Source organism: Microcebus murinus, chromosome 11 (genome assembly GCF_040939455.1).
Source record: "Microcebus murinus isolate Inina chromosome 11, M.murinus_Inina_mat1.0, whole genome shotgun sequence".
NCBI classification, from domain to species: Eukaryota; Metazoa; Chordata; class Mammalia; order Primates; family Cheirogaleidae; genus Microcebus; species Microcebus murinus.
In genome coordinates, this window is record NC_134114.1 from 73,675,957 (window position 1) to 73,820,135 (window position 144,179).

Genomic DNA, 144,179 nt, shown 5'->3' on the forward strand with positions numbered 1-144,179 from the left:
ATTTTAAATTCTGTAGGAAAAAAAGACCAAAAGATAAAGAAAACCCAAGCTGATGATAGGTTGTTCTTCAAAAGTTGATTTATATTTATACTTCATACATCCAACCTATCATTTCTCTTGTTTACTTAGCTTCTGTTCTAGATTTTTCTTTTATATATGTTAAGTCAGCAGTCCTTGATCATTTTGGTACTAGGGACCAGTTTCATGGAAGACAATTTTTCCACAGGTGGTGGTGGTGGGGGGTGGTTTTGGGATGATGCAAGTGTATTACATTTATTGTGCACTTTATTTCTGTTATTATTACATTGTAATATATAATGAAATAATTATGCAACTCGCCATAATGCAGAATCAGTGTGAGCCTTGAGCTTGTTTGCCTGCAACTAGACAGTCCCATCAGGGGGTGCTGAGAAACAGTGCCTGATCTGACGGCAGGCAGAGCTCAGGCAGTGATGCCAGGGATGAGGAGCAGCTGTAGACACAGATGAAGCTTCCTTCCTAGCCTGCTGCTCACCTCCTGCTGTGTGGCCGGCTGCTAACAGGCCACTGACTGATACTGGTTCACAGCCCGGGGATTCAGGACTGCAGTGTTAAGTAAAATAAATGACTACGGTTAGTGGAAGCCTAAGTTTTCTAAGGTAATATAACTGAGGCATAGATAGACATCATTAGTAACATCAACTGCTGAGAAAACTTTAGCCTCAATTTAATTTTTGTACACCATCTAAAGAAAAGACTAACAGCAAACTTTAAAAAGTGCAAAATTTTGGATAGTTTTCATAAGAATACTAGTAAAATGTTAAATAAAAGTTTTATAAAATTTAGACATTCAAAGTATAGAAGCTTTCATATAAAAAATCTGTTGATAGAAAATTATATCTTTGATTTTTGACGTGTTTTTAAAAACACAGGATGTACAGTTTATGGGACGGCCTGTTATCTACATAAGGCATTAATGTGATTTTTATGAATTATTACTGCTGCCTTTTGGGGATTCTCTTATGTCAAATAAGCTAATACAAATAAACATACAGCAAGTTATGGTGTTACCTCTGGCCTGTTGTCGTCTCCTCTTGCCAATAGAGACTAGTGAGTTCGGTCCCTCAGCTTAATCTTCTAGCTCGTGGATCACACTTGTAGGTATGACTCCACTGCCCTCTAATAGCTTGAGATGGAAAGTACTGTGTTAAGCTGTGGGGTTATCCTCTCTGTCGTTAATTGTAGTTTGCATGGAGGAGCCAGTTACTGAGGTAATACGATGTCTCTGTGGTAGGCTCTGATCCCCTGGATGGGGTATATGAATGCCCCAGTCTTTGGGAGGGGCCCTGTCACTGCTGAGGGTTACTTGGACCATGTTCCCCCTGAAGGTGTGGGTGGGTAAGGGCAAGATAGATCTCAGCTGGTGCCCAAGAGCCTGTGTATGTGTGCTTCTATGGTTGCTTGATCTGCTGCTAAGGGGGGCCTCTAATATTTTATTTAGGGTTCTTTCACCACACTTGGAGGGCTGTTCCTGATGAGAGGAGTCACAATTGGTGCAATTACTGAGGTCTCTGGCCAGGTTTTTCCTTCTCTGTCCACAAACCCCAATGCTGGCGGACACCTGAACGTGGAGAACAAGCACCGGAGTTATGTTCTTATTATATGACCTAAGCCAGTCCAGTGGGCTGCATCAACAGGTTGCCAGCTATTTTTCAGCACCGAAGTCCCGCAGAGTCACCCCAGCCGCACAGAGAAAGTGCCTTTCCTCTAATAAAGGGACTTGCCTCTAATAAATGGATCATGGCAAAAGTGGTGGGTTTTCACTTCTAAGATTAAGTTCTAAAAGACTGTAACATAATTTTTTTAAAAAAGAATAATGCTAGGTGTTGTTTCAGAAGATATATTTTATCATAGTAATAGAGATGTTTTCTTTCCCAATTTATTAGGAGAGTTAAAAAAATAAAGAATGCATGTTGATTTTTATTTTTCAAAAGGTGGCTGTGACATCTGTCTTGCTCTTGTTTGTCCTCACTCTCTGGCTCTCTAGCATCATCATTTTGACGAAGCCTGTCTGAGACTTCTAGTGGAGAAATCAAGGGAGTCCTCTAGCCTACAGTTAGCAAGTGTCTGGCTCCTGCCAATAACCACCTGTGTGTACTTGGAAGCAGATTGTTTCCTGGTTGAGCCTTCCGATGACTGCAACACAGCCAGCGCCTTGATTGTGACCTTGTAACCTGCAGCATCTGTGAGATAATAAATACTGTTCTTTTAAGCCACTGAGTTTTCAGTAGTTTGTTAACTAGTGATAGAAAATTCAAAAACTAGCGATGACATAAAAATTTTCCGTATGGAAGTTTGACTCTAGGCTGTGTATATGGGTTTTAGATCTATCACCTTGTTGATATATTTTATGAATTCTTTTTTTTTCTTGAACTACTAATATTTTATTTCTTGTTTTGTTTTTTATTTCAGCATATTATGGGGGTACAAATATTAAGGTTATACATATTGCCCATGCCCCCCCACCCCCTCGAGTCAGAGCTTCAAGCGTTACCATCCCCCAAACGTTGCACATCTCACTCATTATGTTTGTATATACCCATCCCCTCCTCTCCTCTCCCTCCCGCCCAACCTGCACTTGAACATTTTTAACAGCACAGTTCACAATTGCAAAGTTGTGGAACAACCCAGGTGCCCATCAATACATAAGTGGATTAATAAAATGTGGCATATATATACCATGGAGTACTATTCAGCTTTAAGAAACAATGGTGACATAGCACCTCCTGTATTTTCCTGGATAGAGCTGGAACCCATTCTACTAAGCGAAGTGTCCCAAGAATGGAAAAACCAGCACCACATGTACTCACCAGCAAATTGGTATTAACGAATTAACACCTAAGTGGACATAGGAGTAACATTTATCTTTTATGAATTTTAATTTGTAAATTGCCTCAAGTTTCTCTCTAGATGATCATATTACCTACAAAAAGTTATTTTTTCTTTTCTGATTCTCATACATTGTATACTTTTTCTTTGTTTTAAATTCAATAAGACATTTTCTGTAACGTTGAATGCAAATAATAAATGCTTGGTATTCTTGTTTTTTCCATGACTTAAAAGAAAATGCTACCAAGATTTCATATTTAAGGCTGGATTCCAGTAAGTTTTGGGGATATAAATTTTTAATAGGTTAAGGAAATAGGTTTTTGTTTCCTGTGTTTAATAAAAATCATTTTTATAATATTGAAATTGGTCAAATTCCTCTCTTAAACCTAAGATAACTATTTCTTTTCACAATAGATATTTTAGCGACTATTTAAGCTTAAAAGTATAAAATATTTGTGTATTTCTTATTTTAAATCATAATACAATAACTCAGAGGATATAATAAACCATATACAAATATTTATTAATCAATGATTACTTTCAGAGAGAAAGATATATAGGTTTTTTATTTTTATAAATTAATAGATTACAGAAACTCAAGTTTATGGTTTTGGTCATCAGCAATTTTCTCTCGTACCAATACATTAGTCAACCAAGATAATCAGTCTTATACTCACTAGGGATTTTATAGAAATCATTTGCTTCCCAGTCCTGCAATTTGATAAGGTGAGTAAATATCTTCTTTCTTTTTAGTCTTTTTAAAGACTCACTGCTGCTGCAGATGAAAGTTGACCTAGACCATGTCATGTTTTCATTTGTTAAAACTTGCTTGTTTTAGATAAGGGAGATTAATGCAGCTATAAGCATTAATTCAGTTAATCCACTTAATAAAAGATAGTTCTTCAAGTTTATAAAGTAGCTTAATTTCAACTTCTTAATTTCATTAGCAGAAAACACAGCCATTTTCTACTACCATAACATTTATTATTTATTCATCCAGGATTGCTCTAAGAATATGGCTTACCTTCCTTGGGGATAGCACTCTACCACTTATAATGCCAGACCCTGCACTGTTTAGTTTCTCCGTGGATTTGGTGTCTTTCCTTTTCTCTTAACCATTTGGAATAATATTGATTTTTTTTCTAATGAGGCAGTGGCTATATCTATGTGGGCATAGCAATAACCATAAAAGTTTATACTTTCTGCTCATTATACAACTTGAAAAATTTCCTAGAGAATTTTTTTTAGCAAAGAAATCTAACAACATAGATAGAAAGTCAATTACAGAGTAAAATCATTTGCAAACTTTCTTAGTTTTAAAGTCTTTACTGTGTGCAGAAGATTGCAGTGAACTTATGGATATTTGAAAAATGATTTTAATAACTAGCATCAATTAACTAAAGCTCTAAGAAGGCTAAAAATGTTTGTTCTTCTTATTAACATGATTGAATCCTAAAGTTTCAAGGAGTGAGAAGTGAGTTTGACTTATTAAGAAAGAAGTGAATCACATTTCTTGCTTTCTAGAAGATAGTTAACTAACAATTACCCTTTATTTTCAAGTGGATTCTAGGAGACACTAAAATGCATGCACATATATTGTAACAATTTGTTTCCTTTTGTGGACAATCATGTGCTAGTAATTCTGATACCTCCTTAGAAATTATCCTCCCAGGAAATTACCTGGGAATGTAAGTGTTGAAGTTTCAGATAAGACATATGATGGATAACTAATTTATATAGAGAAAAGAAGACAATTACTGGATCTAGTGTCTATTTCCTAAACTATTTCTTTGTGGAGATTTGTAAGTAAAAGGATGGTAATAATATGGGATCTTTTAATCATCTTGCTGCTAAGTTCAGAAAATAATTTTCAAGCATCTACTAAGTGCTAAACATCTTACTCTTTCCATCTTACTCTTTCCTTTCTGTGCTACTCTCCAAGATGTTTTCTACGTAATCTACAATTCGTTATGAGAATTCATCCAGGTCCTAAATAGCATGAGATTATAGACAACAATGTGCGCAAAAGTAAACAAAATGTTAAGAACACAAACCTGTGAACAATACATTCTTTATATAGAAGTACCTAAAGCTATGTAGTTTCATGTGCACATACTGTAAGTATATTTTTCTATCTCAACTTAATCTCTATTTTAAATTCCTATGCTCTGTGTTCTCCAGATGAGATCCATTTTAAATTCAGTAAACAGAGTTTCTCTTCTTTTTCCTTGGACTGGCCTAAAAATCTGAGGGTCTAAGGTCAATCATAGCATTGGGTGGAGGCAGGCAGCTGGCCCTGGGTTGATGGCTCTCTGTAATTGCTTCTGCTCAAGTTCCTGTCTTCTTTCCTGGGTCCACAGCTTATGCCATGTATGAGTCTGGAGCCATTTCTCCTCAGGATTATGATATTCTTCCAAGTCCTCTACTTCTCAGTGTTGTGCGTGACTCTTGGCAACATAAGACCCAGCTGCATCTCAAACTGAGTGTGGACTGACTGAGCTTGCCTCAGTCCCACCTGCTTATGCATCCCATCCAGCTGCTGCATGATTGCCTGCCCTGCCACAGAAGGCAAGAAGTCAGAGGGACATGGGCAGAAAGTCTGTATAGTTTTGGATCATATTTATCTGGAGTTCATTTATTTATTTTCTTGGTTTTAGCATCAAGGATTTAATAGTTTTGCTCTTGGTTCTACTAATACTTGGCACAATGGTGATCTTACATCAACTGGCCAAAATAAAGTAGAAGCACAAGATGAAGGAAAGAGCAAAAAAAAATTTTAAAAAACACATTGGCTAATACTTTACAATGCTATCCAGCTACACGGAGGGCGTTGAGTACAATGGTTAAGCATATGAGCTTGGAGAAAAACGAAGTGTTGAGTTGAAGTTTTACAGCTTGTCATATGACTTTGAGCAAGTAATTTAGTTTCACTAAAGCTTTATCTGCAAGATGTAAATAATAGGAATAGTACGTAAGTCATAGAGTTGTAAGTATTAAACAATATTTTACATTAAAGCATTCAATATAGGAAGGGGTTGCTCTTGGCTTGGCAGAGCAATGGGCAACATGTAGTTTTTCTATCTCAGCTTAATCTCTATTTTAAGTTCCTATACTTCCTAATAGCAGAAATTGTAATGTCACTCAATTCTGCGTACTCAAGATCAGATTCATTTTAAATTCAGTAAACAGAGTTTTCCCTTCTGTTTTCTTCTGGGTCTGGATGGGACACATAATTAGGTGGGACTGACTCAGGCTCAGTCAGCCCACACATGTCCACACTTGGCTTGAGAAGCAGTCACATGTCTTCTCATGTTGCCAAGAAGCAATTATAACAAATTAATTCACTAAATTAATTTATTGTAATTTGACAGGACCTTTGTGATATCATATTTTTCATTACTATGCATTTTCCAGTTTTTTCCTTATTTTCTTCACCACTGAGATTGTGATTTTAATAACTTGTTTCTCATTTTCATTGGTTGGTAAACAATAAAAATCCACTCTATGATACACTACATTTTAAAAGATAGAACAGTTATATAGGTCAATAACACAGTTCAAATTCAGACCCTAATGACTGACAATAGTATTATCTGATAGGCAATGAATTGGGTGCCACAATTCATCCCTGAGAAAAACTACTTAGTACTTTTGCTTTAATAGGTTTTTCATTTTTCAGGGTGATAAAAATTAAAAATCTTTGAAATCCTTGAAACAGATAAACTAGTACAAGTTAAAGATGGCCACAATCTCCTACCCCTGATTTTAAGGTGCTTCGTCAAAAGCATACGACTAGAAGATCAAAAGCAACTCATAAGTGTGACCACTAAAAAGCTTTACAAAGCCTCTACCATCACATTAAAGTTCAAATTATTTCAAACTTAAAATTTAAAATCAATATTTCTTTCATGTCCAGAGTTGGGGAAGATAGCTTTTTCTTTAGCCAGATGGATTAAGGTCACAATAGTTGCTACAGCAGACCAATCCCAGAATGGATAATGGGTCAAATGTGAGTGTTTATTTTTCATGCCTGTAAAGTACAAAAGAGACATTTCTCATAGGAGAATGGCTCTATTTAGAGCCGTGATTCAGGAACCTGGGCTCTTCTCTGTCATAGCTCCACACATTTGACATGTGGATTTCAGAACTGCTGTGTCTCTTCTGTGTCTCTTCTTCTCTCCTGACGAAGGCTGTCATTGTCAACAGAGCCCCTGTGTCCCTCACGGGGAAGTAAGACTGACTGCTACAATCTCAAAGAAGGACTTAAAACCTTTTTTATAATGTATTTGGGTGGTGTGTGTATATGCTTTATATTTACCTGGAAGTCTTTCATTGATTATCCTTCTATTTTTCTTTAGCAAGATATATTTTGTGCTTCCAACAAAATTTTGTCAAGTCCCCAAGCACAGGGTTACATTTCCTCAACTCATCCTGGCACCCACTTGAAGCTATGTTCCTATCAAATGGGCCATTTTTGGATTGCTCATGTTTCTAAAGTTATTTGCTAGGGGTATCTAAAATGACTATCTAGTCAAAAGCATTTCTGTTATTCTTTAAATTGTCTAAAGATCCTATTTAGAAAATATTTTCTCATCTGTTTTTACTGGATCTTTTAAAATGTAAGATTACATTAAAAAATTTATTAGGCTTAGGCATCTTTAGCTGCAAGGAAAATACCCACAAGCTGAGACGCCTTCTCTATAACAAAATGAAATAAAGAGATTTGCTTAGAATACTGTGGATGAATAATTTGTCTTTGCCATGGATGTGGTTAAAATAAGGCATTGTGTTGGTAATAATAGAGAGGGCTCTGAGAAATGTGGATGAAAGCATGCAGAAATAATATTAAGGCATAGAACAGAAACTTTATGCACTATATTGTGTCTCAGTATTGAGATATTTAAATTCAAAATGCTAATTATAATATAATTATGTTGCATGTTTATTAGAAGTAAATTTCTAATTAAAGTTAATCCTCTTATGTTTATATATCATATTGCATTAATTACATTGGGGCTATAAAATATGAATAAATTTTGTTTGCTTAATCTTTGTCATTTTGTTAGGAATCATCATTATTTCTTTTTTCCTTTTCTCTTCTTTACCTACCCTAAGACTGAGAGTTGTTAACTTGATAGTTATATTTATATTCCAAGAAGAAAATATTCACTATGAGAGAGTTTGACTTATATAATTTGATTGCTCCTGGGATATTCTCTTTGAGTCATGATGAATTAGGTAAGAAATATCCTAAATAGTTATCTGATAGCTATCTGATATAAGAAAAAAATGAACTGTATGTATTATAGAACTCCTCCCACGTTTACATAAGATGCTCATCCTGGTACTATACCTCAACTTCAACTTATTTTTGGATAGTAATTTTTCTCAGTAAAATCTGGGTTTTTTTTGAATTACAGCAAGATAAAGGATTTCCTTGATTCCATGTGACACTTCAAATTCAGTTTTTTAAAAAAACTTTGTTTGTTTTTTCTAAAATAAGCATAGATTATGATGGACATCTAGTGCTACAATATTTCCCAAGCTGTTAGATGGAATAAGAATGACAAAGTCCATCAACAATTTTGTCCCAGATACTTTTCCAGGTGCTGGGAATACATCAGTGAAAAAGCTAGATGGTGATAAGCAGGGAGAACCTGAACACAAGGGAAGAAACTCATTCCACATGTGGCAAATCCAGCAAGGCTAAAACTTACATCTCTAAACAGCTTACCTTCTATTATTCAAAATAAAGCTCTCATAATTGTCCAAAGATGCTCACATCTAACATTCAGTATAATCTCTCTCCCCCTTTCGCCCAATCATAATGATACCAACATACCTTTAAGTAGCAGTTGTCATGTTGAGCAGACATAATTGAAAATCTGTGCTTCACAAAATTGTTTTCTATAATATGGCTCCTAAACTTTTTGGATAGACTCTGTCTCTTTGGATATAAGACTCTCAAAATTTGTATAGTTTGAAGAAAACTATCTCAAAGTGAAATATTAACATTTAAAAAAAATATCAAGGAATAATTTTGTTTCTTAGCATAAAAAAGAAAAACTCAGGGGTATAAGGAAATATTATGACAGAATGCAAAGCCGTGGATGGGAAATATTTGTGTCTTCAGCCAAAATAATAGTTCTATGTCTTAGGAACAGTAATGAGTTTCATATTCACCAAGTAGGTCTGGAGGTGAGTATCATGACAAGTTTTAGAATATGAGAAATGGGAGGCTTAAAATGAAGAAAATTTTAATTTTCTTTCTTAATTAAGAACTCCTTCTACATATCAATTCAGGTAAAGTGACTTTTAAACAAATTCCTATGCTCCCATAGGGGGAGGAGGATGAAGAGAAAAAAAGAGGAAGAAGAACAGGAAGAAGGAGGAGGAGGAGGAAGAGGGAGAGAAGGAGGGGAAGGAGAAGAGGAAGAAAACTACAAGCAAAGCATTAGGTGAGACAAAGGAAAAATTTCTTGATGAAAGTGGTGATTAAATACTGAAACAGTCAGTCAGCAAAGACAAGATGTGATATCACTGTGTCTTTGACAGTCTTTAAAATCAGGCCATATCATTCTTTATTGTCAATTCAGGCTGGAAATTGAGCAAGGTGTGATGTCAACTTTCTTCCTTGATCTATGATTAGTCATTACTATTTTGTTTAATGTTCTACAGCAGAAGGGATTTTAGAAATTGTTACAGATTCTAAATTAAATTGTTATTTTTTTTTATTTCGGCATATCACGGGGGTACAGATCTTAAGGTTTCAATAAATGCCCATTTCCCCCCCTCCCTCCACAAGTCTGAGTCTCCATCATGACCATCCCCCAGATGGTGCACATCTCACTCATTATGTATGTATATACCCGCCCCCCTCCCACCTGCCCAATACCCTATTACTGTAGTACCTATGTGTCCACTTAGGTGCTACTCAGTTAATACCAGTTTGCTGGAGAATATATCTGGTGCTTGTTTTTCCTTTCTTGGGATACTTCACTTAGTAGTATGGGTTCCAGCTCTAACCAGGAAAATATAAGATGTGCTATATCACCGTTGTTTCTTAGAGCTGAATAGTACTCCATGGTATACATATACCACATTTTATTAATCCATTCTTGGATTGATGGGCACTTGGGCTGTTTCCACAGCCTTGCAATTATGAATTGTGCTGCTATAAACATTCGAGTGCAGGTGTATTTTTTGTAGAGTGTCATTGGATCTTTTGGGTAGATGCCCAGCAATGGGATTGCTGGATCAAATGGTAGATTCACTTGTATCGCTTTAAGGTATCTCCATATTGCTTTCCACAGAGGTTGAACTAGTTTGCAGTCCCACCAGCAGTGTAGGAGTGTTCCTCTCTCTCCGCAACCACGCCAGCATTTATTGTTTGGAGATTTTTTGATAAAGGCCATTCCCACTGGGGTTAATTGATATCTCATTGTGGTTTTGATTTGCATTTCCCTGATGATTAGAGATGTTGAGCATTTTTTCATATGTTTGATGGCCATTCTTCTGTCTTCTGTAAAAAAGTTTCTGTTCAAGTCCTTTGCCCACTTTTTAATGGGGTTATTTGATTTTTTCTTCCTGATTTTCGTGAGTTCTAAGTATATTCTAGTTATCAGTCCCTTATCGGATGCATAGGATGCAAAAATTTTCTCCCATTCTGTAGGTTGTCTGTTTATTTTCATGACTATTTCTTTGGCTGTGCAGAAGCTTTGTAGTTTGATCATATCCCATTTATTTATTTTTGTTGCTGCTGTGATTACCTTTGGGGACTTCTTCATAAACTCTTTGCCCAGGCCGATGTCTAGGAGAGTGTTTCCAACTTTTTCCTCTATAGTTCTAATAGTTTCATACCTTAGGTTTACGTCTGTTATCCAGCGTGAGTTGGTTTTTGTGAGAGGTGAAAGGTGTGGGTCCTGTTTTAGCCTTCTGCAGGTGGCTATCCAGTTTTCCCAGCACCATTTATTGAAGAGGGATTCTTTTCCCCAGCGTATGTTTTTGTCTGCTTTGTCAAAGATGAGATGGCTATATGAGGATGGTTTTATATCAGGATTCTCACATCTGTTCCACTGGTCAATAATCCTATTTTTGTGCCAATACCAGATTGTTTTAATTACTACAGATTTGTAGTATAGTGTGATATATGGCATGTTAATGCCTCCCATTTTGTTTTTGTTGCCTAGAATTGCTCTTGATATTCGGGGTCTTCTTTGGTTCCATACGAAGCGTAAAATTATTTTTTCTATATCTGTGAAGAATGCTGATGGGATTTTAATAGGTATTGCATTGAATCTGTAGATCAGTTTGGATGGTATAGACATTTTGATGATATTGAGTCTGCCGATCCACGAGCATAGTATGGATTTCCATCTGTTTACATCCTCTGCTATTTCCTTCCTCAGTGTTTCATAGTTCTCCCTGTAGAGGTCTTCTACCTCCTTGGTTAAGTATATTCCTAGGTACTTTAATTTCTTTGTTGCTATTGTGAAGGGAATTGAGTCTTTGATTTGGTTCTCAATTAGATTGTTGTTGGCATATATGAATGCCTCTGATTTCTGTGTATTGATTTTGTATCCTGAGACTTTACTAAATTCATTGATCAGTTCCAGGAGTTTCTTGGTTGAATCCTTGGGGTTTTCTAGATACAATATCATATCATCAGCAAACAGTGAAAGTTTGATCTCTTCTGCCCCTATTTGGATACCTTTGATTCCATTTTCCTGTCTGGTTGCTGTAGCCAAGACTTCCAGTACTATGTTGAACAGAAGTAGAGATAGTGGGCAGCCTTGTCTGGTTCCAGTTCTAAGTGGGAATGATTTCAATTTTTCCCCATTCAGTATGATGTTGGCTATGGGTCTGTCATATATGGCTTGTATCATTTTTAGGTATGTCCCTTGTATGCCTCTTTTCTTAAGTGTTCATATCATGAAAGGTGTTGAATTTTGTCAAAAGCTTTTTCTGCATCTATTGAAAGAATCACGTGGTCTTTGTTTTTGCTTCTGTTTATGTGGTGAATTGCATTTATAGATTTACGTATGTTGAACCATCCCTGCATCCCTGGGATGAAGCCCACTTGGTCGTGGTGGATTATTTTTTTGATAAGTGTCTGGATTCGGTTAGCTAAGATTTTGTTGAAAATTTTTGCATCTATGTTCATTAAGGATATTGGTCTGTAGTTTTCTTTTTTTGTTGCATCCTTTCCTGGTTTTGGTATCAGAGTAATATTTGCTTCATAAAAGGTGTCGGGGAGGTTTCCGTTTTTCTTGATGTTGTGGAATAGTTTCTGCAAGATAGGTACTAGTTCTTCTTTGTAAGTATGGTAAAATTCAGGTGTGAAGCCATCTGGACCGGGACTTTTCTTTTTAGGGAGATTTTTAATTGCTGTTTCTATTTCAGCTGTTGAGATTGGTCTGTTCAGGGAATCTATTTCTTCCTGGTTGAGCCTAGGGAGGCTGTGTGTTTCTAGAAATTTGTCCATTTCCTCCACATTTTCCAGTTTGTGTGCATAAAGATTTTTGTAGTATTCATAAATTGTATCTTGTATCTCTTTGGGATCAGTTGTGATATCTTCTTTTTTTATTCCTGATGGAGCTTATTAGGGATTTCTCTTTTCTGCTTTTCGTTAGCCAATGGCTTAGCCAATGGTGTGTCAATTTTGTTTCTTTTTTCAAAGAACCAACTTTTTGTTTTACTAATCTCCTGAATAGCTTCCCTGTTTTCAATTTTGTTTAGTTCTGATTTGATCTTGTTGATTTCACTTCTTCTGCTCGGTTTGGGGTTGGTCTGTTCTTCCTTTTCCAGCTCTTTGAGTTGTTTCATTAGATTGTCTATTTGTGATCCTCTTGTCTTTTGGTTATTGGCATTTATGGATATAAACTTTCCTCTCAGAACTGCTTTAGCTGTGTCCCAGAGGAGTTGATAACTTGTTTCCCCATTGTCGTTTTCTTCATAGAATTTTTTTATTTCCATCTTGATTTCTTCATTTATGAGGTAATCATTTAGTAGGAGGTTGTTTAATTTCCACGTTTTTGTGTAGAAATGTGAGTTTCTGTTAGGTTTGATTTCTACTTTTATTCCACTGTGATCTGAGAAGGTACATGGTATGATTTCTATTTTTTTAAATTTCTTGAGATTTACTTTGTGTCCTAGGATATGGACCATCTTAGAGAATGTCCCATGAGCTGATGAGAAGAACGTGTATTCTGTGGATTTTGGGTAGAATGTTCTGTAAATGTCAGTCAGACCCAATTGTTCTAGAGTTTTGTTTAAGTCCATTATTTCTTTATTAATTTTCTGTTTGCAGGATCTGTCTCGTGCCGTCAGTGGGGTGTTGAAATCTCCGGTGATTATGGAGTTGCTATTAATCCATTTGCTTAGCTCCAGTAAGGTTTGCTTTATGAATCTGAGTGCACCTAAGTTAGTTGCATATATTTTTAAAATTGTTATCTCTTCTTGTTGAACTGTGCCCTTCACCATTATATAATGACTCTCTTTGTCTTTCACTACTTTTGTTGGTTTAAAACTAAATCGTCTGAAATTAGAACTGCCACACCAGCCTTCTTTTGGCTTCTATTTGCTTGGAATATTGATCTCTACCCTTTTATTTTTAGTCTATATGCATCCTTGCAGGTTATATGTGTTTCCTGAAGACAGCATATACTTGGCCTGTATTTTCTTATCCATTCAGCCAGCCTATGTCTCTTGAGTGGAGAGTTTAAGCCATTCACATTTATTGAGAGAACTGATAGGTAAGGTAGATTACTGTTCATTCTGTTTGGTTGGATGTTGTTGCTATGATTTCTGTCTTGAGCCATTGTAATATCTGGCCTTCAATATCTTTCGGTTTTGGTTGTTTTTATATTCGTGGGTTATTATTATGATGTTCCGTGCGTAAGGCTGTTTTAAGTACTTCTTGTAGGGCTGGTCTTGTCCTGGTGAATTCTCTGAGCCTTTGCTTGTCTGAGAATGTTTTTATTTCTCCTTCATATATGAAGCTTAGTTTTGCAGGGAAGAAGATTCTAGGCTGGGCATTGTTTTGTTTCAAAAGAGTGAGAATGGGGCCCCAGTCTCTCCTTGCTTGTAAAGTCTCATTAGAGAAATCTGATGTTATTCGAATTGGCTTTCCCTTGTATGTTACTTGCTTCTTTTGTCTTATAGCTCTCAGAAGGGCCTCTTTAATTGATACTTTGGTCCATCTGATGACTGCATGTCGTGACGTCTTCCTGTTTGGATTGAATCTCCCAGGGGTCCTCTGAGCTTCTTGAACTTGCATATCAAGATTTTGAGCAAGGCCTGGGAAATTTTCCTCTATTACATCTTCAAACAGCTTGACCAACCCTTGAGTGTTGTCTTCTTCCCCTTCTGGTAAGCCTATGACCCTCACATTAGGTTTCTTCACATAATCCCACAGTTCTTGTAGGCTTTGCTCTTTTCTCTTGTTTCTCTGCTCTATTTCTATGACTGATTTATTTAATTGGAGGGTGTTATCTTCAAGCTCTGAGATTCTTTCTTCTGTTTGATCTACCCTGTTCTTGAGACTTTCCACTGTATTTTGTAGTTCCCTGAATTGATTCTTCATTTCCAGGAGTTCGGTTACACTTTTCTTCATTGTGTCTATTTCTTTTCCCATATCCTGGAGACTTTTTGTGGTTTCTTTGTGTTGGTTATTGAGTTGTTGCAGTTCGGTGAGTGTTCTTATGATCCACATAGGAAATTCCTCTTCTGTCATATTGGTTGCCTGATATTGGTTGGTGTCCGTTTCTAGGGGGCTGGTGTTCCTCTTTGGGGGTGTGTTTTCCGTTTGGTTCTTCATATTTCCTGAGTTCTTTCGCTGATTTCTTCACATGTCGATCGGTTGTAATTTCTTTCCTTTAGGTTATTGTTTGGGTATTCACACACCTTGTTTAGTTTCTGAGGCGTTAGGTGGTGTCTGTGGGTGAGATTGGACCACTCCCTGTATACTGAGTCCGTGGGTGCCATGGAAAGGCTGTGCAAGATGGCGTCCCTGTCAGTAGGTGGTGTTTGCTTGGAGGAACAGGCTATGCTGTTGATTTTGTGTCCTGTTATCAGCTCTTGTTCTGGGCGGAGCTGGGTTGGGTAAGCCTGCACTCAGGTAATTAGCAGGGGTCAAAGTTCTGTTCTCTGCTTCCAGTAAAAGCTGTCAGGGTGGGGCTGGAATGGACCCGCTCAGCCAGAAATTCCGGGTGTGGGGGTGGGGCTGTCTGAGACCCGCAGTCTGGAGCGGGCCTCGATTCTTTCCACCCTGCCCAACTCTGCAGCTACTCCTTGGTCTCTGCCAGCAGGCCAGACCACAAGCCACCAGGCCTCCTCGGACTGTGATGCTGGCGGGGAGGTTTCCTGCACAGGAACACCACCTGGGCTGGGCGCACGGCCTCCTCCTGGGAGGAGGGTTGCCCTCTAGGTTGCTGATCCGCCCCTGGAGGCACACACACCTCAGTAGGCTGTTCACGTATAACCCTTCTGTGCCCCGGGCATTGCTAGCCCTGCATGCAGGGGATCTGGTCTGCAGGTCTGACCTCTGGGTCCCAGAGTTCAAACTGTATCCCCACCACGGAGAAGAGTTCCGGTCCCAATTCACCCACATGGAGCCCAAGCTGGGTTTATGTCTCTTAGCCTCTGAGTCGGCACCGTTTTCCTGGGAACACCGTGCCAACAGCACCTGGGAGAGCTGGCGGGTAGGGAGCTCACAGTCTGAGTTCCCCTGAGTCAGCTATAGGGTCCCAAAAGGGAAGGTCCCGTTCCCTGGAAGTGCCTCTGGCTGGTGGCTGTATTGTTTCTCTGGGCAGCCATGGCTATGGTCGGTGGAGGGGAGTTGGAAGCAATATGGTGCCTGCCTCGCGGCTCGGATATGTGCACACGGAGGTGCCCGGAGGAAGTTGGGAACCTGGTTCCACGTCCGCTACAGGCTCACTGCTGGCTGGCGGCGGCCATCTCTGGGCTGGTGTCCCCAGGTCTCTCCACCCGCTGGGGAGCCCACCAGCAGTCCCAAATGCAGGGGAGGTGAAACAGCAAATCCACCTACCCTTGCCGCTGGTCTCCGGGCTGCTCCGGTGGTCTCAGCCTCCAATTCTCCTCTGCAGCCTCCTCCCGTGGTGTCTCCCCAGGTCTCAGGTACCCCTCCTTCCTGCCCTCGTCCGCTGTATGCTCGTCTTCTTGCTTCTTTTTTCAAATTTCTGCTAGAATCTGTCTTTTCTGCAAAGACGCTCTGTCTGGCGGTGTTATTTGTCCGCCATCTTGCTCCACCCCTTCCTTTTTAGGGTACTAGCTGAGGGGCCTGTTTCTGTCCTGCTTCCCCAGAGTACTGCGGGAAATGGCTTAAACTGTTATTTTTTGAGGGCAGAATTATTTCTCTTTTCATTTGGCTTTTTCAGAATTAACACTTTTCAGAAATCATATGTGTAAAATATATTTTAGCAAATTCTAAGTGTAAGTTAATATATTTGTATGTTTAAGACTGGTCTACTTTTTAAACACAACTCTAAATTACAAAGCTATGCATACAACACCTTCAATTGAAAATAGCATGTTGAATAATCAAAGTAAACAGCACATGCACATTTATAATTAAACATACATTTTTCTTGTTATTGGTTCCATAGGATTTTATACTCATGCATATTTTATGTCCATAGGTTATACACTGGATGATTATTGAAATAAAAACTAATCATAGCTGAAAATGCAGTTTTTAAAAAATAAATAAAATTTAGAGAAATAATAGAAGTGAGCTTGCTAATTATTACATTGGACATCTTTTCATATTGACAAATGCATATGTATACCTCTCTTTTTAATGATGGCATAGCAGTAGATATAGCATCATTTATTTAAAGAGTGGATATTTCTTCATTAGCGCATATATTCTTATTTCTAGCTTGTTCCTGTAATAGCAAATTCAGTGATCATCATTTATATATATCTTGGAAATCTTCCTCTAGTATAGACTTGGATGTCTATGAATTGTTCATGAAGTGTTTGAGTTAAAACACACACACACACACACACACACACACATTTATACACACACACCCATGCATACAAAACAGAATATTAATAAAACCTCATTGCATATGGAAATTTATTTTTAATAAATATTGAATGACAAATCAGTAGGAAAAAAGAGTAATTATTCAATAATTGCTCAGAAATTACAGTAACTGGTTGAAAAAATGGCAAACACACACACATTCTCTCTCTCTCTCTATGTATTTTGCTAGATTTCACCAAATGTTCTTCCTAGAAAGATCACATCAATTTACCCTTTCACAAATAGTTATATGAAAGTGCCTATTTCTTCATATGCTGATAATAGTAGGGAACTTCAGTACCCCAACTTCAACAATGGTTATACATCCAGACAAAGAATTAATAAGGAAATATTGGATATAATGTTTTTAGATCTAACAAACATTTAGAAAACATTCCATGCAACAGCTGCAGAATACACATTCTTTTCAAATGCATGTGGAACATTCTCCAGGATAGATCACATGTTCATGCACAAAACATACCTTAGCAGATTTTAAAAGATTGAAGTCATATCAAGTATCTTCTCTTACCACAATGGTATAAAATGGTAAATCATTGGTGGAGGAATTCCAGAAAATTCACAAATACATGAAAATTAAACAACATGCTCCTGAGCAACCAATGGGCCAATAAAGAAATTAAAAGGGAAATTAAAAAGTATCATGAGATAAAGAAAAATGGAACCACAACATACCAAATCTTTCAGATGCAACAAAGATCATTCTAAAAGGAAAGTTTATAGCAATAAGCACCTACATCAAAAAAGAAACAAAATCTCAGCTAAGCAACTTAACATGACTCCTCAAGAAACTAGAAAAAGAAAAAATATAACTAAGCTGAAACCAAAGTTAGCATAAAGAAGTAAATAATAAAGATCAGATCATACATAAATATAATATAGATTACAAAAATAATCAAGAGATTAACAAAACTAAAAGTTGCTTTTTTGAAAAGATGCACAAAATGGGCCAATCTTTAGCTAGATAAGAAAGAGAGAAGACGCAAATAAAATCAGACATGAAAGAGGAGACATTAGAACTGACACCACAGAAATAAAAAGAATCATAACAGACTATTATGAAGAATTATATGCCAACAAGTTGAATAACTAGAAGAAATAGATAAATTTCTGTAAACACAAGCTACCAAGAAAGAATCATGAAGAGAGAGAAAATATAAACAAATCCGTAATTAGAAGATTGAATCAGCAATATAAAGTCTCACATTAAAGAAAAGCCCAGAACCTGATGGTTTCACTGTTGAATTCCACCAAACTTTTAAAGAACTAATAGCAATGTTTCTCAAACTCTTCTTAAAAATCAAATAAGAGAAAATACTTCCAAACTCTTTTTATGAGGCCAGAATTACAATGATATCAAAGCCAGACAAGGACATTACAAGAAAAGAGAATTATAAGCCAATATCCTTGATGAACATAGATGTAAAAATTCTCAACAAAGTATTAATAGTAGCAAACTAAATTCAATGGCACATTAAAAGGGTCACACACCATGACCAAGTGGGATTTATCCCTGGAATGCAAGGATGGTTCAAAATAAACAAATCGATAAATGTGATACATCACATTAACAGAACAAGGGACAAAAACCATACAACCATCTCATTAGATGCAGAAAAAGCATTTGACAAAATTCAACATCCTTTCATGATAAGGAGTCTCCCCAAATTAAGTATACATGGAAAGTATCTCAACACAATAAGGGCTACATATGAGAAGCCCACAGCAAACATTATACTCAGCAGTGAAAAAGTGAAAGCCTTCCTCTAAGACCTGGAATAAGACAAAAGTACCCACTCTTGCCACTTCTATTCAACATAGTACTGGAGTCCTAAAAGGCATCCAAAATTGAAAAGGAAGAAGTAAAACTGTCACTGTTTTCTGACATTATCTTATACATAGGAAAGACAAGATCTGACATGATTTTATATGTAGGAAATCCTGAAGATGTCATCAAAAACTTGTTAGAACTAATAAACAAATACTATAAATCTACAGGATACAAAATCAACATACAAAATTTAGTAGTGTTTCTATACACTAACAAACAATCCAAAAAACAAATCAAGAAAACAATTCCATTTATAAATAGCTATAAAGAAATTCTAAGGAATAAATTTAAGCAAGAAGGTAAAACACCTGTCCTGTGCATGAAAACTATAAAATATTTATGAAAGAAATTGAACATGACACAAATTAATGGAAAGATACACTGTGTTCATAGATTGAAAGAATTATATTGTTAAAATGTCCATACTACCCAAAGTGATCTACAGATTTAGTATAATCCTTATCAAAATTCCAATGTCATGTTTCATAGAAGTAGAAAAAAAGAACCCTAAAATTCATATGGAACCACAAAAGTCCTGGTGAGTTTCTTTGACAGTCAAGACAATCATGAATAAAAAGAACAAAACTGGTGGCATCATACTACCTTATTTCAAACTATATCCTAGAGGTATAGGAATAAGAAGCATTGTTCTGGTATAAAAATAGGTACATCTACTAATGAAACAGAATAGAGAGCCTAGGAATGAACCCACAGCCAATTGATTTTTTACAAAATTGCCAAGAATATACAATGGGTAAAAGATAGCCTCTCAATAAATGGTGCTGGGAAAACGGGATATCCATATGCAGAAAAATGAAATTTGACCTTTATCTCACACTGTATACAAAAATCAACTGAAAATGGATTAAAGACTTAAACAGATGACCAGAAACTGTAAAACTACTAGAAGAAAACATAGGGAAGACACTTAACAACATTGATCTGGGCAATGATTTTTTGGGATTTGACCCCCAAACACAGACAGCAACAGCATAAGTAGATGAATGAGATTACAGAGAACTAAAAAGTTTTGCACACCAAAGGAAACAATTAACAGTGTGAAGATACAATTTATGGATTAGGAGAAAATGTTTACAAGTTGTACATCTGACAAGGAGTTAATACCCAAAACATATAAGAAACTAAACAACTCAATAGCAAAAATAAAAACAAAAATAGAAATAGGCAAGGGACAAGAATAGACAATTCTCACAAGAAGACATACAAATGGCCAACAGAGAAAATGCTCAGCATTGCTAATCATTAGGGCAATTCAAATTAAAACCACAATAGTTAGAATCTCATGCCTGTCAGAATGGCTCTTATCAAAATGACAAAAGATAGCAAGTATTGGCAAGGATGTGAAGAAAAGTGAACCCATATACACTGTTAGTAGGAATGTAAATTAGTATAGCCATTATGGAAAACTGTGTCAATTTTCCTCAGAAAACTAAAAATAGAATTACAGTATGATCCAGTAATCCCACTTCTGCATATTTACCCAAAAGATTTGAAGTCAGTTTGTCAAAGAGATTTTCTGCATTCCCATGTTCATTATAGCACTATTTATAATAACCAAGACATGAAATCAATCTAAGTGTCCATTAACAGATAAATTAATATAGAAAATGTGGTAAAAAAACACAATGGGTTACTACATAGCCTTAAAAAAGAAGGAAAACCTGCCATTTGCAGCAAGATGGATAGAACAGGGAAACATAATGCTAAGTGAAATTAGCCAAGTGCAGAAAAAGAAATAGAACATATTCTCACTTATATGCAAAATCTAAAACAATTGAATGCATAGAAGTGGAATGTAGAATGGTGGTTATAGAGAGATGATAGTGCAAAATCTCAGACAGGAGGAATAGTTTTTCTTCTTGAGATCTGTTGCACAGTGTGGTGAATATAGTTAATAATAATGTATTTTATGTTTCACAATTGCTAAGAATAAATTTCAGATGTTCACACCACAAAAAATGATAAATGTTTGAGGTAATGCATATGTTAATTACCTTGATTTAATTATTCTACATTGTATTCACCTAATTCATAACATCACTTTGTACACTATAAATATTAATACAGAATTACAAATTGTCAATTTACAATAAATAAAATTTAAAAAACTTTGAGTACTTTTATTGCCCACATCACTAATTCCATCTGAAAAAGGGTTAAATAAAATATCTTGTGTATCAGGGAAAGGCAGTAGAGGCCTTTGAAACTTTTTTGCTGAACATAATTTAGCTTTACTGTTGTATAACCCATCATCTGTGTAAGTATTTTACATTTCAAAGTATTAAAAATCTTCTACTTCATTCTCCAAACACTGGATTTAGATCTACTTTGCCCTTCTGAGGCAGATGATTGCTTCAATCACAAAAAGTTGTTAGATAGTTGTCTGAAAGAGTTGTGCTGTTTGAACTTTTTTCTGCAGTCCCAGGAATTAATAGGACAAGACGCATAACAAAGGCTGACGGGAACACAGGTTCATATGATAATTTTTCTTTGACTGTCAACTAATTATTAATGTATATTTTTGACGTGTTTACATATCTTTTAAAAATATAATTATTTGAGCACTAAATAGACAATGTGAGATATGGCAACTGCTTTACTTGATATCTTACTAACCTTAGCAAAAGTCCTGTGATTTACATAGATTATTATCTTCATTTTATAAATGACAAAACTCAGGCTCAGAAAGATTAAGTAACTTGCCTGAGGTTTCCTGCTGAGTAAATATTAGAGCTGTAATTGAATCCAATCCATCCCTTACACTGAAATCTAGATTTGGTCTCCCTGTTCTACTTAGTAAGAGGAAATTAATTTTCTACAAAGTGAAATTATCAATTCATAAACCCAATGCTTTTTCCCTTTTATTTGCTAATGAAGCATTTTTGCTGTCAAAGGGGATTGTAGATTGTGTCAGGACTCTCAGCTGATCTTCGATTGCTCCTAGAGGTAGAGAGGTGGGGGGTGCTGCAATTTGTAGTGGGAAAGAACTTATCAGCTGCTTCCTGGGATGGAGAGTCTGGCATTGGTCACATGTCAGGGAACTGGGAGAAAGGGACTCAACATCTCTCCTTTCTTCTAACTCTGTCTGTTTTATTCCACTCTCCTCCTTTGCAAGTCTGATTCTTACCAAAAAACCAAAAAATTTATCTCACAGATTACAAAATAATTAAATACATAGTTAATCTACTCTTTAGTCTTTTCAAATATCAAAATATTTAAAACTATTAAAAAGTATTAAGAGCTGAAATAGTTTTATTAAGGCAATGATGAATAACTATATAATATCTTGGTTGTGAAATATTTTGACAAATTTTGGGGGGAAATATTTGTCAGAGGTAGCAACCTGTTATATAGGGGAAAGAAAACACTCATCAAAGAGTTAGGGTATTAAGGAAACACTGGGCAGGTCAAAAGCTGTACAGGTCAGCCAGGACTTGAAGAGCTAGAGTGAGAGTTTATGGAGAGAAAAAGGGTAGGAGAGAGAGAGAGAGAGAGAGACAGAGAGAGAGAGACAGAGAGACAGAGAGACAGAGAGAGAGAGAGAATGGAAGAGAAATCAGGGGGAGGATTAGAATGATTTCCATCCCTGACGAAAGAGTAAAGGCAATGGAGAACCCAGAAGTAATCTGTATTTAAAAAGTTAGAGTTTTTGCTCAAAGCTGTACTCCCATAGTCTACTAGCTACCTGTTCTGTCAAAAGGAATCCTACCTCATGATAATGGTATTACAATTCATTAAACTATTTTCAAACAAATGAAAAGTCATGAAAGGTTGGCCACCAATCACCTCATTAACTCAAATTTGGAAGGAAGTTTTGAGAAGATTTGAGAAGTTTTGTGTCACAGAAATGAATGATGCTTCAGCCGGGTGTGGTGGCTCACGGCTGTAATCCTAGCACTCTGGGAGGCCGACGTGGGCAGATTGCTCGAGGTCAGGAGTTCAAAACCACCCTGAGCGAGACTCCCGTCTCTACTACAAATAGAAAGAAATTAATTGACCAACTAAAAATATATATAGAAAAAATTAGCCAGGCATGGTGGTGCATGCCTGTAGTCCCAGCTACTTGGGAGGCTGAGGCAGTAGGATCGCTTGAGCCCAGGAGTTTGAGGTTGCTGTGAGCTAGGCTGATGCCATGGCATTCACTCTAGCCTGGGCAACAAAGGGAGACTCTGTCTCAAAAAAAAAAAAAATGATGCTTCAAAGGGGAGGAATATGAAAAAAAGGGGTGACTTGAACTTTCACACTTAAGAGTATAAGGTTCATCTGGCCACTTGTTTCTCCTGCCGACTCTAGTCAAGCCAATGTAATCAGTATGTTCTTCTTAAGTAAATGTATGTTTAAAATGAGTTATGTAATTACACCTTCATTGTCTTGTTGGACATACTACTCACCATCAATGCCTGGAAAGGAACCCAGGATTCCCTGGACTAGAAAAGGCTAATTTTTCTCATACCTGTGTAAAGATTACAAACAATTTAAGCAGGCTGGGTTGTCCTGCCCTTGGAGTTTGGCTTGTTATTTGTAAAATGCCTCTTCATTGTGACTTCTACCTTTCTGCTGACCACAGAACATACCCTTTGCATTCTCTTTGTAGTTTATACTATAAAAAGATCACATTGGATATTCTTCAAAGAGAATAGAACTGTGACCAAATATGTGACAAAATTAGAAAGGAAATTAAATTCTCATTAAGAGACTTAAATTGTAAACAAGTACATCCTACTTAGGGACCTTGTTTGGTTTCTCATCACTAATGAGCTTTTATTGACATGCTTGTCCTTCACTTTTGGTCCTTCCCTGTATGAGACAGCAGATACATTTCAGTATCTGAGTGGTGATTGTGGCTGCTGGCTTCTTCCTTGTTCTTATGGCCACGGTGTACGCCAATTCTCCGGGAAGATTAATTTCTCCTTCATTGCAGAACAGGCCTGCCTAAAAGCAGGGTTATTTTATTTACAAAATAAATTGCAATATGTGTTGAGACTTGGGAATAAAAAACAACTTCTAGAAAGATTGTTTAATAGTGTGGCTGATTAGAGCGTGTGTGTGCTTGACCTCAATACTCTTGGAGGCACCAATACATCCACCAAAAGCTGAACAAATAAACACGCTTAATGTGATTTCTTCTCTATGTAAAGAAATTGTGGTGCTTGTTAATAGGAAGTTGCTCTACTGTTGCTCTTTTAAGTGGTAGAAAAAAAAAAACATAGGTGGCTCCTTATTCATCTCTGCTTCTGCAAAATTCTTGTCCTCTCTGCAATCAACAGAATGACTTTTAGGTATCTAAGTGCTGTTAATCAAAGTGTAAAACTGTCAGCAACAGAAGGGAAGAGAGAGGAAAAATAGAGAAAGAGAGAACAAATGTGTCAACCAAATGAAAAAGAAATGCCTAGTTGGGCAGAAAGCTTTAATGGAAGTAAATAAATACAGGGGAAACAAGCAAAAGACGACTTTTTCTACTGCCTTGTACACTCGTGGTAATGGCAACAGTCCACAGTCCACTAAAAAGATGAAAGTAAATGTCTGCCAGAAAGTTTAGGTCTTTTGGGTTGAGGATGAAAAACAGCCTTTGAGTAGTACAAAAAGTTCTTCAAAGGCTGTTCTATTCTGAATACCAAACAAGCACATTGGACAGATTCCATTCAGAAGTGCTGAGAAAGGTGATATTGGCAGATGCCAAATAGATGTCTGGGAAGACAGTGCTTATTAATGAATGGTTCTTCTCAACTAGTGCTGCACATAATATTTTTCTTCCTTGAGCTGGGGTTGGGAGGGTGAAGATATAAAAATTCAAATGTATACATTTCAAAAATTTAATTTTTGTCTTATTATGCAGGCCTGTGTTTAGAACCAAGGCCTAGTCATTAATCCCTCCTAACCTGTATTTTGGCATTGCTACTTTTGATATTTTTATATGCCTTAATAACATTGCAGACTTTCATTATCACCATTTATGGATAGAATTCTTTATGGCATAAAGTGCTTCTAATGAAGTCACCTGGGGTTGAAAAACAAATTACTTGTTATTATAACTCATTTTTCCTTGGTGTTATATTTTCTAAGTTTGTCACATTTTACTTTGTATTTATTTATTTCACTCGTAGCAATTAAACAGTGTGCTTTATACCTGAAGACACACTAACTCACCATTTTAACACACATTTCTAGGCCAATTAATATTATTTTAAAACCCTAAGCCACAGAACAGACAGCCCAACTACTTAAATTGGCTAAGGGATTCATGGGAAATGAAGACAATGAAGTCTCTACTGTATTTTGCTCCTTCAGTTAACACACTTACTACTCTACTTATTTACAATACTAAGACATAGCATCTGCTATCTTTTGACTAATACCATGGAAATTGATAATGCTTTTTGGTGCTTTTATTTTATAAGTAAAAATAATTTTTTAATAAAAATGTCCTGAAAGCAAAAATTAATTATAGAAGACATTGTTCTTTTTTCTCAGTAAGCTGTGAATCATTTAGTACATGGTTTAATCCTAAATATAAGCAAATCTTTGTAGTTGTGTGAGTTTATAGGAAAAATCTTCAATTACTGAAGAATCAGACTCTCTTCTCCTTGGCCTATATTAATTCAGTCAAACTCCACATGTACTTAAATCTAGAAAACAGATGCAGAATCTTAATATACAGTAATAATACTGGTTTGACAAAAACTAAACATGCCTAGAATAATTTTATCTTGGAGACAATATATCTCTTTTAATGATGCTTGTTGTGTTTATAAATATCTCTATCATCATCTATCATTTATTTTTATATTAAATTCTGTTTAAAAATTGTCTTTTGAATCAGATCATGTGCCTCACAAGAAAATTAATCTTACTGCATTGTAGGTGATAAGATCTGGTTTTTGCCCCAGATAGTTAATGCCTTTCTTACTTTTGAGGTTTGTTTCCATATGGTTTGGCGGTTTAAAAATATTACATTTAGTATCAGAATGAATGAAGCCACTGGAAAATTAAAAGAGGAATTTTAAGTGCATTTTCATCATGGTCTCATTAATAGCATACCAACGTACCATTAGGAAGGACCCAGTAATGAGCCAGGATATTGGGTTTTATAAATCTTTTTACTAAAGATTCACAATTCAGATTTATTTTTGGGGCACTAAAGAAAGAATGATTTCTAGAAGTTTTGTTTTGACTACCAAAATACCCAGGTGAAAATAATGTCTCTGAAAAAACTAACACACAAACAACCCTCATGACAAAATAGAATAAATTGTTTTTTTATATACTATTTTATTTCCTTTGTATCTTCACTTTAGAATCTCATGACAGCATATCTGGGCAGTAATGATGCTGAGAAGGGTACAGTGATGGATAGAGCCCTGGAGGCCCTCAATACTTTATCAAAGCAGAATAGTGTCTTGTACACACCTAGTACCATGCAAAAATGCCAAATTATTTTCAGTTCTTTTTTTTTCTCATATTTTTGATGCTTATGGTTTGATTTACACTAAGATTTTTCCGCTTGTGTGATCGGCCACCTCTTTAGGGAAGGAATTCAGGCAAAGGTAACATGAACTTCAGTTTTCTGCTCAAAGATCCCTCACCATCCAGAAACAAAGTAAATACATGTGGATTGGAGAGGAAACTAATTATTTTTTCAGAATCCTAAAAGGGCAAATCATCTTAACATACACCTATTTTTGAAGTTTCTTGTGAAGATTTTAAAGAATACAGAATGATTGGCAATATATAACTGAATCATCCAAAAACTTGTTAGTGCAAAATGGTTATCTTTGTTCAAACACTGAAATATTCCTTTGGGAGTGGCTTCAGGGGAATAGTGAATTCTGCTTTTTCATTTCATGTTTAGAATTTAAAATATCTATAAGGTGTTCCAAACACTTGGATTAAACTTAACTAATAATCCCATAGTAATCAATACAAATACTTCTATAATTTTTATGTTCACTATCAAAGAAAGAATTATCACTGCACAGAATAAATTCCATGACATTTATAAAATATTAAAAAGATGGCTCAAAACTGATTCTGCAAGCAAAAAAAAAAAAAAAAAGGAATGATACTTGTTGACCTGGAACTTTATGTACTTATTTAAAAAAAACATGAAATCTATAAAATAAAAAAACCCAAAGCTATAATTGCACATTTCCCTATTAACTGTGGAAAAACATGATCATCAGAAGATTCAGTTTCAGGATTATAAATAGTCAAAACAATTTTGAATGGACATTAAAGTTATGTTTCTTAAAGTATACTGGACACTTACTGTCCTTAGCAATATTTGAGGAATCCTGACTCAACATGCTAGTTTCAGAAGAAAAGATAACATTTTAAACATCCATTTCAAATTTGAAATATAAGATTAATTATAATTTTCACAGAAATTCTTGAACATTTTAAATTATTTTAAAAGAGTATGCATTTATCCTTTTATGTGAAAAATAATATGTGAACTGTGTTGTAGTTTGCTGATATGTTTTCATATCATGTGTATATTAATGATTTTGTTTGATAAATTTTTATTGTTTTGTTGTACTATTGTGCTAACATTATAGCCACGATCCACATGTAAAATGGCTCAAATGGAATCATTAAAGCATAAAAAAACTGATAAAAATGGTACCCTAAATACTACAACTCAGAATAACCTTTTTTTTTTTTTCAAGTCTAAGCCACATTTATTTGCACAGGTAATGGGCAACAGATACTCCAAGTTCATACTCCAAGAGTGTAAATAACGAAAAGGCCCCTTGCAAATTTAGATGTGAATCTTTTTATTAGGAAAATCACATGTAGTGTAAATGTTCTAGTATGCTACTTTTGGAAAAATAACAAAAAAAATTTTAGTACTTAATAAAATGACCCACGCTTGTATATTAGATTTTGTTAGCCAGAAATCTACTTGTCCTGAGTCCTGAGAACAGTAAGTAAAAGTAGATTTAAAAAAATCTCATGAGCCATTAAAGCTCTGCATTATGGAAAGCACAGTGAATTTTTTTTTTTTTTTTTTATAAATCCAATTACCTTTTCTTCCAGAACAAGTGCAAAATATTTCTTTGCTATTTTAGCTCTAAGCTCTCCTGGCATCATTCAAAGTTTTACTCTGCATAAACACAGTTGCAAGAAGAGTGTAAATGTAGCTACCAGCAAATAAATAAAATGACATTTTGTTTAGAGAGAAAGTAGAATGAGCTTCTGATTATTAAATAAAAGATAACATATATCTGTGTAATTATCACCTGTCTTCTTGGTAGATATGTGACATCTAAGTTCCACAATAATAGTAATGTGCAGAATATGATTTAATTCTTGGCATATGAAGGAAAGAGCTTTGTGACTGCTCTTTTTATGTAACAGGAAAAGAATGTAATAAGTTGTGGTGTAGACTTGAAAAAGTTACTATTGATGTTAGTGTTGATGGAGTCCAATGACATATTTAGCAGGAAAGGATATTTCTACAAAAATTAGGTTGCCAAAGCATACGTACATTTTCACTTCAAAGACTATAGTGACAAGGTATAAGAGCTATAGTTTATTTTAGGGAATGTATTTCTAAGCCTACCAACCTGAAAAACAGACATGATTAATGCCTGAATGCCCTTTTCTCACAAACTTTCATTACTTTTCTGCTAACACAAAATAGAGGAAATGATGTGATAAAAATAATGTATTTCAGGCACTCTATTTGAAGACCAGTTGGATTCACCCAAAGACACAAAGATGCTATGAGTCATTTCTTTCACCTTACCTTTACGTTAGAGTCATCACCAAAAGCTGGGATCAGGTGTGAGCATAAGGCAGTTGTCAAGGTGTACAGTGCTGGGAACAAAATGAGGCCACACAGCTTTGAAAAGCCATACAGGACAGGACAGATGTCATTCAGCGTGTCTCTTGCTGATGATTCATTTGGAAAACAAATAGTGAAATTGGATGTTTGATTAAACTATAGTCCCCAAGTAGATGGCTGTTCAGTACGTTTGGGGAGGAATGAAAACATGGCTACTTTCTCATCTAGAAGAACAGTGCCAAGGGGCAGGTATTCACAAGTGTTTATAAATTGGCAGATGATGGCTGATTTGTCTGACTCCAATGCCATTAGCCTTAACCACTATGTGTTGGAGGTGACATCAATTAAATATGCACACAAAGAGACAACAGAATAATTATAGCATTTTGCTAAGGACACCATAATATAATTTTAGAGGAAAATGCAGGTTTACAATGTTATAACACTTGGAAAAGTTGTAGAAAACTGTCTGTGTCCGGCCTACGGTTGTGAGAAAAAATAATTACTAAGCCAAAGGAGAGCCTGCTTTCAAATATTGTTACAGGAAGAAAAACACATCACATCAAAACTTCCATTCCTCTCCATCACTGGTTGTAGAAAAATGGAGATATTACATATTACCTTGATACTTTCTGAGTTATTTGTGAGTTTATTTTCTACATTAGATAGAAAAATAATTAATGTGTAGTATTATGGTGATCTGATGGGATAGTAATACATAGACTACAATATTCTTTCAGGCAATGATGAAAATATATTTTTTTTACTTATATCACTAAGTAAATTTTTCTTGGAATACTTAGGAATTAGAATTGGTTTTCTTAGGTACAAAATGAAAAAGCTGCAGACTTTAACACAAACTGCCCATCCTATCCCTCTCTGGTCCCTACCTGAGAAACCTGATTTGGTAGGTTTAGCACAGGGCCCAGGCAGTTGTGCATTGAAAAAATTTCACTAAAATCTATTTTCGGTTACGAATCACTAAATGAGATAATTCCAAAATCTTACTATTGCTCTAATACTATATGCCTTTCATGTTCAGACCAGATAAAATTGTATTACATCTCATCTTTTTCTGTTGGCAACTTATCCTCAAGCGCACTCTTACTTCCTACATCTTCCTCCACATTTTTATCTATCTATTACTTATACTTTTAATTAAATTACATATCTGTTTATGGCCATATACATATATAAAAGGAGTTTCTATAATAAGAATGTATGTATATATGCATATTCATATTTATATAGCACACACACTCATATACACACATACGTACACTTATACTAGAAACTTTGCTTATGTCATCCATCTTATCATATTACTTATTCTTTACTGTCCCAGGCAGAAATGTCAAAGGGGAATGATTATATGTTATGCTAAGGTTGCAGAGGGATATACCACAGTATTCCAAGGTACCACTTAGGGAAATAAAACCATTCAAGGACTTGTTCAGTGCTGAAAATCTTACTGATGTCTAGGCTTAAATTGTGTGTACCTAAATTGAAATAAGCTATTTTTACTAACAATATTGTCCAAATATTTCTTAACTTCCAGAAGTAATAATAGAGTTCTTTCTTATTTTGTGACTATATTGTAAAATTCTTCTTTCATTGTTACTTTCTAATATATGCACTATTATTAATGTGTTCTTTGAGTAAGGTACAATGCCTTTCCCAAATAATCTAGATTTCTAAAAATATTCAATAAGCATATGACTTTACTTCTGTAATTTACTGCTGGCAGCTCAGTTCTTTACCCATAAATTTAAATGCATAAATTACTCATTTTAGTGCTGTAGTAAAGCAGCTTAATAGTGGCATAATGAGACATTTTCCATATAAAGCACTCAAGATGCTAAAAAGTAGTTTGCACTTTTGACGTTCTTCCTTATATATGTTTATGTGCTTTCAGCAATGTGAACATTTTCAAACCATTCTCTCTTATACAAGTTCCCTTCAATAATCTTTTAAATGCCAAGTCTTGTACAGTAGTAGAGTAGAAGGCTGTAGTATAGTTTTAACAGACATCTTAATGACACCACAGTCACTAATAACTTTGTCTCTCATATCCCTTTTGGAATCTCAGAGAAGAGAGAGAGAAGTTGGAATAATCCAAACCATCTTCTTTTCATATTACTAAACAACTACAGTGTCCATGAAGTCTTGGATGACAATGTGAAGATGAGAGAAAAAGAAAGAAAAATTATGTGCTACTTACAGGATATAAAAAGAATTTGAATTTTATGTTACATCTTCCTGATGAGATGCAGATTTTTTTACTTAAAGTCATATCTGGCAGTTTAAAAGGATACATAAAATGTTACATTTAAAAATAATATTAAAAAGCTTAATTCACTTTGCTGAAATAAAATAACATAAATACTAGTTTAGGTTGAGAGCCCTTTTTTATTGTATTATGAAAGAAATCAGTTTTTATTTAACCATCTTAACCTCATCTCCCTCAGAATTATGTTCAATGATAGTCAAATATCATTAGGCTTGTCCAGCTTATTTGCGGTTATTTAAATGCTCAATTTTAGAAACATTGTGAAAGATTCTTTCAAGCTTGCTGACTCATTTTCAGTGATTGATGATGTTAGAAATGTTGATATTTTTATTCAGTGTTTTACCTCTTCATGCATCACTGAAGTTGTTGGAATTATATAAATCATCATTATTGCTAGTTGAAACACTTTGAAATCAATGGAGTGTTTCTACTATCTTTTTCCATTCTCTTACTATTCTTAATAGCTTTGTCCTCCAAAGGGCTCCAAATGGTGTGTGTTGAACCATGTCAAAGAATCTTTTTCACTGTCATGTGTTTTTACCTTAATGAGTGGGTAAGTGAAACGATTCCACACTGACTGCCTGGATTTGAATCCTAACTCCCCTAGTTCCTCACTGTGTTCTATTGGATGAGCATTTCCACATCTTTGTTCCTTAATGGGCATAATGGGATCAGTAGTGATGCTAGTATCATAGGGATTATTTGGATTAAATGAATCATTATGTGTAGAGATCTTAGATAAGTGCCTGACATAGCTCTTAATGCTATGCAACTACATTATGTGTTTGCCTCCAAAATGATTTGAAAAAATTATTTTGTTTTTTTTTCACATTAAACAATATTTATGAATCACCTAATGTGTTATCAACACTGGCTAGTACTGAGAACGCAACTGGAATGAAGCCCACGTGGTCTTTACAGTGTTGAGATTTAGAGTCTAATCAGGTGACACAGACAACACAGTTTTTACCCAACACTGTGGTAAATATTCTAATCTGGAAAGTATAAGGTGCTAATTGAGGGTAATTATCCCCAATGTGAGCATTAAGGGAAGGTTTCTTGGAAGAAATTGGGCAAATTGGAAACTCCTCAGTATTTTTGTTCCAAATGATCCAGTGATAACATTTTTGAATAGCTGTTAATATATTCAGCAAAGTATTCCAAACAAATATTGGATGGCGAATCTCTTTCAGATTCCTGGAAAATGTAGTTTTTATTCTTATGCCATCAGATCTAATTATCCCTTACCCATTACTATTGTAGTTATCTACCAACAACTGGGTTACTTTCCAATATCTTAAAGATTTTTATTCTTGACTCACCCTTCCTACATCTGACTTATTTCTGTTATTTCTTAATGATTTTATATTCGTTTATTCTATACTGACCTCTATAGGCTTTGCCATTATGAACACAACCCCTAAATCATCTTACTCTCAAACTTTCTGGTATATGACCACCACAGTCTGTCTTTCCAGCTCTAGGGCTCTGAATTGAAATATTCTTTAATCCCACTGTGACTACAATCTATTTATATTTTTCTCTTCCTCTCTCTTCTCATATCTTCAATTACCTCCTTGTCCAAATTAAATTCCATAATATATCATTATAATCATTCCTTTCTAACACTTCAGCTTCTTTGCCCCTCTCTCATTTTGTCACATGCATCTGGCAAAACCCCAACTCTAGTTAAATATATCTCTCCATATGTGGAGATAAACATACATTCATATGGTTTCGCTTAAAATTCATCACCATTAATCTACTGTGGTCATTTAATTCTTACTGGAAATTATACTATATTTTCCTAGTTTATTTACGTTCCCACTTGCTTAGCTAACCATTTCACATCTTTTGTATTAGTTATCTATTGCAGTGTAACAATTTATTTAGCAGTTTAAATCAGCAAACATTAATTATATCACAGGTGATGACTGTAAAAAATCTGAATGAAGTTTAACTGGATATCTCTCACAAAGCTGCAGACAAGGTGCTTGGCCAGGTGACAAGGTGCTTGGTCTTCTGAGGCTTCGGTTTGGGAGGATCTATTTCTAAGTTCATAATTGTTCTTAGGCGTCGGATCCTCTCCGGCTTTTGGCAAGAGATATCAGTTCCTTGCCATGTACATTCCTCCAAGAGCAGCTCATAACTTGACAGCTTGTTATTAAAGCTGTCAGAGTTTCAGAGTGAGGAGAGGTAGGGGAAAGAGAGAGACAGAGATAGAGATAGATAGAGGTAGAGATAGAGATAAAGATAGAAATGAGAGAGAGATTGAAGTCATAGTCTGTTCATAACATAATTTTAGAAGTGATATCCCCTTATTTTTGTCATATTCTATTTATTAGAAGTGTCACTAGGTCCAGCTCACACTCAAGGGAAGAGATCATGCAAACATATGAGTACCATGAAGCAGGGATCATTGACAGATATCTTAGAGGCTGTCTCCTACACCATTCTTTTTCTTCTCAAACTTCCAAAGCTTCCTTTTCCCATCCTCACTCTCATTTGATAACTTTTATTTCTATTTAATGAAATATTAGAGACAACCATAAAAGACCTCCATGGGCTGCCAGCAATTTACTTACCTGCCTTTATGTTGTTCCAATATTTTCTTACTTCTTCCATGTTCTATGGATGAGTTTGTTTTGTACCTGTAACCTAAGGCTAACCTCCAACTTGTGCACCAGAGCACACACCCTTTTGTGGATTTAAGAACATTGCACCAACAATTTTCTTCTCATTTTTCTGTAGCATCAAACCTTTTTTTTCTTGCTTGAATCATTCCCATCATCATGCAATTTCCTACATCTTCAAAACCCTTTCTTGGTTACACATTACTTCTAGCCACAGACCATTTCTGCACCTGCCTACTTGAACACTAATTTGAAAAATGTATTAATTAATTAATTAATTGGATTATGTCCTATTTATTATCCCAATTCCTCTATTTCTATATCCTCTACAGTAGTAGTATTGCACCAGCATCTTGAAACTGTGCTTGTCTTTTTGGAGTTTTCCTTTCTTTTCAGTGATATTCTTAATATCAGAAATTGTGTTGTCTTCATATAAGTCTTCATGTAAGATAAAAAAACCGATGGATATGGACAGATTCAAGAATTTCAAAATAAATAACCAAGAAACCAGAGGTGTGTAATCTTTCTTCAGTGTATGTGGCTCCTATAAAATAGCAAGTTTAGTTCATAAAGAGGAACATTTTCAGTTTACCTATGACATAATATTCATTGAATAGCAGTCAACCGTGCCCATGAAGTAAATTCAGTCTTTGTGTGACATGATACAATGACAACTTCCTCTTTGAAAATTTTCTTATTCTCTTACTTCTGAAAGAGATTTAAATTTCCCAGCTGAAATTAGTTATGAAAAATTTAGATCCCTTTACACCCTGGAGTGACAAATGTGTTCATTCTTAAATAAAACTCTTTTATCCACGGTGCTGCTAAATAATGCCTACATAAAACACCCATATCCTGTTCTTTTGCATAGTGTGTTTACCAGGGATTTCTTGGAAGTTATTTGAAACTGGGAATTATCTGCTGTTTTAAAGATGTTCAGATAGTTTCGACTCTCACAGTACCAAATAAGTCTTTCTATGGGCCAGGCTGATGCTATTGAGTCAATATGCATGACCTCCTTGAATTTATAAAATGTCTTTATAAATAGTCATTGAAATAGAGTTCTAAGGCAACAGAGGCAATTCCCATTACTGTCTTAGCTGTTAACTCTGGATATTAACAATATAAGCTTAGATTTATTACCTCCTATAAAATCACAGCATTCTTAGTATAAAATAAAAATAAAAACAAAAAATATCTTTTATTGCTTAAAGGAACAACCTACACCTGAGAGAGTGAAATGGGTATTGAAAAGGTATATTATTAACTCATCATTTACAATGATCCTCATTTTATAGCACTCTTCCATGCCAAATGATATCTCTCTAGAATTCTGATTTCTCACTGCAGTACTTTTAATCCTGACCCACATGCTATGGTTTGTGTTTCAGAACTGCTCAAGGCTGCTGAGCTTTTGAAGTTAAGAATTAAATCATTTTTAAAGGCCCAAGAGAATCTATTCTTCACTGAAAGAAATACACACTTGAGGGAAAATCAAAATGTGCAAAAACATGGCAAATAGATATAAGAAAATAAGCAGAACTATCTGGAATCTACCACTGTTGACAATGTGTCCCTTCAGTTAACCCCTGAGAACTGGTAACAATTTTTTACATCTTGAAGGAACAGTCTTCATTTTCAGAGATGTTCTCCAAAACGCAAGGAGGATTTGTTTACTATACAATGACTCTGGATAAATGCACTTGTCTTGATGCTTTCTGTGAATATCGATTTGCTCAGACATGGCTTCTGCTATCAACTGCCCTATTATATCCATTACTTGATTACTTACCAGTCATTTGCAGAATTTGCCAATGGAAACACTTACTCAATAGCAACAAAAAAGGGCTGAGACAGTGCTGAATTAAAATTTCATGTACTTAGTACTCTGCTTAATATTCTGGTTCAGCATTCAAGTAAATTGGAAATCTTAGCAGAGTTAATTTGAATCTTTCTAAGAAAGGACAGTTAACATTTTTTTCTCTTTTAGTCTTCATGCTACATAATGTTAAAGCACAGTACATTCCATAATTATGATGGTAAGAAATTCATTGCCTATTTTATTTAACATATGATAGATATATTGATTCTTGACAGAGCAAAGTTGAAAAATATTAACTTTATAAATAGTTATTAAAAAGGTTTTTGGTGAAGCTTGATGCACAGTGGGACATAATATTAATAAATTAAACATAATTGTAGAATTTTTCCTCAAAATATTAAATACTTGAAAGGGGGACAAAAATGTAAATTGATTTTATATTATACAAGGCAGGAAGTGGTGTATCATAAAGAAAAAACCATATCCCAAAATGGTGCTCAGTAAAAATTCTACGGAGAATGGCTGTTAATTTTGAACAGGGCCTTCAAAGATATATTTAATTTGAGCACATGGCTAGAGGGATGGGAAGTGGCGGGAGAACATTCCAGACACAGGAAAATGCCAGAGAAAGGCATAGGGGATACTAAGCCATAAAAAGGCATGCCACAAAATTTACTTGGTTAGATTGTAAGGTGGGAGAAATGAATTAGTATGAGATAATTTTGAAAGAATGGGTTGAAGCCACATTTGGTTAGGCCCTGAATTCTAGACCAAAAATTTTAAACTTTACTCTGTAAGCACTGGGGCATCTGCAATTTCTCCAGTTCCTTGACACTTTCCTTTCCCAGCTTCCCAAGACAGTATCAAGTGATGGGTATAATCCTGGCCCAGACTCAACCCTGCTCAGAGTGGAAGTATACCAGCACCCTGTTACCACCTTATCTTATCAGACTGGACTGGTCAAGCTGCAAAGAAGTCTTTTCAGTTATCTGGGCAAACATCTCACTTTTTTATTTCAAAATATTACAGGGGTACAAATGTTTTTCTTTACATGGATCACTTTTGTAATGGTTGAGTCAGGGTTATAAGTGTGCCCATCACCCAGATAGTGTACACTGTGCTCATTAAGTAGGTTTTTGTCCATCCCTTCTTCCTCCCTGCCCCCTGCTTGATTTCCACTGACTTCCATCTGTGTACATGAGTGCTCATTGGTTAGTTCCAGTATAACAGTGAGTACAAATGGTGTTTGTTTTTCTATTCTTTAGATACTTCATTTTAGCATAATGGTCTCCAGTTCCATCCAAATTATTGCAAAAGGCATTAATTCATCATTTTTTTTTATGGCTGAGTAGCATTCCATAGTATACACTTACCATATTTTGTTAACATACTCATGAATTGATGGGCATTTGGGTTGATACCACATCATTGCAATTGTGAATTGTGCTGCAATAAATATTTAGGTGCAGGTGTCTTTTTGATAAGATGACTTATTTTCCTTTGGGTAAACACCCAGTAGTGGGATTGCTGGATTGATCAAAACGTAGGTTGACTTTTAGTTCTTTGAGGAATCTGCATACTGTTTTCCATAGAGGTTGTACTAATGTGTAGTGTACCAACAGTGTATAAGTGTTTCTTTCTCTTTGCATCCAAGCCAGCATTTTTTGTTTTTGGACTTTTTAATAAAAGCCATTCTCACTAGGGATAGGTAATATTTCACTGAGGTTTTGATTTGCATTTCTCTGATGATTGGTGATGTTGAGCATTTTTTCATATATTTATTAGCCATTTGTCTATGTTCTTTTCAGAAGCTTCTATTCATGTCTTTCAACCACTTTTTAATGGAGTTGTTGGATTTTTTTCTTGCTGATTTTCTTGAGCTCTTTTTAGGTTCTGGTTATTAGTCCTTTATCAGATATATAGCTTGTGAATATTTTCTCCCATTCTTTAGGTTGTCTATTTGCTCTGTTAATTAATTCAATCAAGTCCCATTTATTAACTTTTGTTGTAGCTGTGATCGTCACTGGTGTCTTATTCATAAATTGTTTGCTTAGGCTGAAGATATTTTCCAAATTTTCTTCTAGAATTCTTATGGTGTCATGCCTTACATTTAAGTCTTTCATCTATTTTGAATTAGTTTTTGTGAGTGGTGAGAGATATGGATTCTTTTTCATTCTTCTGCATGTGGCTATCCAATGTTCCCAGCACCATTTATTGAATAGGGCTTCTAATCAACACTGACACCCTTCTGGATTGCAATATGCTTTTCTGGTATTCTTAAACCTGCCTGAAGGCTTGTAAATCTCTCTTTGGGAAAGGTAGTTTACTAATTCTAAACCTCTGGTAACAGGTGGGAGACATGCTATAAATACAAAGAAATATGACTCTGCATTTTCACCCACACAATTCTGTTCCTTTGGCCAGATTATATTCCCCTGCACCCCAGCCTCTTGATAAATCTGCTTAAACCTTGCTTCATATTACCACACTCATGCATTCGACCTGGGACTTCCCAGATACTCACGCTATGGGCAGTTGCTCTAACTGCTTTTGAGTTCTAGCTTTTGCTCTCTTGCCAACCTCAGATTCTGTGGCACCAGTGTGCATCATGCTAAGAAGGTTAGAGAAATAAATGTGTAAGTTTGATTATAACATGGTATCTGTAAGCAATTTTAAGTATGAAATTTTTAAAAGATTACTATCACTATTGAGAAATGCTAAGTATATACGTGGCAAAGGTACACAAAATAAGTAAAGTAAACATATTTACAAATCTGAGAGAAGAGGATGGGCAAAGAACATGAACAGAAACTTTTCAAAAGAAGACAGACTAACTTTCATTTCCATGATGATTAGATTGGTTGAGCCTTTTCACATGTAGCTGTGGAACATTCATTTCTGCTTTTTTTTTTTTTTTTTTAAATTTTTTTTTTTTATTTTGGCATATTATGGGGGTACAGATTTTAAGGTTTCAATAAATGCCCATTTCCCCCCTCCCCCCAAAAGTCTGAGTCTCCATCATGACCATCCCCCAGATGGTGCACATCTCACTCATTATGTATGTATATACCCACCCCCCTCCCCCCTCCCCCCTCCCACCTGCCCAATACCCTATTACTGTAGTACCTATGTGTCCACTTAGGTGCTACTCAGTTAATACCAGTTTGCTGGAGAATATATCTGGTGCTTGTTTTTCCTTTCTTGGGATACTTCACTTAGTAGTATGGGTTCCAGCTCTAACCAGGAAAATATAAGATGTGCTATATCACCGTTGTTTCTTAAAGCTGAATAGTACTCCATGGTATACATATACCACATTTTATTAATCCATTCTTGGATTGATGGGCACTTGGGCTGTTTCCACAGCCTTGCAATTATGAATTGTGCTGCTATAAACATTCGAGTGCAGGTGTCTTTTTTGTAGAGTGTCACTGGATCATTTGGGTACATGCCCAGCAATGGGATTGCTGGATCAAATGGTAGATTCTGAGAAACATCAATTTCAAATTAAATATCAAGGAAAATAGCTCCCTATTCCACAATTTCCATGTGAAGATGGGATCCAAACATCAGTGAGCACCTAGCTTTAAGTTGCAAAATTATCTCCTCCTGTATTAACTTCAGAAGCTTGTTTTTTATTGGAATTTAACCAATTATCAAAAAAAGAGAGTCTCACTAATTACCCAGTAAGTTTATGGTGCACTGTTTAGGACAAATAGGACTGTCTAGACTTCTTTCTTCAAAGCTAATTATTATTCATCTAGATAACATTTATGTAAAAGTTAGGATATGCTTAGTTATGTACAGGAATGACTTTATGTGTCCCTTTGCAATCTCTCAGTGGATTGGCACTGTGCACATCACATTGTGATTTGAGTAATAAAAGGGTTTCTTTTAATTCTCTTTAAAAAAAAAAAAAAAAAAGAAGACAGACTAATGGCTAACAAACGTATGCAAAAATGCTCAATATCTCTAATCATCAGGGAAATGCAAATCAAAATGACAATGATATATTACTTATCTCCAGTGAGAATGGCCTTTATTAAAAAGTACAAAAAAATTAAATGTTGGCATGGATGCAGAGAGATAGGAACACTCACACACTGCTGGTGAGACTGAAAACTAATACAACCTCTTTGGAAAGTATTATGGAGACACCTCAAAGAGCTACAAGTAGAACTACCATTTGATTCAGCAATCCAAAAAACATTCTATAAAAAAGACATCTGCACTCAAATGTTTATAGCAGCACAATTCACAATTGCAAAGATGTGGAAATAACTCATGTCCATCAATACGTGAGTGGATTAATAAAATGTGGTATATGTACACCGTGGAGTTATACTCAGCCACATAAAACAATGGCGATATAGCACCTCTTGTATTATCCTGGATAGAGCTGGATGCCATTCTACTAAGCAAAGTATCCCAAGAATGAAAAAACAAGCAACACACGTACTCACCATCAAATTTGTATTTACTAACTCAAATGACCAACACTTATGTGCACATATAATATTAACATTCATTGGGTTTCGGGGAGGTGGGAGAGGGGAGGGGATGGGTATATTCACACCTAATGGGTGCAGTGCACACCATCTGGGGGATGAACATGCTTGAAGCTCTGACTCGGCAGGGCAAAGCCAATATATGCAACCTAAACATTTGTACTCTGTAACATGCTGAAATAAAAAAAAATAAAAATAGAGGATGGTTCTGGGCGAGAAGTAGCATACCAAAATTGCCAAATACAAGTAACAAATAGTATATGAGGACTTAACTATCCCATTAAGAAATTTTTTTATATATTATAGACAAGTGTGAAGAGTTATGTGGAAGACAGCTCATCAGATTTTACATCAAGGATGATTACCTTGCATGGCTGGTTTTCTGACATATGTGAGTCTATTATTTCTATCTCTTTGGGTTTTTACTTTCAAAAATATTCTATAGTGAATTCATGTAATATTATTGTTTTACTCCTGGATCAAGTTAGAATGTTTCAATTCATGGCAATGACCATTCTTCAAAATCTTGTTGAGCAATTTCTGTTGATTGATCAGCTTGAGTAAAAATTGTATATGAAAAATATTACCTTTAAATAAGATTAATTCATAAGATAGTAAACTCACCTACATATTATTTACTTTTTTTACTTGAATCTTTCTGGGCATCTTTGAATTATTAGATAATCTGTTTTCAGCATTCCTCTCAATTGAGATAATTGCTTCTTAAAGGGTGTCCTGAATAAATAAGGAAAACACACACAGAATTTGCATAGCTTTATCAGAAATCAGTTAGACTCAAGGTGAAAAATAGTTTATGCTTTGTAATATAGCCTTTATTACTACCGCCAATAAAAGAAGCTATTACAGTGCCACATTACTAGAAGAGCATCAACTCTATTCAATTCCGAGTCACCGAAATGCCTCATTATTAATCAGCTTGTAGTACAGCACAGGAAAAATAATGCATTTTGTCTAGCAACTTTAGAGCATTTGTTTTGTATGTCCATGTACATGCCAAGGTACATGAACAACTGCCATTTTCAGGGAATTGCTTTCTTACCAGTACAGTAGCTATATACTGGAATAAGAATTGATAATAGCTGTGTGAATGCAGCCTTATGGTGATAGTCTACCAGATAGTGGACTCATAAAATTTAGGGCACATGAGAATCATAGCAGCTGCCAATTGTTGAGACTTCAGTGACTAAAAATTCTGAAAAAAAGGCATTAATAATGAAATAGGTAAAAATGCTACATAAATGTTATTTTTTAGACACGTAAACATGTTATATATCAGTGTCATTTCCTAAAGTCTCTTTATTATTTAACGATGATGTGGGTTTGTTTGTGATGTAGTCTTCTGTATTTTTATTAAAAAACACAATCTGAGAGAGAGGATCAATATGGCGGACGAGAAATACCGCCAGACCAAGTGTCTCTGCAGAAAAGAAAGATTCTAGCAGAAATTAGAAAAAAGAAACAAGAAGGCGAGCATACAGCAGATGAGGGCCGGAAGGAGGGGTACCTGAGACCCCAGGAGACTCCACGGGAGGAGACTGTGGAGGAGAACTGGAAGCTGAGACCACTGGAGCAGCCCGGAGACCAGTGGCAAGGGTAGGTGGATAAATCACCTTTCCCCTCCCCTGCATTTGGGACTGCTGGTGGGCCCCCCTGCGGGTGGAGAGACCTGCAGACACCAGCCCAGAGACAGCCACCACCAGCTAGCGGTGAGCCTGTAGTGGACGGGGCACCTCCCTGTACACAGACCCGAGCCACGAGGCAGGCACCATATTGCCTCCTTCTCCCCTCCGCCTACCCTACCCGAGGCTGCCCAGAGAGACAATACAGCCACCAGCTGGAGGCACCTCCAGGGAACGGGACCTTCCCTTTTGGGAACCTACAGCTGACTAAGGGGAACTCAGACTGTGAGCTCCCTACCTGCCAGCCCTCCCAGGTGCTGCTGGCACGGTGTTCCCAGGAGAACGGTGCCAACTCAGAGGCTGAGAGACACAGACACAGCTTGGGCTCCCTGTGAGTGAATTGGGACCGACCGGAACTCCTCTCCCTGGTGGGGATACAGTTTGAACTCTGGGACCCAGAGGTCGGGCCTGCAGAACAGATCCTGTGCACCCAGGTCTAGCATTGCCTGGGGCACAGAAGGGATATTTCTGAACAGCCTGTTGAGGTGTGTGTGCCTCCAGGGGCAGATCAGAGTCCTAGAGGGCAACCCTCCCCCCCAAAGGGAGGCCGTGCGCCCAGCCCAGGTGGCGTTCCTGCACAGGGAACCTCCCCGCGGGCATCACAATCCAGGGAGGCCTGGTGGCGTGTGGTCTGGCCTGCTGGCAGAGGCCCAGGAATAGCTGCGGAGTTGGGGAGGGTGGAAAGAAGCAAGGCCCGCTCCAGACTGCGGGTCTCAGACAGCCCCACCCCCACAAGCAGACTTTCTGGCTGAGCAGGACCATTCCAGCCCCACCCTGACAGGTTTTCCTGGAAGTAGAGAACAGAACTTTGACCCCTGCTAAGGGCATTGGTGGTGCCTGAGGGCAGGCTTACCCAACTCAGCTCCGCCCAGAACAAGAGCTGATAACAGGACACAAAAACAACAGCATAGCCTGTTCCTCCAAGCTAGCGCCACCTACTGACAGGGACGGCATCCTGCACAGCCTTTTCACGGCACTCACTGACTCATTATACAGGGAGTGGTCGAATCTCACCCACAGACACCACCTAACGCCTCAGAAACTAAACAAGGCATGTGAATACCCAAACAAAAACCTAAAGGAAAGAAACAACAACTGATCCACATGGGAAGAAATCAGCGAAGGAACTCAGGAAATATGAAGAACCAAATGGAAAACACACCCCCAAAGAGGAGCACCAGCCCCCTAGAAACGGACACCAACCAATATCAGGCAACCAATATGACATAAGAGGAATTTTGTATGTGGATCATAAGAACACTCACCGAACTGCAACAACAACTCAATAACCAACACAAAGAAACCACAAAAGCCTCCAGGACCTAGAACAAAATTTCACTAAAGAAATAGACACAATGAAGAAAACTTTAACCAAACTCCTGGAAATGAAGAATCAATTCAGGGAACTACAAAATACAGTGGAAAGTCTCAAGAACAGGGTAGATCAAACAGAAGAAAGAATCTCAGAGATTGAAGATAACACCCTCCAACTAAATAAAACCGTCACAGAGATAGAGCAGAGAAAGAAGAGAAAAGAGCAAAGCCTACAAGAGATGTGGGATTATGTGAAGAAACCTAATGTGAGGGTCATAGGGGTGCCAGAAGGGGAAGAAGACAACACTCAAGGGTTGGACAAGCTATTTGAAGATATAATAGAGGAAAATTTCCCAGGACTTGCTCAAAATCTTGATATACAAGTTCAAGAAGCTCAGAGGACCCCTGGGAGATTCAATGCAAACAGGAAGATGTCACGACATGCAGCCATCAGACTGACCAAAATATCAACTAAAGAGGTCCTTCTTAGAGCTGTAATATGAAAGAAGCAAGTGACATACAAGGGAAACCCAATTCAAATAACACCAGACTTCTCTAATGAGACTTTACAAGCAAGGAGAGACTGGAGCCCCATTCTCTCTCTTCTGAAACAAAACAATGCCCAGCCTAGAATCCTATTCCCTGCAAAACTAAGCTTCATATATGAAGGAGAAATAAAGACATTCTCAGACAAGCAAAGTCTCAGAGAATTCACCAAGACAAGACCAGCCCTACAAGAAGTACTCAACAGTGCTATGCACGGAACACCATAATAAAAACTCACGAATATAAAAACAACCAAAACCCAAAGATTAAAGGCCAGATAATACAATGGCTCAAGAGAGAAATCAAAGCAACAACATCCAATCCAACAGAATGAACAGTAATCTACCTTACCTATCAGTTCTCTCAATAAATGTGAATGGCTTAAACTCTCCACTCAAGACACATAGGCTGGCTGAATGGATAAGAAAATACAGGCCAAGTATATGCTGTCTTCCGGAAACACATCTAACCTGCAAGGATGCATATAGACTAAAAGTAAAAGGGTGGAGATCAGTATTCCAAGCAAGTGGAAGCCAAAAGAAGGCTGGCGTGGCAGTTCTAATTCCAGATGATTTAGTTTTTAAACCAACAAAAGTAGTGAAAGACAAAGAGGGTCATTATATAATGGTGAAGGGCACACTTCAACAAGAAGAGATAACAATTTTAAATATATATGCACCCAACTTAGGTGCACCCAGTTTCATAAAGCAAACCTTACTGGAGCTAAGCAAAAGTATTAATAGCAACTCCATAATCACCGGAGATTTCAACACCCCACTGACGGCACAAGACAGATGCTCCAAACAGAAAATTAATAAAGAAATAATGGACTTAAACAAAACCCTGGAACAACTGGGTCTGACTGACATCTACAGGACATTCTATCAAAATCCACTGAATATACTTTCTTCTCATCAGCTCACGGGACATTCTCTAAGATTGACCATATCCTAGAGATTTACACAAAGTAAATCTCAAGAAATTTAAAAAAATAGAAATCATACTATGTACCTTCTCAGATCTCAGTGGAATAAAAGTAGAAATCAACCCTAACAGAAACTCACATTTCTACACAAAAACGTGGAAATTAAACAACCTCTTACTAGATGACTAGTTCATATATGAAGAAATCAAGATGGAAATAAAAAAATTCTATACTCCTACATTGCTGGTGGGACTGGAAATTAGTTCAACCTCTGTGGAAAGCAATATGGAGATACCTTAAAGCGATACAAATGATTCTACTATTTGATCCAGCAATCCCATTGCTGGGCATCTACCCAAATGATCCAATGACACTCTACAAAAAAGACACCTGCACTCGAATGTTTATAGCAGTACAATTCATAATTGCAAGGCTGTGGAAACAGCCCAAGTGCCCATCAATCCAAGAGTGGATTAATAAAATGTGGTATATGTATACCATGGAGTACTATTCAGCTCTAAGAAACAATGGTGATATAGCACATCTTATATTTTCCTGGTTAGAGCTGGAACCCATACTATTAAGTGAAGTTTCCCAAGAATGGAAAAACAAGCACCAGATATATTCTCCAGCAAATTGATATTAACTGAACAGCACCTAAGTGGTCACATAGGTACTTCAGTAATAGGGTATTGGGCAGGGGGTAGGGGGGTGGGTATATACATATATAATGAGTGAGATGTGCACCATCTGGGGGATGGTCATGCTGGAGACTCAGACTTGTGGGGGGAGGGGGGAAATGGGCATTTATTGAAACCTTAAAATCTGTACCCCCTTAATATGCCGAAATAAAAAATATATATATTAAAAAAAAACAAAAAAAACCCACAATCTGAGATAGCAGTTTACTAATTATGCTTTTGATATGATTGCTATAGTCATTCAGCCAATATAATTTAGAATGCATAGAGAGTTTATTAGTGGATTTTATTTGTACTAACTGTCCTTATAGGACAAATGCAATATTTATTTTGATCACTAATCTAGTGCTATATTGTCATGAATAAATTTCATCTTTTTACACAAAATGAACAATGTTTACCTCAGTTGTTAACATTTTTCTCACTTTTCTGAAAATAACAATACACATAATAAAAATTTTAAACAGTACAATGAAAAAATAATCTCTCTCTCTCAAGAGACTTCCATCCTACTCCCCAGAAGCAATCTTGTGTGTTCTTCTAGAATGTTCCCAGGCATATACACAAACATCTGGGTATATCTTATTTTTACCAGTAGGATAAAATATAAAAACTATTCTTCCATTTGCTTTATATCTTGAAGTTTTCTAGATTAGCATAACAAATCTACTTCCCTTTTTAACACACACAGTCTTCCTTTCTATGAATGTTAATATTTTATTTAACCAATTGCTCATTGAAAAACAGTAAGGATGTTTACAGGTCTTCTTCCTCTCCTAGTATAAACAATGCAGTAAAAATAATCTTCGTAAACATACATCTGATTTAAGCACAAATATACCTGTAGGTAAATATCTTGAGGTAGAATTAGTGAGTCAGAGTGTCTGAACAGTTTACCTTCGGGCAAATTCTTCTTTATAGAGATTGTACCAATTAATACACCCACAAATAATATACAGGAATAAATATTGCTTCATACTCTTTTTTTTTTTTCCAGTGATACTTCCAAAGGCTTATGCTTCACAGCCTATATAGTACTATATACTCTCAATCTTCTTCATTTATTCAAAAAATATTTATGATTGCCATTCTGTTCCTGCTTAATTTTCTTTCATAGAACTTATACCATCTGATATTATATATCCACTTTTTAATTTGTTTGTTATCTGTTTCTTCTCATTGAGAAATAAGCTATATGGAGGGGAATTTCATCTAATTTTTTTTTTACTACTTTCTCCCCAATATTTAAAAGCATTTCTAGAACACATTTGTGCTCAAATGAATGAGCTCTCTTTAGGGCTTAAACCCTTATATAAGATAACACTTTGCTGAAATAAATGTATCAGAGCTTTCTCTTATGACTCTGAGATTTGTGCCTTCTTAGAAAGCAATTTTTGACTACAAAATTACTTTTTAAAACTATACAATTTGTCTTCCAATGCTTTCAAATTATTTCACAATAGCAATTATATTTATATCTTTTGAAAATTTTAAAATTAGAAATGAAGTAGAAATCTGGCTTTATTTTCTATAACTACTCAACAATTTTAAAAAAATCTATTTTATCATTACTGAATTAATTGCTATCTTTACAGTATACTAAATTCTATGTTCTCAGTCTATTCTAGGATTTCCTATTTTGTGCTATTGGTCTGCCTGTCAATTCTGGTACCATGTCACATTTTTCTACCTTAGCTAATAATATAGTTTACTAGTTAGCTAGTAAACTATTTCCTTCTAAATGCTATTATTTCTTTAGTACTTTTCTAATTTGTTGATTTCTTTCAGATTGAGTTTCAAATTGCTTGTCATGATTTGACAAAATTATATCTTGAATAAAATTATAATGTATCAAATAATCTGTGGCAAATTCAAATATTATATACAATATTGAATTCAAGAAAAACTTTCCATTTGTAGAAAACTTCTAGGTATTTATCCAAAGGCAAAGAAATCATTTTTATAAAAAAGAAACCTGCACTTGAAAGTTTATTGCAACATAATTCATAATGGCAAAGATATGGAAACAAACTAAGTGGCCATCAATTGATGAGTGGATAAAAAAATGTGATATATATCATGGAGTACTACTCAGCCATAAAAAGGAATGAAATAATGCCTTTTGCAGCAACTTGAATTGAACTGGAGACCATCAACCTAAGTGAAGTATCTCAGGGATGAAAAACAAATACCACATGTTCTTATTAAAAAGTAGGAGCCAAATGATGAGTACACATGGTCACTAAGAGATGTGAAGGATATTGGAAACCAAGAAGAGGGGAGGGTTGGAGGGCAGTAAGGGATAAAAACTTAACTATCAGGTACAATGAACACAATTCCAGTGACAGGCACACCAAAAGTCCTGACTTCTGCATTATACAATTCACCCATGTAAAAAAAACACGTGTACCCCCTTAATATTTTGAAATAAAAAAATTATTAAAAAATTTGCACACATTTCTTAATTTTATTACTAGGTATTTCCTTTTACTTTTATATGTGAAATTTGTTGTCAATATATTTTCTAGTGGTTGTTTCTTTTGTGCAATTCTCCTATTAAACTCTCCTAGCTTAACAGCTGATTCTTTAGATTTTTCCATGTATATAATCCTATCATCTGAAAATAGTGATAATTTTACCCACTTTGCAGTTTTATATTTTGTTTTCTTTTAAAAAAATTATTGTGTGTTATTGTCATTATTATGTGTAGAAGTACTTTAAAACACTGAACCAGAAATTATATGAAAATCAAATTAAGGGATTTATCTGGGCTCTAAGGCAGACTCCATGTTATCAATATTTATGAAAAATCAGAGATTGATATCATATCCTTCTCCTGCTTTCAAACTAAGTCTGTTCAAATATTTTCTAAATGAGAGATTAAATTTCTTAATTTTGAGTATTCAAGAAACATGCGATAATGATTAAAACTATTTGAAAAAAATATGATACTGGCATAAAAAACACACAGACCAATGGAACAAATAGAGAACCTAGAACTAAACCTAAACATATATAGTCAACTAATTTTCAACAAGGGCAACAATAAGACACTATCGGAAGAGATGGTCTCTTCAATAATAGTGATGGATAAACTGGATATCCACATACAGAAGAATGAAATGGGACTCTTACATCTTACACAAAAATTGATCTAAAGTGGATTAAATATCTAAACGTAAAATATAAAACTGTAAAACTCCTAGAAGAAAACTTCTTGACATTGGTCTTGACAATGATTTTTTGGATAGGACACCAAAATAAAAATAACACCAAAAGCAAAAATAAACAAGTGAAATTGTATATTAAACTACAACACTTCTGTACAACAAAGGAAACAATTAACAAAATGAAAAGGCAGCCTACGTATTGGGAGAAAATATTTGCCAATCATATATCTGATAAATAGTTAATATCCAAATATGTAAGGAACTTGTATACCTCAATAACAAAAACACTCATTTAAAAAATGGGCAAAGGACTTGAATTGACATTTCCTTAAAAAAGACATACAAATGGTCAATGGGTATATGAAAAACTGCTCAATATCACTAATTACTAGGGAAGTGCAAATCAAAGTCACAATGAGATATCACCTCATACTTGGTACGATAGCTTTTATCTAAAGCATAAGAAATAACAATTGTTGATGGAAGTGTGAAGAAAAGGGAACCTGTGTACATTGTTGGTGGGAATGTAGATTGATGTGACCAGTGTGGACTACAGTATAGAGCAATTAAAAATGGACCTACCAGATGTCCCCAAGGGAATGAAATCATCACCCGGTAATGATATTCCCATTCTCATTGAAGCATTATTTGCAATAGCCCAAATATTAAAACAACTCAAATGTCCATTGAAAAAGGAATGAATAAAGAAATTGCAGTATATGTACACGATGGAATTTCATTCAGCCTTAACAAAGAAGGAAATCCTGGGTGGACAACTTAGACCTGTGTTCCTGCCAGCTTCTGAGTCTTCTATATTTATTAACTGGAATTCTATTTTAAGAAATACCTTTCTGACCAACAGATCAATATGGCCAACTAGATATAGCTATTAAGAGCCTCCTCCACGAAGAGGAACCAGAAGAGGAAGCAGATTCTCACCTTTGAATTGATAATCTAGGAGAGAATGCTAGAATACACCAAGGAAGTGATAGGAAGACCAAAAGTGGGTAAGAAGAGGGTTTGGGGCAACTTGCCCAGCCAGAAATGACTAACAGCTGGGAGAAACTCCTGGATATGGTGAAACAGTTAAAGGAAGCCCTCAGGGCTCCACTCTCTGAGATGAGATTTTACAGTCTTGGCTACAAGAGAGAATCCCCTCAACCCATGCAAGTCTTGGGCCTAACATAGGGAATTGCTTGGAGATTGCACAGAGACATTGCTTTAGAAAGGGAACTCATAAAGAATCCCACAAGCATCCAAACCTACGGCAGGTTGAGCCCAGCACCATTTTGAAAGCCTAGTTACTAGGGAACTGTGGGCATGTCTGCAGCCACTGTGCAGCTCTGAGGAGGGATAGAGGAAGCCAGGCATCCCCAAGTACCCCCAGGAAGGTATCCACTGCCCTGCTGTGGGCTGCAGTTGAGACTGAGATATAAGTGGACAACATTTTTCACAGTTTCCTGCCAGCACAGCCTGCCTGAGAAGGGCTTCTCCCACTGGCCCAGGGTGCCATTTTGGAAATTTGAAGCTGGGTGGTACCCTGCCCTCAGGCTGAATTTGGGTTAAACAAGCCCCACCCAGCTGAAGAGAGGTAGGGAAGTCCAAGCTCACCTATGTGTACCTAGGAAAATTCCCACTGCCTTGCTATGGGCTCCTGTGAGACTAAGACAAAAGCAGATGACACTCCCCTCAGAATTTTGCCCATTTTACTGTTTGCCAGGAAGAGGCCTCTAGTCACAGCCCCATGATGCTGGTTGGGGAGTTCAAAGCTGGGCAGTGCCCTACCCTTGGGCTGAGTTCGGGCTGATGCAGCTGAAGCCCTGCCCAGCTGAAGAGGGACAAGGGAGCCCAAGCTCTCCTGTCTACTCCTAGGACAATTCCCACCTCATTACTCTAAGCTGCAGTGAGACTGAGACATGAGTAACAAACAGCACTACACCCAGCACTACACCCATGCTGTTGGCTTGGAAGAGGCCCCAACCTCTCTGGTCACAGGTCCAAGGTGCCATTTTGGGAGTTTAAAGCTGGGCAGCCCAGGAAGGGACGGGGAGACAAGGACCTCACCACCTCACACACACACACATAGACACATACACCCACCACAAATCTACAAGTGGGTAGCAGTAGAATGAGGTTTCCTTAATAGTAGCAATGACTTTCTACTTACTGTAGGCAGTAATTGTATTTCTTCTTTGTGTCAATATAGTAAGAAGCAAAGCTCAGTTTCAGTTTTCTGATATGGCCAAGTAACTTCTCTGTTTTTGTCTAGAAAGTTGCAGCTGGGACTGTACTTAATGTTTCTCAGGTTCTCTGATTCCCCTGAACATGTACCTTATAGTGCTGTTCATAACCCTGTGTAAGGAAACTGAAAGAACATGGCCCATCAGCTAATAAGGGTCAGACAAAGAAACGAACAGATGTCTGAAAATGAATTTGGGAATTAATGTAAAATAGTATTGCTCATAGGAAAAAAGGGGAATGGGATTTAAAGGTGAAAAGAATTGAAGTGTAGAAACAGAAGGGTAGAAACTAGATTGTATGCAAAGGAAAACAGTGATAGTGACTAAAAAGTTTCCAAAACAAGAAAAAAAGAAGGAAAGAGTAAAAGTAAAAGACTGTGACAGAAAGTAAGCCAAGGAAGCAGACATCGTAGCAAAGCAAAGGAACAGATTCCTGGCAAGATGACATTAATAATAGTTATGGGCTTTCACTTCGTTGGTAAAGTTATGGAAGTTATGGTTTCTGAGCTTTTTTAAAAAACAGTTTTCTTACTATAAAGCATGCTTTGATTTCATGTTTTGAAATCTCAGTGGGAGCAGATGCATTCAGCTGTGGCAACAAAAATGGTAAATGCAATTAAAACATTCTTAAATGAACTCTGAGAATTACAGATTCTTAGGATTAGAGTAGATTTAAAAAGAAAGGTATTTTGTGATAGTAAAATGCTTTTAGTTTACAGCATTTCTTCTATTCTCATGCAAACTAAGATTGCTCTGCTTAGGAAATGGTCTTCTGAATGGATTTTAGTCAGCTAAAATCAATGTGCAGTGCAAACACTGGATTTATTAAAACGATGTTTTATGCTAGAATTCAAAGGGCTTAGCATTTAGCCAGTTAACCTCCGCAAACAGAACTTCGGATCACCTAAATGTTCGGTACCAAGGGACACTACATTATGTTCATGCTGCCCCTTGAACATTGACTTTAGAATATAAGTTGAGTGTGTTTGATAGCTGAAGGTCACTTAATTTTTCTATTCAAAAATGGTACCTGCAGGAAATATTTCATTTAGCTTTTATCCTATAAACATGTGTCATTAAAGAGCTGATAACTTGGTGGGCTTTGGAACTCAAACCTCACCTTGTTACTTCCTGAAAATCTCAGCTGTTAGACTCATGTTGGAACCTTAGAATAGCCTCTTGCCTTTGGTTTGTTGAAACTTAATAATCCTTTTGGGTGTAATAGCTTCACAATAATAGCTCATGTTCCAAATAATCAGAAGTAATATCTATTAGTAAAAAAATGTAAAGAATAATGCTTTAAATTAAAGTTTGTTCAAGTTTACAAATGTAATTAATAATAAGTATTTTGACTTTTTGTCTATTCATGTAAAATAACCCATTTTTTTTTCTTTTCCTAGCCCCAAGGTGTTATTTTCTTCTAGTAGGATTGTAATGAATATGTGTCATTTCAAATTTTCCCAACAAAATGTTATTAAATGTAAAAGTAACTTATAGTAGAAATATATTTCTAATTCTTCATTATATACATGTGTGTATGCATGTGTGTATTTAATGTTTCTTTTGTACAATGATTTTAAAATTTTACATTTTCTTACTGGTTTACTATGTAGTGGAAAAACAACTATGTTTTCTCTCTGAGTCAGTGTGGGTACTGAATAAATGTTAAATAAAGAATGACAACAATTAGAAACAAGGCATAATAATCTGATGTGTCTTTATTGTCTAATCACATTTGCTGAATACAATTTTTAGTCAGAACATTTGTTTCAAATGGTCATGTTCTTGGGTGGGACTAACCAGCCAAAAGAAATTGAAATATAAGCATTTAAGAACTACAATGAAATGATCTGTAAAGTCTAGTTCTTGTTCCTGTTTCTGTGTGAAGCGGTGGTGTGTGGAGCAAGTACTGCTCAAGTGACAGGTGTTAATGTCAACTGCCTGATGTACCACCTTTCAACTACTCTCTGTCTACAGAGACAAGTGAATCTCTAACTGGGTAATTAGAACAAAATGGAATTGTTCAATACTCTGAAAAATCTTGAGGTATGAAAATGCTTTTCTATGCAGTTTTCACAAAAATTACAGAGAAAATTTTAAGGCAGATGATTATGCAAATTTTAGTTCCTCAGAGAGAGAGAAACTTCTTACAAAGCCACTTGAAGTTATTATTAAAGATTCAGAATGGAAAGATGGGGGAAGATGCAGGAAACTCTAAAACCTCTTTGCTTCCTTTTTGTCTTGAATTTCACCTATAGACTTTAGAATCTTCTTACAGGGCTGTCTAACTTAAAGCCCTCTTGGAAATTCAATATAATTCCAACTAACTGTATTCTCTAAAATTACAGAAAAAATAGCACTAAATTTAATACTTACTATGTGCCAGGCCTTGAACTATTCTACATACATTTTCTTATTTAATCTTGATGAAAGTCCAACACTATTGATATTATTTTATAAACCAGAAAACTGGCACAGAGAGGTGAATATTTTGCACAGAGTCATCCAAATAGTAAGTGACAGAACAGAAATTTTAACCTAGATGTGTCTAACTCCACTCATACACAGTAGCATTAAATTCACTATGTAACTGATAGTTACCTTAAACCTAACCTTCTAAAAATGTTTCTCTTTTGTTCCATCCCACCACCATGACTTGTACTGTTGCTTATCTAGTGGCTCTATATGCTTTCTGAAAGTTTTATTATTGATAATCATGAAAAACATAGCTTTCAAATATCTAATTTAGACTGTTTAGTATCACATACTTATTATTAATATTTTTCATAAATCATTTAAAACAGAATGTGCCACATACCGAAACCCAAAGTCTTTACCCAATGATGTGAAAATATACAGTCAGCTACATTTTTCCCAATATTCTTTCCCATGAACTTTAGCATACTAGTAATTATATTATTTTATGCTGTCAAAAGCCTCTATGCTTCCTTTTCTAATGTGCCAAGGTCACTTTCTCAATTATTTTCCTTTCTCAGTGCGTCATAATTTAGCAAGAACTACTCATATCATATGCAACTAAAGTAATAGAAGGCCCAAATCCCCATATGATCTAATTATATAAAAATTTGGCTAACAATTATGCTAAGTCTGCCCTTTGACCTGAGGAAAATATTTCTAAGATGTTTTGTTCACCGAGAACGATAAATGAGATGCATCAAAAGTTTCTTAACTAATTGAGAAATGCTTGAATGATCTTGTCTATTTGACTGCTCCCTACTGGGACACATTTTACTGATGATGTGCAGGAAACTTTGGAATCTAATCAGTATGGTGGAGCATTATTTAAGTAAGGGATTTAAGATTAAAGAATAGTATTATTGAAATAAGCTTCAAAAAAGGAAGAATACCAAAAATGATCAAAGATTTAAGGAAAAAGATATTTTTAAAACAGAGTGATAAAATTCATTTAATTAGATCATGTTATTGAGGTTGATAAAATTTCTATTCTGAAGCTAGAGGAAGACAGTCTATTGTAAAATTTCTATTCTGAAGCTAGAGGAAGACAGTCTATTGTATTTTTTTGTCTTTGTCTAAGCATTAAAGAATACATAGTCTAGATAGATAATGGATGCATTTGTGCCTGATGGTTGGGAAGGTGAAAAGCTTTGATGCAGTGAGGTATATGTGGTATAAGTTTGTAAGCCAAATCATCTCAATCATTTCCACAAAACCCACTGTTAGCAAGGATTCATGCCATCACTTCCTGCTGGGGCTCAATAAGATGCAGAAGACATCTTCTATAGGTTTATAGGCTACATAGTTAGCTTAAATGTTTGCACAGTGATCTTAATGATAGCAGGGACCATTTATCTTTGAATAGAGAATTCTGGTCCATAGGGGAAAATATACCCCTGTCCCTGGCTAGCCATCTTACAATGTCTGATCATGATTACAACTAAACCTTTGAATTAAAGTAGTGACTCAGTATGAACTCATCACTAGTAAAACCACTGCAAAAGAAGAGCCTGCTAGCAGTTTTTATTAGCATTATTAAATATGGAAAACTATATGTTGATTTATTTTTTTGTGTGCAAAGGATACCAGAGATAAAGATAAAACATCCTAAACTTTATAGCAATATTAATAGTATGATAGTCAAATAAGTAATATTTGTGTATATAAAATAAAGATGCAACAGAAAACTAAAATTAATTGATAATCTCCAAATATTTTATGTTGAAATCTTCTTCCAGTAAGTCCTTGTAAAGGAGGGAACTTCTATGGGAGAGGGGAGGGGTTGGTCCATCTCTCCAAGTAAGTGAGGGAAGACATCAAGCAAAACCCACTTAGAAACTGAAGATACCTAGCAGAATGGGCACTGGATCTTGTTTTTCTGTTAGATGGCTGAGCTGCATATGGTCTCTCTTGGTACCATGCCCAGAGTGTAGCCAAGTGAGGAGTCCCTTTGGAGAACCTGATTGTGTACCTGTGATTTTGGAGTCATGAGTGAGCATGAAAATTGTAAATGCAGAGGACTGATGGAGCACTTGAGAAGCAGGGAGAAGGGGGAAGTTTTGTATCACCTTCCCAAGCTAAGTAAGAAGACCTTCAAGAAAGTCATCCATAGAAAGTTGGAGTGCATTCAGGAAAGGGAGACTGACACCTTATTTTTAGGTTGGGTATTGTTCTATGGAGCAGATTGCTGATATACTGTGTACTTTATTGGGCAGGGAGAAAGGTAATGTATAGTGATATTAGGGCAGAGAGAGAACAATTCCTGAAGGTTGAATATTTTTCAAAAACAACTCTAAGATGCAGATTAGAATGCAGGCCTTTTATTAGGGAGTGTTCCTGGGAGTAACACCTATGGAAGAGAGGAAAGAAGCAAGATTGGGCAGAGGCACAGGATGGACAGTAGTGCAAACACAACAAAAGTCTCATTTCTGGAGGTGGGACAACTCATCAGAGTTATCCTGATTTAGGTTGAAGGGACTGAGCTTTTATACCCTTTCACTGATTAGTAATTGCACAGGCTGCTTCTGGAAGATTAGGCATTGGTCAAGACAGATTTTTCTTGGATTCCTAAAGACTGTCAACAGCTAAGGGCTGCCTTTGGCTTCACTTGCACCTGCTGGGGAGAATAAGTTGTTGATTCCATACATGAGATATGATGGTGCATTATGGTGTCCACCACAGCAGTTTTCTTGGTAGTCTTTAAAGCTATGGAGAAGTGCAGAAGCTTCAAGTCCAAAATCTGATGGGATAGGCTAGCAGGCTGGAGACTCTGGAAGAGTTGTAGTTCATGGCCAAAGGACATCTGCTGGCAGAATTCCTTCTTGCTCAAGGAAAATCAGTGAGTATGCATTCTGTCTCTGTTATCCACACTCATTAATTTTTCATGTATATGCAAACTTCATACTTCTAAAGTGTTCACACTGATTTAATGTTATGGTCCTCATTAAGACATAGGCAGCTCTCGTGTGTAAGTACTGATAAGGCATTGTTGCAAGAAATGGGATTTAGAGTTCTAATTAACACGTGCACCCACACACATATGCACACAGAAATGTATGAGTTTTCTGTGCAATAAGAGCACAGGGTGGAATGGAACCAAGTTTAAGCTATCTTGGAAATTTTGAGCCATGTTAAACTTCAAGGAAACTGTCTGCTAGCAAGTATATTCTCATAGCAAGAGGCAGAAACCGTGAAGAAGGTTAGAAGAGAGCATTTCAAGATTATCTTCCATATGAGGAAAATATATCTCTTTCAGCACCTGGAACATATTTCATAAGAAAGCACTTTATTACCTATATGCAATTGAATAGATTATTAATAAATATGCTAGGGAATAAATTCATAATAGAAAGATGTAAGTTGAAAGCAAAATCAGAGAGATTAATGGTTATTTTCAAGAAGAATGTAGATTCTAGGCAATAGATAGTATGAGCAAGAGTATACATAATCTTAGCATTCTGGTGAATTCATAAGCCAATAAGAAGAAAAAAAGAAACCCAAACCTTTACAAGAAAAACATTATCAAAATAAGAAGCAAGCAAAACTATAGCATAGTATTACATGTATGTATATATAGAAATAGTCTCTTAAAAAGGTAATTTATTTGACATTTTCTTTTGAAGTGACCTCTTTTGACTCAGGCCTCCCTTTTCTCTCATTATGCATTCAACTATATTAAAGAGTTATGTAGAGAAAAATAGTTATATAATGATAACTACAATCAGTATTGCTAGGCTTTATACTTAGAAAGTAAAACTATAGAAAAAGCACAGGAGATTTAATTAGTATAATGGAAAAACATAAATAATATCTTTTTAAGTGACAAAGAAATGTTACAGGTGACAAAATTTTGTGGTTGATGTAAAGGAGGAAAATTGGAATTAAATCAAGGGGAATTTATTTTTTAAATTTGAATTGTAGAACGTCAAGATATACTAACTTGATGAAACACGAAATAGGTTCAAGTATTATAGTCAATCATGGTCCTGGAAAGATATAATAGATACTAAGAGTATAAAAATTCTAGTGTATCTGAGTGGCTGTTGTATAAAACTAAGTAGTTTGGTATGAGACATGTTATTTTCTGCTTGCTCTGCCTTCCAATTCTTTACTTGCTCTTTTTTCCATTCTAGTGATAATGGGTTTAGTTTACTTATTTCTTGATTGTTTTTTTAGCCATTTAGCTGCATCCTGACCCTGAGATCTAATGACTTAGATATTAACAAAAAGCAGTATTAAACTAATCCTACATTACATATTACGTAGAAAAAGTCCTCATCTCCAAATTCTGATATTTATTATTTGTTTTGATCAGGAAAGTAACTTTTCAAAGATACTGAGGACAGCCTTTTCTTTCCTGACTATCTTGAAAGGGTAAGCAAGAGGTATTTAAAATCTTAATTCAGGAGAGGACCAAGATGGTGGACTAGAATCAGTTTGTGCATGCCACCAGTGTAAAAAACAAAAGAAAACAAAACAAAACTAAAAGTTGAAGCTCACAGCTCTTATAAAACAGTAACATAAGGAGGGAAATAAGTCAATTAGATATCATTCAACATGATAAAGACAACAGTATCTCATATGTTAACACTAACGTTGAACATAAATGGTCTTAATGCTCCATTTAAAAGATATAGAGTAGATGGATAGGTGAAAAAACATAACCCAAATATATGCTATCATCAAGAAACCCATCTACCTTGCAAGGATTCTCATAGACTCTAGTTAAACAGATGGAAAAAAATATTACATGCAAATGAAAACCAAAAGCAAGCAGGAGTAGCTATACTTATATCAGATAAAATAGACTGTACATCAACAATCATTAAAAAAAGACAAAGATGGTCATTGTATAATGATAAAAAGAGCAATTCATCAAGAAGATATAACAATTCTAAATATATATGCATCTAACACAGGAGCTCCCAGATTCATAAAACAAATTCTATTGGATCTTAGCAAAGAAATAAATGGCATCATTATAATATCCAGGGATATCAACACTCCACAGAGAAAACTGGGCAGATCGACAAGGGAGAATATTAACAAATAAACACGTGACTTAAATCTGACTGTGGAACAAATGGACCTAACAGACATTTGAAGAACATTATACCATTAAATACAAAATATACATTATTCTCATCAGCACATGGGGCATGTTTCAAGATAGATCATATGTTAGGTTACAAAATAAGTCTTAGCAAATTCAGAAAAATCAAAATCATACCATGTATCATCTTCCCAGACCACAGTGGAATAAAACTGGAAATCCATTCCAAGAGAAACATTCAAATCTACAAAAAATCAGGGAAATTAAACAACCTTCTGCTTAATGATCCCTGGGCTAATGATAAAATTAAGATGGAAATCAAAAGATTTTTTTAAACTGAATGATAAAGAGAACTCAGGCTTCCAAAAATCTATGGGATACAGTAAAAGCAATGCTAAAGGGAAAAATCATAGTCTTAAATACTTACATCAAAAGACAGAAAGGGCACAAGTTAAATGCCTAATGTTGAACCTCAAAGAACTAGGAAAAAAAAAAAAACAGACCAAATAAAGCTAGCAGAAGAAAATAAATAACAAAGCTCAGAGAAGAACTAAACAATATGGAAACCAATAAAATAATACAAAGGATTAATAAAACAAAATGTTTGTTCTTTGAAAACATAAATCAATTTAACACTGACAAGATTAACCAGAAATCGATGAGAATGGACTTGGATAAGCTCAATCATAAATGAAAAAGGAGACGTTACAACTGATACAACAGAAATACAAAATATCATCTGTGATTACAATGAAAAGCTTTATGCACACAAACTAGAAATTCTGGAAGAAATGGATAAACTTTTGGAAAGGCACAAGCTCGAATCAGGAAGAAATAGAAATCCTGATCCATTGTGGTTTGGAGGAAATCCCTTTTACGAATTAGATTTTTTCAATTTAGGTTTGTTTATGACCTTTCTATGACCTACATGGAGAACACTCCATGTACACTGGAAAAGAATGTGTATTCTGCTGCTTTTAGGTAGACTTTTCTATAGATGTTTGTAAAGTATAATTGTTTTTGAATGTTGCTCAAATATTCTGTTTTCATGTTGATCTTCTGCCTAGTTTTTTTTTTTTTAATTATTGAAGGTGGGATACTGAAGCCTTTAACTATTAGTGTTTAATTTTCTATTTCTCTTTTCAATTCTGTTAGTTTTTGCTTTATGCATTTTCAGGCTCTGATATTGAAAAGGTTAGTTATAGTTTATAAAATATATTTTTATCATTTTTATGTTTCTGATAAGTTATTTTTTCTGTCATTATAAAATGTTGTTTTTATTATTAAGAAAACTTTTTGTCTTTAAGTTTATTATACATGGTATTAGTATCTAGCTCTCTTCTGATTACAGTTTGCAGGAATTTTTTAAATATACCTTTATATTTTCAACCTATTTGTATCTTTGTGCAGGTGCTAGTCTTATTGAGGCTCCTTTTTATGTGTAGGGTCACATTTTTCTTGCTGCTTTCAAGATTCTCTTTTTGTCTTTGCCTTTCAATAGTTTGCCTATCATGTGTCAAGGTTTGGATCTCTCTGAGTTTATCCTAATAAGAGTCGTTGAGCTTCTTGGATGTGTAGATTAATTTTAACCAAAATTAGGAAGTGTTTGGTTATTATTTCTGCAGTTTGTTCTGTTGGTTTCCCCCTCCCCTCTCATTCTGGGACTGCTATTATGCATATGTTGGTAAGCTTGATGGTATATCACTGGTCTCTTAGGCTTTGGTAACTTTTCTTAATTCTTTATTCTTAGTGTTCCTTAGCCTAGATAATCTCAATTGACCAAATTTCAAGTTTATTTATTTATTTTTTCTGAAGCTCAAAACTGACCTTGAGCTTTTCTAGTAATTTTTAAATTTTATATATTGTACTTTTTGCCTCCAGAATGTCTATTTTGTTCTTGTATATAACTTCTACCTTTTTATATCTTTAATTCGTGGGATATTGTTTTTATACTTTCCTTTAATTTTTTATACATTTTTTCCCTTAGTGTTTTGAGTATATTTACAACAGCTGATTTAAAGTCTTTGTCAATTCTACATTGGGCTTCCTCAGGGAAAGTTTCTATTTATTTCTTTTTATTCCCTGCATATGGGCCACACTTTCCTTTTTTTTTTTTTTTTTTTTTGCATGTCTCATTGTATTTTTAATGATGCCATTATTATTGAAAACTGGACATTTGAAATAATAAACTCCAGGTTTATTCTTATTCTTACTACTTGTTATTGTTGTTGTTATTCCTTATTTAGTGATTTTCCTGGACTAATTTTCTAAAGTCTGTGTTCTTTGTTATCTGTGTACATTGTAGTCTTTTCTAAGTTAACTTTGTGTTCCCTAATGGATTGAATAGAATTTTCTTTAAATGAATTTAACCAATGTCTCCCACCCTTTGCTGATGTGCTCCAAATGTGCTGGTGCATGCTTCCATGATCTGATAGTTTATAACTCTGCCTTACCCTGTAATTCCTGCTTGCACAGAGCCTCAATGTCAGCCAGTGGTTAGACATTGATATTTTTCAGGCTTTTCTTGGCCATATACACTGCCTTGAACATGCACATGGCCTTATATATTACTCCCAAATAATGAAACTTTTTAAAGCTTGGATATCTCATTTCCAAGATATCCCATTTAAGATTTTTGGCTAGCTTTTTGCTTATTCCAACTGTTATTGCTGCCTCCGACAGCTATGATGTTAAACAATTGCCACTTATTGTTTTTTGCAAATGCCCTGTGGGTGAGGCATTCCTTATTTAGTGAGCCTTGAGTCAAGTTAAGTGAAGACAAACCCTGTGAATGAGGCTTCTCCAAGAAGTTTCCATAAAGGTCAAATGTTGACAATTCTCTGGAGATGGGATTATTTAGGGGCAAGTTCAACCTTATTTTGTCCCTTTCAATTGCTGCTAGAATGCTGTTTTTTATAGCTACTGTTATTCTAAGACTGCTGTTTTTTGAGGTTCTTCATAGCTAGGGAGAAAGGGATGGGAATAGTGCAATTTAAAACTATAAAAAACTTGTTCTTACTGAAATACAGCCACTTTTCTTGAATAAGCACTCCTAAGATTGTTGCAAGCCTTTGGTTAATTTTCACATTTCACAAAAGGTTGATTTTGATTTTTTTGCCATTATTCTCATTGCTTTTATAGATCAATTCATTTCTGGAGGGCCTTACTTCATCATTCCAGAACTAATTTTTTTTAACATAGATTTTGAAAACCTACTATGTACTAAGTGCTTGGGATACAATGGTAAACAAAACAAAGTCCTCATACTTACCTTCAAATGTTTATTAAATGGAATCTAATTGCCTTGCACGATGGTAAATCATAATGCATTTATATATTATTCTTGATCCTGCATGAGAATGAGGCACAGTTTGAAGAAAACAAATACAAAACCAGTTTGGTTGCATCTTGCTTTTTCTAGATGTGTTTCCTTCTAAAGACATATAGCTTTTCTATCTATGGGGCCAATGAAACTGTGCAATATTCATTTAATATCTATTTAATGTCAGAAGCATATTTGCTTTGTTTATTACCTATCCCTGATGTATGCCACAATGTCTGTCATTACAGATAGAAGAAAATAAATAAAAATTCATTGAATGAATGAAAAAACCGTATGTGTGATGGAAGGAGGAAGGGGAAGGAGAAGAGCTGTGGAGCCAATAATATCATATTTAGTAAAGCAATACAAAAATGTTGAGGCAGCAATGTACTTAATTATGGTCTATCCCTACATAATAAATCTCGAAGTGCATACTAACACGTATTAGCAAAGGCCAACCCTTTTTCCTTTGAGATCTCTTGAGTGGTGGCAGGTGCAGTGTAATTAATTAAAAGAATACCATGCTGTTGGTTCCTGGTCATAGCTTGATTGAGAAATCAATTTTGGCTACTAATTAATTAAAAATTCGTCTTTGTTACAATTGAAGAAACCACCCAAAATAGTTGTGTTTCCTTTTATGTCACACAGATTAGAAATCCATTCTTATTATGTCATTTTCCTAAATACATTAAATTAGTTATCTAACTCTTGTCTGACTTTATTTATTTCAATGAGAAGTCTCACATCCCTTTTCATTTCCATGTGCCTTTCAGAGAAATGGGAAATACACTTTAAAAATGTCAGGTTTAATAACATTCCATAACAGTTATAATTATCAGTTTTGTAGCTTTTCCTCAACTGGTTGGGACTGACGGAGCAAAGCACAAAGACTAATACCTTATTATACTAACATCACTAGGTTATTTTCTTCTACCTCTGAAGATCATAAACATGCCAATTTCTCTTTCTCCCTTTGCACTTTTTCTTTTAAAGGTAGCATATCTTTATAACTGCTATCCTGAAAAAGCCATTTACCTCATGGGACTCTTGTACCTATAGTCCATAAAGGTAATGCTAAGTGATGAATACACTTATGACATTCAAGGAGGAGGCATATAATTAGATCATACATTTCCACCTAGGATGAATCCAAGTGCATTCTTGATTTAAATACCATTTCCCTTTGATTTTCTTTGAATCATCAACTAAGATTAAGATGTTCTGCCAGCTAAAATTATTCATACTTTAATGGGGTACAGCTCTAATGTTGAAACATTTTATTTTCACTCTGTGTAAAGCATGATCCTGTATATTGGATCAAAGAAAAGGATAGGAAAAGATGTAGAAGACTGAGCTTACCCTAAGGTGCTTATGGCGGAGTTAACTTGATGATTAGAAAGTCCACATATGAAAATTTGGAAATTGTAGTCTTGAATCATGCAACTAAATTGATATGGTTTATAAAACATACTTGGTCATTTAATTGCTCTGGGTTTAAATGCCTTATTTATAAAATGTCAGGATTTGATGGAGGGATAAAGAAAGACAATTTTTGTTTGATTGAAAGTCTGTTTTATTTTTATATGGAGAGCTATATATCCATATATGGCATATGGCATATATGGATATATATATCTTGGTTTAGATATTTTAGATTTATATATAAGTGATATAATAAGTCTGGTTGAATATCATTTTATGAGTATACTGGAGGCAGGCTATAATACAAAGGGTATTATATGTTTTATTTTGGAATGATGTTCCATATGGGTAAAATAAAACAGACTCCATGGGAAAGAAAAGAGAAATTAGCATGACATCAGTCTCATCAATAGCAACATAGCAAGTTCAACGATATTGAGGCAATATCTTCATAGTTTTGAGAATAAGTAATTTCCAATTTAGAATACTTCAATCACCTATTAGTTAAGTACAAGTATAGAACAAATATGTTTTCAGACCTAAAATGTTTTAAAAATTTACTTTCCATATTTTTTTTAAAGAAAACTACTGGATGATGTATTCTACCAAAACAATAAAGAAAATCAAGAAATAAGACAACATGGGATTTAGTAAAGAGACAAAGAAAATTCCCAGGATGCTGGTAAAGATAAATTTCAGGAAAACAGTTTTACATTGAAATGACATCTGAGAACATTTGATCCAGTTTGAAGATAGAAAACAACAGACTCTGGAAGGGGTGTTGTTAACACTTCCCAAAATAGGTAGCTCACTTGAAGTCTTTGTATGAATTCATACAAGGATCACACTCCTTCCAGAAATCTTAGGGAAGAATTAGTCCTAAGAATATAGAAGATTAACTAAAGAGCAAGAAAGATGTAAACAAATAGTATTCCAACTGCCACATAATATCCATGGAATGCCCTAATTTGGGTGGTGTCTTTAAGTCCCAGTGAAATTTTTGGTACATATGTTTCAGTCTGCTAGGGCACCTCTGAGACTCTAAAGGCCACTACTACCGTAAAGATTTTCCATTTTACAGAGATTTTCCATATTTATGATGTGACTAGGAACACTTCTCATGGCAAGTAAAGGAGAAAATAAATTTCATTTGTTTTGGATACACCATCTTTTTTTTCTTCTTCTTCAATAAGTGTGCTCTGTGATCATTAAGAGGAACAAAGACCCATCTACTCTTAATTTGTGATTCTATGTTAGTAGTACAAGTTATTGTTTCAACCCCATGATTTATACTTTCACTTTTAATCCCATCCAGGAAGTTTTCAGAAGACATAGTAGTCTTATATAAAGTCTCCTAATAAGTCTTTCTTGTTGGCTTATCTTTTCATACAGCCTGTAAGATATTTAGTTTCCCAGGATTCCGTCCTAGATCCTTTCCTCTCTTTGTTCATGGTATTTTTTGCCATCTACATGCCAATGAGTTCCAGTTTATATCTCTAGCCTCAGTTTGTCTTCTAAGCTTCAGATGTATATATTCTCTCCTTGCATGTCTCAAAGGAGCTTCAATATGAATATGATCAAAACTGAGTTCACTGGCTTACCCAAAAGGTGTATTCCCCTCTACTGTTCTTTATTTTAGCGAATGAATGACACCATATCCATCCACTTGTACAGGACAACAACCTGTGTATTTTCTCTAAAACCTCCCTCTTTTTCACTCATCCTTCATTAAATCCTGTCCGCATTGCTTCTTGAATATTTCTTAAGTTGGTCCATTTCTCTCTAGTTTGCCAAGCCCTCAAAGTTGAAGCTACAATTCCTTCTTCTGGATTAACACAATAGCCTTTTAATTAATCATCCAACTTTGACTCTGGCCCAATTCCCATTTATTCTCTCTAGGGGAGCCAAGAATGGTATTCACTTGACTAAGTACTCATGCCATGTCTCTCTTAAAACACTTTAATCATTTTCTAGTGACTTTAGGGGGAAAAATCTATTATGGGCTATGAGGCCTTCCATGATTTGCTTTCTGCCTATATTTCATAATTTCCTCCCTAGTCTACTATTGTCCAGTAATTGTCATCTTCTTTCACTGACTCAAATGCACAATATTTTTCCCATTGGGTCCTCTCCCGCCAATTTTTTGTTGTTTTTTTTTAAATTTCAGAACGTTAGGGGGGTACAATTGCTTTGGTTATATAAACTGCCTTTGCACAGCCCAAGTCCGAGCTACAAACATGCCCATAGCCCAGACAGCACACATCACACCCATGAGATGTAAATTTACCCATCCTCTCTTCCCCCCCACCTGCCCGACACCTGGTGAATATTGCTTTCATACGTGCACTTAAGTGTTGATCAATTAGTATTGATTTAATGATGAGTACACGTGGTGTTTTTCTGTTCTTGTGATACTTCACTGAGAAGAATGGGCTCCACTTCCATCCAGGATAATGCAATAGGTAGTTCACCATCTTTTTATGGCTAAGTAGTACTCCATGGTATACATGTATCACATTTTATTAATCCACTCATTTATTGATGGGCAGTTGAGTTGTTTCCACATCTTTGCAATTGTGAATTGTGCTGCTATAAACATTTGAGTGCACAAATTTTTCACTGTAGATGTATTCTTTCTTCTACACACATTGCTGCCAAGCATCTTTCAGACCTTGCTCAAAAGTAAGTTTCTCAGGGAGACTTTTCTTGATCTCCCTGTCTGGATTAGGGTTTTTTCAGTGCAGGTTACTATAACAGAATACCACAAATAGGGTAGCTTAAACAACAGAAAATTATTACTCATAGTTCTTGGAAAGTCCAAAATCGCAGTGCTAGCAGATTCTATGTCTGGTGAGGGCTCTTGTCCTGGTTTTCAGATGGACGTCCTCTTATATACTCATGTGGCAGAGAAAAAGAAAGGAAGCAGGATCCTTTTTATAAGGGCACTATCCCATCATGCTGCTTCTATAAGGGGATGTTTCTTCTTATAAGGACACTGATCCCATCATGCAGGCTCTACCCTCAAGACCTAATTTCCTCCTAAAGGCTCTACTTCTTACTTCTTTCACATTGGGGGTTAGGATTTCAACATATGAATTTGGGAAGATACAAACATTTCATCCATGGCAGATCTCTTATAACATGCCCTCAAAATACTTTATAATTTTTCTTCATAGCACTAAATACATACTGTAATTGTATTTTTACTTATGAGATATAAAAAATTAAGACTGACTTGCATATCTAAATAGTGAAGTCCAAAGCACCTCACTATATTATCTACAGAACCAAGTGCAGTGCTTTGTTTTCCTGTTCAAAATATGGAGGTAATTGGTCAGATCACACCAATCTAAGGCATTTCCTTTACCACGTCTACTTAGATATTTTATATATGCACCATAGAGTTTTATATATGCACCATAGAGTTTGACAACTCTCAAGTAGTCATATTTTACTATACAACATAGGGAATACTAAGTTAAAATATAAAAAAGCTTTTTAATTAACAGGAAAGGTCAGGAAGTCACATGACATAGTATTTATTTTTGTAATATTATACATCTCCAACTTATTAATTCCCCTATATGTTCTCTTAAACCAAAAGACTAAAGCTAAGCCCACCAATATGAATAATATTACCTCAACTGACATCTTTTAACCTATCATGAGTGGGATTTTAACTGATCACTGTCATAAAAAACTGAAATGAGTTTTCTATGAAATACATCCTTATAAAAAAATGAATGTCTTAAAAAATGAATGTCTTATGGAAAAACTTAAGACAGTTTTTACCCCCTGGTATTGCAGGAGAAACCCAGAGAATATGATAAATTATATAATATGGTGGTAATTAAAACACTTGTTGTTTGTTTGTTTTTGTTAAAAGATAGATGCACAGAAAAGCTTGAAAGAGAAACTGCTTTCCATTGAAATCTCTTCCTTCATCTCACCCACTCACCTTATTACCACTTCAGGGACACATTCTGTTTACCCAGGACAGTTTAAATTAAACACATCAATCATTCTAAGGCTCAAGAATTACCTAATGCTGTGATGAATGACTCTTGTGACTTAGCCTCTTAGGGTTTGCTTTTTTGAGATTTGCTACCAATGTCCATTTATTTTCTGAACTGAGGCAGTTTGATGCAAAGGTGGAATAGGCAGTTGTCTATGTTATGCCTGGAATATTTCCAGAGTGGCCTGGCACAGTGCTTGGCATTCCTGCAGTCAGGAGTATTTCTTTGAACTAAGACAGTATCAATTGAACATCACATTCAGATTTAAATACATTTTCTTGGAGGGGTGATAAGATTAACAGTAATCCTAAATTATTAATTCAGAATACTAAGGTCCTTTTCAGAAAGCAAAGGTCTGAAGAATTAAAGACAAGGACAGGTACGTTTTGATGGTGAGTTGAATAGAGCCATCTGAAACATGAGGTCATGGGTAGTTTTCTGATCTATTAACATCCTAAAGGAAAAGACAAAATTGAAGGTTACTAAGAACCTAAGGGTAACTGTGCATATAGTAAATAATATGTTGGCTTTAAGTGGAGGTGAGGGGAATCCCAGACAAAAAAACTTCCTAAGGCCAGTCTTGTTTAATTCTCTGAATTGCTGCAAAAATATTAAGCAACCATATATTTTTTGCCAATCAAGGTACAGGAAATATATGTATATTTAAGTGACAGGACATGGAACTGAATAAAAACAGTTTTTGCTTTTTGAAATCATTATTTGCAGAAAAGCTTTGAAGTGATTTTTAGAATGAGAATAGATGTGGTAATTATATGTCTTCTGCAATCTGACTGGTTCAGCCTGCATACATAGCAAAACAAAGGATGAAGTGAACTCATTTAAATGAATGGCTTGGAATTCATACCCCAGTCTCAATAGAAGCATGGAGCATCTGAACATGCCTTTATTACTTATTTGTTTGTTTGTGGGGGGGAAATTAATATATAATTTTCTTTATCACTGTCCATCATGCTTTGTCTGAAATATAAAACATAAGTGTTCTAAAATGCCACCTAGGAAAATGGTGGGCTGCTTTAGTGCAGCTAAAAAGAGAGAAAGCCCACAAAAGAAGCTCGAGATGTGCCTGTAGGTATTGAATACAATTATTTTGTAAACATTTGGAATCCTTCCCAGCTTGGTTAATGAGGTAGCTGCTTACTTCACTGAATGGTCTTTGAAAAACCTTCTGTTTAGTGAAAGATGTTTTCTTGTTGTTGCCAGGTAATTCCTATCACCAAATATATTTGGAGACAACAGACTGCCAGTCTGGATGGCTGTGAGGACAGAGTTTTTTTTTTTAAATCATCTAAATTGATTTTCTTTCCTTTTCTCATCAATCTGTATAAAAGATAGACACAAAAGAGGACTAGACTATACAAGTGTCCATTTTATATTCTACTGTAAACATTTTCCAGTCAGCTTCTTAGCAAAATGTAGACTTTTATCAATCATTCCATTAACCAAGCATATCAGCTGCCAACCCTCAGAGTCAGCATCTTCCACCTGGCCTGGTTTAATATCTTTGCACTTGTAGACTATAGTCCTGCCTGACTAGTAATTTCTCAAAACTGCTGCTAAATCATAAATTTGATCTCTGTTTTGACCTTGCCACATGCTTCTTTCAGACCATATAATGGCTTTCCAAATGGCCTACAAATTTGAACCAAAATTCTTCTTTAAATCTCTTTACCCTAGTATTCATTGTTCTTCCAATCTCCTTGTTTGCTTTCAATGATTTCAGTCAAATTTCCAGCTTTCTTCCTGCTCTTCATATACAGTAGGTTCTTGAATAATGTTGTTTCATCAACATTGCTTTGATATAACATTGATGAGAAAAAAGAAATCAATTCCCATCCAGGGCTACTGTCTATGTGGAGTTTGTATGTTTTCCCCATGTCTGTGTGGGTTTTCTCCAGGTATGCTAGTTTCCTACCACATCCCAAAGATGGGCATTTTAGGTGAACTGGCATGTCTAAATTCTCTCAGTATGAGTGAGTGAGGACAGCATTAAGTGAGGACTTGCTGGACATATGTATTTTATGATATCATGTTAAATACCTTACATATGCACAATAAAATTTATTGAAAATGAAAGACACTGAGTGCTCCATCTTAAAATGAAAATTGTGCTTTGTTAGTACTTGGTTCAAATCAAGTATGTGTGAATGTGCCCTGCCAGGGAATGGTGTTCTGTCCAGAGTTTCTGCTAAGAGAGGCTCTGGCCAATTGCAACCCTGAACTGGAATAAGTGGGTTGGAAAACGAACGCATGAATGACTGAATATAAATTATTGTAAAATAAAAATTCATAAATCATACAATAATAATATAAATGCAAGACAATAAATGATGCAATCCAAAAGTGCTCAGCAAGTGCACGATATTTATGATTGTTTTTGCACCCCACAGTGGTGGGAGGTGCTCCTTGCAATTTTCACGGTGCAAACATTTATTTCTTGATTTAACCCACCACCACTGTGAGCACTCACTCACTCATTCATTCAAAATTCGGTAAACAATTATCTTCTTTGTGTTTATTAATCTTTCTTACATACACGCATAGGTCACATTTATTTCAATGTTTAATATGAGAAGAGTTTGGAGTGTTTATTTTAGAAGTTTGGTGATTTTTTTGGACCAGAAATATGCCATAGGAGCTTAAGTCTTATTTTTATTAATTAGCCCATGGCAAAATTGGTTTACTTATATGTAATTTCACCTAAAGTTGCAGTTTCCAAGAACCTATTGACAGCATTAAGTGAGGACTAGCTGTACATATTTTATTTATTTATTTATTTTTTAACAAATCCAAGTTTTTATTTGCATGGTCAATTATCATTTGTACTCTTTGCAACTTTATTTTAATATCCTTTTAACAGGTTCTAAGCTTTTGTTGCACAGGGAATAAAAGCTGCAAGACACAAACTTCCTTCAACAGCCACGCCCACAACACCTAAACATGAAACAGATGTAACAAATGACAACACCACAAATGGAAATACTAAGCTCCACCATTCAACACAGTTCATGACAGTGTCTTTAGGGTTCAGTTGAAGAGGGGGTAAACTTCTTTTAAAAATAGGGTCAGTCTCCTTTCCTCCTGTTTTATAATGTTGGCGGTTTTAATCCATATTTCTTTGCAACTTCTGTCTGGGGGATACCTTAAATATACACAATAAAATTTATTGAAAATGAAAGACACTAAATACTCCCTCTTAAAATGAAAATTGTGCTTTATCAGTACTTGGTTCAAATTAATGGTGTTATTTACAAAAACATGTTACAATTCAATTGGCCATTTTTATTAGAGGTAATTGGAACTTTTAATCACCTCACACTTAAAAACTGTCATTAGATTATAGATTTGGCATACATTAGAAAGTGAATTCTTTCCTAAGGCATGTCAGTTCCTTTTCACTCCCCTGAATCTTCATTAGGTTTCTGAATATGAATTCCTAATTTCATTGTAGTATGATAATTCTGAGGTTAGTATCTGGAGAAAAGATTAAACAATAATAAGGCTGCAGACATTGTTCAAGGTGCCACCTTTTTCATTTATGAAAGGCAGGGAATTAATTATTTATGACAGTATGCCTCTGTTTCTCCTTGAAAAATTTGTGAGAGAAAGGCAACTTTTTTTTTTTTTTGAACAAGAATTTTAGATCAATGCAGGTTAAAAGTTCAACAGGATAAAGAGTTCAGTGAATCCCTGAAGCATCACACTGACATTCCAAGACAGAGCTAGTAAAGGTCTCCCTTTCTTCATGTCACTTTCAAAAGAATGCATTATCAAAATGTCACCTATTCAGTATATGCATCTCTACTCTGTGTCCATCTATGGGTCTCACAGCGCTCTAGGGAGGCCCATAACTGGATTTCCATATTTCCAGTGGCTTGTTTACCTTGAAGGTAGGTCAGCCAGGTGCATAACAAACTGTCAGTGACTGACTTTAATAATAGGCACCTGCTGATCAAATCCCATTCTGTGGGATTTGCCATAACATATATGCAGTAAACACACACACAGGAAATCTCATTTGATTTTCCAAGTTATGCTTACCTTGATCAGGTAGGTGTTCTGGAAGCTTCAGATTTACCCTACTTGCCATGGGTCAAATAAATATTGTTACTGTATTTTTTTCTCTCTTTAATGTGAAGTTTATAAAAATCTCAAAATCTTACAGTTTTAGTGAATTCTAGAAAACCTTTAGTTTGATAATTTTGTTTTCTAGCTGATTCTTGAATATCTCCAGTAAGAAAACTCACTATGTCTAAGGAGAAATAAACTTTTTATCCATCCCAAATGTATTTTTATAATAATAATTGCAAACACTCATGAACACTTCCTACATGACAAGTACTGTTCTAAGTGTTACACACATATATACGTTTATGTATTGACAATTAAAGCTGTCAACCATTTCATAAAGTGAGTACTATTATTATTCCCCTATTTCAGATGAAGGCACTGAGACTTACATTAGGTAACTTCCTCAAAAAAAACCCAAACAAACAAACAAACAAAAACAAACCAAAGGATTCAATTTTAGGCAGTCCAGTTTAACAGTCCACTCCCTTAACTACCATGATATGCTTCTTCTTAATATGTTTTAGCCATTTAAACCCACATGTACATAAATCAGCCATGTGCCTTACTATTTTTTTTTTGAGACCCATATAATTGCTAAAATCTTTAAAAAATACAAGCCCCAACCTTATAGGGATTAATGAGATGAAACATCTTCCTTTTTAAGACAACTCAGTTTTGGATTATTATTATTATTATTATTTTTTGTGGTGGAAAACAAGTGAAATGACCTTCCATCATCATGCTACTGCTGGCAGTATTGTAGGGGAGTGACTTACATAAAAATTATTTAAAAAATGGGATCTCTATTCAAATAGCATTCTAGAGGAATAACTCTTCCATATAAAGTATTGCCTTAGATACTGAAAACTATTTTTAAAATTGTGCGAGAGAACTTCAATTATTATTACAGAATGACTTATTGAAAGAAAGGTATATTTATGCAATCTCTCACTCACCTCTGATTTATTTTAGTACTCTGTATTTTCTAGCTCTAAAACAGGAGATGAAGAGACAAGGATTACAGTAATGAGAGAAAGTTACTTTTTGCTGCTCACTGGTGTCTCCTTAACTGCTTGGATTGCCATCATTGTCTCTCTCTTCTGAGATCTTCCATCACCATTTCCTTCTCCTCAGCCCTATCTTTATCTCTCTTGGTTCCTCATAGCTTCCCCTATCATACAAATATGTTTAGCTCTATCCCATCCTAAAAGAAATACTTCCCTTACCTCAGTAATTTCTTTAGCTCTTGCCTTATACCATTCCTCCTTTTTTACATCCATTTTTGCAAGAGTGTGGACTTAATTTGTTATTTCATTTTCTGTTTTACCTTTCCCTTCCTCAACTCACTACAAATATTACTAGGTTAGGACTACCATAACCTCACTGAGAGCCCTCCCACATTGCTTTCTAATGGCTTGCTTACTATCAAACATTACTGATTCTTTTCAGTCCTATCTTAGCCCTAACTAGGAACACTTTCAAAATAATAATATTTTTCTTAGTTTCTACAAAACTTCGGTCCTCCAAATCCTCTGCATTTCCGACTCACTCCTTGCCTTTTCTTAAAGGTGCCTCTTTCTCCATCTGCTCCATAGATGTTAGTGTCCTACAGAATTTTGTCCTCATTTCTCCTAATTTTAGAGTCTCCATCACTGAACCACATACACTTATAAAATTACTGCTTAGCCTAATGCTCTTAAGCCTAAAAATTCCACAGCTTTCTTAAATATTTATTTGTATGTTACCCGAGTTTTCCCCAAGTTTTCCAGTTTTTCCTTACCTCCTGTTTACTATGCATTTAATCATAGGGTGTATACCTTCATCCTGTCTGATTTCAGGAGGCTTGGTACCTCCCCAGGTTATTCTAAATGTCCTGAGAGGGACCTTAAATTGGTGCTCATCATTTATTACTTTGAACTTCTGTTCTGTCCCCTTTGGCCACTAAATCACTGTTTCCCTGTATTTCATAGCTGTGTCCAAGCCCCTTAACTCCACACGTGACATTTATCCTGCCTCTCACGGGCACTGCCCTGCCAACTGTTCCTCTACTCAGTCATGTTGGCCACTATGTTGCTGGGAAGTAATCATCCTTATGTTCTTGTTTTTTGTTATTGTTGGTGGTGGTGTTTTGTTTTTGTTTTCCCCTTAGAGGAAGCCCCAAATCTCCCAATATCAAAATAACTGTTGGGGAAAAATGCCTTCTTTCCAATACATAAAAAAGTCATTTGCTTTATTATTCAAAGCATTTTATCTCTCCCTTGCCTCAACTCCTACCTTCCAGAGTAGGTTCTGAGCCTGAGACTTACCTTTGTGTAGATAAAATACCCATTAAAGTACTTTCATTCAAAAGAAAATTCTCTATCAAAGGCATATTCTGCCCTTATACCTTAAAATGTAGAGAGAACTATAGTTTTTAAAAATTTTGCCATCATTTCCTCACTTCACTGAGAGATAATTTAGCTTATATGCACCCTGCAGCTATAATAGTTGCTAAAATTTTGCAGTACTCTGATGCTAGTTAGGTAATAGCCAGTGCCTGAGCCTTACTGCCACACCTCTTTCCCACATTGTCCTGCCCCGAATTTTCCTACAAATGAATAACTAATGACATAATACCTGTCACTGCAGTTGGCTCTAGGACACTGAACAAGGCTCTTCTCCCCATCTGGCTTCAGTTGATTCTACTATTGAACTGATTTCTAAGTATTTTTAAAATAAGCACTGAAAACACACATTTCTGCCTGATTCCTGGACATCACTAAAGTTATCATTTTTCCTTTTCCCTCACATTAAAACAAACAAAATAACAAATAAAAGTAAGAATAACAAAATAATACATCTTGGTCTTCTTTCTGTAATTATTTAGTAAATTCAATGCAACCACATAAACTAAAAACTTCTATCTCACTTTTAGGGCTCAAATTGAAACTCTCTCTTAAGTTCTGTGTGTCTTACCTCCTTAGGTATCTTCAACTCTGCTCCATTCTCTCTGGCCTGTCAATCTTCTTTAGTTTAGACAGTGATTGACTGACAGTTTCTCACTTGTATTGTTACAATAAATCATAACTCATGTCCCTGCCTTGTTCCTTTCAAATTCATCTGCCACTGAACTACCAAAGGGTTCCATCAAAAACCCAAATATCTCCCTTGCTTGTTTAAATCCTACAGAGATGCCCGCTTCCTATGAGCCTCTCTGACTATGTATTCAAAGCTTTTCATGATCAGGCCTACCATCTGACTCCTCTTTCATCATTACCTTATACTTGTACTGTTCCGGCTTTCCTAAACTACTTGTGATCACAGAGCCTTCTTAGCCTGGAAATCCCTTTTTTCTTGTCTTGACTCTACCCTCTGTTGTCCCTGTGAGCTTCTATTCATCCCTCAAGGATCAGCTTAAGGTCACCCTTCTGAGAAGTCTTCCCTTACTTTTCTCCTCCCTTGGCCTTTTATAGGAACATTGTTATACCAGTTATCAAATGTAACATACAGTTTTGTCCCTCTTTATTCATTTGTCTAAATCTTCCACTGGGTTTATAATTCTTTGAGGAAAATGATTTTGTCTTAGTCTTTACTGCAGTGGTACCTAGCATATTGCTTGGCACTTAGTATTAAAAAAATTACCGACTGAATTAATAAGCGATAAATAGATAATAGATCCTTTCATCTTAAGATTTGTACATAAATCCCAAAGGAAAAAAAGACATTTGATGAAAAGACATCTGCACTCTAATGTTTGTAGCAGCACAGTTCACAATTGTAAAGATGTGGAAACAATCCAAGTGTCCATCAATACATGAATGAATTAATAAAATGTGATATATATCTATACCATGGAGTACTACTCAGCCACAAAAAATAAACTAACTATTATTACATTATCCCAAATGGAACGGAAGCCCATTCTACTAAGTGAAGCACCACAAGAATGGAAAAACAAACCCCACATGTACTCACCATTAAATTGGTACTGATTTAATGGCACTAATTTTGGCACAGCACTTATGTGCACATGTGGGAAGTAACACTCATCAGGTGTCAGGCAGGTGGGAGTGGGAAGGAGGAGATGGGTAAATCCACAGCTAATGGGTGTGGTGTGCACTGTCTGGGGGCTGGGCACACTTGTAGCTCTGACTCAGGCAATGCAAAGGCAATTTGCATAACCCAAGCGTTTGTATCCCTGTAATATTCTGAAATAAAAAAGACTGTTAAGGGGTAGGAATGTTGTAAAAGAAAAACAAAAAGATTTGTACAGAAGGGACAGTATGTGTGAATTAGATTTCTAGAGACTAAAGATAAATTGTCTTTTGTTTGTAATTATTCTGAATAATCATTCAACCTTGTTTCCTTTGCATGGATAAAAATATGGGTAATGGTATGGGGAGGGTGAAGTTGCCTAATGGTGAAAAGTGTGATCATAGATTAGTAAATAAATGATTCCCTCTTATGTCCTAAATTTTCTAATTTAATTTTCTAGTTAAATTTTTCTATATAGGCACAGTCTCATGCACTAATGAAATGAATAAAAAAAATATTTGTGTTGTTTTGAAATGTAAGCTAACAAAACTGGGATATATATTTAAATAGGTAAAGGGATTTTCCTTTTCTATGTTAAAGTTATATTAACAGCTGATGGCACAATAATGCCTTGTTGAATTCAGGACTATTTCTTATATTAGTTTCCAACAAATAAAAACCTATTCCTCTGTTCTTTGATCTCAGATTGTAAATATTATGGCAAAATGATTTTTTCAGTCATGGTTGTATTTTTTTAGGCAGTCACAGAAGCTGTGATGTATTGTTTATCTAAATTTTGCACTAATCTTTGCAACAATTTCTTATTTTCATCACATTTATATATTTTAATATTTAATTAGTTTTTGGGTCCTAAATTTTTTTTTTTTTTTTTTTTTTTTTTTTTTTTTTTTTTTTTGCGACAGAGTCTCACTTTGTTGTCCAGGCTAGAGTGAGTGCCGTGGCGTCAGCCTAGCTCACAGCAACCTCAAACTCCTGGGCTTGAGTGATCCTTCTGCCTCAGCCTCCCGAGTAGCTGGGACTACAGGCATGCGCCACCATGCCTGGCTAATTTTTTACATATATATCAGTTGGCCAATTAATTTCTTTCTATTTATAGTAGAGACGGGGTCTCGCTCTTGCTCAGGCTGGTTTTGAACTCCTGACCTTGAGCAATCCGCCCGCCTCGGCCTCCCAAGAGCTAGGATTACAGGCGTGAGCCACAGCGCCCGGCCTTGGGTCCTAAATTATAACTTGTAGCAAAGACATATTTGAAATGGAGAAAAAAGCTAACTAAAATATGCAAAAATATATTATTTAATATGAAGCCAAAAATTCATAATAAAACATAGATTTTAAGTAATCGTTAGAAGTATATTTGCCTGTTTAAAATAATTTTGAATTTTTCCTTTCACAGATAAATGATAAATATTTCTTTTGGATAATTAAGATCCTTAATATTTTCTTTTGTAATGATGCATATTGTTAAAAGTACTACATTTTCAATATTATTAGTCTCTAAAATATTATTTAATATTATAAATATTGAATTTCAGATAAAGCTTACTGTTAGAATAATAAAAGAAGAAAACATTATAGCATCAGATATCAGTGGTCCTTTTAAATTAGAATTCTATTTTATTGCATTTTTTCAAGTGAAAATCTTTCTTTCAAATTTTACAATCCATAATATATATGAGCTTCATAATGCTAAAATAATATTGCTATTTTATAAAATGGTAGTAAAAGTTTACTGGAAAATTGAGGACTGCATAAAATACGTTTTCCAGCATCATCAAATATCAACAAAATAACTCTGCATAGTTTTACTTGCAGGTTTTAAGCGACAATGCTTGTTGCCTTCCAAACATGTGTGTGTGTTCCTTCCTGACATAGACTTAGTTTTACCCACGTGTTCATTCTTGTCTGAATACATATGCTTCAGGCGAGGTTGGTCATAGCTCTAATCCCAGGTTGTGGGTCTTGATTATTCTGAGCCAAATCATAGTATTTCTATTTTCTTTGCCAAATGTTGAACTTAATTATGAGCATGTGATGGAATTCTGTCCAATAAGACATGAGAAAGCCTGCTAGAAGTGATGCCTAGAACTAATGAATGTGACTCCCAGAACCGCTGCAGCCACATGCTACCAGCATGAGGATGACTGCAGCCCATAGGGAGTAGAACCCAGATGATTGCAAAGAAGATGAGCCAGAGACCTGACTTAAATCTCCAAATGTTTGGCCTAATTATGAAATTCTATTTTAAAAAATTTTTTAAATTTCAGCATATTATGGGCATACAAATGTTTAGGTTACATATGTTGCCTTTGACCCACCCGAGTCAGAGTTTCAAGCGTGTCCATCCCCCAGGTGGTGCACACCGTACCCAGACAGTGTGCACTGCACCCATTAGGTGTGTATATACCCAACCCCTCCTCCCCCGTCTCATCTGCCCAACACCGGATGGATGTTACTACTATATGTGCATTTAAGTGTTGATCAGTTAATACCAATTTGATGGTGAGTACATGTGGTGCTTGTTTTTACATTCTTGTGATACTTCACTTAGTAGAATGGGTCCCAGCTCTATTCTTATTTTATGAGATTATAAATTTCCTTAGCGTTTAAACTTTGTTGTGTGGGAATTTCCTATTGCTTGAAGCTGAACACATCTTAATTGATAGAATATCTTTTAATAATGGCTGCTTGAACTCATACTTCTTGAACAGGTTCAGTTAAGTTAGGGTCAAATATCTGAATGCAAATTATACTTCTTGCACATAAAGAACTCACACTCTATTTAATTAAGGAGAATATAGAAATTACAATATACTTAAGAAATAAGCAAATCAACTATGTTTTTAAAAACAGATGGAATTATGAATAAGGAGATACTTATCCTGTTAAGTAGGAAAAATATGAGGGCTTATAATCTTCATAGAAAAGAAGATGCTTCACAAGGTTTTAAAGGTGAATAGGTTAAGGTTTCTTTTGGTTGTAAGTCCAGAGCACCTAATTAATTGCAGTATTATTTTCCTTCCTTGCAAAATGTAACAATAAGCAATTCAGGGTAAGATTATTCCCAGGCTCAGTGATGATGACATTGATGACTCAAGTGTCTTGTATCTTTTTTCCCTACCTCCATCTTAGCATGCCTGCTTGTCAGTTCATGATGCCATCTCGAAGCACCACACCTTTGGGAAAAAGAGTAAGACTTAGAGTACAGGGATAAAGAGCTTCTTTTTTAAGATTTTTTTTCTTTTTATTTAGAGGAAGGAGCCTTTCCATGGTATACTCATCCTGTTTCATTAGCCAGAACTGTATCGTAAGTCCAATTTTAAGCCAAGGGGAAGGAAATAACTTAGGCCACTGGCCAAGGAGAATGAAACAACCATGACTGTTTCTGACCAATTAAGTTTCCACCTCAGGAGCACCTAAACCTTCTTGAAGTCAAGACATTGCCACCCCTAACACGTACAATTTGAGCTCATCTCAGCATGATTGAGGTGGAAGGTGGCAGTTGTTGGGAGGGCAAGGGACAGATTATTATTGGAAGTGAGAATAGCACACGGAAAGGGGGCTGAAACATCCAGGCGAGCTTGGAAAACTACAACTAGTTTGGTATTATTGATGGATAAAAATCTAAGAACTTGTGACTGGAAATGATGCTGTGAAGAGTCAAAATAAAGAGACATTAATATCTCTCCTGTGTTAAACAGAGGTGCTTGGACTTGATATGAAATGGTTTTGAATAAGCAAGTATGATATGAATTTTTAAAAATGACCCTGAAAGCTGCACTGTGAAGAATGGATTTGAGGGGTGTGAGACTAAAGTAACGTATCCAATTATGAAGCTGCCTAAGTAGTTCAGTTAGGGAAGAGTGAGGGCTGGACATAAATTCATGGCTGAGGATATGATCATGGAGGAATAAATTCTAGAGAGTGATGAGGCAAAGCTGAGAGTCCTTGAAGATTGATTGGCTGAGGCATGTGAAAGGGAAAGAAATGTTAAGAATGACTTGTGGTTTTGAATTAGACAAATAGAAAGGTACAATAATCAAATTAAGACTATATAAGGAAGAGTAAGTTTCATGACAGGAAGATATTAGGTCTCTTTGAGATATGCTGGCTTTTGATAATTATGAAGGCATGTAATATAAGATAACCCGGTAAATTTAAGGACAAAGGTTTTGTGAACTGGACATGATAGTGAGTTAAAGTCTAATATTTTCAACAACTTAGTCTGAATCATTACATAGTCTCTTTCCTACTTATCTTTGTTTCTTTCAGCAAAGATCATAATTAACAACTGTAGGACAGGACTTGCAGTATATTTAAGGGCATGATGGTATGATCCTAAAAAAATATAGACAACTGATCCTAGTTCTAGTTCAGATATCTCAGTTCAGGAGAAAATGTGGACCAGGATATGTTATCTTGGGAAGAATGTGAGTGATAGTGAGGACTGGGTTCAGCCCTTTTCATATTTGCATGTCCTGTAATCAGAGACTGCATCTGTATGTTGCATAACTCCAAGATTGATGAGGTGTGCCCAGCTCTGATAAGGTAGTCTCCAATGTGCATATAGACTAGACTATGTACATAAATATTCCATCATTGCATACATAAAGCTGGTTTGGAGGGGTATAGGTAAGTTTCCATAAAGTCTGATGTGTTATTCACTTACTCAGGCCAATTATCCAGAACAGTATGACTAACAGAGTGGTAATTTTTTAGGTAAACTCATCAACTTATACCTTGTTGTGGTTTTGAATAAGTTTGGATTCCTCTATCATATATAGTGACTGTGCTTACTTATTTCTGTATCCTTTATATAAGTAAATCTTTGATCTCCCCAGTTGGGATATGTGTCTCAATCCACTAAGACATATGGTAATATACTAGTCATCCAATGCTGTAGTTTTACAAAAATAAGTATTTTTTTTCTTTTTATGAGTAACTAAATAGACTGTGTTCATTTATTTATTCATCCAATGAATTACGCACCTATTTTATCCTAACCTTGCATGAATTCATCTTTCTGTAGAATCTCGCTAAAAGCAGCAAGAAAGAGCAATATGGTCTGACAGTCATGTGCTTTTTTAAGCTACTTTCTATAATTACCAGCTGTATAGGTAAGTGGTCTGTCTTTCAAGTCATCAAAGGTGAGGATTTTATCCAATGTTTTGGTATGGATTAAATGAGGGCTTGGGGCTCAGTAGGCTAAAGTATGTTTCCTTACTGCCCTTCAATCTCCCAAACCAGTGCTATGTATTTTAGAGTTTTGTTCCAAAAGCACCCTGACAAGTACTAATTCTTTGTCTTGTTTAGAGCATAGAATAAGCTGCTATAACAAAATATAATGATTCACAGCAAATACAAACCTATTTACCTCTAATGTAACAAACGAGGGGTAGGCAAATCCCAGGGCAGTTAGAAAGCATTCAAAAATAGATTCCTTTTCTCTTGTCCTTCTGATGACCTCTAGTATACCATCCTGGTCTGTATAGATGAGGCTGACTCACATCATCATGTCTGTGGTCCAGGCCACAGGAAAAGAGCACAGAGGTAGAAGGTAAGCAATTTTCTTCTAAAAATGAGAGCTAGATATTGAACATACCATTTTTATCAACATTCCATTGATTAAACCTTAGATATATTGTTACAGCCAGCTGAGAGAGGAGGGGAATGGAGAAACTAGCTGGACAACCGTAAGTCCAGTTTAAGCTGGGAATGGTGAAAAGAAGGGAGAATGGATACAGGGAGCCAATAAACTTGATAAAGATGCTCTTAAAAAATATGGCAAATATCACAGTTTTGGTAAAGTACTGAAACTTCTATTTTAAAAAATAGATTTAGGGTGTACCAGTTGAATTCCTTTACATGTCTGTATTGCATAGTGGTGGAGTCTGAGCTTTTGGTGTACCCATCACCCACGTAGTGCACATTATACCCCACAGGTAATTTTTCATTTGGCTGGGCACAATGGCTCACCCCTGTAATCTTGGCACCTTGGGAGATTTGAGGTGGGAGGATTGCTTTGAGGCCAGGAGTTTGATACCAGCCTGAGCAACATAGTAAGACCCAATCTCTGCAAAAATAAATAAATAAATAATAAAATAATGAAACTTTTAAAAACCATATAGGGCTAATTTATGCCTGATATCACCATTTTATTCACCATTATACTGGAAATCCTAAAGGAATAAGAGAAAATTAAAAATAAATAAAAGATATAAAATGGATCAGTGACCTAAATATAAGAACTAAATCCATAAAACTCTTAGAAGATAACAGGGATAAATATTTATGACTTTGGATTTGCAATAACCTTATCATTAAACAATATATCCTTTAGTCTTGCATGCTGCTATATAAGTGTAGTCATTCCATACGTTTGCATTTTCATTCAACCTTATGCATTAATTTTTTTGTAAGCCTCATGCTCCCACAAAGATCTTGAATCCATGTAGACTGGATAGAATTTTCCAAGTTTTTCAATTAGATATTGCACAGCATTTAAAAAAGAAAAAAACTGTAATTCTGGTGGTCATATTTTGATATCTTCCAGATACCTGGGATCCATGGCAATCTGTTCCTCCAAGGCTCAGGAGAACTGCACAGGGCGGATGGAATCTCATCGCCACGTGCCCCATTTGTACCACACAAGAGAGAACCTGAAAGCACTCTGTATGTGCTTCTGTTTACCCTTGCTGCCTAACTGTGAGTAACAAATCTGCTTTGCCTGACCTGTACAAGTGTTCTGTCTCACTGGACTAGAACTAAGAACCTTTGCAAACAGTGTCACATTTAGTGTGCCGTTCTCCTTGTGATGCTTATAATGTAGAAAGGGTCCAAGTAATTATATCAGGAGGTTAGGGTTCTTCATCTACCTACAAAATCATATTCTCCATCAATTTGTTACCATAATATTTTGATGGGAGTTTCCATTGCATATTCTCCAGATGACCCAAGGTTTCCCCCTTCGGGATGGGAAATACTATTTCAATATGTCTTTTAAGGCACACATTTCTAAACATACATGTGAAGTTCTAAACAAGAAACTTCAGCCATATATTTTACACAACATCCAAAACATACTGATTGTAACATTAACCTGTGCCCATTAGGAAGGCCTCTATTTCCTATCTCCATCAAGAGTTTTTCACAATCAGTGGGAAGGCATATTTATAGCATAATGAATATATAGGTATCAGAGTGTGATAAAAGCAGCCACTCTATAATCTACAGCAATTCAAGCCACGCATTCTAAAAGTTTGACATTTAACTTATAAAGATATTGTTAATATTTTACTACTCTGGACAAACACAAAGATCTCCTTATAGATTTTCAATCTTACCTCTCTTGTGGATATGTACTATTTTCTGGGCAAATGCAATGATTGCTTTTTTTTTTTTTATGAAAGACTGCAGATGCATTTGTTTATTTTATTTTTTTAGGAAACACATCCTTGCACAGGGCCCATGCTAATCTTGTCTCTATATTGTTCCAATAAATCATTGCAAAAATGTACAATGATTGCTTTTTAAATGTATGTTCTCGGTATTCCTTTAAAAAAGACTTTTTACTGTTTTCTAACTTTTGTCTTCTTGTCTCTCCCATACCTGAGTGTTATGAAGCTCTTCCTTTCTTGATGATCACTAATTACAATTCTTAGAGGTATAAAAATTTTAATAACCAAGTTGAACAATTAGTTAGCAAGGTGAAGATGTGCATTCTCTACAGCCATACATTGCTCTCTTAAGCTTGTATCCTAGGAGTACTTACTGCATGCGCACCCAGTGACATGTACCCGGATGCTCCTGGTAGTGCTGTGAATAATAATTAAAAGACTGGAAATTGCACAAAGCTCATTGAAAGGAGACTGGAACATTATACAGAAATGAAAATCAAGTTCAAAAAGCTTAGATAAAAAGAGAAATGACTCTCAGGAAGGTATCATTGAATAAAAAACACAGGCAACATATGGAATGACTACACTTATATAATGGCATGGAAGACTAAATGATACATTATTTAGTTGATATGGTTATCTGTGTAAAATTAAAAATAAAAGCAAAGAAATGAAAAACATAAAATTAAAAAATGTAGTTTTCTGGGGGAAAGTACATAAGGCTTCTTTCTTTTCCAATGGGTGATTCTTAACGTTTCTGTTGTTATTTTTAAATACTTTACATTTTTTGTGATTTGCTGGTGTGTGTGCAATGTGCAATTTTGCTATATAATAAAATTTAAAAAAGGAAAGAAAAGAAAATCTTGTTTTAAATATTAAGTTTATGCAAGATAACATTTTGAGGCTTGACAAAATTTTGGCAAAATTAAGCCACTTAAAGAAAAGGAAAAACAATGTAGAAGAATAATAAAGGGAAAGAAATGTGGTTGAAGGGAATGTGGACATTTGTGAAGGAGTTGTGGTTATTAGTATGGAGAGGATCAGATAACAAAAGATCAACTTGGTCTATTTAATAATTTGTATAAGATTTGTAAAACTTAATATATATATGTATTTTTTCTACCAGGAAATTTAACCTCCAGAAGCAATCATTTCCTTTTATTAGGTGCAGTCACGTAATTCCTTAGGCAAGTATATTTGATAGATTGAGTTAAATTTATAAATAGAAAACTAAAAGAAACTACCAAAATATTATTAAGATATATAGATGACTAATTGTATGCCAGGAAGTAGCTAAAGCAGTGCTTCTAAAACTGTACAGTGTGTATTAAAGCCACCTGGGACTTTCGCCACAATTTAGATTTTGATTCAGTAGACCTGGGGTGGGGCCCTCAATTCTATATACCTAACTGGTCCCAACACGATGACTATGTGGCTTGTTTATGCACCATATGTTGAGTAACATGAATTCAAAATGTTTCATGTATGTGATATTTAAATTTTATAATAGTCTAATAAAATTGTGGTATTTTTAAATATAGAAAAATTTAAATAAGAGATATTTGCACTGCAACACTAAAAGTAGAAACATAGGCAATAACGATAAATTTTAAACAATTGTTGATAGTTAACTTACAATTCCAGAGAGGTATATTCCAGTTTTGATACAAAGATTATGTCTCCTTCTTGGCTAATGTTCTGCTTTTAATGCCAGAAAACAATGCTTTTTTGAGTAAAGAAATTGCAATTTGATTCTAAATTAGTACTTAGATTTTAATATTTCCTGGCTAATATTCAGTGCCTGTTTTCTGTAAAAGTAATGTGTTAGATTAGTTTCAGAGTCTAATTAAGAGCATATGGTTGGGTTTATTAATTTCCACTTAATGCACAGAGTATTTAACTTGAAAAGGATCCTATTCTGCATGTACGTTTTATTATAAGATCTACTTTGAAGATAGGAACAGTGCTTCCTGTCCCATCTTGTTTGATAGGCTATAGATAATTCTGTTTAATTCAAGTTTTTATCTTTTGTCCTTGGGTAAGGTTGACAAATTGAGTTTCACTTTGAGTTTATTTATTCTGTCAGAGATTCTGAATCAGGAGTTTAAAGTCGCTGTCTGACAAGAAAAAGTCAACATCTGCTGAGCTGATTTATTATTTATGTATTAGATTTTATGGCACCTTTCCTCTGAAGAGCCAAGAGTGTTCTACACATATTTCCTACACTTTTCAAATACCTTTCACAAGAAACACCTATAAACATCCCAACATGAAAAGTGACAAAGAAAGAACCGAATGAAGAAAACAGGAAAGAAGAGTCCCCAAGGCAAAAGGCAAATGATCACAGTCTCCAATAGGAGGTGTGCCTGATAAACTAAGTATTTGCTCTCTAAAGGCACTGGGATGCCCTGTAAAAGCTCCCCCCCACCCCCTCCCCTCCTCCACACACATCTCCTGCCAGGACCTGCTACCTGGTTCCTGAATGCTTGCATTCTTAGTGACTACCTCTTCTGCACTGTCAGTTTCTGATATTCTGCAATATAAGGTAATCAAGAAATTGAATGTGCCAATAAAACCTCAGGCACACGAAATGGTCCTTGCTCCTTATTACTGCAGATAATGGAATTTCTTAGAAGGTGGGCTTGTGGTGGCCAGGAAAGCAAAGGTCTTAAAACCTATTGTGCACTATTTCATCTATGACTAAAAATGGCCACTATTATATTTTTAATTATTTAAAAAAATAAAGTAATTTACTTGAATTATTTTAAATAAGGTAGAATTGATGAAATATATTGAAAGGTTTTATGAAGACTGCTTAGAAATATGAAAACGTACATTGCATGTTTTATATTTTATTTAGAGTTAACATAAGCACTCAAAAATTTGAAATTAAAAAATATGTTCAAATTATATTATCACAATATTTCTGTGATTTTATGTAATGTCTATAATGTGTTTTTCAATATTTTTAATGTGAAAAAAGACAATCACATATAATTGTTTAAATACCCTTTTCTGAAAGTTCTTTATTGGAAAGTATGCACACTTGGTTTGATAGCTAAGGCAAAGGAATATAATTTCTTTTGAGTCTTTCAAAAATTCATAGTCTGAAATGTTTTATCTTATAAAGAAGACAAAATTAATACTTTTTTAAAAATAAAATGGAACCTTAATAAGTACATAATTTGTTTCATAATACCATTTCATAAATCTATTTTGAATTTCATATTCTTGACTCATATTAACTCCCTCTGTATTTATTTTTTCTAATAGAAAATAGAACCATAAAACATGGGAATATGTTAGGCAAAAAGCAGGAAAATATGGAATGGTACTATATTTTAAAAATGAAAGTTATTAAAGTAACTTAATATTCATTACTTTTTGTTTGTTTTATTTTATTTTTTTAATTTATTTTTTTATTTCAGAATATTATGGGGGTACAAATGTTTAGGTTACATATATTACTTTTGCATTGAGTCAGAGCTACAAGCGTGCCCATCCCCCAGACGGTGCACACTGCATCCATTAGGTGTGAATATACCCATCCCCTCTTCCCACCTCCCACCTGCCTGACATTTGATGCATGTTACTTCTATATGTGCATATAAGTGTTGATCAATTGGTACCAATTAGATGGTGAGTACATGTGGTGTTTGTTTTTCCATTATTGTGATATTCCACTTAGGAGAAGGGCTCCAGCTCCATCCAGGATAATACAAGAGGTGTTAGTTCACCATTGTTTTTTGTACTTTTAAAAATGAATGTAATATTTAGAGGGTTCCTATAGCCCTAAACAATACTCACCAACTATTTAAATGGAAATTGATTGCTGAACTCAAGGAAAAAAATAGCAAAAACTTGACTGCAACCAAGAAAAGTGAGCATTTTCCTATGGATGATGAAAGATAGAATAAGGGTTGGGTTTTGTTACTTAATTAACAAGAGAAAATAAAAATACATCTACTCTGGCCATCTGAGGTCATGACAACAGAAAGAAGCAGAGACAAGAGACCTCTGCGCTTAGTTTTCTGTCTTTGCCTCTGATGTAAAACCTATGTGTTCACAAAGCCACCATATGAATTATTTTTCCTCAGTGTATTACACCTGTTGTTTGTGTTGAGGTGTATATCAATTCAGGGACTGAAATGAACAGGTTTAGTGATACAGATGTTTCTGAAATCGAGTATCCATCTTCTTTCATGGTCTCTTTAAACGGAGAGGCGGGGTGCTGGGGCTTATTCCTGTAATTCTAGCATTTTGGGAGGCCAAGGTGGCAGTATTGCTTAAGCTCAGGAGTTCGAGACCAGCCTGAGCAAGAACGAGACACCGTCTCTATTAAAAATAGAAAAATTAGCCTGGCATCTTGGTGGGCACCTGGAGTCCTAGCTACTTGGGAGGCTGAGGCAAAAGGATTGCTTGAGCCCAGGAGTTTGAGGTTTCAGTGAGCTATGATGATGCCACTGCACTCTGCCCAGGGCCACAAAGCGAGGCTGTCTCAAAAACAGAACAAAACAAAAACAAACAAACAACACCCCTCCCCCGGAAAAACAAAACAAAACAAACTAAACAGGTGGAGACAGGAACTTGGAATAATAGTTATTGTTTCCAATTATCCTTGATGAAGCATTTTGGTTTCAACACTTCCTGTGCTGAGAAAAATACATTTGTTTGAAACAGATGTCTGGAGAAACATTTCATAAGATAAATCTGATTTCTCAGGTGAAAAAAGGCTACTCATACCAATTTAGTACTTTTCAATATATATCTTTATTGCTGTGTATACCCTGGCTTTTTATGTAGCTTGTTTAAATCATTTAGTTGTGCTTCAGTTTCTCCATCTATTAAAAGGGAATTATAAGATCCTCTTTCTGCATCTTGATAGTGTGAATGATACCATCTATAATTTGCTTAGACTTCTTTGGAAGGCACATTATTGTCTAGAGTATCTAAGAACTCTCAGATACTTCCCCCCCCCCCCAGGTCTCAGTTTCTCCACTTTTATTTATTTTATTTTATTTATTTATTTATTTATTTTTTTCCCAAATTCTGTGGGTACAAATATTGTTAGGGTTACACATCTTGCCCCTGCCCCCCTCCCCACCCAGCTCTGCCAGAGCTTCAAGAGTGTCTAAGGACTCTCTTCAAGTGGGCAAACACAACCAAAGGGGTGTAAAAATATGTACAGAATAGAAAACCAGAGTTCAGCTGGTATGAAGGAACCAATTTTGAGACCAAAAAAGTGGATTGGAACAGATTGGGGCAGGAGGTGGGGCTTAAATACCTGAATAAAGAATTGGCAATGCCCTTGAGAGTATTTGACCATTTGTGACCATGGAAATGACACGATGAAGGCAGTACCTAAATAATTTGAAACAGTGTATATAAAATGTGTCTAACTAGTGCATGTCAACTTGCTAAGGATATGAAACAGAGTGATGTCATTTAGCATGAAAAGAATACATATGGCATATATTTCAAAGAAAGCTACAATGAGAGACTTGCTATTAAATTGGAACTAACTGATGAGCACACATGTGCACAGAGGAAAGTAAAACTCAGTGGAAATCAAGCAGGGGTGGGTGGGGAAGATGGGAGGGCAGAGGGCAGAGTGAAAACTTATCTGATGAGTACAATGAACACTGTCTGGATGATGGGCACACTTCTAGCCCCAACTCAAGCATTACAAAACCAAAAACATTTGTACCCCCATAATATTTTTAAATAAAATAAATAAATAAAAATAAAATTCAACACATTTTTACAAAACAGAATTATACAATAGCTTACACCTGTGTGTGTGTGTATATGTATGATTTATACATTATGATAAAAATCTATAATTAAAGTTGATATTGAGAGTATATTTGTATATTTTATATTATTGTTTAAAATTAGTGATATGTTGAATAGAACAGAAAAATAAATAAATTTAGTAGGTAACATTTTCAAAGGCCAACAGTTAAGACATAAAAACATTATATAACTTTTAAAATTAAATTTATTTTAGGCATGTTGAGTTTAAGAAAAGGAAATTTTCAGGAAGGGAATATGAGATTCATTGGGGAACAAAAGTAATAATATGAATTTGGGAATTAACTTTATAATATTTAAATCAAAAGCCTTAGGAAGAAAGAAGCCAACTGGACTTTGAATAAAAAAGAATAGTTAGCTTGAATAAATAAAATTAAGTTTTTGAGAAATAGCATTGTATGAAGTGAAATCAGTCTGAGTATATATCATTTGGCAGCACAGTTCCAATAAAAGTAGGTATACCATTGTAGAAAATTTTTAAAAATATAAAAACAAAGAAGAGAAAAGCAGCCTTGAAACCATCAGTAGCAACAGCTATTAACATTGGAACAAATTTATGTCACCTTTTTATATATAATTTGCACAGTTGGTTCTATATTTTATATTAAATTTGGTGTCTTCTTGGTTTTGCATAAACTTTTGTGATGTCATTAAAAACCTTAAACATCATATATTAATGACTACCTTTATTGAATCCCATAGAGAAAAGTGGTTAGGTTGGCTTTGGAATCAGACAATTTTGTTCAAATACTGGAGCCACTATGAGCTATTATGAACACTGGACAGAGCAACGATGTCTATTACTATAAATTTTATAGCCTTATTTAGAATTATGTATTTTGCCTGTGCCTTTGTTTCCATATTTCTCCTTTAAGGACCTTGTTCATATTTATTTATCCATATTTCTTTACAATTTTTTCTTCCTTACCTCCCTTCCTTCCTTCTTAGTAAGAACTACTCTTTTCAACTGGAGATTGGGAGGAAGGAAAAGTGGGGAAAATCTGTAATAGGCTTGACTTCAGCACTAGTGTAACATCCCTTTGTCATTCACAGCCTATTTTAGGCAAAAAGCCACTGAATGTGTAATTTTCAGACACCCCTGAACCCAGTCTGGTAACTGGCGTGGTTCTCCAGCCTCAGATAATCCTCAACAGGATGTTGCCCATTTCTTGCCTGGAAATAAGAGCCAAATAATTTGGGGCTTAGGGTAGCACCCCACTTTTATTTGACTCCTGTCCTACCTTGCTCAGAACCTTATGGCTCAGTGCCAATCTACCATCTGCCTCTACTTCTGACACTTTGCATAGGTTGCCACGTCCTCTTACAAATAGAGGCCCATTCCATTTCTCTCCTACATTGGGAAAAATTACCAGCCACTGGTTACTATGGTAAAGCCCTATGTGAAAAATGCAAAAAGGGGAAAGCCAAAGAGTTCTCAAAAATTCTTATTTCCTGAAAAGTAGCAAATCAAAATGTTGTTACTATCTAGAAGGCCCATTTCCTAAGTGATTTCAGCAGTACAAATTGAGTAAACAGCAATTTTTGCTTATTATTATTATTTCTATCGTCTTAGAAAATAATTTCGGAAGGTTTTTTTTTAATTTTTTGGAAGGAGTTGGGTAGGGTGTGTGTGTATGTGCATGTGTTTGTGTGGTGTGTGGCTTGAGGTCATGGGTAAGATTTTAATTTAGAACAAAATTTGTTACTGTTTATCAAAATGATAGATGGAAAATATAGAATAGCATGCTGCCTCGGGTCATATGAAGGAGGGATAAGAGGATATTTTTGGCACTTCTGCCAATAATTTATGGAATTAACTGACCGAACACCTATTTCATCTATAATTATGATAAGCTGCTGTGAAAATGTCAGAGTGAACCACAGCCTGCCCTGCTGTTGTCCCCATGCCCATAAAAACTTTGTTTCTGACAGTTCCAATCCTGAACAGGTTCCTGGGTGTCTCCAGGGTGGGTATAACGTTAGCTTTAAAATATATATCATATTTAAAGATGCATTCGGTGCATTTTTCTCTACAGGGGTAAAGCTTAAAACAAATTATTGTGTCTCATACACAGCTTTGGTATTTATAGTAATTCACAGGCAAAGCTCAGGATATAAGTATGTACTTTGTTAAGTATTAATATTAGAGCTTAAATTCACCAACTAAATCTGTTGCTACCCATGGTGTCCATTTCTTAACTTTATTTAAGTCATTTTGTTTCACTTGAAATAGAAACTCTAAAATTTGGGAAATTTTAAAGTAACTTTTAAATATTTAATTGTTAAATTATACACATAATTTTTCAATTTGAGCTTTAATCTTGAATCTTATGATAAATGGCCATTACAAATTTGCTTCATGTTTGTGTTTTACTTAACATTCAAGGTTCTATTAAGTTTAATGTTAGATGTCAAAGAACTCTGTTTAGTGGGTTTTGGTTAAGGTATTAAGGAAAGTCAAAATTACCCCCATAATATCCTGATTTAAAAAAAAATTCAAACATGTGCAAAACTAGAAATAGCAATATAATGAACCCACATGTGCCCACTGCTAAGCTTAAACAATTATTAACTCTTGAACAATCTTATTTAATCTACACTCCTTCCCACTTTCCCCTCTCCCCTTGTATTATTTTGAAGTAAATATTTATATTATTATGTACAAAGGAAAAAACTTATTAAAGAAATTACCAAAAGTACTATGATTATGTTTTAAAATTATAATTTATTAATGTCATTAAATATAAAAGGCTCAAATATCTATCTCATTTTCCCCTCATTTATTTGTTTTAGTTAGGATTATGAGGCCAATACATTGAAATTAGTTAATGGAATTGGTCTGTTTTAAACTAAATCTCCCCTCCTTCTTCTTTTTATTTTTTTTACAATTCAATTGTTGAGGTAAAAGGGTTATTTGGTGGAATTTTCCAGTCTAATTGCAATCTTCTATCATTTCATGTGCTATGCTGTCCTATCTCTGCATGTTCTATAAATTTCAATGTTTATGTTCAATTTAGATTGAACAGGTAAGAATTCCACATTTGAAAATATTCTTTCATAGATCTTATGGAATAACTATTTCAAGAATAATCTATTTTCTGGTTGTCTCTCTTTTTGTAGCTATTAGTAATTTTTCACTAAGGGTTGTACAACTATAATATTCTAATTCTGTTAATACTTCTTTATAGCTGGAATACCACTATGAAGAGAAAATTTCTCTTATCAACTGTTTGGTTACCCTGAGGTACAGTTCCTTTAGAAAGTCTAGATTATTGCTTGTTTTTTTTCCTTTTATTTATAAGTTTTAAAAATGAGTTGTTTAAATGAGTTAGTTATATAGCATATATAACATATATAATTCATATATATACAATTCATATACATACAATTCATATACAAAACATATACAATTTCATAAGTAATTGATTAAATCCTTTAAAAAATATTGTGAACTCATAGATTTAAAAAATCAATGAATTAGTCTTCCATTTAAAAAAATATAATAATATTAATAGAATGATAACAGCAATAGTTTTAGATGAATGGTAGCATACAATATAAACTTTTTCTTTATTACTTTCTCCCGTTAGGAATATATATTGAGGCTCACTCAATAGCAATATAAGACTAGTTATTACTTTTAAAATTTTTTACCAATATTTATACTTTATTGTATATATATGAAATATTTTATTCATGATATTTATTTCCAGCCTTTTGTTATTATAAATTATAATGGTCAAATTGAAACAATTTGCATATATCTTTCAAATTTTTTTTCCCATGATATCTTCAGGATAAATTTTAGAAGAGAGATTTCTGGGTCAATGATTAAAGAATTTTCAATTTTGCTAGATACAGACAAATTCTGTTCCATAAGGGTTTTATGATTTTGCATTGCCACCAGCAAGATCTGAGTACCCCTTTGACCTCAACCTCAGAAAAAAACCTGTGACTTTTGGATTTTTGCTAATTGCATCACTATCATACTCAAATTAGTCTAAAGAAAAGCTGATTTTTTTTTGTATTACGCTATATTGTCTTCTCTTACACCAATTTATATTGTTTGTAATATGCAATATAAATATATATAATTCTAATATTTCATGTAGCAAAACAAGTATGTGTTTCTCCATTTATTCCCACACATGACTGCATTTTATACTAAAGTAAACATGTAATTCTACTGACTTCTTTTTATGTATTTCAAAACTATACCTGAATACATTAATTAAGTTTTTCCAAAAACCACTCCTAGGATAATCTCTAATCAGCTCAGTTATAGTTAAATCACATCTATTGGGTTCCTGGGTAGATGATCTATTCTGATCAGTGTGATGAGTTTTGACCAAATTGCTTTTCAGGGTATTTCATTTTTCTGCTAAATTTACAAACACTGTTTCAGACAAAGAAAGCTTATATAAAAGCTTAGATGACTGATATACAGTGTTGAATTTCTCAGTTCTTTGTTGATTCACTAATATAATTTCTGAACATGATATATACCGCTTTCATTTATTATCCTGAATTTTATTTTATTTTGTTTTTTGCCTAAAGCTAGTTATTTTTTCTTAAAGTGAATCAGTGATTTGCACTCCCTCAAGCTGAATTTCAGACTTGCAACCACCTGCAGTGATATGCTCGTTGTGACTACAGAATCAGTCAGGAAAAGAAGGCTATTTTGAACTGTACACGCAACAATGACTTCTTTTCTCTTTTTCCAATCAAAGAAATACCACAACCTCCCTTCCACAGAAAGCAAACAAAAGCAATAGTTCATGAAAATGTTTATGAAATGGGGTGTAGAAACCAAACATAGTGGCAGCCATGTAAACCTTTTAAATTTAAGTGCATTCATTTTTAGAAGAAATGAAAATTAGCCCAAATTTCCAGTACATCTCAGATTCTGCCTGAATTTCATGAGAAGTTTTTGCAAATGAGTATACTTTTTATTATCAAGGGATAAGTGAATGACTTTAATTTCTACTTATTCAGTATGAAACCAAGTATGACATATCGATTCCATTAAGTTCGGTTCAACAAATACTTACCGTTTTTTACAATGCAAGAAGAGCTATATTAGGTGTGAAGAATACAGAGATGAATGTGATTTCTGACTTCTAAGAGATCCCTCTTCCCCAGGTTAACTCAATATCTCCTTTTGATCTTTTAGATCATATCCTTTTACAGTTTATGTTGAATTATTTCAGAGGTTGTGTTTGGGTTATTAGGTACTACTTTTTTGTATATCTCTGAAGTGGGGCTACAGTATTTTAACTATTTCAAACACAGTTAAAATTTTTTGTGCCCAACCTATTCCTGTTTCTGAATGTAGTCCAGAGAGAAAAATGAAGATGTGGTTGCTAACCAAACATTAAGACAGAAACACAGGTTGTTAGACCAACTTCGGACTCAAAAAGTCAGAGCAGTATCATGACTAGTGCCAGGTGCTAGAATGCCACTGAGCCAATGAGGCAGGCCACCAGGAAGAAGAGGACTTGGATGTAACTTATAGAACCTCTTTCTCTAAGGTAAATAAGAAGCACTAGTAATTTTTACAGTTTTCAGGGGATATTGGGAAGAGAATATCATAATTAAGCTCTCTTGAATTATAAGAAAGATGTACTCCAAAAGCCCAGACTTCACCACCATACAGTACATGCCTGTAATGGAATTCAACTTGTACCCTGCAAATCTATTAAAATTAAAATAAATGGAAGAAAAAAATAATGTAATGGTAGAACTGTTCTTATGTTTCTTTTTTAGTAAGCCAATTTCCCTGTGTGCCATAAACCTTTTCCATGTGAGAGGAACTGAGAAAGGAAAAATACAATGCAGATGAAATCGTACTTAGAGAGGAAAGAGTATTAAAATAAAAATCTGCCCCTCTGGCCTCAGAGAATTATGGGAACAAAAGAGAGCAAAAGTAAGAGACACATCTGGCTGACTAGTATGAGGCTCAACCCTATTCCTTTAAAATAAAATCCTGGAGTGGAAAGTATTTCAGATAATACAAGGAGGTACTGAAGCCAGAGAGACCTTGCCTCCTTTTCCTGTTTGGGACTCTCATAGAGACAACTGGTAGTACACAGTGGTGGTCTGGAATGAACCCATAGGAGTCCTGTGGAAAGCAGAGGACTCTATAGAGTACTTATTTAGCATTCTTGAGTTATCCTTGGTTCTGTTTGGTTATGAGACACCCAGAGTTTCTTCCTTGTTCCATATCAGGGGGAATAACTCCAGGTGGCTGAGAGTCTGTGGGCATATCACGGATCAGAGCCAAGATGATCCACAGAGCCACACAGCGAAGACTATGTGATAGGCTATCTAAGTCTGTGGACCCATGTTGAATAGGAAGAGAATTCAAATATATATATGTAATGCTGGCAAGAGTACTAAGGTGGGACCCAGTCAGACAGACAGCCTCACTGATCTCCAACCAAGTTGATAGAGACAAAAGCTCTAAGTTATTCCAGGTAGAGGTTGAGCAGAAGGAACCAACATATTGCCCAAGAGTGGGAACCTTAACAACTGTGCCTCCGAAACCCCAGCCAGCACCCACACAAGAATCAGCACAAGACAAGGGGGTTTCCTTTACCCTAATGCAGTAAGGTCAAGTAAACTAGATATCTTCTTATAGTTGAATGGATGTAGAGTGAAACATTATTTAGATGGATAAGAGTCTGAATTTTATTTAATTTTTTAAAAGATGCTGAATTTTAAAAGAGCCTAAGGTATAAGACAAACATTTCACTGTGATGGGCAAGTTTAATATTTATGTTACCCTACTATTCAGTAGCATAGGAGCTACTCAGAAAGTAAAATCATTTATAGATAAAAGATATATTTTCTGTGCACATTTAAGTGCAGCATAAATAAATTTGTGACCCCATTAGAATTACATTATAGCTCTTTGTCATCAACTCTATACATACCAATGGGATATAAGTGACTTGAGGGCAAAAAGAGGTCTTATTCTTCTTTAGTATCTGTTATGACTAGTATAATGCTTGGCATATAGAAAACATAGAAACAATGTTTGTTAGATTGAAATGAATTTATTGCCACTAAAAGCATTTCCTTTGAAATCAAGGTTCCCGTGTGCTTTGGCTGAACAACCCTAGGCTATAATTCTAATATTTTTCCAGAGGTTCTGAATTTTGAATGATTGATTCAAAGGCAATCTTAGCAGATAGATTAGTATAAGCAAAGACATAAAGAGAAGAAACATGGAGTGTGTTTGCAAAATGGTGAGTTCTACTGTTTGGCTGATTTGTGATTATTATTGTCAGGATTAAATTTCATTAATATTAATGACAGTTACAATTTTCAAAGCACTTTTACCACATGTATGCTACAGTGTTTTGTAAGTTACATTCTTCATTCAGTAAACTCTCATTCAGTGAATATTCAGTGACATGGTTAATGCTATTATATAAGTCAGGTTCCAATTAGGAGGCAGGAATCACACAGTAATTTAAACAGGTAAAGTTAACCATAAAGAAATAGTGACTATAATACACGGTTGGCTAATAGAGAAAAACAAAACTCTAAAAAATTTAAAAGTAGCAAATATAGGGAGAAACCTCTATTGTTACGGCTGATGCCTAGCGCACAAGAAAGAGGAAAATTTAGGTGACGTTCCTCTCCCAGGACTGAGATCCACACCTTGTTGGAAAGGGTGCAACTGTATCTCAATAGGTGGTGGAGAAGTTGGCTGATGTGTTGTAAGGCAAAACTCACTGGGAATTTTTCCCCTAGGATGATGGTGGAAGTTGTACATGGGGAAGTCCTGAGACTTAGATCTACAGCAGGCCCTGCTTATCCATAGAGAGGATACATTCCAAGACCCCCAGTGGATGCCTGAAACTGCAGATACTACCAAATCCTATATATATATATATTAATACCATGTGGGTTTTTTCCCTATACATACACACCCATGATAAAGTTTAATTTATAAATTAGACACAGTAAGAGATTAACAATAATAACTAATAATAAAAAACAACTATAATACCATGCTTTAATAAAATTTATGTGAATGTGGTCTTTCTCTCAAAATATCTTGTTGTACTGTACTCACCCTCTTCTGATAATTCCAGGTGATAAAATGCTTACATGATAAGATGAAGTGAGGCGAATGACGTAGGCATTGTGATGTAGTGTTAGGCTACTATTGACCTTCTGATGGTTACCTTAGAAGGCAAGTTATCTGCTTTGGGTAATCCTGGATCATTGAGTCATGCTGATGTGGGTAGTTGGATGTCAGCAGCAGACTATGTCCATGACTAACAGATGGGGAGCAAATGTACATAGTGTGGATCCCAGGTGAGATAGAGCACGATGGTGCAAGATTTCATCACACTACTCAGCATGGCATGCAATTTGAAACTTATGTATTATTTGTACAATTTTCCATTTAATTGTTCAGACTATAGCTGCCCATGGGTAACTGAACAACAGGAAGTGAAACCATGGATAACGTGAGGACTGCTCTATGTGCAAAGCTGTGGGAAGGATTACGGGAGAAAGCTATTCATAAGGATATGTGGGGATAGTGACACCTCTTGCAAAGCTGCTCGAGTGAGTGCCAAAAGAAGATGCCCATGCAGAGATGCTGCATGCTGCTGCCATAGGTAGCTGTTTACTGGTTACCACACTCTCTAGGAGCTGGGTACCACCAAAGCCATGTGTGCTGCAGGAGCCTGGTGAGCACCACCTCAAAACCAGGAAGACAGATTCCTGCTATGTCCAGCTTACCATCATATAGGCTGGCAAAGGAAAAACAATTGTAGTGTCTGGGAGCAGGAGCAGGCAATGAAAGGTAAATTTGAAATTAAAAGACAATAAGTTGATAACTGGCAGAAGATTCTTGTTTGCATTTTAAAAATTAGGAAATTGAATATCTAAGAGATTTTTGTGATTTTCCTAGTCACACAAGGGATCAGAAAAGCTTGCAATTCAAATCCTTGTGTATTTAGTTTCTATTATATGTTGCTTCTACAGAAGATTCATCTGGCAAAAGTGTATAACAGATTGTAGTGGCAGTGAGGCTGGGGTGGCAGTATCTCATAAGAAATGGTTACAGTGAACCAGGTAGAAGAAAATGGGGGCTTTTGATGTACCTAAGTGTAAGGCCATTTCTTGCATGACCTCTGAATTTTCTCATTCAAGTTACGTTGGTAAATATAAGAATTCGCAGTTGCTAGAACTTTCATATGGAGAAAGTAATAGACAGGCACATGCCAATGGACTTTATTTAAAGAAATATTTTCACATGTATATAAAGAATATAACTTAATATGTTTAGACAACTGGTCAATGGAAAAGATTTGAAAATAATTACTCTTTAAGAGTACTTCCCACTTGCTTTATTTCCAGTGAATGTTATTTCCATATGTGCATGTAAGTGTTGATCCATTAGTGCCAATTTAATGCTGAGCATATGTGGTGTTTGTTTTTCCATTATTGTGATACTTCACTTAGAAGAATAGTCTCCATTTCCATTTAGGTTAATATAAGAGGTATTAGTTCACCATTTTTAAAAAGTAGATGATTAGTACTCTGTGATATGTATATATCATATTTTATTAATTCACTCATGTATTGTTGGATACTTGTGTTGTTTCCACATCTTTGCTGCTATAAACATTCTAATGCAGGTGTCTTTTTTATAGAATGTCTTTTTTTCCTTTGGGTAAATATTCAGTAGTGGAGTTGCTGGATCAAATGGTAGTTCTACTTTTAGTTCTTTGATGTATCCATACTACTTTCCAGAGATTGTATTAGTTTGCAGTCCCATCAGCAATATATGAGTGTTCCTATCTCTCTGCATTCACCCCAACATTTATTGTTTGGGGACTTTGTGATAAAAGTCATTCTCACTGGAGTTAAGTGATATCTCATTGTGGTTGAGATATGCATTTCCCTGATGATTAGAGATGTTGAGCATGGGAAAATTGGATAGCCACATGTAGAAGACTGAAACAGGACCTGCACCTCTTACCACTCACAAAAATCAACTCTTGATAGATAAAAGACTTAAACCTAAAGCATAAAATCATAAAAATTCTAGAAAAAAATATTGGAAAAACTTTTATAGACATTGGCCTATGAAAAGAATTTATGTGAAGACCCACAAAACTAGATAAATGGGACTTGATCAAATTTAAAAAATTCTGCACAGCCAAGGAAACAATCATCAGAGCGAATAGACAACCTACAGAATGGGAGAAAATATTTGCATGCTATATATCAGATAAAGGGCTGATAACTAAAATCTATAAAGGAACTCAAGCAAATTAGCAGAAAAAAAAAAATCAAACAACCCCATTAAAAAGTGGGCAAAAGACATGAACAGAAACTTTCAAAGGAAGATAGACTAATGGCTAACAAACATGAAAAATTGTTCAACATCTCCTTCATCTTATGAAAGCTTGTGACTAATATAACTATAAAATCATAGGAAATACAGTAATATAAACACTCCATGTTTGTTTGCATTTTTATAAATCCATTCTTTTATTTATGTGCTCATTTGTCAAATCAACAATATCTGAAGAGAACAAGAACCAGAAGGCTGAAGGCAGCTAAAACAATCTTTTACAAACCTCAAGGAATTGCAAAAATATATTTTTTTAAAGCCAAAGAGAAGGGAGCATGAAGGCTCTTTTTTCTACTGTTTCATATTCTGTAGCACAGTATCTGGAACCTGCACTTCCTTTAGCAACCATTCTTATGTAATGTGTACACAAGAAATATTACTTCCTGGAAAACCATATGTGGATTATTTACTCAGAGATTGTTAGAAAACTCAAGAAAAACATTAGTTAGCCTTAGCAGCTATCTTGGTGATGACATAAATGATCTAAGAATCCCAGTCTCTGAGTAGAATGGCATGCAGGGATGTTGAAAAAAACATCAAAACCAAGAAAGCAAAAAAATAAAACAGGTCTAAAGACACACAGTCCAGTTTTGCTGTGGAAATGAGGACTTAGCGTTAGCAATTATTGACAAAATAACAAGGGATATTGCTCATATTTTAATCTTTTCCTATTTATGGTTAAATAGTGAAATTAAAAAAGATAAAGAATGAATATCTGAGAAAGAAATGGACCACATAGTTGCAACTATTTGTCTGTTTCCTGATTTTGTTGCTTAATTTTCTTTTAAGTTTAAAGATACACATATTTTTACTTTGGTCAATCAGTTGCAGGAGAAGTTAAGGAAGATTTAGCAATTCAGAGCAGAATGATGTTTCTTTGAGCTCACCTTACAGATGACTAGGATTAGCAGATGACTGTTTTGTTCTTTTTCTTTCTGAAAGGTGCCAGATCCAACAGCTGATAGAAGAACTTTATATAACTAACTTGGCCTGCCTCTTGGCTTTATTTTTCCTAGCAGAGGAAACTTCAGTGTATGTACACATACACGCACACAAACACATACATAAAACCTAGCTTGTTAAAAAATGCAATTTCCAGGGCTCCATCTTCAGAAATTATGATTTAGTAACTCTTGGCAGCATCCTAGAGTCTGCATTTTAATAAGGATCATAGGTGACTCTAATGCTAAAGAGCTGGGCCACACTTTGAGAAAAATCGCTTTGATGAGTGTGTTTGTGATCACAATTCTGCAATTGAATCATCTCTCCCAAAGGACTGCATTGGCTATACATTTATAGCCTGTTGGTTTGATAAGAACAGCTGAGGAGTTGTGAATAGTGCTTAATTGTAGGAGAGCTAATTAGCCTCTCAAAGGACAGAGATAATAAATTATGAATTGTAACTTATTTTAATAGTCACAGCTCAAGTGGACAGCACAATGAAGCATAAGCAGTTTAACTTGATTAACATACTTCAGAACCCATTAAATCTGTCATTTTTCTTTTCTATTCCATTCCTTCCTCCTTGATCTTCATTTTCTCTTTTCATGTATCTTTTTTCTCTCTTTCAATAGATGATCTCTATGTGTCTCTTCCTCATCATTTCCCTCATTTTGTGTGGAACCTCCTGTATCCTTTTTTCTTTCACTTCCCATCAAGTTGTTATTTTTAATATTCCACTTAAAATCATTCCTTTTTCTCTTTTTCTTCCTCTTCTGTCTGTATAATAAGGTATCATTCTACCTTATATCCACATTGTTCAATGCAACAGCTTCCTCTTGATAGTACCCCAATTGAGTAATGCCACTCGGAATGACATTGTTGATGATCTAATGAGATAAGTTATACCAAAGGGCTTTGAAAATCAGTAAAGATTTATTAAGCAAAAATATAAAGATTTATGTTGGTTTAAAAAAGAGCAAGAATCATACTTGAGTTCTAATTCAAAATTACCTTTACAAACACAGGGAAGAATGCACATGTGATAAAGGTGCAAGAAAGTGAGGCAGTCCATGTACCTCTTGGAAAACACGCAGTCTTGTAGTTAATTTGCTTGCTTGGAGGGAGGAAGTAGTAGGCTAGGCAAACTCAGAGCTAAGGTCTGTGCTCTCTTGTCATTGGGAGGGGTGAAGGGAAGGACCCATTAACACTGGAGGGAAATTAAGAAAATTCTGCCCCAGAGATTTCAAGAAAATTCCTAATGTTACATTTCCACATCCTACCCTGTTCTATTTATTGCAACAATGTTGGTTTTTCAGGAGCTCTGACCATGACCTGCCTATAGTGGCCACAGATAAGATTTTTCTATCTTGCATTATTTGCTTACCCTAAATATGAAATGAAATGAAGTAAAAGCAGGAATAAAAGCTTAATTATTTCCTTTATTTATCAATTTTCAGAATAATGAGTGGGTACTTAGTAACCTCCAAAGATAATCCATAAGTTATAAAATATCATTATGAATTTATTAAACATAATTCATTTGATGTAATTCTGTATATTGCAGTTATTATCATTTACTATAATTGTCATTTGCTTTTCATTATCATTTCCCATCTTTGGGCAATGGGAGCTTGTTTTCAAGTTGGTTCCTGTGTCCTTTTGACACAGTAGTCTTTGTTCTCTGTCACTTATACATTACCTGATCCAGCCTAAAATCAGTTAATTCTCCAAGGATCCTTGATTCCTTTCCATAAGGAAAGTATAATTAGAAATCCTATAATTTGGAAGTTTCCTGGTATCTTAGACTCGATTAGAATACAAAAAACAAAACAAAATGAGAGGAAAGAGAAGCATGATCAGATCATAGTTGTTTGTGTAAATACTTTAGGGAAACAAGAATGCTAGAGACTTTAATAATTTAAAAAATCCATTTGTAAATTATCTTTAATCTTTAATTCTAACTTAACCTATTTCTTCATAGTTTGATTTAACAATTGTCTTCATTTTGTAGACATCTATGTATCTATTATATATTTTTCTTTTTGTGTTCCCTAGATATTAACTTAAAGTTAACTGTGAAAAATAAAATTGCTACCATGGGTGACTTGAGCAGACGGTCTCAATCACTGTTTTTTTTTCTTAGCTCGTTTATCAGTATTCTGAGCAATGTGGGGATGTATATTTAGGCTGAAGGTCTGGTTCGTTAATCATCTACTATCATTCCTCCCCCCTTAATTGTGAAGCTCTTGTTAATGAAACTGATGGGTAGCAAAAAGCACCTAATGAGTCCTTCAGTTTTGCAGTAGTGTGTTAGACAGCCAAGAGGAATATAGATAATTATTATGCTTTGGAACCTGAAAGAAATTCCTATTTTTTATCTTAAAGATGAAGAAATAGGGACCCAAAAGGATTAGGTAAATTCCTTAAGTTCACGTAGTTGGTTTAAGGAAATGTTAAAAATGTGACTTTCAACAAAATGCATTTTTCCCCTTGTATATCAATATTGTTATTACTTAGGAGAAATCAGGTGAATATTTGACTTTATTTTACAATATACTTAAGTATAAGGAAAATAAATACCCAAATATTTATTTGAAATCAGTACATAATTGTGTGTACACGAAAAAATATAGACTTTAAATTAATTATAGGCATTTACATTATGGAATTCCTTTCTGAGGAATGTTTAGGAAAGGGCAATATGTTTGAGAGAATGTTTATGTAATAGTAGAAAATGTATCCATGTTCAAATGCCAGTTTATACATCAATTTCTCACTTTTTGAAAGTTTATTCTAGATTATGTAACCTGTCTGCAGGCGATTTATAAGTTTCCTTATAGTGTAATTTCATTTGGCAGACAAAATCCAAATTAGGAAAGTAAAAAATACAATACATCTAAATGATAGGATATTTTAAAATAATATTAGATATATCTTTTTTCAGTACTACGGAGTCCACCTGTATAGCAGAAAGCACATTGAGCATTTTAGAATGGCTTGTAATTTTCACAATGTGTGCCTAACTGCTGATAGCTATTTCTCTGATATTTAATAACATGCTTCTGTCTTAAACATTTACTTAGACATGTCTTTATTATCCTTTTATTTATAGATAATACCATGATGATCCTTGTGTTTTGTGGAATAATAGTTATTAAGTAAATGATATATAAGACTGCGTCAAACAATGCAGGAGATGCCATAGTGATAGAGCCCGTGACCTAGAGGATCATTAAGAAGAAAAGCATAGTTATGAATAGAATAGAATATGAAACATTCAGTAGGTTAAATGAGGCCTTACATTCTTTGTGTCAGGAAGTGAAGTCCATTTCTTTAATCTTTAAATGGAAACCGGCCCTCTGATTTTCTTTGACCAACAAAATGAGGTGGAAGTGACATGGTGACACTCTCCCTTAGTGCTCTTGGGCTTCCCTGAGGCTCTCATGTAAAGAAATAGGTATCAAGTATCGAAGGATGAGATGCCACATGGCACAGTGCCAAAATGTCCCGGCTGATGGCAGACACAAACTGCCAGCCATGAGTCCAATTAAGTACTATTATAAGAAACCCTAAAGTATTAGGTGTTTGTTTGGAACCAGGTGGGCAGAGGCATTAAAAACAGCAAAGAGGCCTCTAGGCAGAAAGCAGATGAAGAGAGCCACTTAAGTACAGACAGGGTCTATAGAAAAGAAGAAACATTTTTGAGGGCAGAACCAAGATTCCAGAGAAGGAACCAAGAACTGGAAGAACAATGGATTAGCAGGGGTCCTCAAACTTTTTAAACAGGGGGCCAGTTCACTGTCCCTCAGACCATTGGAGGGCCGGACTATAGTTTAAAAAAAACTACAAACAAATTCCTATGAACACTGCACATATCTTATTTTGAAGTAAAAAAACAAACGGGCAAAAACACCTGCATGTGGCCTATGGGTCGTAGTTTGAGGACGCCTGTATTAGAGAACCATTTCTAGGTAGCAGATATGGGCCATGATCAAGGAATAATCTTGCCTCCAGAGTTAGGGCAACTGGAAACAAGTGATGGGCTACATTTTAGAATTACTCTGAATCAGTAAATTCTATGTGTTTCCATTCTTTCTATTCTAGTGTATAGAATAACCTCAAAGTTAGAAGTTGTGCTATTGAGGTTTTTTGAGGTTTTTCTATATGCTTTCTATTGAGGTGTGTTGAGGTCACTCTGTCCCTGTCTTACCAATATATGTTGGATGTGTGTGTGTGTGTGTGTGTGTGTGTGTGTGTGTGTGTGTTGGTACATCACTTTTCTTTCCAGCTTATAGATCTCTGGGTGAGCTACAGAAACCAGATATCAGACTTTGAGCCCAGTGCTACTGATAGGTAAGCATTTTAGGGGTCTTAAGAAAGGATAAAGTGATTTGTGTGTGGGAAAATCATAAATAATTGTGACCAAGTATGGATTGTGTTAGATTTAATATGGTTATAAATTCTTGGTAGTTTCTACAGTGAAGAAGTGGAGTCTTTTTTGCTGCACTTTGAATGAAACCTAGCTTTGTGACTCACTTTGCCTAATAGAATGTAGCTTAAGTGATGTTATATATATAAAAGTCTAGGCCTCAAGAAGTCTTACAGTTTCCTTCTTTACCCTCTTGGAATGCTGCTCTCAGACCACCGTGTTACTGAGTTGGTCTGGCCAACAGGAGAATGGAGGAACAGATTGAAGAAAACCCAAGGACACCAGCTGACAGCCAGCACAAGCTGCCACACTTGAGCGAGACCATCTGGGGCCTTCCTGCTGAGCTGATCTTTTACCTGAATGCAGACACATAAATGAGCTTGGGCAAAAGCAGCAGAGGAACCTCCTAGTCAATCCTCAGATACATGAGAAATAATAATTGTCATTGTTGTCATTCACTAAGGTTGAAGGCGAGCTTGTCACAAAGTTGTACTCAACCAGAAACAAAACACAATGTTCTATGAAGGAGAAGAAAAGATGTTTTATAGAAGGACAGACCATATTTAGTGTAGGAGAAATATGAAAATGTTCATGAAGAATGTGATGTGTGAGATTTGTACTAAAAGCTGTGTCTCAAAGATGAATCAAGGCCATGTTGGAGAAGAACTTTGAAGCCAGGATGAACATTCATATCTGACTCAGAAGACAATAGAAATCTAACTTGTTTAGGGAAGTGGCATAAACCCTCTGCAATGCCAGGTACCAGGAAAGGAATGAGAATTTTGAAGAGACCTCTTCAATGATCATTGAATGAATGACCAAGATATTTTTTAGTAATATTTCAGATGTTATAATCCAGTGAAATCTGAGTTAGTATCAGTGTATTTTACAGTGAGAAAGTTTCAGAATATGTCAGGAAATACCACTTCATCAAAGGGCCTGAGAACAGAAATGAATAAAGTGTCTTAAAATTGAATACGGTGTTGAACCTATTGGCATTCTGCAAACTTGCAGTTACACATTTTGAATAGATAAACAGGATGACCTTTCTGGCAAAATGTGCCACTATTTTATGCATGGTCACAGAGTACTTTATGACACACAGCTTACATGTGGAAAACATTTGCCCTCCTTGGTCATTTGGATTAATTTGTACCACGAATGCATCTTTCACTACCCTGTTCTCAGATTCATGCGTTTGATGTATGGCACTGTTTAGGTCTTTATTTTTCCTCTTAACTTTCCCTGAGGGAGTCTTCCGGTGTGACCACGCTGATTGATGACCACCTTCCCAGTGACTAACCTCACAGAGTGTGTATGTGGACAGCTTTATGGCTCATGGAACTCTGGGAACATTTCCAACCACTTTCATTTTGTTTCCCTTGTTTTTTGCTGTCTTTTGAAGAGAGAAGTTTGAGCTGACTTTCTTTGACATTGTCTCATAGAGAACCACTCTCATGTCTTGATCTCAGATACTACATCCTTGTATGAGTGTATCACTGTGCCATCCAGTAGGCACTTTGCATGAGCTCATTTGTGCTATTATATTATCTATTGTTGGCTGTGTCTCCTGCCTCTGGCTCTGAGTCATTTTCTTAGCTTCTTCAGCACAGAGTCTTTCATATTCCAGAGGCTCGATACATCTTTGTTTTTGTTGATGATGTGCTGTTATATTGAAGTATGAATTCATTATGTTTTCTCTGTATTCTAATTGGCTGCACTTTAGGCATATGCTATGTAGATTTGTTGAATTTGCTGAATTCTTAGTGGTGATTTTTACCATTTAGATTATTCATTTCCTTTTGCTTCATTCTAAGTTATTGCTCACTAAAGCTGCCATTGTCATTGCCATATTCCTTACTAACTAAAGGTGTAATAGGTGCTTCTCTAGTCACTAGGCTGAGAAAGAGAGCACGTCAGTTATATGTAACCTGGAGCAAGAAGCAGAAGCTTTTGGCTTGAACTATGTCCCAATGGTGTAACTGCTAAAATCCAAGTTACTTTCCTCCCTCTTTCTTTCTTTCCTTCCTCTTTCCCTCTTCCTTCCTTTCTTCCTCCCCCAAATCATCTATGTCATTTTTCTTCATCAAGAGACCACAAAATGCTGTGTTTTGGAACCTCTCTGTGCTTGGAACCAGATATCCAGACATATTCTTTCTTATACAGTTAATATTGCCTGAGAATTATTTCTACCCTATGAAGATAATAATGAATATAATAAACAATGGTGCTGATACTTGCTATACTCTTATCATGGTTAATTTAATATTTTTATTGATGTTGGATAGTTGCATCATCAACACCTCTTTCTAAGTTGCTAAAAATATCAGAGAAGCCAGGGTCTTCATTTATCAGAATTCCTTTCCCTGTGTGGCTCCAGATCATCCTATGCCTGTGAGAAACATTTCTGTTTTACTAGGAAAGCAGAAGGAAGGAGAGCCAATTTTTCTCTGAAGGCAGTTTCAGTTATATGCTGTGCAGATGAGAAATTCACACTGATTTCCTTCCCAGCTCATGAAAACCATCCAGTCAATGGGAGCTTTCATATATTTGTAGGAATTGCAGCAGCTTCTCTGTGAGCTCAGGAGGAATCCCATATCAGTGTCAGGCTGAGACCGTAAGTGGTGGTTTCCCTAACCACCCCCAACTCTTGTTCACTCCCCAACTCAATGTTTACTTCCTAACTCTTCCCCTGTGGTTGGGTAATTCTTTACTTCTTTGTATTATTCTTGGTGTTTATAAACGGCTCTCTTTTCCTAACCATATCCTGTTTTTAAAAATTCTTTGTTATCGATATTCTTATTCTTCAGTTAAAGAAACAAGTCTAATGCATCAAGTAATTTGAACAAGCACAAAGAGACAGGAAGTGAAGGAGTGAAGTGAGTACAGAAATCTGCCTTAGAGTTTATCCAAATCACTTGTGCTGTTGCTGCTTATGCCACCTTGTGGGTGGGTCCTGTGCTCATTCTCAGTAGTGCTGCCTCATCTGTCCCCTGGTGGTCTGTGGCTGCAGCCTTTCCCACTATGCAAGTCAGCCATCTCTGCTCTGAAATATCAGCCTCTTTTTGTTCACAAGGCCCTGCCCTGGGTCTTGAACTTGGGGGTTGGGGATCTTTATTTACTATAGTCCAAGGATATAGAAGCTTCTTTCTCTTTTTCTGCATCCTAAAGATTTTATAACATTGTGAGGACTTCATTTGCCTGTTCTTAGGGAAACTTGTTTTTCATCTCAAACCTTATGATTGATGATGGGGAGCATGGTGATTAATTTTATTCTTACCATCAGCCAGATTTTTTTTTTTTTTTGCCTGAGAGATTCCTTGCCTCTGTATTGGATATGCAGATTTTATCCTCATTTTTTTTGTGGTTCTTTCCCTTTATATAAAGGATCAAAACTTGAGATCATTTTGTGTTTTTTATTTTGCAGTGTCTCTTATGACTTATTTCCTTCTCTTCCGTATCTCTTTAGTAAAACTCATCAATCTTCTGAACTGATGAGATATTCACAGAGATTTTTTTTCACATCTATATTTGGAATAACAACTTTAAGATCTAAAGATGCTGCTGTTGAGTTTCATCTTGTTACACTTTCTGTGTAACTAATTATTCGGGGTAAAGAGTATATTTACAGTGAACATTTTAACTATGGCATAAATCTGGTATCCTTTGTTAATTTTAGCAGTAAAACATCAAAGTTGTTGAATTTTTCTTGTCAAAGATTTAAATTATGCATCAGTACAAAATTAATTGCTAAAAATATCAGTAACTTCATTTTTCTTTAAAGATAAGTGATTCGTGAAAAATTGTAGAACAGCATTTTAGTGTGTCTTGCTTTATTTTGTAGAGATTTCCAATTAAATGAATACTTTGGCTATCAATTATCATGGGAAGATAAGTTGAATACATCCAATTAAATAGCTACTTTTGAAGTTTCTGGGTCTAATGTTGATCCATGTTAATGTTACTTTAGCCTTCTTATCAAGGGAGACAATGATTTACCTAAAGATTTCTGTTCATTAATGTGAATTAGTGAACCTATTTGACTATGTCAAGAAAAAATAAGACATTTGGAATGAAAAAGTAATATCTTTTGATGATAATTATAATATTGACTTATGTCTATTCACTTCTTACTGCTATGGAAAGATGCTTTTGCCTATTGCTCTCCTTTGAATTCTTTTTTACACCCATCACTATTGTAAGTTATATATGGACTATCAGGAACGCTACATTTAATTTTATCATATGTATTTACTATTGGTCATCAAATTTCAAATACTTTTTTGTGGTTTTACTCATTTATTCACTCACTCTAGACCCTTGCTGAGTTTTTGTTTTAGGTGCACCATATATACAAAAAAAAAAAAATTAAACATGGTTCTTGACATCAAGGAGTCAGGTGGAAGGAATAAACTTTTAAAGTAATCAATTGTAATACAAACTAGAGTATATTGTAAAAGAAATGTGATTGAATTGGATTATCATAGAACAGGAAATGACAAAGTTTGTTTAGATCGTCTAGGAAGACCTTGCCCAAGAGGTACTATGTTAGCGGGGACCTAAGCAGTATGTCAAGAAATCTTTACACAAATGTGGATTGGAAATCAGCTTGAAGATGAGATAAATAGTCCCCAAAGAAAGAACAGGATAGATATTTCTCTGGGTTAAGAAAAGTACAGGAATAAAATGTCATCACTTTTGCATTTAATCTTTGTAGTCAGATTTAATTTAAGACTCTTTTTCCATTTTTTATCTCATTTCTTATTTAAGACTTAGAGTAATAGCTTGATGCATAAATAAATACACCTTCAACATTTTCTTAGTGATATTACATAATTCCAAGTCCTGTAACTTAAGCTAAAGTGAATAAGGAATACATTAATAACTTAGTATTCTTATGATTACTATGGGTTATATTTGGGGATAATGGCCCCTCCAAAGAAAGCTTATCAATGCTGGTCTCAAAGAGTTAGCAAGATCATAGAAAACATAACTCAGGGGTTATTCTAGAAGTTGTTACTCCAAAAGAAAAAAAAAAAAAACAATATCCTCAAAAATTGGACCAAATTGATTTGATTTGGGTAATGTGTAACTTTAGAAGGGAATGTATATTGGCGAACTATTCAGGTGCCTTTCTCCACTCTGGCCCCAGTTCCTCTGACATAAGAAACCTCTGTGAGATAATGAGCTCAGATAGCTTCCTTATCTAACACAAAACCCATGAGAATTTAGAAGAAGTACTTGTTACAGCACTTCCTACAATGTGGTCTTGGATAATTTACTTAACTTCTTAGAGGAGTAGCAGTTTTTCTACTGGTAAAATGGGAATTACACTATCATATGGAGATGTTAAAGTGAAATAATGTATATAGGAAAGAGCTATATAAACTACACAGTTCCGTGTCTCTCTTCTAACCATTGACTCAAGAGTATTTACAACGTGTAAGGCACTATTCTAGGACAGAAGAAGGAACCACATGACGCAGGGAGTCAGTCAGACAATGTTAGGACAGAACTATGGATTCTATCTGATGGTTCTCAATTCAGAATTCTTTCTACTACAGCACGGTGGGTTTCTTGTGGTTTTGTGTTGGAGAAATGGACCCAGATTACTACTGTGTTAGCAGTTTTGCCATTGAAAATGACCACTTAGGAAAAGCATATTTGTGGCCCATCTGCTTTCATTGTGGAAGCCATAAATGTAGAAGGAGATAAATTACTTCCCATTAATCTGTGCCTGAGTGCATTTCTTTAAAATTCTTAGGAGTATGTGCCATTTCATACTTAATACTATACTAATTCACACTAATGACTTGAGAATTCCCAAGAGATAACTAAATTGTGCAAGTGAGTAGCAATGAACATTAAAAAGCAACATCATAAAATAAGGAATATGGAATTCTGAAATGTACTTGTTTTATTTTATTTTGACAAGGGCAGTTTGCTTTCTGTAACTCATAATAAAGTACTACTGTAGAATAACAACTGTACTAAAGTTGTTTTATTAAAGTCATAAAGCCTGCATATGAGACCTCACTAAGGCCCACCACCATTAAATTGTTACTAAATATTGAGTTAAAGATGCCAGGTTATTGTATTTTTTTATTTTCTGTATAAAATTCTATTTATAATTGTGCAGCTTCCAGAGAACATAAGGGATTTGATGGCTGCTCTTCTTTCCCTACTTGTGTTTGCAATGAAAACATTTTTTCTGAATAGCTGAACAATTCCAAGCAGACACTCTTTTTCAGTTAGCTAGAACATTTGATGATTGAAACTGAGATCATGACCAAGTTCATAGAAAAAGCTCTGTGCTGAGAATGCATGCTTGACACTCATGGATAGTCCTTTGCAAGCACAAACCTGAATCACAAGCAGTAGTGAAGTCAATGGAGGGATTCGAGGATGAACAGCTATACTACGTGCACACACTCTAGCCATTGAGCTTCTCCTGGTTGATTCTGCCTGTTCATGGACTTCATGTCCATACATTCAGCTTTAGTGTGGTTATAAGTTTCTCAAAGTCAGGGCACATACTTTTGCCTCCTCTGGGTTCTCTTGGGGTCCATGATACATATAGATGCCTAATACATGCTGTTGACCATATGAAGCTTGATCAGTTTTATTTATTATGGCTAAGGAGAAGGGGAACCATATTTTTTCCTTCATTTGTGAATTTCCTCTATCCTATAAATTGGTATAACATAAAGGTAGTGGATTATAGTTAGAAAGGAAGGAAGAATCAATATTAGTACTACTTTGGGAAGAATACATGGAGTCAACATTCTTGCTTATATTTTTAATGAGGCACCACATGAATAAGTTTGAAAGACTTGGTTAAACCTATCATCACTTCTGGAAAAGTAACTTAAAGGGGTACTCACTAGCTATTGTGTTCTTTATTCCAGATGATCAATAACTGTTTTTTTTTTTTTTTTTTTTTTTGAGACAGAGTCTTGCTTTGTTGCCCAGGCTAGAGTGAGTGCCGTGGCGTCAGCCTAGCTCATAGCAACCTCAAACTCCTGGCTCAAGCAATCCTCCTGCCTCAGCCTCCCGAGTAGCTGGGACTACAGGCATTCGCCACCATGCCCGGCTAATTTTTTGTATATATATTAGTTGGCCAATTAATTTCTTTCTATTTTATAGTAGAGACGGGGTCTCGCTCTTGCTCAGGCTGGTTTCAAACTCCTGACCTCGAGCAATCCGCCCGCCTCGGCCTCCCAGAGAGCTAGGATTACAGGCGTGAGCCACCGCGCCCGGCCTCAGTAACTGTTTTTAACAGTGTGGAACCTGGAGCTGTACATAAATGATTTCTGTGCTTTGTTCATACATTTCTGCCTTGCTTGAAATCATGTTAAGCTGAATTCTATTCTACCATTTTCCATTGAGTAAAAACCCTGTGTGTATGAATGGGTTATTTTTATTCAAAACTTAGAATAGGATATAACCCATGTAAAACAAACAAAAAATAAATAAATAAAAATAGGAAGTCCATAATATATTTGGAATCAATTTTTCTCCATTTATTCATTTTTATGCCATGGTATATACAAAATAGTGGGAAGAGAGTACTACGTGGTTCATATGTGTGTATTTGTTTTAATACTAAATTTTTTTTTTTTTTTTTTTTTTTTGAGACAGAGTCTCGCTTTGTCGTCCAGGCTAGAGTGAGTGCCGTGGCGTCAGCCTAGCTCACAGCAACCTCAAACTCCTGGGCTCAAGCGATCCTCCTGCCTCAGCCTCCTGAGTAGCTGGGACTACAGGCATGCGCCACCATGCCCGGCTAATTTTTTTTTTTATATATTAGTTGGCCAATTAATTTCTTTCTATTTTTATAGTAGAGACGGGGTCTCACTCAGGCTGGTTTTGAACTCCTGACCTTGAGCAATCCGCCCGCCTCGGCCTCCCAGAGAGCTAGGATTACAGGCGTGAGCCACCGCGCCTGGCCAAATACTAAATTTTAATTAACATATTTTATTAAATGGAATGTGTTTATCAACTGTTAGTTTTAGTTAATCAGTTATAAATAAAGACATTTATAATATAAAATATAGCAAGAAAGCATAAAACAGAGTGGAATTATAATGTTCTTGTATTTTTTCTCCATCTTCTACTTCCTCTTTGCCCCTCTACTGTCTTATCTGGACTATGATGGTTCATTATGTATCATGAATTCAGAAGTGAATGTATGGGTGGAGCAAAGGCAATATATGTAACCTAAACATTTGTACCCCCATAATATGCTGAAATAAAATAAAAAATTTAAAAAGTGAAGGCAAATTGGCAGTTTGTAAATTTTAAACCTAGAGGGAAAACTTGAACCTCAGTTGTGCAGTATGAAGTAATATAGTGTGGCCAAGATTAGAAGTGCTAAAATTCATGTGAAAGCAAAGTTCAAAGCTCAGCTCAGGGTTAAAATATACAAGACAAGAGTGATGAGGTCTGGGGCTTCCTTCTGGATAGTTTTTGGTAGCTCACAGGCTCAGATCTGTCTGGGAAGTCCCAGTGGGTCAAACGTTTCCCTCTGCCAATGCCCTACCTCTTACTAGCATAGGGTACGCAAGCCAAGATGCATGAATACAAATTTTAGCTTCATTATTCACTTGTTATATAATTTGGATATATTAATTAGCCATTTTAAGCCTCAGTTTTCACATTAGTTAGTTGGAATTAATAATTGTTCCTTTTTCTAGGAAATGTGGTAGAGATTACATGGTATAATTTCAATGAAGTTTTAAATTCACAGGCTGGCATATTTTAAGTGCTCAAAAAGTCTTTGTAATGCTATTATTCTTTCCCACATATTGAGGAGGAAGAGTGCTATGTATTAACATATTCCCTTAGTCAACCAACCAACCCTTGATAAAGTCTATATTGATAAAGTCTATATTGTAGTCAGGTGATGTACTGATAAGGAGTAGAAATCTGGGCTGGGCCCCTGTCACTGTCCTAATGAAGCTTGGTGGTTAATAGGAGAGACAGATGTGCACACAACCTGTTATAATACAATGACATAGATACCATAGATACTATGAAATATGTATGTGAAATGCTATTGTGGCCAAAGGAAGAAAAAATGTCAGCTGACATATACATGAACAAACAATACAGAAAAACTTTTTGGAAGATGGTGCTTAACCATAGTCTAGAATGTTGATGAAGAATGAATCACATAACCAATGGGTTGTGGTGCCTGGGACATTTGTGGCAAATAATAAAACATCATAAGTCACTGATTCCTAAAATGGCATCGAACTTGAAGATTGTTGAGCACTTCCCACGTGGCCAAAAGAAATAGACCATTTTCTGATATTTCCCTTGTTTAACAAGATTTGAGTAAATGACAAAGAAGTCAACTTCTCTCAAACTTAACAACCTGGGCTAATTCTTAGCTGGTATGAAGCTGTTTATTCCTTGTGCATTTGAGGGATTGCTCTAAGGTAGACACAAATAGGTACAATTATTTTATCTTGTTTTATGTGCATAAAAGTGTGTAATACTTGTCACCATGGATGGGAGCTATGTTCTGTTAAGCAAATATTTGGTGAAAACTCTTGACAATTACAATAAAAGAGTTTGTTGGCAGAAGACATGTTTTCCATCTCTGATCATAAACTTTACAGAATAAATAATTTTTATTAGCTTATAATGAAGTTTTCACTAAAGAATTTACATAAAACTTGTTTTTTTGTTTTATTTTTTAAATTTTATTTTGTATTCCACACTGAGATGATAGATATCAGTAAGTCTATTAATTGGTGTAAAAAGTGGTGGATACTTTCCTATGTTTGTCTCTCTCAAACATCTGGGTGATAGCTTCTATTTATAATTTACTAAGGCTGTGATTTAATAAACAAGAAACAAAAATATGTTAATCCTGTGAATCTGTGTGCTCCATAGATTTTATACTTTCATCTTGTGTTCTGTTTTTTCTTGGTAGACCTTCTCTAGCTTCTTTATGTGATATTTAAGGTAAATAAATTGGAACTGCCTCTGGAGTTTCTGAAAAGAGATACTATGATTTGGGACATTTGGAAAAAAATCATATTTTTAATTTTATCCCATCAATTTTCTAATGATATCTATCATTTTAATGGTAAATGTTTATCCAAGCAACATTTTTAATTTTAAAATATTTTTCTTTTAGGGCAGTACTCATAAGCAAAGCTGTTTTGATTCCTTGTGGGAGTAATTCTGTATTTCAAGCTTTGCTTATATAGTAGAGGCTACTGGGGGGAGTCCAAGTGATTTCCTTTATGAAATTGATTAAATAAAACTTTAGAAGTAAAAGCTGATTAGTGCAATATTGCTTAAAACCAGATATGTGTGCTCTGAAGTTCCTGTAGCTTTTTTGTTTTGTTTTGTTTTGTTTCATTTTGTTTTTGAGATGTAGTCTCATTCTGTCTCTCTGGGTAGAGTGCACTGGCGTCATTTCATTATAGCTCATTGCAACCTCAAACTCTTGGGCTAAAGAGGTCCTTTTGCCTCAGCCTCCCAGAGGCTAGGGTCATAGGCTTCAGCCACTGCACCAGCCTATAGTTATTTTTATGTGTGTATATAATGTATTACATATTTTTATGAAATTCTTTTTTATGAGATTAATATTATTTTGGGTTTATTTGATAACTTTGCTAAGATATTGAGACATATGTTATTTTAAAAGATATTTTTGTTTAATATTGGTTTCCACATCATATCATGCTAATTTTTGACTTTACAATATTAAAATATTTCAAATGATTTCAAGGTATTTAAAGAAAATTTATTTATCCTCTTTCTTCCATTAAAAACGTGTGTGTGTATGTGTTTATGCATAGGTATATATGAGAGAGAGGAAGTATTTTCCTCTCTAACCTATTTTTACATCAGAAACAACTAAAACAATTTTTCTTAAACATATAGAAATAAAAGTTTCTCTTAAAAATATGCAACCAAAATCCAGTCTATGAGTTATTAGTAATTTAGAATTGAATAAACTAGAGTGCAATATTGGGGACCACTATATAAAATTGTAGATAAGTGTTGTACTGCTACTTATTCTCTGAGTAAATCAGGTATGAATTATTCAGCCTCTTAATTTTCTAATTATTTTTTGAAATGCATGCATCATAGTCTTTATGTATAATAGCTATACGGACTATGTTATGAAAGACATACTCTAAACCAAATTCAAATTATGGTCCCTGGGCTAGCAGCATCAGCATCTTCTGAGAGTGTGTTAGAAATGCAGAGCCATAGGTACCACCCCCAAACTATTTAATCAAATTCTGCTTTTTAATAAGCTCCCAGGTGATTCATGTGCACATTAAAGTCTAAGAAGCACTGCTCTAACTGCACTATTATTAATAAAAAATAATGTACAGCATATAGTTGAAATTCTTGATGAAATGCAAAGGTCTTTTGAAAATCTTTTGCTGATATATAAAAATTTCAAAGAACTTTTAGGGAAATCCTTTCGTCCATAAAACAATTTATAAAGTCTATGATGACAGGATAAGATATTGAGATATTAAATAATATCTAATGTTTCTCTATTTTCTCCCTGTATTTCCTCCTTTTGCTATCACTTCCCTTCAAATAGGACGCAGGTACTATGCTCATTGCCTTAAGGGAGCAATGTGATATGCCTCGAAGCAGCAATGATATGATCATGGTGTTCCAAGGCTAAGCCCTCAGGTCAGAAGTCTCACAATTATAATCTGCAAATGAAATGCATCATACAGGTGTGTTTTGTCAGTAAAGTGTTTGTCCATTTTATTTTTTGATTTTGATATATGTGGGCAAAGGAATGCCCTTATTCTTCCCTCTGGTGCCATGGGAAGACTGTTGGGGGCTCCTTAAAAGACCAAGGTTTATCTTACCATCAAACTGACTGGATGGAAACCAAAATAAAAATCAAGATAAATTGTAAAAATAGCTGACACTTCTATAGCATTTCATACATGCCAGGCATTGTTCTAAGCACCTAATATTACATCATTTAATCCCCACAAAACCCTATAATATTGATGCTATTATTATGATCAGGAAACTGAGGTATGGAAAGATGCTTAGTTATTTGCCCCAGATTACACAGCTAATACTGCACATGATGGAGCTGAAGTTGGAACATTAAATAATCTCATTCTGGTGTCATTCCTTGAAAAACTATGATAAATAGTTATGTATTCTGCACATATAAAGTTCTGGGCTCATATTTATACATTTGACTCATGTTTCATCTCCTTTTTTTGTGCAGTGCCCACAGTAGGCTAATCCAGGACTATTATTAGGCCTAAGGACAATAAAAATAACATATGGAATACTGAAGTGCAGCAGAAGGCTGCCTTCTACATAGTTGGCAGATCCTTGGGTGCTGTTGTGTCTTCTTCTCTAGTCTGAAGACATAAAATTCTCTCAGGGCCTGGGAGAACTGGCCTCGGACTTGGCCCAGAGTAAGGAGGAGCCGAGCCCGGAAGCCCCCCAAAATCAGCTGCAGCCAGGCCCAGGATCACCAGAGCCTTACCCCGGCCAGCAAGCACCGGGTTCGGAGCCCTCGCGGCCACTATAGGAGCTGACACCCGAAGCACCAGGCTCCCCACAGGGTCAGCACGAGCCAAGCAAGCCACCTCCGGTAGGTGAGACGGTGACAGGCGGCCTCGGGGAGAAGAACCGAAAAAGTTCTTCAGCCCAGGACCCAGTGTGCAAGAAGTTGAAGGAGGAGAAGGAGGAGCTTCCTGTAATCCCGAAGGGGAAGCCCAAATCGGGGCGGGTATGGAAGGACCGTTCCAAGAAAAGGTTCTCCCAGATGGTTCAGGACAAGCCCCTGCGCACATCCTGGCAGCGGAAGATGAAGGAACGGCAAGAGAAGAAGCTGGCCAATGACTTCGCCCGGCACTTGGAGGAGGAGAAGGAGAGTCGCCGGCAGGAGGAGAAACAGCGCCGAGCTGAGAACCTGAAACGCCGCCGGGAGAACGAGCGGAAGGCAGAGATTGTCCCAGTGATCCGAAACCCCGCCAAGCTCAAGCGGGCGAAGAAGCAGCAGCTGCGCTCCATTGAGAAGCGGGACAGCCTGGCCCTGCTGCAGAAGCAGCCGCCCCAGCAGCCCGCAGCCAAGATCTGAGCTCAAGACGCCTGCGATGGCCAAAACCCGTGTCAGACACAGCACTCTCGCCCACTGGTCAGACGCCTCCGCTGCAGCTGGCTGTCCAACTCCCTGGCTCTAAAACAGGGACCTCACCCCAGCCAGGGCTCCTACGCCTTTGAAGGCTTGTGGACAGAGGCCCCAAGAGGAACCTGGGACCTGGCAGAGATGGGCAAGGGAAGAGGTTCTACCCCCCTACCTCCTTCTGCCTCCTTCTCTAAGTGCCTTCCGTCCAAGAACAGTAAATTCTCTGGTTCCTCAGTGAGCTGGTGATGGAGAGAGACTCCTCCCACCAGGCCTGGCGGCCAGCAGTCAGGAATCCACTCCCTGCACACTTTCCGAGGCTGCTGCGGCTACCTCTGAGCCCCACTGACCCTGTCACCCAGCAAACCGAATCCAGCGCCTCCCTACTTTCAACACAGAAGGATTCACATTGGGAGGTTGCTGCGAGCGGGGTTTCTCTCTAGCTCCCCCTTTTCCAAACCAGCTTCTGCAGAAGCCCCAGAGACCTAAGTCATGCTCAGCCAGTCTACAACAAATATTTATGGAATGCCTCTCGTGTACAGGCACAATTCTAAGCACCAGGGAAACAGACAAAAGCCCCCGCCCTCCATGGCTTTCATTCTGATGGGGAGAACATAATAAACAAGTAAAACACTGCGGAAAAAAAAAAAAAAGCCTGTGGCCCTGATCCCTCCACCTGCAGGTCATTGGCTTTGCACACTGAACAGGCTCTGTTGGGGAGCCTCTGGGAGAAGGCAGGGAGGCACTGGAGATCCAGGCCCACACACTCTGGCCCTTATGGAGTATTTATCTGTCCAACAGCTTGTGTTTTGGTTCAGTAGTAAACAAAGTGAGAGTAACCTTGAACCAAGCCCAAATCATGTTTCCTAGTCTTTCACTTTGCACCAACTAGCCTTTTGTGGTGTGGCCTGACTTAGTACTTGATCTTTGCATCTGCACAATTTGCTTCCTATTTTCCATCTACTTTATTTTTTTATCTTAATTGTTGTGCTTATATTATGATGTTTCTGTTTCTGATGTTTGTTTTTTTGAGTATTTTTAATTGATATATCCCTTGTATACAATTGTATGTATTTCTGGGGTACATGTGATATTTTGATACATGTATATAATGTATAATAATCAAATCAGCAAAATTAAGATCACCTCAAACATGTATCTTTTTTTGTATTGGGAAATTACAATTTTTCCCTTCTACTTTGAGATATATAATAAATTGCCATTAACTATAATTTCTGTATTATGCTATTGAATACTAGAACTTATTCCTTTTATGTAACTGCATTTTTGTACACATTAATAGCTGTCTCTTCATCTCCTCCCTCCAGCCTCTGGTAACCACCATTCTATCCTCTACCTCCATGAGATCCACTTTTTTAGCTCCCACATATAAGTGAGAACATGTGATATTTGTCTTTCTGTGCCTGGATTATTTCACTTAACCTAATGACCTCAAGTTCCATCAATGTTGCTGCAAATGACAGGATTTCATTCTTTTTTGAGGCTGAACAGTATTTCATTGTGTATATAGAACACATTTTCTTTATCCATTCATCAGTTGATGGACACTTTGGTTGATCTGATATCCTGGCTATTGTAAATAGTGCTGCAATAAACATAGGAGTGCAGGTATCTCTTCAATATACTGTTTTCTTTTTTTCTTCCCCATCTACTTAAGCAAGTGAAATTTAATGACACCAAATCATACCATAAAATACTTTTTACAATAAGAATACTTCAAATTTATTGTACTAGGAGAAAAAGCAGAAAAGATGAGTATATGTGCAGATCAATTCTGAGATTTGGTAGTGTTGTGATGAAGGTGTAGCTTTAGACTTTACCATTTTGGTGCACTCCTTCCCATTTCCAGCTGCTGGTCTTTGCAGCTCTTGCCAGAGAGCTTTCTCTAGCTGCCCAACGCTGCTCTGCCTGGAGTGAGAGACCAGAATTACCTGGGAATTAGCACTCTCTATAATCAGCACTTGACCTCCTGTTCCATAGGAAGGAACTTGTCTCCAATAACATGTTTACTCCCATCCCAGGAGAAGAAGAATGAATTAACTGATGCATGATTTTTGACTCAACCCAACCCTCTCTTTGTTTCTCTTTGAAAGCTACCTTGTCGGCAGGAAGTAGTGCTAGTTTGCTCTCTGGCATTTGATAAGGGCTGGTCATGCCAATGCCTTCCTTGGAAGAAATACGTCATTAAAGGGCAAAGCTAATTTCTTTATATCTTTCTGACTTTTGCCTCTTTCTCTTACTTTATTCTGTAACATTTGGCATTTCAGAAGATAAGAGGAGAGAAGACTCTTAAGAAGAAGGTAAAGAAAATGGTAAAAAACAAACAAACAAAAAAACCCCCCACAAATCAGATAAAGTGTCAAGCTTCCTAAAGCTAAATCCAATTGACACTTAAAACAAAATAAAATGAAATATAAATTATTTACCATAGCCTACAAAGTGTATCCACCTCTGCTCTTCATCTCCTTTTCTCCAGCTTTTCATTCTCTAAGAGTCATAGTGTATTTTGAACATATTGAGCTTGTTCCTGATGTAGGGTCTTTATACTAGTCGTTTTTCTCTAGTTATTACTCTATTCAACAAATGATCCTGTTCTAGCTAGTTGTTAGGCATACGCTGATGAACAGAACAAAGATTCCTATTAAATTTACAATTTAGTTGAGGGGCTGAGGCAAGAAAAGACAATAAATTAAAAACATAATCAACAAGTCATGTGCTACTGGAAAAACATGCTTTAGAAAAAGAAAAAATATATATTTATAGTGGGGTAAGAGGACCAGAAACACCTGGGTTTGGGAAGCGTGTTGAGATTTTAGGTGGGAAGAATTGAGTAGTTCATGACAGGCCTCATTGAGATGGTAAGATTCGAAGGAAATGAGGGAACAATGAAGCTATCAAAGGAAGTGTGTTCTAGGAAGAGTGGGGAGATATTTCAAAGCCAATGCAAAGGCACCAATGTGGGACATGCCTGCTCTGTGCTATCCAAGTAGGCCTGTGAGCAGAGTGAACCAAGGGGAGAATAAAAGGAGATGTGGCCAGAGAGGTGTTAGGGGTCTTCCTTGTAGGTCATTTTAAGGGTCATAATTTGTCTTTTTCTTCTATAAGACAGTATTGAAGCTTTCACTTTGAATGAATTAAGAAATAATTTAGGGATTTTTTTCCTAGATTTTCACAGTTTATTCTTATCATTCAATTCTTTGCCCTGATTGCATCTATTCTAAAAGATCTCCTCTGGCCACTTTATATAGTTGCCTTTCCGTTCTATTCTTAAATTGTTTACTTGCCTCGATTTGTTTTTCTTTCATATATTTATGGTAACTAAAATTATTGCATGTATTTGTTTATCTTTTATTTACCTCTTTTGTTCATAGATTTCCCTTGCAAAGTCCAGGACATGGCTCCTGTCTTATTCATTTCTATAGTCCTAGATCCTAGAACAGTGTCTGGCATAGAGTTGGCACTCCATAAATATTTTCTAAATGGATAGTCATATTGCAGTGGAAAATAATTAGCTTATTAGTATGTTTTTTGTCCTGGAACATTTAACTGCTCAGAACTAGCCTTGGAAGAGTAAGAAGATAATTGGGCCCACACAAGGTTGAATTTTGTGTATGGAAGAAGACAGATATAGAAAAGTAAAGGATGTTTTAAAAAGAATGATTTAAATAATTAAACATGAAATTTAAACTAACCACGATGGTAAATGAAGATAAGAACATGATGATGGACGATAAAAGCTCATGAAAGTCAATGAGTATGTGGTCTTGAGGAGGTCAAAGCACTGATGTAAGATTATTAGAGGAGGAAATTGAGGAGCATAGTGCTGTCGTTTAGAGTGAGATTTCTGAAATTAAAAGATCAAAGGTAGCCTGATTGCAGGTAAATGAAGTGCTCAGGCTTGGGAAGCTGAGGATGTAAAATTTTGGAGATGAAGAGTCGAAAGGTCTGAAAGCTCAGGGTGGTATATGAGTCATTCTCCTGATGCTGGGATTATCAAGGAATGGAAAGAAAGAGGATGATAGTGAGTCAGCACCTCAACTGTGCCTGGTGGGGTCAGTGATCATGTCTGAGACTGATCTTGCACTGCCCTAAATTATGCCTTGACCATTCTCTTAACAGTAATGATGCTCTAAGTGGTCTCTCTGCCTTTAGTGTTTTTTCCCTCCAGTCTGGCTATCCTACTCCAGTGTGCTTTACCTTTCTAAAATTCAACTAAGATATACCGTCAACTCCTTTTGAAAATTCCTTGAAGAAGTCTTCACAGCTTTAAAACTGTTTTGATTCCTTTGTCTTGCAAAGATCTTACTGATGTGGCCTTTGCCTACTTCCTTCATCAGAGTTATCTCTTTTTTTTAATTTCAACATATTATGGGGGTACAAATGTTGTTAAGGTTACATATATTGCCCTTGCCTCCCCTCCCCTCTCAAGTCAGAGCTTCAAGCGTGTCCATCCAACAGGTGGTACGCATTGCATTCATTATGTATGTATATACCCATTCCCTCCCTGCCCACCTGCCCAACACCCGATAAATGTCGGTTTTACCCAAGTCATCTTAGACGCAGAGAACAATGATCTGATGTTACACGCTACACAACGTGTATTCCCTTTGCTTTAAATGCATTTTCCCCTATTTTTCCTACTCAATAAACCCTAATTATCCTAAGACTTCAGTAGTTTCTTCTTCCTTGAAGCTTTCTCTGATGTCTGCAGAGTTAATGTCTCCGTTCTTTGCTCCACTTCTGAACCTCATTCATGTTTTCTTATTTTATTTATCACACATAGTGTCATAATTTTTCTTTTTCTTCTATAAGACAGTAATCTTGAGGAAATGGAAATAATGAATTTTATTCTTAAATATTTTTGTTGCTGAATGAAGCATGAATAAATGGAAGACTAAATCAGTAAACTTGTTAGGTAAGTTACAGTGATTGTTAAAGAAGTTTTTTAAAAATCTAAGTACAGAAAGAGAAGCTGGATATTTAACTGATTTTTTTTCCTGTTAATAGAAGTTAACAGAAAACAGTTTTTCTGTTTATTGCTTCTTACTATTGAGGAATAATAGAATTTAGACATTTTCTTAAAAAATACTGTGGTGGTATGTAAATATAGGCCATTGCCACAAAATGTCTTTTATCTTCCTGTCTTTGCTTGTTTCTTTAAATCAGAGTTATCCAACAAAATCTGCCATTAAAAATATTTTGTTGTAACATACCAGCTTCATAGAATGGAAGTAAAATATTTAATCAAAGACAAGGTGTAATGTTAACAACGAATTATTTGGAACTGTTTAGTTGTTAGCAAAAAAGTTACTTAATAAATTAAGCATACTAGAAAAAGCAATATAATGAAAGTGGACCTTTTAAAAATGTTAAATAATTTAAAAATGCCAGTTATAAAGTAGAAATTAATTATGATGATTGTTAGTGAAAAGATTATTATATTTTGTGTTGGAGCTACTTAAAAAGTGATTAGCTCTTACTTCATTAGTATCTTTCTTTTGGTGTCAGATAGAATTAACAGATGGAAAATGTACTTCCAGAATGTCTGCTGAATTATGACTATAGGTCTCTTAAATCTGTCAGAAGAAGGCTGACTGCTGGAAGATGTGCACAAATGCAAAGAAAACCTTTATATAATAAGAAAAATTCATATACTTTAAACTATGTCAAAGCACTCAGAAAAATAAGGCACACTTTCAATATAGTAGCTGGTGGCATTGTCAATAAAATCCCCTTGCTCAGTGTTCTTTAAGCATATTTGTGGTGGACAAAATCCCATAATTTTGTGAATATGTATGAAAATAATGACATTTAGAACAATTAAAGTAGAATTTCTCAGGAGATCTAGATTTTGCTCAATCAAATGTAAATGACATTATCTCTTCTCATAAGTGCACTTTTAAATTTTTTTAAAAGTTTAAACATTTTTATTTTTATTTTTTACTATTACTCAGCTGTTTTTGCTTTCTGTCAAATACCATGGCCTGACACATCTAGGAAGAAGCACTCAGGTTTTGTTTTGTCTTCTTTTTTTTTTTCTCTGTGTGCCTAACTGAAAATAAAACAGCTTTACTCTTTTTCTAGCTAAAACTATTATATTTTACTTTTCCTCGTAAGAGAAAAACATTGCTCAACTATCTTGGAAAAAATTGCTTTTGAATTGGGATACTGAAAGCTGAGACTTGGTGTAAAAGGTAAAATAACACTTTCTTCAAGCTTATCTTTCTCAGATTCAATAATCAGAAAAGCACAGCCATTTATAATCTGTTAAAACTAATTTTATTTATATAATTTTAAAATTATGAGCACTATTAACAATAGTGAAAAAAGATTCATTCACAAAAAACATTTTTTATTCATCAAGATTGATCATTTGAATATTCAATTCACTTTGTAAAAGTAAATAAAGATTTAATAGATAAAGAGAACTGTAAAGAAAATACAAAAAGAATGGAGAAATAGAACTTTAAGATCATAGGTAACTACTGTTTTTCCCTCAGATTTAATGCCCCTGATATAGGATAAAAATTTTAGTCTTTAATTTCTTTTTTTTTTTTTTTTTTTTTTTTTTGAGACAGAGTCTCGCTTTGTTGTCCAGGCTAGAGTGAGTGCCGTGGCGTCAGCCTAGCTCACAGCAACCTCAAACTCCTGGGCTCGAGCGATCCTTCTGCCTCAGCCTCCCGAGTAGCTGGGACTACAGGCATGCGCCACCATGCCCGGCTAATTTTTTATGTATATATATCAGTTGGCCAATTAATTTCTTTCTATTTATAGTAGAGACGGGGTCTCGCTCTTGCTCAGGCTGGTTTTGAACTCCTGACCTTGAGCAATCCGCCCGCCTCGGCCTCCCAAGAGCTAGGATTACAGGCGTGAGCCACCGTGCCCGGCCAGTCTTTAATTTCTGATAGTCCTATGTATAATTTCATATTAAATGTAATATTTTCATAGGATAATTAATTTTACTCTATCTTATAATGATTAATAATTAATAAAAATTATTAATAATAGTAATAGTTAATGCCATTGATGCTTGTAAATAGGGAAATCAGAGTGACAATAAAAGCCTGTCCAAATTACCAGGGCCTGGTCTGTAAGGGGCTTGGGTCCATTGTATTGCATTCCAGTATAAATATACTTTTGCTATGGGTCTAAAAAATTAATATCACCTGACTCAAACCCTCTAGAACACCCAAAGCAAGATATTTTAAGCCTCTTTACATGCTTCTCAGGCTATTGGTGTATGATAGGTGCTATCTTGAGCTATCAAATCTTGGATAACTGATTATTTAAAATAAAATGGATGTGCTTCATCTTGCTAAATATCATGAAATTTGAATACATATTGAGGAATTTATTATGCTTATTTATAAGTGATACCCTAGTGTTGCTAGAATACTGGAAGTGAAATTTTCAAATGACAGAGTACTACAGGTGGTATGGTAATATTTGCGTTTACCTTGAATTACTTGGAAATCTACCTTTGGGGAGGCATATTGTACTTACAGAATGGAGCTAATGGGTATTGAATTGAGCAGGTATAGGGTATATTGGCCCATTTTTTTTTTTAACTTTTAAAAATGCTACTTGCATTATAGTGCATTATTATGCTACTTGCATTATAGAGCAGTATAGTAGACCTTGCTGGTGTTGGCTACACCAGCATCTCTGCCATTGGGAGAGGCTCTTTCATTTCTACTCCACTGTGGTTTTTCAGTCTATTAATCATAGTTCTTTTATTCTCCAAGTATGAAAAGATGGCTTTAGTCCCAGCTAAGCCATACAAAGAGACAATCAGTGAATTTCAGCCATTTCATTCCCTCTGGTCCTGTTTCCCGTGGCCTGATGTTTCAGCTCTTCTGTGATTCCACAGATTATTATATGTTCTTAAACAAATATGCTTTCAATTCCTCTAGTTTTTCAATATTCCCACTCCTGGAAAATTAGTGAAAGCCTGGATACCTAAAGGAGACTGGTGCTCATGTAGAAGAAGGCCAGGACTTAGAAAAGGATAAGTTGCCTATGACACAGAGGCTCACATGTAACTTTGCTGCAGACTTTTCCAAGCTACTTTGGGACTTGCTGTCTGAGTTGCTGGTGCCTAATTTGTAGAGGCATTATGACATCTTGGCACACATGCTTCTGAGAAGGGTACACAGGGATGTATACTTTACAGTTTTCCAGATACCATAAAAATCATTGCTGGGCTGTCTTCAATATGTTGTGAGGATTTGGATATCAAAACATCTTGCAGAAGAACACTTTAAATGTATCACAACTCTACAATGGATACAGCGTGTCTCCTTATATAAAAGCCACTTAAGTATATACTTTCTTTCCGAGATTTTTATCATCAACTTGTCATCTCAAAGGTAGGAATTGTTTACGGGCCAGTAGGTATTATCTCAATATTGATCTCTACCTCTTAAGGCATCTTCAGAGTTTTTAGTCAAAACACTTGTACAAGAATCAGAGTGTTTAGAAATTGCTTTCTGAGAGCAAACTCCTATTTTAAGTGTAAAATTTTTTAAAAGGAGAGGGACCATGACCTAACCACCCTCCTTTTGTACTTTTATTAACATAATTTATTATAGCTTTTGGATGTTTTCCTGCCTTGATAAGTGATAAGATAAACATCTTGTTATATACCCTGTGGGCATCAGGAGTAAGTTAGAGGGGGAAGGGAAACTATGTATAACCTACAATAGAGGACTGTAATGTCAGTCTTGACTTCTGTATATACAACTTGATTCCTATTAGATGGAGTACACAGGAAACTGTAATAAAGCACCTACTGGGCATGATGCTTAATTTGGTACCCCTTGGTCAAGGTAAGTATTCCTAGCATCTATTGGGCTAAAAGAACTATGAACCTATCCATTACATTTGTTTAAATTCATTCTTCCAAAGAAACTGGATTCAAGACCCTGGACCCAGCAAGATAGTTACCCAAGAGCCACTTAAGCCATGGGGGCTGTGAGACTGGGAGGTGAGATACAGGACAGGGAGCCTAGTGGATTTAAAAAGAGAGCAACAGTGGCTAAACTAAGATTGAAAGCTCAGTGACTAGTGCAATTTCAGTCTTTTCCAAAGAGGAATGTCAGGAACACTGAAATACATCTCACGATAAGGAACTGGAATCTGTAAAGACAATAACTGAGCTAACCAGTTTCAAATGGGGTGCTAGGGGAACTCCCTGGCCAGATCCCCTGAAGCCTGGAGCCCAAGCGAACGTAGGTGATTTTCACAGACAGCGGTGTTACTGTTGGTGGAGAAGGTCTGATTAGGGCTGGGTTGCACAATCTTCTCCAGATGTTGCCTATGAGTGGATTAAGTCTGGAGCTTCATCAAACTGTTAGATAATAATACTCGGGAGCATTCTGGAGCTACCAGTTACATTCCCATGAATATTGATTTCTCCAAGACAAGCCCAATTATTGGACCCTATACTGAATCTGATGCTGAAAATTTTATGAGTTCTGAACCTTACTTAGAACAAAATCTATTTTCAGTACAGAATATTAGAGAAAGTCTCTGAGGTCTATGTCAGAAGATAGGTTTTCAGTGGCCTGAACATAGAAAATATAAAAGTCCAGGCAGATTTACATGAATGGTGTCAATTAGCAACAAAAATTCACCAGTTTGATGTTTTTCACCAATTTTAATGGCTGTAAGTACTTATTCGTCTGTTCTCAGCATGAGTGGGTGTTGCCTATATATTGGAAGGGGAATGATATAGTGGTTTTCATCCAGGTGTTCTCCTCTTGGACTTGTTATGTTTATGGTTCTTGGCTCCTCCCAGCAATGTTCCCTGAAGTCATTCTACATGGTCCGTGTTAGAGTTTCAGGATACTGGGTATGGATATGGATATGGCAAAGAAGTAGTGAGAATGGGAACTATAGTTTCTCTAAGAAGGACTGTGAATGGAGATATGCAATGCTGATTCTGTCATGGCATTGAAGGTAAAATAGTTATATGTCAATCAAATATGGATATAACCCATCCATATAGAATTATGGTTTGAGAAAGCAACATTTTGTAAGGATTACTATTTACTTCATTTTTCTCTCTTTGGGAAACAGAAAATTGACTATAATATTTAATTAAAGAAACAAGGTCTACCAATTTCAGACATTTTCATAGAAGTACTTGGATGAATTCTATTACTACATGCTCCATAGCAACTAAACTATTTTTAGACTAATAGAATTTTTATTCCAGAATCAGAATTTAAAAATAAATATAATTATAAGCATACATATACCTTAATAAATGAGATATACATATGAAATATACATATGAGATATGTATGAGATATACATATACATTTCTTAATAAATGTAGTTTATAAATATATTCATTTATCAAATCTAAAAGTTAAACTATGGATTTCTTTCTTTATTTTTAATTCTTATTGGTACATAATAGCTGAAAATATTTATAGGGTACAAGTGATGTTTTGATATAGGCATACAAAGTGAATTAAATCAAGGTAATTGGAATATCTATCACCTCAAGAATATCATTTCTTTGTGTTAGGGACATTTCAATTTCACATTTTTAGTTATTTTAAGTATACTCTAACTTATTGTTGATTATAGTCACTTAGTTGTGCTATCAGATATTCTTCATTCAATCTATCTAACTATATTGTTGTGTCCATTAACCTTATTCCCCTCTTCCCACTTTCCTTCCCAAACTCTAGTAACAATTATTCTAATCTGTGTCTCCATGAGATCAATGTTTTTAATATCTAGCTCTCATACATGAGTGAAGACATGTGATATTTATCTTTCTATGCTTGGCTCATTTCATTTAACATAATGTTCTCCAGTTCCATCCATGTTGTTGCAAATGTCAGGATTTCAGTCTTTTTGTGGCTATATAGTATACCATTGTATATATGGACCATAATATCTTTATCCATTCATTTGTTGATGGACACTTAGGTTGATTGAAAATCTTGACTATTGTGAATAGTGTTGTAATAAACATGGGAGTTCAGAAAACTTTTTGATATACTGAATTTCCCTCCTTTGGATATATACTGAGCAGTGGGATTGCTGGGTCATATATGGTAGTTTTATTTTTAGTTTTTTGAGGAACCTCCATACTGTTTTATAGTAGTGGTTGCACTAATTTACATCCCAACCAAGAGTGTATGAGGGTTCCCCTTTCTCCACATCCTCACCAGTATTCATTATTGCCTGTCTTCTTGATAAAAGTCATTTTACCTGGATGAGTTGATATCTCATTGTTGTATTGATTTTCATTCCTCTGATGACTAATGATGTTGAGCAGTTTTTTATATACCTGTTGGCCATTTGTATGTCTTTTTTTTTGAGAAATATCTATTCAGATCCTTTGCCCAATTTTTAATCAGATTATATGATTTTTGTCTATTGATTTGTTGGAATTCCTTATATGTTCTAGCTATTAATCCCTTGTCAGATGAGTAGTTTGCAAACATTTTCTGCCATTATGTGAGTTGTCTCTTCATTTTGTTGATTACTTCCTTTGCTGTGCAGAAGCTTTATGTGATCCCATTTGTCCAATTTTGCTTTCGTTACCTGTACTTTGGAAGTATTACTCGAGAAGTCTTTGCACAGACCAATGTCCTGAAGTGTTTCCCCAAAGTTTTCTTTTAGTAGTTGCATAATCACAGGTCTTAGATTTAAGTAATTTAAGTCTTTAATCCATTTTGATTTGATTTTCATATATAGCAAGAGATAATGCTCTAGTTTCATTCTTCTACACATGGATATCCAATTTTCCCAGAACTATATATTGAAGAAACTGTCCCTTCCCCATTGTATATTCTTGGCAACTTTGTCAAAGATAAGTTGACTATAAATGTGTGGATTTATTTCTTGGTTCTCTATTCTGCTCCATCAGTCTATGTATCTGTTTTTATGACAGTGCAATATTATTTTGATTACTACAGCTCTGTAGTATAATTTGAAGTCAGGTAATGTGATTCCTCCAGTTTTGTTCTTTTTGCTTAGGATGGCTTTGGCTATTCTGGGTCTTTTGTGGTCCCATATAAATTTTAAGATTATTTCTTCTATTTCTATGAAGAAAGCCCTTGATATTTTGATAGGGATTGCATTGAATCTGTACATTGCATTGGGTAATATGGACATTTTAACAATATTGATTCTCCCATTCCATGAGCACAAAATATCTTTCCATTTTTTGTGTCCTCTTCAATTTCTCTTGTTAATTTTTTATATTTTTCATTATAGAGATCTTTAATTTCATTGGTTAAGTTTATTCCCAGGTATTTTATTTTATTTGTAGCTATTGTGAATGGGATTACTTTCTTGGTTTCTTTTTCAGATTGTTACTGTTGGCATATAGAAATGCTACTGATTTGTGAATGCTGATTTTATATCCTAAAATTTACTGAATTTGTCTATCAGTTCTAACAGATTTTTTGTGGAGTATTTAAGTTTCTCCAAATATAAAATCACATTGTCTGCAAACAAGGATAATTTGACTTCTTCCTTTCCAATTTAGATGCTCTTTGTTTCTTTCTGTTGTCTGATTGCTTTAGCTAGAACTTCCAGTACCATGTTGAATAACAGTGATGAAAGTGGACATCCTTGTCTTATTTCAGATCATAGAGGAAAGGCTTTTAGTTTTGTCCCATTCAGTACAATACTAGCTGTGAATCTGCCATATATGGCTTTTATTATGTTGAGCTAATCTCTTCTATGCTCAATATTTTGAGAATTTTTATCATGATGGGATGTTGGTTTTTATTGAATACTTTTTCAGTATCAATTAAAATGATTATGTGGTTTTTGTCCTTTGTTCTGTTAATATGATGTATCACATTACTTGATTTGCATATGTTGAACTATCCTTGCATCCTTAAGATGAATCCCACTTGATCATGGTGAATAATCTTCTTAATGTGTTGCTGAATTCAATTTGGTATTATTTTGTTGAGGATTTTTGTATCTGTGTTCATCAGAGATACTGGCTTATAGTTTTCTTTTTTGCTATTAAGGTGATACAGGCCTTATAGAATAAATTTGGGAATGTTTCCTCCTCCTCAGTTTTTTGGAATAGTTTAAGTAGTATTGGTATTAGTTCTTCCTTGAATACCTTGGTAGCATTCAGCAGTGAAGCCATCAGGTCCTGGGCTTTTCCTTGATGGGAGACTTTTTATTATTGCTTCTATCTCATTACTTGTTATTGGTTTATTCAGGATTTGGATTTCTTCTGGTTCTATCTTGATAGGTTGTATGCATTTTCTTGTAGGTATTCAATTTATTGGCAAATAGCTGCCCATAGTAGTCTCTAATGTTCCTTTGAATTTCTTCAGTATAAGTTATAATGTCTCCTTTTATATCTCTGATTTTATTTATTTGAGTCTTCTCATTTTTTTTTTCTTATTCTGGCTAAAGTTGTGCCAATTTTGTTTATCTTTTCAAAATGCCAACTTTTTGTTTTGTGTGGTCTGGATTACATAAAATTACTACATTCTGGAATTTTGAGAGATTTTAATGAAATTTTACTAGAGGATTAAAAAAACAGCACAAAGAGATGAAACTGCATTTTTTTCATATTTCTTGAAACTTTCCTAGGGATATAAAACCTTCATAATTTCCCCAAATACTTCTGAAAATATTTAACAGAACTTCTAAATAGTAATGACTAAAACATTCAGCATACATAACAGTTAAAGTTGATCATAACACAAGTATCAGTTTATTTCTCTGTTTGTAGTAACAGATGGAAGAACAGTCTTCTTCCTAAGAAAAGGATTGGTAAAAATATTTACAGCATAATCTTTTCATTTTATGATAAAAAGATTATGTGTTCAATAGAATAATAACAATGATAATTATGGTAGCAAGGTTTTCTTATCAATATATGCTATTATTGGTGTATTGATTCTTTGATCATTTGAAAAGTTTTTACATATTAATATATTTGTATTAAATATACCAGTATGTATACATGAATATTTATAAAAACATAGTTCCGGAACTCATAAAATTCAGACTGATTAAGGGTAAGGAGCATGGATGCTTTCATGGATTGCATCCAATTTAATTCCCTGACCTTTCTTATCCTTTTACTATTCTTGTCTTTTGAAAATATGTGAGCCAAATAAGAAGCAGTGTAAGTATGTGGAAAACCTTTTTGTTGAGGAAAGTCTACTTGAATTTTGTTTGAAATGATATTACTTTTTTCTGCTAAGAGGTGTTTGATCAAATATGTATGTCAGTGCAGCAGGAAAAAATGTTTAAAATAAAGCATCACAATAAAAGGAAAAGAAGAAAGGAAAAGGAAGAAAGAAATGAAGAAAGAAAGAGCAAGGAAGAAAACCTTACCTCAGCAAAATTGTCCTGACATTTCAGAGATTCTTATTTAACTTTGCTGGTGAATATATTAATGCATCAGATGTTTTTTTCTTAGTCTATTAGAATATCATAAATGTATGTGCTGTTTTACAGAAATGATTTTTTGTTCTACATATTATTTTATAGCTGTCTACTTTTGCAGTTTCCACTTATACTTCCCTCTCCCTTGGACTCTCTTAATTAGCCACAGTAGCTTTCTAATGGTATTTTGTATGTTCATATTATCATAGGAAGATCTTTCTATGTGAGATGTTTTTTCCTTTATTCTCCCCCAAGTTAACACACATGACACCTCTACATCTCAGCTACATTGTCATTTTCTCAGAGAAACCTCCCTACCCTCCATTTCTAGATAAATTCTCTGTATATCTGGTCTTATAGCACCACATCATAGTAGCTGTAGCAGATTTAATATTTCATTTTTCTCAGATTAATTCATCAGTGTTTTCTCCCAGAAGAGTAAGCTTTCCACACAGGCACAGCTCAAAATTTTTCTTGCCTTTTGTGAAATATTTATTAGTGCTCACCTCTATTCTCATGATTCTGTGATCCCTGTATCACAAGGATCTGGAAGCCTGAAAATTATATTTTCTAAGCTCTCTTGTGGTTGGTGTTGATAGGTTCTGCAAATAAGAGTCTCTGGACAGAAATAAAAGTCCTGGTGGGAGGGAGAAGCCATTATGGCTCTGGCTGTATTGAAAGCATTGGTGGTAATCACAGGTGATTATGTGCCCCAGGGCACAGCATCACTGGATTCAGTAAGGTAGCATCTACCTGATCTCTGGGTAACATCATCGTCTCCCTTAAGCTCCTTCAGCCATTCTATCACATTCATAACAGATTTTTTTGCATTGGATCCCTCACTGCCTTACTTAGATTGATTTCTGATTTCCTAACTGGATCCTTATCAATAAACCTAGTTCATGATGTATTTGTGAATGAATGAATGCACCTGCTTTTCCACTCAATAATATGCCACAGATATATTTTATGTAAATAAATACATATCCACATCAACATCAATTCTCTAAATCTATTTAAGTTACTCCCTTCTAGCTAAGCTATAAAATAGAAATAAGATTCTTTTAAATCTTCTCTATCTTAGTTGAAGCTACATTTAATTTTTAACTTTTTATTTGTCTATTTTATCAGGCCTCAGCCACAAATCACAAGAGGCTATAATAAGAACGTTGGGATTGTATGAATTTATGGAAAATGCCTGTGATTATATTTAAGTTCAAATTTTACTAATAATTTAGATGTATGGAAATAGTTCATTTATTCACTTACAGTTCAATTATTCACATTCATTTATTCATTTATTCATGCTTTTTTGAGGAAAAAGCATCTTTTTAAAAATTATTTTAATATACTCTATACAGATAAAAAGATTATTAGAAAGCAAACTGGTTATAAATAATAGTTATATTTCATATTCTATTTGGTTGATACTTTCCTTGTGATAATATTAAGAAAAACCTTTCTTTTTGAGTTCTGTAGAGTTCTAATGGCATTTCTAAAGCCTCATGGGAGAGAAAAGTTTCATATTTGAAAAACAATCACTATATAAAAAACAGATCTGGATTTCCCCTAACTTTGAATGATTTTAGAGGCAGAACAATGTATCTTTTAGGAGAAGAAAATAATAAATGAAAAATTTCACTCTCTCTTTAAATATGAACATAGCTCTGATTAAAGGGAAAGTATGAAACAATCTTTGTATACTAAAAAGTAATTTGTTGTATTATAAAGGCATCTCAGACTGTACACAAAAGAAAGCAAAATGACAGGCATTTGAGCTAAACAAAAAACTGATTAATTTCTAATTGATTAATCAAAGTGAAGTTAAAGTTCCCAGGAAGACTTATTTTAACCTTCTTCTAAGTAATTTTTTTTACTAGAGACAGTAAAAATGACAGATTTTTTTTGTTATGTGTTCTCACTATGAAATAAAAAGAGTTAAATACTCTCCTATTTTTTAAATTTTATTTTAGCGTATTATGGAGGTACAAGTGTTAAGGTTACTTATATTGCCCATGTCCCCCTCCCCTCTCAAGTAAGAGCTTCAAACATGTTCATCCCCCAAACATTGCACATCTTACTCGTTGTTGTTGTATATACCCCTCCCCTTCTCCCCCCTCCCACCCTCCCGACACCGATAAATGTTACTCCTATATGTCCACTTAGGTGTTGATCCATTAATACCAATTTGCTGGTGAGTACATGTGGTGCTGGTGTTTCCATTCTTGAGATACTTCACTTAGTAGAATGGGCTCCAGCTGTATCCAGGAATATACAAGAGGTGCTATATCACCATTGTTCCTTAAAGCTGAGTAGTATTCCATGATATACATATACCACATTTTATTAACCCACTCATGAATTGATGGGCACTTGGGTTGTTTCCACAGCTTTGCAATTGTGAATTGTGCTGCTATAAACATTCGAGTGCAGGTGTCTTTTTCATAAAATGACTTTTGATCTTTTGGGTAGATGCCCAGTAGTGGAATTGCTGGATCAAATGGTAGATCTACTCATATCGCTTTGAGGTATCTCCATATTGCTTTCCACAGAGGCTGAACTAGTTTGCAGTCCCACCAGCAGTGTAGGATAGTTTTATGACAAGAGCCTATTTTTACACATCTAAATACTATATTCTTATATTAAAATGGAAGTTCAGGTAGCAAGTTTTAAATAATCATGAAAAGTTAAAACATGGTTTGAGAAGGAGGTAACTCATTTAAAAAGTAATCATTATAGAAAGTTTCCAATGTTTTAGAAGTTTTTTCCCCACTAACTGTTCTTTAATTTCTAAGATTTGTGAAAGACTAGATTAGCTTCTATTTTGTGGGATAGATCTTAAAATTGGATACCTATACTTCTAGTCTGAAGAAATTTACAAGCTTTGATTAACAAAGTCTTCAGTGATTATCTAAACCCAAACACAATGAGGTTTTTACTTTATACGTTACTTCAATATCTGGTCTATGTTGTAAGAAAATCATCAGGTGTTTTCCTTTGTAGGTGTGAAATATTATGAATTTTTAAAAATTTCATTAGCTTCAGGGAGTACAGTATTGTTGTTACATGGATGACTTATATAATGCTGAAATCAGAGCTTTCATTGTAGCCATCATTGTACCTGTCACCAGAATAGTGTACATTGTACTCAATAGGTAGCTTTTTATTTGTCAATCCTGCCACCCCTACAAATTTCTTAGATTTTAATGTCCATCATACCACTTTTTGACCATATATATATCCCTTGTTTAGCTCACTTACAAGTGAGAACACATGGTGTTTGTTTTTTAATTCCTGAGATACTTAGGATAATGGTCTCTAGTTCCATCCAAGTTGCTGCAAAAGACATCATTTCATTCCTTTTCATGGCTGAATAATACTCCATGGTATAAGCATTTTCTTTATCTACTCCTCACTTGATGGGCACTTAAGTTGATTCCATATCGTTGCAATTGTGAATTGTGCAGTGATAAACAATCAGGTGCAAGTGTCTTTTTGTTATAATGATTTTTTTTTTCCTTTAGGTAGATACCCAGTAATGGGATTGTTACTTTTGGTAGGTCTACTTTTTTAGTTCTTTGTGTAATCTCTATACTGTTTTCCATAGAGGTTGTATTAGTTTACATTCCCACCAAGAGTGTATAAGCATTCCCTTTTCACCACATCCTTACCAACATCTACTGTTTTTTGACTTTTTAATAAAGGCCATTCTGACAGGCATAAGGTGGTATCTCATGGCAGTTTTAATTTGCATTTCCCTGATTAGTGGTATTGAACATATTTTCATAAATTTGTTAGACATTTATCTATCTTCTTTTGAAAATAATCCATTCATGTATTATTTCACCCAATATTTCATGAGGTTATTTTTTTTCTTACTGATTTTTAAAAGTTTGTTATAGATTCTGGATATTAGCCCTTTATCTGATGTATAGTTTGCACATATTTTTTCCCATTCTGAAGGTTGTCTATTTACAGTGTTGATTATTTCCTTTCCTATGCAGAAAGTTTTTAGTTTAATTAAGTCCCTTTTATTTATTTTTGTTGTTGCTGTATTGTCTTTAGTCATAAATTCTTTGCCTAAGTTAATGTCCAGAAGAAATTTTCCTATGTATCCTTCTAGAATTTTTATGGTTTCAGGTCTTACATTTAAGTCTTTATCCATCTTGTGTTAATTTTTGTATATGGTGAGAGATGGGGATCCAGTTTCATTCTTCTGCATGTGACTATCTAATTTCCCCAGCAACATTTATTGAATAGGGCATCCTCTTTCCAGTGTATAATTGTCAATGTAGTAAATGGGTATGTTTCATGCATGTGAGATCCAAGTCTACATATATACAAATTTAAATGTATTGTGAACAGTTTTTATTTAAAGTATTCTTAGTTGCCAAGTGCAACTGTTGCATATATTGTGCTTATTCCTGAGCACTCTCAGGACTGTGGATTGGAACCCCCAAAGAAGCAAGAAAACAGATGCTTGGATAACTACATAAGGCTTCTTCGTTATGCAAGAATTGATTGCCTTCATGCTCTTTCATAGGAGTTTTTAAGTAAAGGAGTGTCAAATATATTAATTTGCCATTTCTCATACTTACGCACTTCTGTCACTTAAATTCTCCTTGCACCGTGAAGGTGCCTGTCTCTGATAGTGACAAGGGTACAACCCACATACATTCAAAACATTTGGAGGCAGATAACATTTTGCTCCAAAGACACAGAACAATAGACATGTCCTTGAGGCCTAAATGATGTTAGTCATGAGTGTGTGTTTAGGGTTATAGGTCTCTCTGTGCCAGATCTTGAGTGACAGAAGAGTCCATGTGTTTTTTTTAACAGAACACATGTAGAGTGATCTAAGGAGCAGTGCCCAGGCAGGAGCTTTTCATGCCTGAGTCTAAGGGTCATGGTATTCTATCAATCATCAGCTTTTGTTTTAAATGTCATTTCCTCAGAAACTTCTATTAGGTACCAAGTTGCTCAAATTCTTTATACATTTTATATACTTCATGTGCTCTAATATTTACTGTTTATAGCAACAATTGTGCTCATAAATATTTGTTTAATGTTTATATTGGCTGTTACTACACAAACTTCATCTCTTGTTCAGTGCTGTACCTTCAATACTATATTGCCTGTTGCCTAGTTTTTTGTCTGCTTTTCAAATTCTGCTTTTGAGTTTTTGATGAGAAGAAATTTTAAGATATTAAATAAATACTTCCATATTTTTCTTCATAGTTTTAAACAGACCTTTTACACACAGAATTAATTCACCTGAGTCATAGGAAACCTCTTTTTTAATGTCTTTACTGTGTTTAATCTTTAATCTGATTTTGAATTTACTTTTATGCATACTGAGAGGAAAGTATGGGTATTTCTTTTTTTCCCCTAGAGGTGGTGCAATTTTCTCATCACCAATTAGTGACTAATTTTTCCTTTTTGCAATAAAATTTTTCCTGTATTTTGCAATAAAGTCATAGTCATAAATATGGCCTACAGTAGAATTATAATCAAACTCAATATTTCAAACTATGTATTTCATAGATTGTAATAACCTTTTAATAAAAATAGTTTATTTTTATTTCATTCTAGAATGTTTCTCTTTTAATTGAAATATAGGTTCTAAATCCACAATCAATTTTTGGTGAATCAGTGAGATGGTGATTATGGTGCTGGTGGGTTAGTTAAATCAAGGAATAAATGTTTGCAAAGTGAAAATTATAAGAAACACTTCCTATCATCATACAGTTCGAAAACAATAACAAATACGGTAGTCTCACTGAGTGCTTTCATGCATTTGTCTGATCAATACATACTTTACAAATTTTTATTTTATAGCAATTTTTATTCAATCGGTAATTTGTTTTCCAATTTACTTACTTATTCCAGTTCAGGGTCAAGGATGGTGGGAGCCTATCTGGGCAGCTCGGGCTGCAAGGCGAGAATCAGCCTTAGTCAGGATGCTGTCCTATTGCAGGGTGTGCTCACACACACCCACACTCACTCTCACTGGAACCATTTAGAAACATGAATTCACCTAATGTACACACATCTTTGAAATTCGGGAAGAAACTGGAGCACATGGAGAAAACTCACATAGACATGGTGAGAAATGTGCAAACTGCACTCAGAAGGCATCAATTTCTTTTTTACCAAAGTTATAATTATCTTGCTTATTTTTAGTAATCTTCCTTAAACATATGTACTGTGAAGCCTCAGGCTAAATGCTTCCTTTTAGCTTATGTATATTGCGTTTGAGCGGGCGATCCCAGTAAATTTGGGGATGAAACAAAAGGGCAAGCGCATGGGCACAAGGGGCCAACCAATCCATGTAAAGCGCAAGCGTGTGGACAGGTTATGCACCTAGGGTATAAAAGTCTCTGTTCCACAGTGTGCGGGGTCTTTGTCCCAATAGCGGCTGCCATATTGGTGCTCTGGGACTTAGACCCTAGCTGGAGCTAGTCAATAAAGCTCCTTTTGATGATTTCAGCCTCAGTGACCCTGTCTCTTTGTTCTGTGGTCCTACGGTTTCCTGCTCTAACAGTACAGCTCACATTTATTTCAATGTTTAACACTATAAGTGTTTGCGGGCTTTATTTAGAATTTCGAGGCTCATTTTGTGTCCAAAAATATGCCGTAGGTATTTAACTCTTATTTATATTAATTAGCCTATGGCAAAATCGGTATCATTATACATCATTTCACTTAAAGTCAGAGTTTCCAAGAACCTATGAATGACATTAAGTGAGAACTTACTGTATATAAAGTGAGGAATTGGCTCATGTGCTTATGGAGGCTGAGAAATCCTGTGATCTGTTGTTTGCAAGCTGGAGACCCAGGAAAGCTGGTGGCATACTTCAGTCTGAGTCCAAAAACCCAAGAATCAGGGGAGCTGATGATGTAAATCTGTGTTCAAGGGCAGGAGAAAATGAGACAGGATGTTCCAGCTCAAGCAGTGAGGCAAGAAAAAAAAAAAGCAACAACAACAAACCACCCCCCCCCCCAGATTCTTTTTTTCTCTGCCTTTTGTTTTACTCAGGCCCTGAATAGACTGGATGATGCTCAAGCGCACTGAGGTGGGAAATCTATTTTTGAGTCCACCAGTTCAAATGCTAATCCTATCCAGAAACCCTCCCAGACACACCCAGAAACAATGTTCAATCTGGGTACCCACGGGTTTGCTAAAGTAGACACCTAAAATTAACTATCACAGACATTTACTTTTAAATAGAGTTTCAGGAGAGTGAATGTTGGGCTTCTTAGAACAAACTTAGCATAATGGCTAAAAGTATCAGCTTTGAGGTCATAAAAGATGCAATTTCTAATTTGAGCTCTTTCACTTACTTCATGTGTGACTTTGAGTAAGCTGCTTAAATTATATGTTGGCTTCCTCATTTGTAAAGCAATTAGCAAATACTCTAGAAAATATTCATTGAATAAATAAATTTTAAGCTCGAATGAGAAGTCAAGTCTCATACTAGATTTATGTAGTACTCATAATATATTATAATAATTATTATTATATATTATAATCTAATTATATATAATATATAATAAGTTATACATAATTATAGATACCTGTATTTATTATTATATAATTGTCATTATATAATTATAATCAATAATATTATCTTTGCTTTTAACACTACAATATTCAATTACAGCGTGGTCTCTAAAACCTTTTGCATTGAAAATGAATTTGATTGGCTCTAAATTATTCAAACTGTTTACATTAGCATTGAACTACTATTTGGTTTCAAGTGACTTATGAAGAATTTATTACATTTAAGGTAGCAACTCAAGAGATTTTGAAAAAACTATTTGAAAATATTATAGGTTTGAAAATATTATTAAACTATTTGAAAATATATTATGTGTAATATATTATACATCTATAATAAACTTTTTAAATAGTTTATCTAAAATGAACTGTAACTAAATGTTTAAAAGTTGTTCAATTATTATATTAAATTCTATAATAGAAAATGTCGAGAGAACTTCTACATACACAGGTGCTGTGAGTAGAGATCTCATTGTCAGAAGAAGAATACAAAACCAGGATAAATGAAGCAAACTGAAATATTGGTTAGGTGATGGTGGCAGTGTCGTGAAACTGTAGTCACAACTACCAGGGAGGCTAAGGCAGGAGGATTGCTTGAGTCCAGGAATTCAAGGTTGTAGTATGCTATGATTGCACCTGTAATAGTAACTGGGCAATATAACGTGACCCTGTCTCTAAAATATATGTGTAAATATACATACATACACACACACAAATATATGTATTAGGAGTCAGTTAAGGAAACCATGAAAATCTAAGAACACATATATCAGAGATCACTACAAATCAAAGTACAATCATCAGGGACCGGAGAGTTTGTAAAAGTGAGTGACCATGTCATTGATTTAAAAGCCAAGCAAGATATTAATAGTCAAGGAATAAACCACAGCTTCTCGTGGCTGGTGGAAAGAATGAGACAGAAACTTGCTTGTTTATTATAAGAACAAGAGTCAGAGGCTCTTGGCAAGTTTCAGAAATAAAAATAAGAGAGATAGTTTATGGTAGATAGGTACCCAGTGGATATACTTTACAAGAAAAACTATAAATGAGTCATGTTTATTTTCTTTGTTTTCCCCCTCATTCATCTTTGACATTGTAGCTAAACCAAACCAAGCTTTCTTAGAAAATGGCCTCTATGAAATTAGCTATTTTGATAGATAATATTAATGATTTTTTCAAGCCAGGTCAAGTCAAGTCCCTCTCACTTGGCAAACATTTTAAGTTGAAGAAGAGTAGTAACAGCTGAAGGGGTTTCTTAGGTACTAAGAGCTAAAAGAGAGTTTTATAAATTAGTGATTCTGGAATACTTTTGCCTTCATTTTATCAATATTTAATCTACCTTTTCACAGGTCTATTTGACTTATGGGAAAAAATCTATCCTCACAAGGTACAAGAAGGTAATTTTAGAACTTTTGGAACTCATTATTCCTGTTGCTATTTCTCCCTTCATGCCTTGTTTTGTTTTCTTTCTTTAATGGGTAGATTTAATAAATAAATAATGAAACTGGGTCCCTTTAAAGAACAGTTAAGTTATACCAATATGTTTATTTACTTTGTTGCTAGACAACCACACGAGGTTTTTTTTTTTTTTTTCTTTTTCTGGTAAGCATTTCACAAATTTACTGTCACTGTTAGGCATAAAATGTAACAAAATTGATACATTCACTTTTAACACCAAGGTTATGCATTCAGAGGGGTACATAAAGTTTAAATGACAGCAGGGTTAAGGGTCTTTTCTTTTACATCGTGGTCTATTACTCTGCTAGGGTTTTTTTTTTTTTTTTTTTTGACAGAGTCTCATTATTTTGCAACATTAATTAATTCTTTTAAAGTTGATGCTTTATAAACAAGGGTCTTGGATGAATTTTATTTCAAATATTGCAGTTTAGACAGCAATATTCAGCTATTTATATATTATGTGGAAAAAGAATAACATAGAAAGGTGAAATTACGGGAAGGTTGTATTGGGAAGAGCTAGAAACTAGGAAACCAGAAATCAATCAACTTCTGTAACTAGTTAGAGAACCTAAAATAAATCATTTAACCTCCCTCAGTCTCAGTTTTCTTATTTATAAGGGATGGAATTTGTGCTATATAACCTCCGGACCCTTCCAGGTGGAAATTAGTTCTTTTATTTACCATTATTCATGTCCAAGTCTCTTTAATCAATACTTTTTTTGAGAATAGAGACAAAAAAATGACATAGTTTGGTAATTTTGTTTGTTTGTTTTCCCTACTTATTCTTATAAAATGGCATAAATAAAAAATTTAATTTCTAACAGGTGAATAGCTGGGGGAACACAGAAGTATGGAAGTGAATAATTCTTAAATTGGATAATATGAATTTATTATAAGAAAACATTTTGGTTTCTGTTCTCAACTGGTTATTTTATTATAAAATAAATAACCTAAAATTTATTTGTAATACCTATTTTGAAGAAAAATGTTTTTATTTTTTATAGTTGGAAGATAATCTCTAACATTTTGAAAAATATTCACACAAAAATGTTTATTTTGTCCAGTGTTGTACAATACATTGTTTCCTAATCCAAAATTGTATCACATAGTTGATATTTGAATATTTTTTATTCTCACTGCATTTGGTGGCAGACGCTAGTTTTTTATTTTTAAACTTTTGGCATTATTTCAGGAGAGCATACTGTTTTTCTACTCACTTGCAAATCATTTATTGTGCTGGGAAAGGGTGGGAGTGTAATAGGAAGGTTTATTTATATTTATTTATTGTATTCAATAAATACTGAATAGGTTTAAAGTATCTCACTTTCAAAGTAGTTCAAAACTCTTTACATAAGATTTTTAAAACATAGTTAGGCACATTGCTTCACACCTGTAGTCCCAGCACATTGGGGGCTGAGGGAGAATTGCTTGAGGCCAGGAGTTCAAGACCAGCCTAGGCAACATAGCAAGATCCAATCTCTACAAAATACAAACAAACAAAAAATTAACTGGGCATGGGCTGGGTGCAGTGGCTCATGCCTGTAATCCTAGCACTCTGTGAGGCCGAGGCAGGAAGATCGTTCAAGGTCAGAAGTTCAAGACCAGCCTGAGCAAGAGTGAGACCCTGTCTCTACTAAAAATAGAAAGAAATTATCTGGACAACTAAAAATATATAGAGAAAAAATTAGCTGGGCATGATGACACATGCCTGTAGTCCCAGCTACTTGGCAGGCTGAGGCAGAACGATTGCTTGAGCCCAGGAGTTTGAGGTTGCTGTGAGCTAGGCTGATGGCACGGCACTCTAGCCAGGGCAACACAGACAGACTCTTGTCAAAAAAAAAAAAAAAATTAACCTGGCATGGAGGAAGGTGCCTGTAGTCCTAGCTACTTGAGAGGCTGAGCTGGGAGGATCACTTGAGCCCAGGAGTTTGAGGCTAACGTGAGCTATGATTATGCCACTGCATTCCAACCTGGGTGACAAAGGTTGACCCCGTCTCTAAACAAACAAATACACACAATACTATCTGTGATATAGATGGAGAAACAGAAAGAAAGAGGAATCAGGAACTTACAAACCATACATATTATATCCAAATGTAATCATAGCAAAAACTTTGGAATAGCTATACTGTGTCATGCTAAAGAGTTTGAGTATGTTATGGACTTGACATAATCAGGTTTGTGTATTAGAAAGATTATTCTAGGAATAATAAAGGGATACGATTGAAAAGGCCATAATTAGAATCAAGCAGAACACAGCTGCTACTGCTAAAATATAGTTGAAAAATTATGAGGTAATGAATTTCAACAGTGAAAATAGAAATGTAGAATATGAATTTCCGGTGCCGCTCATCGTATCCTTCTAAATCATCACTTCACAAATATTTTTAAATAATATAAGAAATTTAGGCTAACAATTTGGGTGGATATCTAGCTTGGACAGCAGAATGAGTAATTTCCAATGGCGAGAGTTGCAATGAAGAAAAGTTGGATTATTAAAATTTGGTATATGTTTACAATGGAATATTACTCAATTCTAAGAAATGACAGTGAGCTAGCACTGCTAATTATCCTGGATTGAGCTTATTATGCCCATTATTCAAAGAGAGGTGACACAAGATCAGAAAAATGGGCTCCACATGTACTCACTATCAAATGGTGCTCAAAGGGTGGTGGTGTTTACCAGAGATTTGGGGGGTGGGGGGATAGACCCATATCTGAGGGATGTGGTGAACAGTGTGGAGGGGAAGGGCATACCTCTAACCCTTGCTAGGTAAAGGCAAAGTTATAAAATCTAGCCAAAAAGTTAGAAAAAAAATTTATCGGGTGTGGGCAGGTGGAGGGGAGGGGATGGGTATATAGATATACATTATAAGTGTGATGTGCATTGTCAGGGGGATGGACATGCTTGAAGCAATGTATGTAACCTTAACGTTTGTACCTCCATATTATGCTGAAATAAAAACAAAACAAAACAAAAACAAAAACAAAAAAAGAACAGTTGGACTCAAAGACAGGTAGAATTTGCAAAGCCAGATAGTAAGAGACTTAGAGAAACAGATTTCAGATGAATACCTTACCATTATTATATATTTACTATTCCAGGAATAATTTTTTAAGACACAAATCCTATATGTCTCACATATGATTGACAATTCATTATATACTGCCAGAAAAATAAAATTTTATTTTCTATCTTCACCAAAATGTTTATGTCTTCTGGTATGAATTTCCATATGAATATTACAAATTAACAAACAGTACTCCCACCTTCTGCCTAATCTTTCTCTATATCTCTTTTCTCTTTTCCCTTAAACCCATGTATTCTGTAGTCTATCTTGATATAACTTGCAGGACTTTAATCTGTTACTACATCTTCTAACCCATCTGAACTATTGGGAAGGAAGAACCAGACCATTTGTTCAAGTCTATTCTCATTTGTTGAACTGCCAAGCCAGTTACAGTTCCAATATCTAAAGGTGTGGGGCAACAGAGCCTGGAAACGCCTGTGCTCAATAAGTATTACCCTAGCCCCATGTTCCCAAGCATGTCTTACAGAAATGCAAATTCACACAGGAAAGACCTCAAAGACACCTATTCTTACTCTTGGTTGGCAGAGAGATCCAGTGTGGGTTTGTGAGCAACCATCACTTTAAGCCTCCACAAATTCATCAGTTATGTTCAAAAGGAGCATTATGAAGATAAGGTTTTAGATTTACCACTGTTTTCATGTACTTTCTATTTCTGCAAAATGTACTTCAGGATCTCTGGTTTTATATCTGCTCTA

General features: G+C 35.3%; 1 protein-coding gene and 1 non-coding gene across 2 annotated transcripts; one reads left to right on the forward strand and one right to left on the reverse strand.

Moving 5' to 3' along the window:
- Nucleotides 1-77,972: 77,972 nt before the first annotated feature.
- Nucleotides 77,973-117,595, forward strand: LOC105876451 (coiled-coil domain-containing protein 86-like). The gene is given in 2 exon segments (XM_076007908.1): nt 77,973-78,029; nt 116,185-117,595. Coding segments are annotated over 2 exon segments (783 nt in total). The 3' UTR covers nt 116,911-117,595.
- LOC142874182 (U6 spliceosomal RNA) lies at nt 82,256-82,360 on the reverse strand. The gene has a single exon (XR_012922002.1). It is a non-coding gene; the product is annotated as a U6 spliceosomal RNA (small nuclear RNA).
- Nucleotides 117,596-144,179: the final 26,584 nt, after the last annotated feature.